Raw genomic sequence first — 144,179 nt, forward strand, 5'->3', positions numbered from 1 at the left:
GAGTATTGGTAATGAAGGTATGCTAGGACTTGCTCAGCCCACTGTGTACGATGATGCTGAAGATATTGAAGTGGGGTCAAATAACGGAGAAATAGAAAACATAACAAATGAAATTTTGAGAATATTATATATAGAAAAATCTAAAAAGTATTAAATAAAAATCTTTACGATTTTGTTATACATTTTCTTTATTCAATTATTCGTCATTCGAAAAAAATATGTATTTCAGTTCCTCTACGTATTTCAGCCCATACCTGCCAAGGGAAAATAAAAATGTATTTCTATAAACATCACAAAAAAAACCATTATTAACCTTAATCCATTTTGCTGCCGCTCTAACTGGTGATCCCAAGCAATTCAGCTCCGTTGTAAATTCCTCCCATTTTTTGCTGCTTGAACTTTGGTGCAAATCCCTTTTGAGAATTGTGGATTCTCTTCCATTAATGCAACTAGCCTTTCTAATTGCTGTTTGGTACTCACAACTTTCGACCTGCATAAAATTAACAAAATTAGTATATATTTATTATTTGGTTACTATAAAACCATAAATAATCGCAAACAATTTACATTTTAACAAGTTTTCTCACAATACGCCACACAATCGAAAGCAAAATTGCATTCGACTCTAAATTCGGTATACAACGAAAATTTGGACAGTGTTGCACTGCTCATAATACCAAATTGGCATTCGATTTTCGATCTTCGACAACCAACGAATATCGAAGATCGAATCTAACTCATAATAGAGGCCATTCAAACAAATGCTTCGACGATTCAACGTTAAGTTCTTACTGGATTGTCTTGATTTCAATGAAAAATGTACATGAAAACACATTCCACATGGGCTGAAAAGTCTCGGGCCTAACAAAATTAGCTTTACTTAACAACGCACTCATTTCAGCGTCGCTCTAACATTTCAATACCACTTTTGTAGAACGATTTATCTTTTGCGGAAAATACTCGCATGCCTCAATTTCAGCTATAACCTCTTCATTCGAGCGAAATTTCTTACCGGCGAGCATTTTTTTAGTCTGGCGAATACGGTGGATGTAGGAGCAACTCGAAGTTCAATTCATGTAGTTTTGCCATTGCTCAGAATCATCAAAACATTCTTGTTTTTGGTCAATACTAAGCAAACGCGGCCCCCACTTTGCACAGAGCTTTCCCATAGTCAAATGCTCAAGCAATATAAAGCCAACTCGTTCTTTTGATATCTTTACGATGTCAGCTAACTCACGCAACTTTACTTTTCGATCATTCAAAACGATTTTGTGGATTTTGACGCGATAACGTCTTGTAATTCGATTTAGCCGGCTGCACGCACGAAAAAATGTGTCGTTACCTTGTTCATTGCCGTTACCTTCAATGAACTGCAAGCGAAAGCGCGGATCGAACGACAAAGCAAACGAACGGCAACGTGCGACATCTTGCTCTCTCCTACTTAAGTGAGCGTATATATGTATGTATATGCGCATATGTACATATATATATAAATTCACGTATTTGTATTTGCATATGCCTTCTTATTGATTATTATTAATTTGATTCACTTGAAGAATTTAAAATAAAACCAAGTTTGTTAATAATACCTGTTGTTTTAATGTTATTATTATTAATTTTTTTATTATATATGAAGGAAAAAATGTATGGTAATATTTACCATATACCTTATAAGATATGTTGTATACTAATATACCTATGTATATAAGCATGCATATAAATATACAATTTCGCGCAATTTTCAAAAAGAACAAATCTATATGTAAAGATGCATACAAATCATATGGACATATCAAATATACGAATCTATTCCGTACGCAAGCAAATGTAAGCTAATGTGCTTGAACTGCAAGCGAGAGCGCGGAACGAACGACAAAGAGCACAATCGGCCCCCGCGTTCGGCAACGTTCGAAATCTGGCTCTGTCCTACTTGAGTGAGCATATATATGTATGTATACGTATGTATATGCGCATTTGTATATAAATTCACATACATACTTGTATTTGCATATGCCTTCTTCCTGTGTGCATGGTAATGAACCATTTCTCTGTTGAGAATAGGACGATGATAGAAAAAGTAGGAAATGAAAGGGAGTGTTTCGAGTGTAAAGTGTCTTGAAAAAGGCAAATCGATGATGATGCCTCTTAGTGTTGTTGACTTATTAGTGTCTGATGCACAATCGAAATTGAAGATATCTTTCATGAATTTGATAAATGTTTCGTCATTTTTCACGTTTGTGTAAATGTAAGTTGTTCAATTCCATTACGACTCCATTTACCTCCTTCTCTATATCCATACAAAATATCTATCAAACAAATAAAATTTAAATTTTGTTTTGAAAATTGCAACCATTCCATCAGTATTTTCTTATGACGTTGTCACGTTAAACTATCGTCAGTAAACCGACTTTACAGACAACCTCTTTTTTTATTAATTTTAAAACCACCTTTAAAAAACGCACGAACTTACGGACTGTCCTGATAAATAATGTAATTGTTTTCTAAATTTCTTTTCATTTAACATTGCAAAAGCACAGAGATAAGGGAAGGATGCGCACTGTGTACTAGAAAATGTGCTCGTGCATGTAATTTGTAATACGATTGCGGAAAATAAAATCATTAAACAACATTAAAATACAAATTTTACCGATCCGTAATTTTTTTTTTAATCCAGAAGGTCAGCACATAGTGACGAAGCGTCACGTTAAAATGTGTGTTGTTTAAAAACTTTCAATTTCTTCTTTCTCGATTTTTGTTAAAAACTAAAACAATTTAAATTTAAAAAATAGCTGAAATTTAATAAACCAATATTATAAGTCGTATATAAAATGAAATAATTTCCTTACCTATTAGCACTCAGGCACAATTTAATCAGTTGTGTCGTCAAAGATACAATACGAATTTAAGTGTTAAGAGAGCTGCACTGATCTCACATCTCATTGAATGCATCGGGGTATCATCTATACTAATATTATAAAGAGGAAAACTTTGTTTGTTTGTTTGGTTGTAATGAATAGGCTCAAAAACTACTGGACCGATTTTAAAAATTCTTTCACCATTCGAAAGCTACATCATCCACGAGTAACGTGGATTATATTTTATTTTGGAAATAGGGCTCGAGATATAGGTCAAAACGTGGACCCGGGTAACCTTCGGATGTGTATGTACAGTATGGGTATCAAATGAAAGCTGTTGGTGAATGCTTTAGTCCAGAGTATTTTTCATGCCGCTCCGTGACTAGGGTCTCGAGATAGATACCAAAACGAGGACCCTAGAATGTGTTTGTACAATATGGATATCAAATTGAAGCTGTTGGTGAATGCTTTAGTACAGAGTATTTTTCATGCCGCTCCGTGACTGGGCTCTCGAGATATAGGTCAAAACGTGGACCCGGGTAACCTTCGGATGTGTATGTACAATATGGGTATCAAATGGAAGCTGTTGGTGAATGCTTTAGTCCAGAGTATCTTCCATGCCGCTCCGTGACTAGGGTCTCGAGATAGAGACCAAAACGTGGACCCTAGAATGTGTTTGTACAATATGGATATCAAATGAAAGCTGTTGATAAGTGCTTTAATACGGGGTAATTTTCATACCTATTGATGACTAGGGTCTTGAAATATATGCCAAAACGTGGACCCGCCGTGTCTTTGCACCGAATTAAACCAAACTTACGCACATTGTTAAGGAGGTATTGAAGATGGTTTCCGATAGTTTGGATACCTATTGGTAGATAGGGTCTCGATATGTAGGTCAAAACGTGGACCCGGGTAACCTTCGGATGTGTATGTACAATATGGGTATCAAATGGAAGCTGTTGGTGAATGCTTTAGTTAAGAGTATTTCCATCCGCTCCGTGACTAGGGTCTCGAGATAGAGACCAAAACGTGGATCCTAGAATGTGTTTGTACAATATGGATATCAAATGAAAGCTGTTGATAAGTGCTTTAATACGGGGTAATTTTCATACCTATTGATGACTAGGGTCTCGAAATATATGCCAAAACGTGGACCCGCCATGTCTTTGCACCGAATTAAACAAACTTACACACATTGTTAAGGAGGTATTGAAGATGGTTTCCGTATAGTTTGGATACCTATTGGTAGATAGGGTCTCGAGATGTAGGTCAAAACGTGGACCCGGGTAACCTTCGGATGTGTATGTACAGTATGGGTATCAAATGAAAGCTGTTGGCGAATGCTTTAGTCCAGAGTATTTTTCACGCCGCTCCGTGACTAGGGTCTCGAGATAGAGACCAAAACGAGGACCCTAGAATGTGTTTGTACAATATGGATATCAAATTGAAGCTGTTGGTGAATGCTTTAGTACAGAGTATTTTTCATGCCGCTCCGTGACTGGGGTCTCGAGATATAGGTCAAAACGTGGACCCGGGTAACCTTTGGTTGTGTATGTACAATATGGGTATCAAATGAAAGTGCTTTAATATGGGGTAATTTTCATACCTATTGACATATAAATTGAAACGAAAAATTCATGGATGATCAGGAAAAAAGACGATTGTTTATTCATATGCGTTGATTTGAAATTTAAAAACAATCTTCTTTTTTCCTGATTTTCAATTTATATTTTATATTTACTCAAAAACAAATAGAAAAACAAAAAATATTGTTTATGCCAAAGCGCTTGAATAAAGAATAAAGAAATAAATAATATGAAATTCATATATTTTCTGTTCTAAACCATATCTATTCTATTTTAGTGTGCCCAGCGAAGGGGGCCGGGTTTGCTAGTTGTGAAATAAATAAGGTGGAGTTAGGGGTAGGCATTTCTTCATAATAAGTTTTACTTCAAAATGCCGAAATCATAAAAGGTTCGGAATGTATTTCTACGTTTTGCTCCGCGCCCTTAGATTTTACTGCACCAATGCTAATAGGCCTTGAAATTAATTTGTGATATATGTAGCTTCTACATTTTAAATTTATAGAAGCAAATTGGTTTATAAAATCCAACGAGAATCTATTATATTATATGTGGTATCGGTAAATCAACTGATTTGTTTTTTTTCTTTCGCCGTGTCCATGTGACTGTCACTCCAGAATGAAACAAGGCTAATTCATTCTTTGTTTTCTACTTTCCAATAATTTACATTGACAACACGGGTCAACACAAAATTTGACTTTGACTTCAAAGCATTAAATTTTAATTCTTTAGGTCGTAATTAGATGAAAAAAAAATATATGGCATGAAAAAGTTTGCTTTCCTATTTAAGAAACAGCTTGAACGATATTTTTCAAAATCTATGATTCTAATTTTTATTTAAAAATGAAAGTAAACCGTAATATTAACATTATCAATCAAATTTGACTGTTTTAAGCGAGAGCCTATAAGCTCTGCTTTAATTTTTTGTAAATTTAAATCTCTAAATAATCATTAAAACCTTCTGTAGTGATGAAATGATGTTTTGGTTGTTCTGGTGTCGGTAAAAACTCTTTATCGGAATTACTTTTATATGAACTAAGAGATTAGCCACACAGGTACTGGTGAGATGGCACAGGTACTGCTAGTGTCAGATCATGTGCGACTGAAGCAGAAGAAGATTCTAGATCAGGATATTCAATAGGTTTTGCATGTTTACCTCTACGTCTTTTACTCGGATTCACAATGCAAAAGTAGCAGTGTTTAATGTGGTCTTTTGGTTCTCGCCAGATTCTTGGTATGGCAAATTTCAAAGAACTTCTCTCACCTCGATACCAATCTAAAATATAGAAACAAGAATCAATATGTCTATTAAATTTAATTTACTATGTAAATCAAATTCACTTACCTTCCAAACATCTTTTACAATAGCTACAAGCAACATGTGGAGGCCATGTCTTGTCTTGATTCCGAACAGGAGGACGTGAGATATATTTAATTCATATTTTATATCTCGAAGTTTAATAAATTGTCCACATATATAACAAAATACATCAGCTTCATATTTACACTTTCGCGACGACATTTTAGGTTATTCTAGATTTGTACATAACACCGAAAAAAGGTATTTTCTCTTCGTTTTTGTTCATAATAAAGCAGAAAATCATAAAATAAACTTTAGGACAAAGAACGAAAATTATTTTGTAGAGTCGTGCAATCAAATGTACAAAACGTTGTTGTTGGTCTAGTGCCACCACCTTTAATGAATGCGCCTTGTTAGAATCGTAATGAAATATTTTTTTTTTGTTGTTTTTGAATTATTGTGATTTTTTACTTTTGTTAAATACAAACTGTTATAACTATAATAGGACTGTTACAATGGGTCCATTGTGTCCGCTGCGGCAACGAATTTGACTGAGAGCAAAATAGATTATTGGCCTCTTCTTTAATTGGTAATTGGTATAAATGAACATTGGCAACGCGAGAATTGAACTTCCTTAAATTACATGTGTTTAGGCCTCTTTTATTCACCATTTTCACGCTCGCTATCTCTTTGCTCGATTAACTTGACAATAAATTTATATACGAAAGCAACAACAAAGTTAACGAGCAAAATTCGCCGCAAGCAAGTATGGCTATATCTAATTAAACTGGTATAACTCACTGCCTTACAAACACACGTAATTTAAAGGCGACTCTATTCCCACGTTGCCAATATATGTTCATTTATACCAGTTGTTTCATATATTCGCCCCTTGCTAACGCTTCGCAAAAAGAAGAAGCCTTTTGTAAGATAGTGAGTTATTCCAGTTTAATGAGATGTAAACACGGTGAATTGCATACTATAGGTGGCACCTTCCCACAACAGTTACTTTATTTTTCGCGATTTTCACAAGTATGTTCGTCTGTTTCCTTGCCAATACAAAACAAACGAAAGAAGGAGAAATTACATTTTTGTGAAATTTCAGTGAATGGCTTGGTAATATTGTGCTTTGTGAGATTTAAAGTAATCAAACTAATGAAAACAAAATGCCATGTCTTAAATTGTGCAAGCACAAATTAATATAAAGCCTCCAAATGCAGTTTATTTGCGTTTTTATGTGGAAGACGGCGGGGCAAGGAAGAAATATGTTTATTTATACCAGTTGCATCAACTATTCGCCACTTGCTAACACTTGGTGAAAAGAAGAGACCTTATGTGTTCTACTTGTTTTTTCGTCTAATTTTCCTGTAAATATCGTGACGAAAAGAACAATTAGGGATTTTCCTTAGGTTATCCATCTCAGTATCAAATTCAATTTTCACTGAAACGAACCTGATCATTTTTATGTGTGTTTGCAACACTGATGTGAAACTTCTGTTTTGGCAGTACCAAGAAGAAGAAACATAAACAGTTTAGGCCTCTTCCTTTCGCCAAGTGCTAACAAGTACCGAATAGATGAAGCAACTGTTGTTGTTGGCCTAGTGTCATCAGCTTTAATGAATGCGCCTATATGTATAATTGGCGCTTACACAATTTTCTTGGGTTTGGCCGAGCTAGCCACCCAATTTGAGGGGTGCGTCCTGAGGTCGTAAGAGCGTATTATTTATATATTATATATATATATTAGATTTAGGCAAGGAAGATAGATTAATATTTCCACCGTGGATATCATGCATTTGATTTCTAGTGGGTGTTTGGGGATACCCCAAACTAATTAATTATAACTTTACCTTATAGTAGCATTGCAACTCTGCACAAAACTAGGTTGGCAGCAACACTAACGAACGACGATAAACGACGAATAGAGAACGAAGCGCAGAACGAGGAAATTTCACACTTCCGAGGAAAAAGGGAATATTAAACAACAGGACATTTTGCAAGTGCATAAAATAATTAAAATAATAGGATCCAATAAGATTTGCATCAATTTAAAAATACAAAACTGGTACAACATACAGTGCTGAAGTTCAGACAGCGTTCGAAAAATTTGGTAGGAAGTGAACTCGCTCTGTTCAACTGAGCTTTGAGGCTGCGGCAACCGAGTGAAAGTGTCGCGGAAATTCTGGGCTTCGCCTGTCGCACCGCGTTCCGCTGTTTTTATGCGCTTTAACGGGCTCTGCTACTGGGCACAAATTTGCAGCGAATGAAGTGCATAGAAAATAACAGAAAAGGTATACAAAATAGATCCAAGTGCTGTTGTCGAAAATACGGATGGTGGGGAATACTGAAAAAAGTAGCGAATATCAAACGAACAATTTAACGAGCAACTGGCGCGTGCGACCATACTTACACAGTTTTGCTTTAAAATCAAATATACGGAATTTTTGTCGTACAACTCAAATATTCTGTGTGGAAACATTAATATTGAATTTGAATAGTGATTTGGTAGGAAGCATATAGCTTATAAGAACGGCAATTAAATGCACCGTCGTCCATTGCATTCATTCCACGGTGGTAACTGCAAGTGCGAGCGCGAAAGATCGACGACTTCATTGTAGATGTCGCGGGTACTGCAGCGTCAGCAATTTACTTGAAAATAAACTGTGCTGGTGCAGTTGTATTACAACTGCAATAAAAAGCACAAATCCTAGAGGATAACCAATGGAAGGACGAAAGGCAAAAGAGCTACGAGTGCGAGTACGACGCATGAAAGTGAACTCTTCCACCTGCGGTCCAACCACTGCCTCGGTTGGTGATGCTACCTCTGCGTCAAGGAAATCGGAAGCTATTGACGGAATGGAAACGGAAATTCCATGCTCCAGCAAAAGCACAGTGGTCCAATCTAACAGCTCCTCGCCCTCGACTTCTGATGGCGACGACTTTGCTACCGTACATTTTAAATTAGCAGCTGCGTTAGAGGCTGCCGCTGCGCATGCCACCAGCAGTGGTGGAAGTGCTCACCTACTCGATTGGCAAAGTATGAAGTCGGCGTTTATGGCTGAAGCTAAACCGACATTCAAACTAAAAAGTTGCAGTGAAGAGGCGTCAGAAGATGGTGTAGCCGAACCGCTCGACTCCAACGCGGATCTTCAAGATTGTGTTGCAGCCGAAACACAATTGGGAGGCGAACTATTAAGACCGCGGGAGATTAGTGATAACAGCATAACAAGTTCCAGTGAAGAGGACGTAGATGTGCCTGAGACCCTGCTGCTTTCAACAGAACCAAATGCAGATACCATGGATGCTGATCGTTCAATGTTATTATCGAAATTACCATTTTCGGATCCGGGAGTTTCCGTGGTGGACGATAGGAACCCAACGACAGCTTTATCAAAGATACTCTCCTTACCGCCATTTGATCCGCACGCACCACATTTACAAGTGCAGCTGATTATCAAAAACGTTGTTTCGCTCACGCAACTGAGTCATCGAGAAGACAATGTTATTGAGTTGGACATTAAGAAGAGCCTTATTGCGGAGTTTGCAATCAGCAAAAATCATCGCACACTCAGTCCGTTTATGGTATGAGTAAATATAATCTTTTCAAATGTTGTATATAAAGCAGCCATTAATTCTCACTATAGGACGTATCCAACATACATGTAAAACATGGTAACGATGAGTTCTTCACATTTTGTTCATGCAAAAATTGCATAAAATATCGTGAAATTGTTATACATATTATGGTGGAACAATTCAAAACAGCGCACATGGTTGTCATGCTGCTGGACGTGCTTATAAAAGTGTATGGGCCAATGCTAAAGTAAGTGAAAACATTGCGGAAATTTCTGATGCATTTGATAATAATTTGTACAAGTTACCTGTTGACTTAATCATGAATATATATAATTTGCTCAGAAATCGGACTGCTTATAATAAGTTTGAAAAACTGTTGGATGCCAACAAGGAGATCTATTGGATTGCTTGTGGCTTTGTCTATAATAAAAAGGCTGAACATATGGATTTCATATACGACGACTCCCTATCAGACAATATGATTTTCGTGCTTTTTAGTTCCATGTGAGTTAGTTAAATCATTCTGCTTTAAACTCGCAAGTAAGGAAATCTTACTATGGATTATTATTGTTTTTGTTTCAGTCTTATGGTAAACAATCCTTTGTTACTGTTACAAATATTAGCCTTTCATGTAGAGTGCATCGTTAAAGCATACGCGGAAGGCTTTATAGAAATTGTTGAGCCGGACAACAATAAAATACCCGCAGAAGAAATGTTGACATGTAAGTGCAATTATATCTATGCTAAATTTATGTACTACATCAATAATTGTTTTAATTTTTATTTTTATAAATGAATTTGCAGACATTTTGGACGGCTATGATGATTTATGCCGTATATCGGAGCAGATTTCTTGTTATTTGTTTGCATTTGAGAACGATTTTTTACGCAAATTCAACCTAACCTGGACCTTACTCTGCCAACGTCTATATCAACTGCATGTTTACTCTAATCTCACCGATACTATGCTAGCTTGTATCATAACTGTAAGTAAAATATATTATTTTATTTAAATTTACTGTGTAAAATATTATTTATTCCCCCTTTCAATCGCTTAAGCTGAAAGAGGATGAATTAACATCGCGTCATGCTGCTCTTATAAAAAAGTATATTCAATTCGATGACAAAATGACATACGTTGAGAAGCGTTGGTCAGATGTTTGGAACGAACTCAATAAATTCAATTTGTCTGAAACGGAGCGCAAACGTCGGAAATGCCTACTAAATGTGCATCGCATTTTTGACACTGTGGTGCAGGACGCAATAGCTTTCTCGTTACAGGAATTCGATGATGACAATGATTTCTATGATTTTCAATGTCTGGAAAATCGACGTCTTGCTTGGCAAAATATTATGGCGTACACGAAGATGAAATGGCCTGAGGGATTTTTTAAGCCGCCCAATACACTGGTGTGCGATGATAAGTGCAAGAAATGCAATTCGCTGTTGGAGTATCATCCAGAGTGAGTGACCGTGCGGTGTTTGTTAAAAGAAAAAAAAACATATTGTTCGATGAGTTTTACTATTTACAACCTGATTTGTTAAATTCTAATTCAAATTTATTCTCTAACTCAGTCTTGAGACGTAAAATAATGATTTAATTTTTAAATTTGTTTTTAGGAATTGCAAGTGTATAACGTGTTCTATCGCTGGAGGGCCCTTACCGCCACGACGCAACCCGGATCACACCTGCTACAAGTGCATGGCTCAATTTCTAATCGAAAAAGAAGTTAATTTATATGAGTCAAAAATTTTGAATGTTTGCACAAGTGATGACTTTTTGTCATTTGTAAGGAGTAATGGCAAACGAAAGAGTTCCGCACTTGAAGAGCTGAGTGAAGAAGTTTGCGGTCCATTGCCAGCTATTGAAGCGAAAACTGAGGACGAACTAGATTTGGGCCAATATCATGTAGCATGGGGTGTTTTCCAGCATTTCAATAGTATGTCAATACGCTGTGAAAATTTTACTTTATGATTGGAAAGTTAGTATTATTGCTTCATATTTTTTTTTTTTTTACAGATCGAAAACGTTATAGACATGCCATTATTGATGAAAAATACTTTTGCAAAGATTGTACAAGCCCAGCCTGTTTGTTGGCTCGCAAAATACTCAACAACGAAGTGGCGCATGATCTGTCCCTGCACCTAGTGCAATACTATCAGCAGCTGTCGATGAGTATCGAAGAACTTCGTGCAATACTGCCAAATATCATGTTCTATAATCGAAAAATGATTGCTTTCAACATTGGTTTCGATTTAACCGATGTGCACGATCTTGTTGTGAAGATCTACTGGACGTTTATAATTTCACTTTATGCGCGCTACTTTATGGAGTTCGATCTGAAGTGTCCCTTGAATCTAAGCTATTTCGAATTAGCAAATAATGATATCAAGCTCTGCACAGATAAATTAGAAGGCAGCAAAGATGATACAAAATTTATAAAATTTCTAGATAAAGTTAAAAGGTGAGGAAAACTTGCGAAGCTGTAGAAAAGCAGTAACGCTTCTAAACGATCGTAGTTGTGCCATTTTCATTACGTTGTTATTATAGGCCTCTTCTTTTCGCCAACTGTTAGCAAGTGGCGAATAGATGAAGCAGCTGGTATAAATGAACATATATTAGCAACTCTGGAATAGAGCTGCCTTAAAGTACATGTGTTTGTAAGACAGTGATTTATACCAGTTTAATGAGGTATAGCCATACTCGCTAGCAGCGAATCTTGCTCGTTAACTTTGTTGTTGCTTTCGCATGCAAATTTTTCGTCAAGTTATTCGAGCAAAAAAGTGGCGAATTGAAGAGGCCTTATATTATATAAAACTCTGCTATACATATCTATGGTCATATGGCATAGTAGCTTAAGCCGAGCTAAAGGAGAAGTGAGTTATTGCATTGGCTGCATTCCACACACAGAGTTGCTTAAATGTATAAAGCCCCTTTCGAAAAATTATTACAATAAATTTGCAATAAAATTATTCAAGCTTGCTTTTTAGCTTAAGTCTTTAAAAAGTGCATTCGACATAATGTCTTATGTGATCTTATCTTTACTGGCATGTTTCTTAGAATAATCGCTTAGCTAAATAACTTAAATTGACATTCGATTTATAATAATAAAACTTATGCTTATTAAATAATGCCTATGTCACAGCATTTATGCCGATATAATAGCTTAAGTTACTTTTTTTTTTAATAAAATCAAACATACAACCATTGGTTACTTTTACAATATTTGACCTTTACAATAGCTTACATAATTAATCGTAGATAAAAGCATTAACAATAAAATCAAAATTAAAATTATAGCTAGCGGTAAAAAAGTTGAAGTTGGAGCCGGCATACTCTGCAACAACAACAACAACAACGGTATTGAAAAAGGATAGAAACATGAAAGCAGTAGTAGGAGCAGGGATTAATTGGAATTGATTGAAATAATGAGAAATCATTTGAGTACATTCAGCATTATTTGGCAAGGATTAGTAAAATATCAATTTTAATTTTTAACCCTCCGTTGGATACCTTTTTTAAAACCTCCGGTTGAGTATCTTTTTTAAAAGGTTATATCCCTAAATTGATGGAAAATTAAATTTTAGGAAACTACCTAGAAGCTCAATTCGTATATGTAAATTCACGTCCAAAGTTGAAAAAGTCTGGCCACACCCGCTTGCCCAACGGAGGGTTAAAAAGTGCTTGAGTAGAAAAGGCTTCATATGCAGCAGATTTTATAATTTTTTTTTTCTTTTTTGTTGTCACTAATAGCAATGATTAAAGTTTTTTTTTTTTGACTAAAGCTGGAATAAAAATTAGGCAAAACGCTTTATTTCTAAACGGTCATTTTTGACTTAAGCTGCTATGCCATTTGAACCCAGATATATATTTGTTAGATTGGGGAAATAGAAATCTATTATTTTTGCGTACATTTTTTACACAAACCTTTTTTTAACTTTTATGGTCGATCTTTAGTTCCTGGACGATGTTACGACTACTAACCTGCCGGTCAAATTTGTTTATTTTTTTTATCGACATTTTCTTTAACATCGAAAATGCCTGAGCGGAATTTGCGAAACCAAATTTGCACATGATTAGCTGTTACAGTATCGGCTCCATAAACACCATTCACAATTTCAGCGGCCTGGCTTGCATTTTCGCCTTTATCAATGGAAAACTGTAAAATGTACCGAATTTTCTCTTCGTTGACTTCTATTGTTAACACCCTGTAACTCACAACTGAATTGAAAAAACCAAAAACAGCAAAAGGATTTGTTTTAGTGTGAAATGTCACCTTGTAAACGAGCATAAACTTTAAATTGTTCGATCGATACTTTACGAGATATCGATCACTTAGATTCTTTATGAGGTTTGCACTTCGACCTCATGATCTTTTGTGCCCCGATATCGATCACTACAGCCATCTAGCGCGAAAACAATAGATTTCTTTTCCCCCAAACTAATGCATTAATGTTGCCTCACCACAACCTTCGTTAATCATAGACTAATCGTGAATAATTGGTTTTCGTTTTTTTTTATTCACATGCAGTTTGTCGCCTTTTAAAAGCCAAGTCGAATCTGAGTGAGTAGAATACATTAGATTACACATTTTTAAGACAAGTTTTATAACTTATATCCTTGCAGTTTTGCTTTTACTGTTGATGTGCATACTGAAGAGATTCAAAAGAAATTGGATGAGCTTCTCAATTTCGAGGATAACCAACGGTACGTATATGAGTTGCCGCCAACAAAATACGAGCGTTAATGCAATGCAATTTTTGTAGTAGTCTCCCGTTGAACGAGCAAATCCCACCGCCTGTTACCAATATCGAACCAGCCACGGTTGTCGAAGATCATCCCAAGAAGAATTGCAAAGAGAAGTTAAAGAAGTGTACGTATACCAATTCAAGCTAATATATCAATTATGATTTTTAATATTATATTATATTAATTATATTATGGTTTTTTAGGCTGTTTCGATCATTCGGATTTGGGTGACCACTGCAAAGAGAATCATTCCAGCAAAAAGCGCATTAAAAAGGTAATGTGTAGATTTTCCGGAGCATGCATATGTGTGTACATGTATATATTTCTAATATATTTTGGATATAAATTTCTGCTACTAGGAGTGCAATCATGCGCGCATGAACGAAACGCGTGACAGGCTGCGTAAGAAGTTGTCACAACTGGTAAATGCGCGTAAAAATATGAAAGCTGCCGCTGCAGCTGCCGCAGCTGTTACAAATGATCAACAACCACAGCAGACAGCACAAGCAGAAAATACACCAAACATGAGTACCAAACAGCCACCTTCGTTGAAGGCGGTAGCTAAAGCAGCGGCAGCAGCTACCGCCGTCAATTCGAAATCGCCCAGTTCCACTGGCAACAAATTGGAGGATGACGATGACAGCTTAGTGTGCCTCAGCACATTATGCAAGCGTATTAGCCATTTGCATATGAATGCAACTGCCACAGGTACAGGTGGACAAACGCCACAGTCAACAACTACTTCAACAACCGCACTAAATGGTGTTGGCAAAAAGACTTTGTCAACAGCGGCAATTGGTTCATCGGGTACTCCACCAGCTAAGAAGCCTGCAAATTTGGGTCCAAATGCTGCTTCTTGGGAGGCGGCTAATCGTGAGGCCCCAGGCCTCAAAGGCGGTAATATCAAAAATGTTTCTGGCGGCAGTGAGAAGGGCGGTGGCAGTACTTCACGTGACTTAAGTGTACTCAGTGTGTATCTGAACAGCTATTCGAGAGAGTTCCTAGATAATTATTCACGCGATCAATCGAAGGTGCGCAAGTGGATAAACGAAACACTTAGCTACATCGAAGGCGGCTCAGGCGGAAGCAACAGCAATGGAAAAAAACCCCAACCCCAAACCACAAATCCGAAGAAAGCGGCCAAAAAGGCAAAGCAAAAGCAACGTAAAGAAGAAGAAAAACGTATTATGGAGTTGCAGGATTTGCGCGGCCAATTTCATGATATATATTTCAAGGAATTCACTGACAAACACAAATTGAAACTCCTAAAGACCTCTAAAAAGCGCGACAAAAAGCAAATTGCTGAGCTCGAAACGAATATAAAAAAGCTGCAACGCGCCAAAGCAAAAGTGGAAACTGTGATATTGGAGTTGATTGCCACTGTAAAACAAACAAACGCTGAATTCAAATTTTCCTATTTGCCCACAAAGGAGCAACAAATTGAGAAATTAAAAGCGATTGAAGAGAACACAATTAAAACAGCTATTGTAGGTGGCGCTAGCGCGTGTAGAAATCGCGGTAGTGCAAATGCAAATGTGCCATCCACATCCGCCAATGCCAGCAATGGCATTAACAACCTAAGTCCCAGTTCTGGAAACGTTCAGGGTAACAATAGCTACGCTTTGCCATCTGTATATGCTCATGCCAACGTGACCGGCGCTCCATTTTCTCCCTATCAAATCGACTTCCAGTCGTCACAAAATGGCGCAATAAACGCCAGTGCTCCCGGAACAGGCTACGGAATGATTCGCACGCCGATACCGACACCAATGTGCTATGCACCGCCGCCGCATCAAACCCTTTCACCCGATGTGGTTGCTGCAATGGCGGCAAATGCAGCTTGCAACTCGAATACAGACCCCTCCAAGCGTATTGTCACAATACGCCGCGTTAACTTGCCAAACGTGCCGGAGCCACGAGTCACGGTCACCGCCAAGGGTAGCTCGCCAGATAAGGATAAGTTGCTCTACACATTTGTCAATGGGCAACTGGTGCCAACTACGGCACCTCCTATGACGCAACTTCCCTTGCAGCAGTTATCAAATGTTACAGAGCCTCGTGTTGCCGTAAGCACAAAAGCGAATGCTTCGGACAAAGATAAGTTGTTGTATTCATTTGTCAACGGGCAACTGGTGCCTACTTCCGCTCCACCAATGACGCAATTGCCTCTACAACAAATACCGTTGCCACTGCCAATGCAGGCTCCGCCACCACAACCACCTGTTGTCGCTGGCGAGACGCCAGCGGAGCATTTATCACTAACAATACCGCCACCACCTCTGTCTAAAACGCAACTCAAAAAGGAGCGGCGTCGGGCAGCTAAGTTAGCAGCTGCTGCTGGAGAAGAACAACTACGGCAGACACAAGAGCGGATGCGCGTCGACGAGACCCACAGCCAGCAAAAAGCGGGCAAAAAGTCTAAATCGAAAGCGGACGAAGCTTTAGAGCAACGGGTTGTTGCTGCAGCTGTCAATTCGAAATCGAAGAAGAATGGTAAGAATGGAGTCACACCCTCGGCATCAACCACATCTGTGTCCACTGCGGAGGCTATCGAAGGAGCGACTAAGAAAGGTGGGAAAGTAGCAAGGACTGCGATGCAAGGGCGTTCAGCTTCCACAACGACTTCATGCTCTGCAGGCACATCGTTGTCTGCCACTCCAGTCAACAGTCAAATGAATACTCGAGAAAGTTCGGTAAGCAGTCAAAAACCTGCCGCAGTAGGAACGGATATAGGTAAAAAAATTAAATCGACGACGCAGCAGCAACTCCAGCATAAAACTCAAAGTCAAGTTCAAAAAACGGCAGCTTCACAAAAGAAACAAACGGAAGTAATTAAACAGCAACATAATAAGGGCAATAAAAAGCTGGATGAAACGGAAAATTTTGAGAAGGCACCAACACCTTCACCCGAGCCAATAGCAGCTGTTGAAGATAAAGTTGAACAAAAAGGACGAAAAAAACGCAAAAAAGAGCGGACCCCACGTACACGACTCATTGATAACGGGCAGTTTGACAACAATCCCTTTGCGACGTTGCATACGCAAGATTCCGACTCTGATTGGGACTCAGCGTCGTCCAGCTATGATGAAGAAGATGGCGAAACAGACTCAGAAGATGGCCAGCAACAGCAAAATACATATACACACCCGCCTTCCCCTAAATTTAAGGTGGCGCCAAAAATAACAACTCAAGAGTCAAAACCTGCGCCGATAACAGCTACTACGCCGACGGCAATCCACGCATCCGTAGCTTCGAAGACAAAAACAAAGATGAGCGAGCAAAAGGCTAAAGAGAGTGCAAATCAGCAAAATGCAAAGTCACAAAACAAAAGGGATCAACAGGAGCCACGCAGAGATGATGTTGCTAACAGAAAACAACAGCAGAAACAACAACAACCGCCACAAACATCACAACCGCAAATGTCACAACCAAAACAGCGCGCCTCTACGCAATCACAACGTAGAGGCGATAAAGATAGAGAGCGGGAGAATGATAAGGAGCCACTAAGCGCTAAGGCAAAGAGCAAGGACAAGGAACACCTGCAAGCAAGTCAAAACTGTAAACCTACCAGCGTAGCTGGAGGTGCATGCAGAAGTTCTGGTACCCCATCAGCCGTTGGTGGTGCTTCACCGAGAGAAGCGCCGTCAAAATCGAGTCGCCAAAACTCACGTCAACAAAAGCTAACTGATAATGGAGCCCAAAAGCAGGTTCAAGATCTGCCACGCACCAGAGGAGGCCGAGGCAGTAGAGGAGGTGGCGGGAACAGTGGTTGTGCTAGCGATGCCGGTGGGGCGGGTGTAGGCAACGATTCACGGCCGAAACGAGGAGGTGGCCGCTATGAGCGAGGCAATCGGGGCTCAGGTGAGTTTGGAAAATAATGTAAATGTACCATATATTTAAATTTCTGACAAAATTCACAATAATTATAAACTTGTTCGAGACCCAAAGCGATAGTATTGCAGCACTCACAAATGTTTGCAACTCTTTCGCAAACTATAAGCTAATACTTTTTTGATGTTCGTCACTTGTTTTGCGTTGATAGGTGAAAGTAAATACGTAAATAAAAATAAATAGAATTTTCTATAAATATTTTCCTTGATAATATCGATATTGGTGGTAATTCACAATTGGAAATGACAAAGAAAGCAAATTCTGGCTCCATAATTAGTAGGCATTACAACAAATTAGTTGCTTCATGAACAGACCTACTTTTACCAAAATTGTCAGAATTTCATATGGATATATGAAGAAATCTCGTGCAAGTCTGCGGCTGTGATTGCCACTCGGACAAACCTTCTGTGTCTAATATTTTGCTTTGTATTTATTATTACTAGGCGCTGGTGGATGCGGTACTCAAAACTCCAATCGTCATTCTACCGATACCACCCATCAAGTTACTAGCTCCGGCACAGAGGGCAAACCACTATCCAAGCGCGCACAACGACAAGCTCAACGCAATAAAAAATTTCAAAAGCCACAGCATCACAACTATGAGGATTGTGGTGCCGGTATACCGAACAATATGGGCTACTTTAACCCGGACGAAGTTGTGATTCCACCTACTCCACAGCCCGCTTTGCAACAACTGCAAGAAAAACAGCAACAACAATACAATAGTTTACCCGAACAGCTGCAAGCGCTGAACATTGGAGGCAATGTAAGTGTCAAACCAAACGGGCAATCACCGATGCAACCCAGCTATGCCAGTGTAAGCAACGGTGGTAATAATAGCGGTTACCAAGGCATGGTGCCCACTCTCAGCATTATGGACCAGCTGAATCGTGGTGTACAAGTGGAAAATCTTTCGTTACCACCTGGCATCACACTCACCAAAGTGGATCCCGTAAAGAGCGAACAGCTACGTCAAAAATCCGAGTCCATACGGAAACTTTCGAAACCATTACAACAACAGGCGCAACCGCCGCAATCATTCCATCACAAGGCCGGCGCGACGATTATTGCACCACCTGTAGCTCCAATTGGCAATTACTTTGGTGCCGCGCCATATGCAGGTGTTGCTGCTGCAGCAGCGGCATTAGAACAGAGTGGCATCATAATGGTAGAAGCAAATCCACCTACAGGCAGCTACAAAAAGGAGCAATCAAAGATGGGTGCAGCAGCTGGATCAGCGACGTCTGGTGGCAAACCTTCTAAGAGCAAGAAGCGGCGGAATAAATCGAAGCAAGAGAGCAATGCTCGTGCAGCTGCAGCCGCTGCTGCTGCGAAAAATGCCAACACTCCAACCGGCGGTAATGCTAGTGCTAGCGGCGCAGATCAGAATGCAAAAGGCCAGCAGAAGATGATCACCTTGCGCAATCCGTTGTTTCACGGTGGAGTATCTAGCGCAGCGGCAACCATACTACAGCAACAACCAGGACTTATGCCAGGTGAGTGAATGCTTATATGTTTAAAGCATATATATGTAAAATTCAGCTAAAAATACAGAAAGATTAATGACTCCAGTTCAGTGGTAAAGTATAATAGGCATATTTTGTTCCATTAAAAATTAAAAAAAAATAAATGTGTTTATGTAAAATTTTGAAAAATTGCAGGACGACCACCAGGCGGTTTGCCAATAGCTGCATCATTGTCCATGGATCAGCCAGCTGCCATAATTAAAAACGAGAACGGCATGTTTACTATACGCAACCCGGCGCTCCATCAAGCCGTTACGAATGGCCTAGCCTTGGGTGGTTATCGGCAATTCGGTAACGTAAGCTATTATACACCACAAGAGGCTGCCGCCGAGGCTGTTAGAGCCACTCAAATGCAACAGCAACCTAGCCAGGTGATTTCGACCAACGGCGGTGACGGCAGTAGCGCCTCTTCGTCATCAGCCTTTTCATATTTCTCGAATAGCAGCTCAAATGCGAGCAGCGCAAATGTACCAGTCAATTCGACTTCGTCGGCCGGCAGTGTGGGTGCTGTCACGATCGGTAACACACACAACACCATCAGTATTAGTTGTACCAGCATAGATGAGCACGGCGGAAGCACATCTTTAACTGGTAATGGTGGCGGCTTGACGGGCGATGCGGCCGTAATTGCACGACCATCACCACAACCGAAATGCATCTCAGCCATCGGCAGTGAAATAAAGAATGCACAACAGCAAAAACAGAAATCCAAGGAAAGTGCTACACAGTGGCCTTCATATGTAGGGCCAGAGCTGCAAAACCCTGGAGTGCCGGGAACAGATAATTGTGAGTTGAGTATAGTTGTTCTAGTTTTTTGAAAATTATGTGTATTCCTTAACAGACCAGCCTAACATAAAAGCGCTGCGTACTTTAATGCACGGCGTGAAATTTCTTTATCTACTATAAATTATGCAGTTCAGTTTCGGTTGGTCTCATGCAGAGTATTTGTGCATGAGGAATATTTAGCAGATAGTTGCCGGCGTACGTAAATATAAATTAGGTTGGACTGTCCGTAGAAAAGTAAGATTACCGAATTGTAATTTAATGTAATACAGGGATAATAGCGTATACAGACGGCGGCGTTAGTCGGGATTACCGCACAGTTAATTTTTATTATTTAAAAAAATTTTAATTGCAATTTCTCAAACTGTTCCGTATTAGCAAAACAATTAATGCAATTTTGAATATATTAGTGCAAACTAGCACTGGATCCGGTCTTTTTTGTTCTTCTCTTTAAAAGTTTCAATGTTTTCCAAGGTGGCGAATCTATTAACACGTTGAGTGCCACCATACAACAAAAAAAAATGGGGTTCGTCCGGCCACGATTGTTTTTTTACATAATACAATAGAATATTTGAATTTTTGAATAGGCCATATGATGCCACATTGGTCTCATACCCATCGGCCAAGCAGCATAAACAATGCAATGACTCTAGTATGGCGTGAATACACTACTACTAATAGCCTCTATGAAGCAGCTGCATCAGCACAAACCGAAATCTCACATATTATACCGCGAGACCAAGTGTCACCACGAGGCCTGAAAGTCTTCGCACTGTGAGACCAACCTGGACTCACATGGCACTCAACGCGTTAAAGGTGGTATCGGCAAATCAGGTGATTTGTTGTTTTTTCTTTTGCCGTGTCCATGTGGTTGTCAGCTCAGAATGAAGCACGGCGAATTTTTTTTTTTTTTTTTTTTTTTGTTCTCTAAATTGCCAGTACTTTTCTTACAATCAAACGTACAAAATATTTTGGTTGGTGTAGTGCCACCACCTTTAATGAATGCGCCTTAATATTTTCACAATAGATATTAACTGTCATTTTTCGGCAATATTGTCAAGATATTTCCGAATTAAGTCGTTAATCCCCATTAACTCCACCGTCCGTCTGGGCTTTAAGGATAAGATAAGTTCACTCTATTCTTTTAGAAATTCTAAATCCTATTTATAAATATTCAAGTGTTTTTGCCGAATTGGCTTTCGGCTTTTTTCAAGTGGTTCAAAACTACTTGGTGATAGATTTTTAGTTTTCTTTCTGTGTTTTTTGATACTTATTATTCTTGTCTGTTCCTAACTTCAAAATGCTTTTAACCGTCGAGTTTAAAGCCGACAACATTTACACGAAAAAAGTGAATAAAGTTAAGTTAAATAAGTTTTGATGTCCTATGTCCTACGAGGGATTAAGGACCTGAAGAAGAAGATATAGTATTGGTTGAAAAATGAATAAAGTAAGAGAATTAATATGAGTCACTTTCCTGCGGGAAAATATGCCAATAGTAAATATAAAAAAAATCGATACTGATTTTAATTTGAAAACTGTTAAAATGACAAGAATTATTGAGTGTTGAGTTAAAAAAATACTTGTAATCTTTCAAAAGACGCGCCTAGATTGTTTTAAAATAAAAACGAATAAAAATTTAGATTATTTCAGGTTTCACTATTTTTATTCAAAATACGATTCAAAATAATTATATATTTTTCCCCCCTTGTTCACTCCTTTCGGGAGCATACGGCCTCTACAAGACTCTTACATCGTACACCGTTCTGTGCTGTTGTTTTCGCACCGTCCCATGAGATGTCGCCATCAGCTAATTCGCGCAGCATCGACCTTCTACAAGTGTTTTTTGGTTGACCGTGACCTCTTGCGGGTTCCAGTCCAGTGTCATTTTTGTGATGCTGTCTGGTGGTTTTCTCAATGTGTGAAATAATTATATATTATTATCTGTGAAAAATTCATCATCATTTAAATTTCCACCATGAGCATGTCCACAGGACCCTCATACGAAAATTAAAAATTTCAAGGACTGGCTCACATATCACATTGAGTTCAGCAAAGAACCAATTCACAAAAATTGTGCGTTGACAATGATCTGTTGCTTTCAATTCTTGTATTAATTGAATTTTTAAGGATGCGAATGGAATCATAAATGTCTAATTGTTGCAAACGTCGGGATATCACGAAATTTACGATATGTTGTTCGCGAGAGATCGACCATTTTCATAATAAGTTTAAATAATTTTAACGCCTTGTTCTATCGTGTAAGTAACCATGGTTAAAATTGTACATCTGTCTACTTGACATAAAAAAGTGACCGTCTAGGAATTATTCACCGCTGACAACTAGACATCTGGATTTGATTAGACAAATGGATTTGTGCGTGACTACCACCATTCGGGAGGGCTCAGGTTCGAAATCTGCAGTAGGTAAGAAGCACCAAATAATACATTTTTTTAATGACTATGGTGGCACGGAAGGCCATGGCAAACCTCCGACTGTATTTCTGCCGTGAAAAAGATCCTCAAAAAAAATCTGGAGGTCCCTACCTTTGTCCAACAACATCAAAATGCACCCCATCAATTAGAGGAGCACCTCAACTATACACATAACAAAGGGTGTACGCGCCAATTGTTGTCAACTATTTTCGACATTTCTGGGTCACACTATTCCATATTTTTAACTCACCGCTGAACTACTGTAGACAAATATTGTGTTGCTCAGTAGAAAATTGTATATGTATGATACTTATTTTTGATGATTCCAATCCGCAAATCTTTTGATCGACAATGAATAATCACATTCTTTTGAAAGAATTATTTTTTTTTTATATTAATAGTAAGCATGAAGCATTGGCAACTGTAGAAAGACTCTCTTTTCTTACGGATTTTGGAGGCAAAAGGCATTTAAAATTTAAAACAAACAATACCACCTACGAAAAGTACGGATTTAGAAACTTTGTTACGTGATCTCTGACGGTGTAGCCCAGTAATATTTGCAAAATGGAGATTATTCATTCGTTTTTAAAGCTGATTCCGCGTATACAATGAAATTAGAATTTACTCAAACTCTTTAACTTTAGATATAAAAATTAATAAATAATTGGCGCGTACACTTCTGCATGTGTTTGGCCAAGCTCCTCCCCATATTTGTGGAGTGCGTCTTGATGTTTTTACAATAATGAAGAGACATACAGTTTTACAACGTCTCCAAACGGCGGGTGGCTTTTTATGCAGAGTTCGGTGGTTTTCGATTATCTGTCGAGAAGCGATCGCCATTAGAAAAAATCTTTCTACCAATTGTCGTTTCGAGCCAGAGGTTTTGAAACTGTGCATTTCCGAATGGTAGTCACGCACCATCCAATTCGGCTAAGGTGGCCTTTAGGTATCGATAAATACAAAAAATTGGCGTAGATAACTGCCCCTGAAATGCGTGGCTAGACGACTAAGTTTGGCTTAAATATGTACATTTAAAATTTAGTTCTCTCTTATCCTAATTATTGAATTGTTTATAATATATGTGTGTATGTGTATATATCACATTACGTTATCGCTTAACCCTCCTTTGGACACCTTTTTTAAAACATTCAGTTGGGCACCGGGTCTGGCCTTTTTTCGTCGTGTTCGAGGATCCTTTTCAAAAGGTTATATCCATAAATCGATAGAAAATTACATTTTAGGAAGCTACCTAGCAGCTCAAGTCGTTAGCTATAATAGAAATATATTAAGTTCACGTTCAAAGTCCAAAAAGCCAGTCTGGCTAGACCCGGGTGTTCAATGAAGGGTTAATCCATCCATGGCTGTCCATCTAGCGTTCGGAAGTTGATTTAATTTTTTATTAACCATTAAATATAGAACACAATTTCATTCATAAAAACTTCCACGGCTAGCTTTACAGTTCTATTCACGCCATTTTTCAGTGCATTTCCGCGAGTTGCACGAGTGACGAGTTTCGCCACTTATCTCACCAAGGTCAACTTCAATTTTATATTTCAACTCTTTAATCCTTTCAGGATGTTGGGCTTAATATTTACCATTAACTTTGTGCTTAAAAAGTTTTCGAATGGAGTCAAATTGCCAACAATTGGCGGAACCATTTCGGCTAATTATTCGATTTTAATATTTCTCAACTTGTTTTAAGTGAAAGGCGGCCCATTTTGTAAATGCCAGCAACGAGTTCAATTTCTGATACATCACGGATGTTATTTTAAATTCCAAGCGCTAGATGATTACATAACAATTTCGTGATTTTATCGCTGTGCCGTCCATATTTGCTTTATTTGTATGTTTTTAAACATTTCGATGTCAAATAAATATCTTTGTTTCCATTCCTATTTAGTGGTTGCAGCGGCGGCAGCAGCAGCTTACCTAGGCAATGCTGGAAATGGTTGTGTCACTAATGCCGGTAATAGCGGTGCTGGTGTGGTTGTTGGTGCTTCCATGGGTGGAGGTGGCGGCGGAGGTGCCGGTGGCTGTCTAACTACTGCCTCGCTGCAAGAAAAATACCAACAGTCCAGTTACTATAATGGTTTTGTTGATGTTTTTCCACCTACAGCCCAAAGTAATAGCAGTCAAATGTCAACGTCAGGTGTTCATTCCAGCAATACTGGTTCGCTTTTCGATGGTGGCTCTGATTGCCATTTACGCCATCATAATTGTGGTGAGGACTCACCACCACCTACCATAACCGGATATAATTCGTATTTGGAAGGCATTACTAATACGGGTGTCATACGTTATGATGATGCTTCCTTCTTGAAGAATTTAATACCAGGGCAAAACCTCAGCAATGAGGTGAGTTTTCAACTAAATTAAATATTTCCGAGAGTGCATTAAGAAATCACCGCTTTTTCCTAGTATTAATGTCATTTTATTCATTTATTTATTATTATTATAATATTATTTTCTTTCTTTTTTTTTTTAATTTTCCAATTCTTCCTTTTGCTACAACAGGTGTCCATTCACAATATAAACGAATCGAAGTTTACACGAAGTACAACATCACCGGTGGCACATCGGGTGGAAATTACGCCGGTCTACCGCAGTAGGCCGACATCAACGACTACGAATATTTACGAACATTGTGCAACATCAGCATCACTTACACAGAGTGCACTGAGCGAGCAGCAAGCGAAATATCATCACAGTGTCGTTCCCAATTATAATGACACTTTGCCCGACTTCGGAAATGGTGAGTAGTTATTGGATATCGAGCTATTTACAATAGAAATCGTAAGCAAATGGAATATTATTTTTTTCTGACACTCGATAGATTTGTAAAATAAATTGAGTATTTACGATATTAATTTAATTATAGTTTGAAGTGTATAGCATTGTATTGTGGCTTCCAAATTTTAAAATTTCGCACCTCGATTATGCGCCGTCTCACACTGCGTGACCATTTGACACATAATTCGACCCATAAACTTTCGTAACCACTGCATTTGCCTGATTTTGCTTTGTGTGTCTTGTGGCTTTCAATAAAATCGTTGGGTGAACTGAAGACTATTTAGCAAATAGAGTTTAACGGCTATTTTTAGAATTGAAGAGGGCGAACTTAGATTTGCTAGGAAAATAAAAAAAAATTAAATATATGGAAAATCTCATTAATTTTATTTATTTATTTATTTATTTAAGTCTATGAATTACAATCCTTACAGACTATGATACAAAAGTTGCTTAGATTAAGCTACAAATATATTATATGTATTTAAAAACTATACTAGCTACTAACTAACTATAATATAGAATTCAAAAGATTTAAAAGTGCTGTTCTTGAAAGCGAGAAATCAAGAAGAACATCATTATGAACGGCATTTAATTCCCGTAAAGCACGAGTAATGGGAGCATTGCTGGCATACGTAGTTTTAAAGTTACCCCCATAATAAGGGTAGAAGTTCTTAAGAGATCGCTGGGGAACATTAAATCGAATTCTTTCCAATAAGTAGGGACAATCAATTACTCCAGTAATAATATTATGAGTAAAAGACAGACACAGTATAGTCCTACGAATCTCTAAGGACTTGAGACTTATAAGCATGAGACGAGCAGAATATGATGGCATGGGATCAATAAAATTCAGGGACCGAAGGGCATATTTGAGAAATATTTTTTGCACACGTTCGATTCTATTAATAGCTTGCTGACTACAAGGTCTCCAAATAAAAGCAGCATATTCTAAGTGAGATCTAACAAAAGATGTATACAGTAACTTAATGGTATAGGGATCAGAGAACTTAGTGGCGTTCCGTCTGACGAAGCCCAGCATCGAAAAAGATTTAGAAGTAATATAATTTATATGGTTATTAAAAGAGAATTTGTTATCGAAGATGACGCTAAGGTCCTTAAACTCACTAACACACTGCAGGACACATGCCGAGATCCTGTACTTAGTGCACAAAATATTAGATGTTTTAGAGTAAGATATTTGGAAGCACTTAGATAAGTTCAGCGAAAGTCGTGAATTCTGGCACCAGAAATAAAGCCTATTCATATCGGCTTGAAGTTTAATGGCATCCTCTTGCGTCTTGATCGCTGAGAAGACCTTAAGGTCATCAGCATAAAGTAAAAATTTAGCAAATGTGAAACAACTTTTGATGTCATTAATAAATAACACAAATAAAAGCGGTCCTAAGATACTTCCTTGCGGAACACCTGAGATGGCAGCAAAGGAAGTAGATGAAATACCATCGATTGTTACAACACAGCGTCTATTGCTCAAATAAGAGTTTATCCATTGCAGAAATGTAGAATGAAAGCCAAGACTAGCTAATTTTTTAACTAAGATTCTATGAGAAACTTTGTCGAAGGCTTTCGAAAAGTCGGTGTAAATACAGTCGACCTGGAAGCCAGCGGAGAAAGAATCAATGCAGTATTCACTAAAAACGGCCAGATTAGATACTGTAGATCTGTTAGCAATAAACCCATGCTGATTAGGGCAAATTAAAGATTTAACGGCAAAACTCAGCTTTGCATAGACCGCATGCTCAAAAATTTTGGAGATAGTCGACAGCTTAGAGATAGGTCTATAATTTCTAACGTCATTTTTATTGCCACTCTTAAAGAAGGGCGTAATGAAAGAGAGTTTCCATGCGTCAATGAAACACCCCGACGATAAAGATTTGTTGAAAATAATTTTCAGGGGATAGACGAAGGCCGGACAGTTTTTTATCAAAACTGCTGAAAGTCCATCAGCATCAGTTTGAGAGGATGATTTCAATTTAGTTAAAGCATTACTAATATCCTCAGAAGAGAGGCAAAGACCTCCAAAGTTCAGGGCATAATCTAAGTCAGAAGAAAAGTCGGATGGGCAATCAAGTTCGTCGTCAGCAAAATTAGATTTAAAAAATTCAGCAAACAAGTTTGCCGTTTCAGTTGGGGTTCGCGCTTGGCTATTATCGAAAAACATACCAGTGGGAACACTGGCACTACTCCTTCTAGATTTTATGTATTTCCAGAAGATTTTGGGATTCGCTTTAATGTTTAACTCTATATTGGTAATATAGCTGTTATAGAGAGATTTATTTAAATCGTTGAAATCCTTTAACGCTTGCTTATATTTAACGAAGTACAAATGATTCTTCGTAGATTTAAACTTCTTGAAGTAATTATTTTTAAGATTTTTAAACTTTTTCAGAGACCTAGAATACCAGGGCAATTTATAGGGCTTTTTCTTTCTGAGCGGAATGTTATCTAAACAGAGTTTAGACAAAATGGACTTAAACGCAGAAAAACTACTAGATGTGTCGAGTTCAGCAAATAAATTATCCCAATTAATGTCAAGTAATAAGTCATTGAAATTGACAAAATCGCATAAAGAATAATTGAATGATTGCCTGACATCAGATGCAGTTGTAGCAAAAGTATAAAAGTCGATTTTGAGCACTAAGGGTAAATGATGCTTACCTTTTGGAGTTATGGAATTCAAACATTCATTGATCTCGTAGTTTATGTTATCACTTACAAATATGAGGTCTAAGATTCTATTCAGAGAATTAACAAAATTATTAATTTGAAATAAATTAAGACTAAGAATATTATCAATAAGATATAATTCATGGTTTGCAGTTACATTGTTTGGTATGAGAATAGAGTTAGAGGCACTAGCACACCAATTTATTTTACTCAAGTTGAAATCACCTAACACACATAAATTATTGTCAATTCACTTCATAATACCTGTATAATAGGAATGGCTATTAATTGTCGAGTCTATTATCGTTTTGATTTCGCCTTCAAAATATATGCTTTCAAAATATGTATGTCCAGAATATGTGATGTGCATTTTCATGTTGTCCCATGCAATGGGCACCCTGTAGTTTTATGGCAGGTCCAAATAGCAAATGGTTTTCAGCTTAACTATGGCAGAAATATTTTCATACGTTTTTCGTTGCCTGCCGGAGGGCGATCAATATTAGAAAAGGCTTTTTCTCTCAAACTTGACCAACCGACTGGTAGTTATGTCAAATGGTACTATAAATAAGAGAATCTTATAGGAGAATTGTCCGCCGTAGCCGAATGATTTGGTGCGTGACTACCATTTGGAAATGTCTGTTTTCGAAACTCCTGGCACGAAACACCAATTAATAGAAAGTTTTTTTTTAATGGCGGTCGCATCGCGGTAGGTAATAGCCAACCATCGACTGTATTTCTGCCATGAAAAAGCTCCTCATATGAACCATCTTCCGTTCAGAGGTGTCGTAAAATTGTAGATCCCCCCATATCAAGACGCACACCACAAGTTGCAGGAAGAGCTCGGTCAAACACCAAATAAAAGGTGCAAACACCAGTTATATGTGATGTATATACAGTCAGCGTGAAAAGAAAGTATACACTACATATTGGTAAGTTTTGGTTATTTATTTATTCGTTTTGTAATCTCAACAATTTTTTACAAAAATATAGTTCATACTACAACAGAAACCATGGAAAACAAAGTTTCCAACTTTAAATAAAATTTGTAAAAATTCGGCAAGTGTAAGTTTCTCCAAATACATAGCACTGGCAACACAATGTACTCTAAGGGTCTAAGTGAGATCTTTTTTTACAGTTCAGCCAACACTACCTAACTTAACCTAAAGTGCAAATTTCAAATGGTTCAAAAAATGCGTTGATTTTTGAAAATTTTTTTTTTGCTGACGGTGTTGGGTATTTTCTTCCATATAAAAAAATGTGGCGTAGACGTTAAATAAAGAAAATGCAAAGACGGCGATCGAAAAAAATTCCCAAAAATCAGTGTGATTTTTAACTTGAAACTTCAATTTTGTTATGCCAAATTTCAATGATCTATAAAACTGATCTTAAGTGATCAATGATCTAGAAATTCTGATTAAAGATTGAAAATTGTCGTATTTTTACAAATTTTATACAAAGTTCGAAACTTTGCTTTATATGGTTTTTGTTGTAGTATGAAGTCTTTTTTTTATAAAAGAATAATTTAGCATAAAAAGTTAATAAATAAATTGTCAATATACAGTGCACACTTTCCTTTGACGTTGACTGTATATAGGAAAATCGTCCACATTATTTTTCGAACCGGTTGCGGTCGAATTCCCATAGTTAGATTAGGTTGGGTTATACGGGCTGGCCGAAGCCATAGCGATACCAGATTGTATTCTTTTTGTTTCTTTTTTTTAGCGAAAATATGCATCACACAAGATGCGCGTACTGTTCGCGAATTTTCGGAGTCACTCAGGCTCCTGTTCAGGGATAGATTCTAGTCTTTTGAAACTGAGGGCACCCAGATAGCATAGTCTAGTTTTCGAGAGAGCCTGACCGTAGCATTGAAAGTGCTCCAGGGTTTCTCTTGTACCCGGCTCATTACATTTCCTGCAAGCATCGTTAATAGTTAGATTTAGCTTCTAAGCATGTGCTGCAAGTAGCCAGTGCCCCGTTAGTACACCAACTAGAGATCTATAGTTCCTTCTATCGAACGATATAACTAATGCATTTATAACTCTATGCATTTATGCCCCGGAACCCAATATACACAAAGGCTGCGGTTACGAGCGAGCTTGTTAATTGCTTCCTTGCATTCATGAACATTTTTAGATGACACTATGATTTAATCGCTTTTATAACCGCTTGCCTATGCACATATTGAAAAAACTGCAAAATTCGGATATTGATATTCAAAAAATTCAGCAGGAATAAATCATTCAATCGCACTTGTTACGTTAAAGCGTAACAACTCAAAATCTGAACATTTTCAGTAGAGAGGAAAAACTGTTTCCGTAAATATTAATAATATATTACAAGGAAAAAAATATGTAATTGCACGAAAATATCATTAAAAACAATATAACGGTTGTTTCATTCTTATTTGTTGAGTAGTTGCGCTAAAATAACAAATTTTTGAGTTGTTACTCTTTTCCTGAAATTTTTTTATACACTTAGTGGTATATTTTAAACAAACCGTTTGGTTGTAAACAGGCACAATTCAAAATGTTACACTTTATGTGACACAAATTTGTTCAAACACTTGGAGACAACTAAAAATGTAACTCTTTAGTTGAGACAAAAGAAGTCATTCTGAAAACAAAGAAAGAGTCATAACGGTTTTTTTAACGAAAGACTAGACAAACCACTGAACGATTTTTACAGTGGGTATAGATGACCACTGTACATTGTTTTCTTGCAAAAAACTAAAATTTGGAAATTTTGAGTTGTTACGCTTTAAGGGGTTAGGTGGGTTTGAAAATTAAAAAAAAACGATTTTTTTTGTCTTATTAAATAGTATAATATGTTTAAAATATTCTCCTAAAATTTCAAATTGATCCGAGTAAAATTCTACGAGATAGACCCTTCAGAATTTCCGCCCATCAGTCCATGTCAGTGCAGCGTTTCGCAGGTATACGCGTTTATCTCAAAACTCGATTTTTTAAGTCGGTGGACACGATTTCTCGAAAAGTTATGAACCGATTTTGTTCAAATTTTGCACACATCTTTGGAATAACATTATCAAGTTATTTTATTTTTTTTTTTTATTTTTATTACAACTAATTTTTTCGAGCCAACACATGACGAAAATTTGTCCAAAAAATGTGTTTCTTTGTTCAAAGTCTGTCAAAAATTCAAATTAAATTTTTTTTTTTTCTTCGTCCAGTAACGAGATTTATCCATGTACTAACGAAATATTTTTGGTTTTTTAATTTTAAATGAACCAATAATGAGTTATGCTGTCCATGGCAAGAGCATTTTTTTGTGAGACGTTAAGGGAGATGAGGTACCAACGGCTGAGTTTTCGGAATTTTTAAATAAAAATTTCACAAAATACTGTTTAAATATGTATCTTTGATATGCTGAATTGTTTAAATAAAATATATGATTGTATATATTAAAAAAAAAAATAGTAAAAATACCCTTTTTTTGAACCTCTGTAACCCACATAACCCCTTAACGTAACAAGTGCGAAATGTTTAGACTTTTAGTACCTGTTTAGCCATTGGTCTACGGATTTTAACGCTGTTTGAATGTTTGATTTCACATTAGTGGTTTTTAGAATTCTCCCTACAAATTGTTGGAGAATGCTGCTGAAGTTACAGTCCAGCCCTTGGTTGGATTTAAATCCGGGTCGTTCGTTGTTGTTGTTGTAGCAGCGAGGAATGCTGCTGAAGTGACAGTCCTTGGCCGGATATAAATCCGGGTCGTTCCGGTTACGTAGAAACGACTGTCGTTCGTCGTTCCAGTTAGTAAAGCTATTCAATCCTTTTTTTCGATGTAGATACAAATTTGTAAAGGCTCTTGAAGAGTTACGCATTATATTAAAGCAACTATCAAAATATAATATGATTTTTCGTTGTTGGATTGAAAAAATTGGCCTGAGAGAGAAACCCTTTCATTTACTCATTTACAGTCGAAAATATTAAAAAAAAAAAATTTCTTTGCAGATGCCAGCAGTATTTTTGCGCCGAACAATCTCGTTAACTTAAATGAACTGGACGCAGGCAGTGCTGGTGGCAATGAGTCTGAAGCTGAATCCTATCAGCGCTACAATTATGAATATGAGAGCCAGCACCAGAAGCAGCAGCAGCAGCAACAGCAACAAAAGGCAATACTCGACTTGAACGAGCTGCTAATCAAAAAGAGCTCACACAGCCCACATGAGCAACGCGCTTCTCCATACCTAGACGAAGCGGCCATGGACAGTTTTGTGCAGAATATCAACACCTTGCAAATATCCTCATCCGCAGATGATCAATGTGGCGGTAGACATTTGAATGGAAGTAGCGGCGGTAGTGGTGGCAATGGCAGAAGTAGTGCTGGTGCGGGCGGTGTTCCCAGCAACACTGCCACAACAACGACGGCGAATGGCTGGTGGTAAAGCGAAAAGGCAAAGACTGCTTCGCCGATGTCGCCGGCTGTGCCGATGCAATACCGATTCTAACAAAACTGCACACACATACACACACATATTGCAATACATGCCCTAACATATACATACAAATAAAATATATACACATATTACAACATGTTGTTCATGTTAATTCTACCATTAGAGTCTTAAATTGTCAATTTAAGTAAAACGTCAAGATGTCGGAAAAAATTTACCTGCGTCAGTTTGCACCTGTTGTGTAGTGACAGCTTGTTGGTCATTTATAGAATGGCATGCCACTGTGTTTTCTCAGCTCGGAATCAAACAAATCAAATAAAATTAATAAAGTATTCCAAGTTAGAACGAAATAAGAGAAATTTTGTCACATTTGAAAACGCATTTTTGTAGAAAATGCGAAAACAATGAAAAGCTGAAATAACAAATATAACATTAATGATAAAACTAGAATGCGAGTAAAATACATACATACATTGAAATACATCATAAAAGAAAAGAAACTAAATATGCATAGATTAAACACTTTTCTTTCCTTTGTGTCTGTGGCTTAACCACATACGCATTTAAGGAGATATCAAAATTTTAACGGTTCGATCACCACATGCACCTAGGAATCAAGAACAAACAAACGCTAACGACATGACAGATAAATTAAAAACCTAAACAGCAACTGTGTGCAACTACACAGGTGCGTCAATGCAAATGAGCCCGTGGAAGCAAATCTGCTTTGGGTTCAATGGCGGACATTTCCGTCTGATAATTCGTATTAATCAATATACATACATACATATAACAAAAATTAACTTTTTGCGCTTTTGTGCAACTATTTTATTTTTCTATTTTCTTTCAGCTTTAGAATACAATTGAAATTGCAATAACAAAAACAAAACAAAAAAAAAAAAGAATTGAAATACAAAATAATGATAATTATAGTAATGAAATGGAAAAGTAATTTTTAAACGTTCAAACGCAAAATGAAAACACGATGAACGATGTAAATAATAAATGTGATGTATTAAGTATGCACTTACCGGTGTTTCATTGCAATTGGAAATTTTAATTAAAATTCTTTCAACTCAACTTTTACGCCTAGTCCTACTCTTTGCTCCAGGTAGATTAGATTCAAATTTATTAGAGTTTGCACTTGTGTGCCCTCTACTCGTCACAATACCTCATCCAGACCCAGTTCCCTTATTAAATTTAAGATAGAGCTGAGTTGAACTGAGCATTGTGTCTGGTCTACTGGTTGTAGCGCTGCATTCAAGTAGAAGGTGCATTGGAGCCTCCTGCGATTGGTTACAGAAACGACAAGAGTCAGTGGACCGCAACAGATTCAGAAGATTCTAACGGCATAAATATTTCAAATGGGATAGATGAGACAACTACCTTGTGGAATGAAGATACTGCAGAAATACAAGACTTTCATTTTGATTGGTCTTCAATGGGTATAGCTGATGAACTAAAAAATTGTAATTGTAAATTGAATAGAGAAATTTTCAAATTTTTCAAATCAAATTTTGTCTATGGAAATAATGCATTTAATTGTTGGGACAAATGAATATGGGACAAATTTGCTGTCACTATCACGTCCACGTACGATAAATTGCCGGATAAAGAGTTTCACAGAAACAAATTTTCAAGAAATAGAGATATTCCTTGGCCTTTGCTTGTTGCAGGCTTAAAAAAAGACACCTAAAATTCATTCAAATTGGTCTAACAATCCCTTATATTATCATCCAATTTTCGGGGCATGTATGACCGGGCGCAGGTTTGAATAGCTATTGCGTTGCTTATATTGTGAATCCGTAACAAATTATGACAGGCTATCTAGGAGTTCCGAACTTTTTAAGCTTGTAAATAGTTCATTTCAAACGGCATAAAAACCTGGAAAAAATTTAACGTTAGATGAATCTATGAGGCAATTTTGTACACATGATGGCTATGCTCTCAATATAGAAATATATAAAGGCAAAGTAACAAGTGAGATGTCTTCCTTATTTGTAGAGGATGCTGTGGTTATGGGACTATGGAGCCATATTTATCGAAGGGCCATTCATTACACAGGCCTGCGAAATTTAACTTTTTTCAGTTTCTAGAATGGCTGTACTTGTTTCTTGTAGTTTTTTATGCGCTGAAAACGAATCTGACCTTCAAAATGCTCCATCACGTCAGGATTTTTGGTAAATGAAGCCTAAAAGGTCAAAAAATGGCCATTTTAGCCATTTTTGATAATTTTTTTTGGGATAGAAAATTTTTTTTTTCAATTTTCGACGAAAAGGTCGCATAGTACAACTCTTTAGTTTTAAAACCCATTTTTTTAAATTATTGTACGATTTTAAAAAAAAAAGTTATGACATTTTGAAATTAACAGTTTCAGTTACGCCAATAGACGTTATACCCAACGATTCTTTAGACAGTTCTTGGGAAAAATATTTTCCAAAAAATCTTGTTTCTACCTTATTGGCTTGAAATCTTTTAATCGGGGGTTTTTGGGGTCGCTGATTACGAATCTGAAGTCGGATTTTAAAAATTCAAAATGGCGAATCCAATATGGCGGACAAATTTTACAAAAAATGATCGGATTTCCTTGAAACTCGTTACTCGGGGGTTTTCGGGGTCGCTGATTACGAATCTGAAGTCGGATTTTCAAAATTCAAAATGGCGAATCCAATATGGCAGAAAAAAATTAAAAACTCCTTGTATTCGCTTGAAATTTGTTACTCGGGGGTTTTGGGGGTCGCTGATTGCGAATCTAAACTCAAATTTTGAAAATTCAAAATGGCAAAATGACGTATTTTATTAGAAATTGTCGGAATACCTTGAAAATCGTAACTCGGGGGTTTTGTGGTCACTTATACAAAACCTATTGTCAGTTTTTAAAAATTCAAAATTTCCGTTCCAAAATGGCCTACATTTTTGAAAGAATTTTAATAGAATTTCGTTTCTCTGAGGTTTTTGAACCAGTTAAGGCTGCAAAAAAAATTAAACTATTTAACGTGAAAACGGAGGACAAACTGGGAAGAAGATAAAAATACGACCTCCAAAAGTAACATTGAAAGATAAGTTAAAGTAAGAATAGAAGATACATATAAGTAGAGAAAGGTCGCACCAGTGAAGTTAAGAACAATTAAAGATCAGACCAGTGAAGGGTGAGAACAGGGGAAAATGCGAGTAGCTTGGGTTAGTGCAAAAGATCCGACTAGTGAACGTAAGAACAGAAGAAGCTCCAACCAGCAACGGTAAGAAGAGAGAAAGATCCGACCAGCAAAGGTAAGATCGAATGATGAACCGACCAGTTAAGGTAAGAAGATAGGACGTTTCGACTAATCGAGAGGAGATTCTGTTTCGATTAAGCTGCGCTTTTCAGCCCTGCGTTTGTGAAACGCATTGTAATTGTCTCTTTTTAGACACCAACAGTAATCTGCGAGCATGTGAACATCCCACCTTCCCTGGTACCGTTTTTCCATCTCTTTTATGTCCTGATGGAATCTCTCGCCTTGTTCATCACTCATGCTGCCTAAGTTTTCGGGAAAGTAATCTAAATGGCTGTTCAAGAAATGAGTCTTGATGCTCATATTACAGCCTAACTTTCCATAAGCGTCCAGCATAGTTTGGACAATTTGTTCGTAATTGGAACTTTTCCTATTTCCTAAAAAGTGATCGACATTTTTAAAACCAATCCAAGCATTTTTTTCATCCGAAGTCATGATTTTTTCAAAATTTGAGTCTTTCATCAATTTTCTTATATCAGGAGCTACGAAAATGCCTTCTTTGATTTTAGCCTCACTCAATCCAGGAAATTTCTGGGACAAATATTTGAAGCAAGCGCCTTCTTTATTTAATCCCTTAACAAATTGTTTGATTAAGCCTAATTTAATATGTAGAGGAGGTAATAAAATTTTGGAACGTTCTACGAGAGGATGACGGATAACATTCAATGACCCAGGTGTTAGTTCTTTCCTAACTGGCCACTCTTTTCTTGTCCAATGCTCTGATCTATACCTGCTATCCCACTGGCACAGAAAACAGGGATATTTTGTGTATCCCGGCTGTTGACCTAAGATCATTGATATTATTTTTAAATCACCGCAAATGACCCACTTATGCTCATCATATTTTACATAAGTAAGTAGTGTTGCGATATTGTCGTAGGTTTCTTTCATTTGAACAGAGTGAGCAATGGGTATAGAAGCATACTTACTCCCATTATGCAATAAGACTGCCTTTAAACTTATTTTCGATGAATCTATGAATAAGCGCCAATCATTAGCATCATAGTTTTCGACTCCCAAACATTTCAATAATTCTGGTACATTGTTACAGAATACTAAAGACTCATGTTGTGAAAAGAAGTCTAGAAATTCTTTTTCTCTATTTCTATACCAATAGAATGTAATATCTTCCGCAAGTAAATTTTTTTCTTTTAGTCTTGATCCAAGGAGTTCAGCATTGTCTTTTGTAAGATTAAGGTCTCTAACGAGGTCATTTAAGTCACTCTGGGTGAAAAGTTGTGATTCAGATCTGAATTCTTTATCAGAATAATCGACGTCAACACCAGTTTCATCAATACAATCATCTTCACTTAGCTCCATGGCATTTTTAGAAAAAGAAGGTGGCAATGGTGCAGGGATATTTTCATCTTCATAAAACACAGGTTTTGAAACAGAAGTGACAACAGAATAGGAAATATTATTTTTATTTTTTTTTTCATTAAATCCGCCAACTTTGCACAAGCAAAAATAGCAATCGTCATGCGACTGAGGTTCTCGCCAAATCATAGGAATATGAAATGGCATTTTCTTTCCATTTTTAGACCATGAGTTTAAAGTACAAGTGCAACTAATACAAACTGAATTAGGAACCCATGTTTTATCAAGATTCCTCATCTCCATTTTAAAGTAGCCCTGGTAATTTATTTTAGTAGATTCATTAATTTTTCGTCTCTGTTTTTCTGGAAGGTACCTCCCGCATATGTAACAAAATTTATCAGGAGAATTAATACAAATTCGTTTCGACATCTTTTTCACGTAAAACAAAAAAGGATAAAGATGTATATTTTAAAACAATTGTGCAGAAAAGTATTCGAAAATGCAGATTTATGATAACAGTATTGATAACAATCGTCACACTGTCTCATTCGAGAAGAAGTGGATTCGCGTTGAACACAGTCGAATGAAATTAGAAACAAATGACAAACGCTTGTTCCAAATCTTCATTCGACAAACTAAATTTACAAATTTATATCAAAGTATCCATATACTGAGACGTATACTGTTAAATTAAAATATTAATTAATATTAAACAAGAACGTGTTGTACTAAAACAAAAGGTAAACGCTGTTTAATCCCTTTACAGTGTTTAACCTCTATAAAGACAAAACAAAATCGTGCCTTTAATGTATTTGACCGCTATAGCAGCACGACGGTTTTTGATGACTGCGGCTTCCCGAGAGTTGCGATGTGTGTTGAGCGTTGGCTGGCATCGGAATGACCAATTGACCAATGGAAACAGCGTCGAACTGAAGCTCGCTAGATGCATGATGGTGGGGAGTGCTGAGTCGCGGGACTCAGCTGCGCGCTGATTGGCTCACGTTTGGCACGTGCACTACTATATATAATATATCGATCGATTCATCGACGTGAAATCCCCACTTGATGCTATTAATAGACTTTTCGGAATTCCGAACGGTAAACAGTAACGAATTTTTGTCGTATTTGAAATAAAATGTATACCGATAAAATATAAAAAATATCCGGTATATCAAAAAATTGCGGTCAAAAATTCAAAATTTAACTAATCTGTCTGAAAATGTGCGCACTGGTGTTTTTGGGGTCCCTGAATCAGACTTCAGCGAATAAAACCGCCCCAGTAAACATTTTCATCCAGATCAGTTAAATTTTAAATCTTTTTTTAGCCATTTTAATTTTTGAAAATTTGAGTTTAGATTCGCAATCAGCGACCCCGAAAACCCCCGAGTAACGAGTTTCAAGGAAATCCGATCATTTTTTGTAAAATTTGTCCGCCATATTGGATTCCCCATTTTGAATTTTTAAAATCCGACTTCAGATTCGTAATCAGCGAAAAAACCCCCGATTAAAAAATTTCAAGCCAATAAGGTAGAAACAAGATTTTTTGGAAAATATTTTCCCCAAGAACTGTCTAAAGAATCGTTGGGTATAACGTCTATTGGCGTAACTGAAACTGTTAATTTCAAAATGTCATAACTTTTTTTTTTTAAATCGTACAATAATTTTAAAAAATGGGTTTTAAAGCTAAAGAGTTGTACTATGCGACTTTTCGTCGAAATTTTCTATCCCAAAAAAAATTATCAAAAATGGCTTAAATGGCCATTTTTTGACCTTTTAGGCTTCATTTACCAAAAATCCTGACGTGATGGAGCATTTTGAAGGTCAGATTCGTTTTCAGCGCATAAAAACTACAAGAAACAAGTACAGCCATTCTAGAAACTCACCCTCGCAGGACTGGACAACTACTATAATAGTGTTGGACTGAGCAATTGATTACTTAGTTTTAAAACTCATACCACTGGAACCTTACGTATATATATATATATAATGGCGCGTACACCCTATTTGGGTGTTTGGCCGAGCTCCTCCTCCTATTTATGGTGTGCGTCTTGATGTTGTTCCACAAATGGAGGGACCTACAGTTTCAACCCGACTCCGAACGGCGGATATTTTTATGTTGGCAGATTTTTTATATTTACACTCGGAGGTTTGCCATTGCCTGCCGAGGGGCGACCGCTATTAGAAAAATGTTTTTCTTAATTTTGGTGTTTCACCGAGATTCGAACCGGCGTTCTCTCTGTGAATTCCGAATGCTAATCACGCACCAACCCATTCGGCTACGGTGGAACCTTACATACCAATCGCAAAATGAATCCGAAAGTCGTAATGCAAGAAAAAATTGAAAAAAGGAGAACATATATGAAGAAGACAGGGCAACGCCTATATTAGTAAGGGGAAAGACAGGCGAGATGTGTTTTGTATCACAACGGAAAACCATCCCAAATTAATTGACGTGCATAATAAATATGTTACCTCGAAGAAAAAGCCAATAGAGATTGCTAATTATAACTCAAATATGTCTGGCATAGACAGATGTGATCAAATGATATCATATCATTCCGCACCTAAAAAATCTATCCGTTGGTATAAAAAGGTTATATTCCATCTATTAGATATTTCTGTATGGAACTCTTATTACATTTATAAGAAGATAAATAATTCAAATATTGCTGTCCTTGATTTTAGAGACAATCTTATAAATATGCTATTAAAAATACCACAGAATTCCAATGGTAGTGACTTTTTTGACGTGATAACGTCTTATAATTCGATTTAACAGGCTGCACGCACGAAAAAATGTGTCGTTACCTTGCTCATTTGTCGTTACGTTGCTCATTTGTCGTTACCTTGCTCATTGCCGTTACCTTCAATGAACTGCAAGCGAAAGCGCGGAACGAACGACATAGCAAACAAAGCAAACGAACGGCAACGTTCGACATCTTGCTCTCTCCTACTTAAGTGAGCGTATATACATATATAAATTCACGTATTTGTATTTGCATATGCCTTCTTATTGATTATTATTAATTTGATTTACTTGAAGAATTTAAAATAAAACCAAGTTTGTTAATAATACCTGTTGTTTTAATGTTATTATTATTAATTTTTTTATTATATATGAAGGAAAAAATGTATGGTAATATTTACCATATACCTTATAAGATATGTTGTATACTAGTATATGTACATACATATATAAACATGCATATACATATACAATTTCGCGCAATTTTCAAAAAGAACGAATCTATATGTAAAGATGCATACAAGTCATATGGACATATCAAATATACGAATCTATTCCGTACGCAAGCAAATGTAAGCTAATGTGCTTGAACTGCAAGCGAGAGCGCGGAACGAATGACAAAGAGCACAATCGGCCCCCGCGTTCGGCAACGTTCGACATCTGGCTCTGCCCTACTTGAGTGAGCATATATATGTATTTTTTTTTTTTTTTTTTTTTTTGGAGGTGGCAAAAAGCATTGAAAGCCGAAAAGTGTGAGACTTGTCTTTCGACTCACCCACTAAAAACCCCACCCCAGCTCCGTTTCCCTCCCGCGGGACGACCGTTAGGTAATACTTCACGGGAGGGGGAGCGGCCTATTGCCTCTTCATGAAAATCTGTGCTGATGTTCAGCACGTCGCAGTTTGGTATTTACTTATCGTTAAGTATTAATTCTGGGAGGGGAGCGGCCTATTGCCTCTACTTGAAAATCTGCGCTGCTGTTCAGCGTGACGCAATTTGGTTATTCCTAATACCGTTAAGTATTACTAGGTACTACTTCACGGGAGGGGGTGTGGCCTATTGCCTCTACGTAAGAATCTGCGCTGTTGTTCATTGCGACGCAGCTGGGTAGTTACTATCCTTGCCATGTTACTGACAGCGGACCAATGTTCTTCTGAGTCAAGCATGATATCTACTAGGTTGCTAACCATTATTGGCTTCCCCACCCTATCACTCAATTCTACTCTTTCCAGCTCGAAACGAGGGCAGACAAAGAAAACATGTTCTGCATCTTCAACTAGACTGTCGCAAAAGGTGCAGTACGGGACATCTTCGTGCTTAAATCTATGCAGATAAGCCTTAAAGCATCCATGCCCACTAAGTACTTGGGTCAGGTAGAAATCTATCTGACCATGCTTTCGATTTATCCATCTTGTGATATTCGGGATCAATCGATATGTCCATCGTCCGTTCATGGAGTTCCTCCATTCCTCCTGCCAAGTACGGATGCTTCGCTCCCGTTCAGTCCTTCGGTTAGTCAGCTGTGCTGGATCCGCTCGATGTTTTCGTATTTCGGCGAATTCTAGTGCAGTCAGCTTAACTGGTAGCATACCCGCGAGGACTATATGTATGTATATGCGCATATGTAGGTAATTATATAAATTGACATACTTGTATTTGCATATGCCTTCTTCCTGTGTGCATTGTAATGAACCATTTCTCTGTTGAGAATAGGACGATGATAGAAAAAGTAGGAAATGAAAGGGAGTGTTTCGAGTGTAAAGTGTCTTGAAAAAGGCAAATCGATGATGGTGCCTCTTAGTGTTGTTGACTTATTAACGTCTGATGCACAATCGAAATTGAACATATCTTTCATGAATTTGATAAATGTTTCGTCATTTTTCACGTTTGGGTAAATGTAACTTGACCTATTCCATTGCAATTCCATTTACCTCCTCCTCTATATCCATACAAAATATCTATCAAACAAATAAAATTAAAATTTTGTTTTGAAAACTGCAACCATTCCATCAGTATTTTCTTATGACGTTATCACGTTAAACTATCGTCAGTAAACCGACTTTACAGACAACCTCTTTTTCTTGATAATGGCAACTCACAAACGCACGTTAGATACACTCCGCCAAGACATTTTCAAGATGCACACTATCAGGAAAAAATTCCGGCACCTTTAAATTACAAACGTAAAACATATTTCCTGAAGTGAAAATATTGTTACAGGCAAAAAAATAATAAAATTTACATCATATCGATGTCAGAACTGTGTAAATAAATCTCCACTTTGTCCTGGAGAGTGCTTCGGACAATGGCACTTACCTCCTGAAGATCACAATAGGTCCAATTCGGATATGGAATCCTAAAAACATTCAATCATAATGATGGACAGAAATAATTAGTTTTGTTATCACATATACATATGTACATACCATGAAATTATGGATTTAATTTATTTTATTATTTATCCACCGTTAAATAAAAAAGGTAATGAGTCTATAATAAACCTTTTTTCTCATGTATTCTATGAATGAATGCTATAGCATTCACGTCATCCTAGTTGAAAAATATGATCTATATTATCAGGGATGCTATAACATTTATTTTATATAACAGTTAAAATACGATGTTCTGACTACTCTTATAATATATGTATGTATAATCAGATTTTCGATATTAAAACTAGTTTCAAAAATAATTGCCTGTCTATTTTTGCAGCTCCCTGAAATTTTTAGTGTCCGCGAACGTGTTAAGCGAACTAAGTAAAGCTGCAATTAATTCTGCCGTAGCCGTAATCATAACCATAGCCGCAACATTACAGCATTTGTCGATTAGTCACGCCGTAACCATAAACAGCTGATATTGAGAAGAATTGATGACAACATTTGGATTTTGTCATAAAAGCACAGTTAATTTTGCACTAAGTCAATTAATTTTTCGTTGTTCATTACTAATATTCAAATTTTGATCGAAAATTTTAAAACAAATGTAAAGTATTTCACAGCGTTGTGGTGCGGCACTATAATCACTTGCAGTGATGCCCATATGTTTGATCAGAACAGCTGATTGCTATGGTTACGGTTATGGCTAAGGTACAGCACCACTAATCGCAGCTTAAGCCTGGAATTAACATGACAATCTAACGATCATCCTAATAGTCTTTCGCGCTTCCTTTTTTTCTAGGAACTTTTTCTTCTGCTGTTTTATACTCAGAAAAACGTTTAATTGCGTGGAAATAGCACTGCGTTATATTATTATTATTATAATTTATTAACAAAATTAAATAAATTAACTTGCTAAAAATTTACTAATGAGCATTAGCTGCCAGGGCTATCAGCTATACTTATATGAATATAATACATATATATATATATATTTTTTTTTTAATACTAATTTTAGATTATTGCTTTCACAGCTTGGATAAAGTTGTTGATTGAAATTATGTTCACTTCATTGGGAATCTCGAGGAGTTCAATCCAATTTTGTTTGAGAAGACGGTTTCTGGTTTCTTCAGAGTCAAAACATGTGGACAGAGCGGGCAAGTTGGTGGTGGATTGCCTGTAAGAAGCTGTTGATGGGTTCGAAGAGTGTGACCTAGGCTGAATCTTATGAAAGTTTGAATGTACGTTTTTGAAACATTTGTTGGATAAGTAGGCGTCGTACTTTTTCGGCTCTGTTCTTTGTTGTTCCAGGTGTTGAGTTAGGTCGATTTTGCTACACGATCTGCTGCTTCGTTGCTCATGATACCAATGTGTCCAGGTATCAATAGCAATTTAATCTTTCGATGAGCATATCTCTCATTGAATTGACTGTAATCGAGGCATGGGTTGGATTTTGGACTGCTTTCAGGACCGACAAGCTTTCGGTACATATGAGGATGGCGATCGCTTCTGCGGTGAAGGCAGATGCAATGTCTGGTAGTATTTACATACATTTTTAAGACGTGACCAATTGTGTCAACAACTGCGTAACTGGCGGATGAGTCTTTAGATTTGGTGCCATTTATGTACCCTAACGCCCATTTTTCCGCTTCATAGTTAGCTTTACGTTCCACGAATAAGGATGTTAGCAGAACTTTTCTTGGGATCCTGTTTTGACAATCTAACGGTCATCTTAATGGGTTTTCGCGCTTCCTTTTTTCTGGGAACGTTTTCTCTGCTGTTTTATACTTAGAAAAATATTTCAGAGCATTAAAACAATCGTTTTTGAAACGTTTAATTGTGTGAAAATAGCACTGTAGTATAATCCGGTCTTTTGCAACCTATGATTGCTTTTCGAAGAGCTGGAATGCAATTTTTCCCTTTCGACATTATTGAAACGTTTCAACTAAAGTACAGTAGTGTGGGAATACTCCAAGATACTTTATTTTTTACTTACTTACCAGTTACAATTCAAAACAGAAATCCCCAAAATTTTGGACGAAGACCAAAATATCAGTGCTCCCATCCTATCAAAAGACAAAAAATCAATGCGAACCCTTCAAGAGAAATATATAAATCAACGCATTTCAATGAATGAGAACACAGTAAATATATTCAAGCGCATATTGGGCATATATGGTTGCCATGGCGACCGCCGTAGCCGAATAGGTTGGTGCGTGACTACCATTCGGAATTCACAGAGAGAACGTATGTTCGAATCTTGGTGAAACACCAAAATTAAGAAAAACATTTTTCTAATAGCGGTCGCCCCTCGGCAGGCAACGGCAAACCTCCGAGTGTATTTCTGCCATGAAAAAGCTTCTCATAAAAAATATCTACCGTTCGGAGGCGCCTTGAACAACACCAATCGCACACCACAAATAGGAAGAGGAGCTCGGCTAAACACCTAACAGAAATGTACGCGCCAATTATTTATTTATTTTTTTTTTTAACAGCCTGAGGCCTATCATCAATATAAAAGATTTCACCGCGGAATTGAAATGGAAGAAAAAGTAAGTCTTTACTTATTAAATACTACTTAGAAGTTTAATATTGTTTATTTATTGTTTTGAGCGCAAAATTAAGTTCCAATGGAACAAAGTTATTGGTCTCTATTTCCATATTTTTAAACCAAAACCGTTCGGCGCGAAACATTTAACCGATGAGGCGTCACTTGTAGTGTTTGAGAGAAAGATTATGCGGAAGATTTTTGGACGTTTGCACTTTAGCGAGGGCGTGTATCGTAGGCGATGAAACAATGAGCTGTATGAGCTTTGCGGCGACGTAAACATAGTGCAGCAAATAAAAATCCAGCGGCTACGCTGGCTGGGTCAAATCGGCCGAATGGATACAAAGCTCCGGCTCTGAAAGTATTCGATGCGGTGCCAGTTAATGGTAGCAGAGAAAAACGAACGCCTCCTCTGTGTTGGAAAGACCAGGTGGAGAAGGACTTGGCTTCGCTTGGTTTGTCCAATTGGCGCCGGTTAGCATGAGAAAGAAACGACTAGCGCGCTTTCGTTCCCACGGCAGTCGGTTTTACGTTACTGGAACGACCCGGATTTATATCCGGCCAAGGACTGTCACTTCACCAGCATACATATATGGGGAATGTTTATGCTCAACAACTGGTGCGCTTTGTTAACCGCGGCCAAAATCGCGTAAGCGGTTATCGCGCTATTCAAGAAGAAGAAGAAGAAGAAGTAGGAGACTTAGGTAGCAAAGGTACGAAACCAAGCAATGCCCAGACAATGGCGGAAAGATGAGAATTAGCAGAGGATCTTTTAAAAATAGGAGCCAGAAAGACAAGAATGGCAAAAAATCACCCTGCTGACCCAGGCTCACAAGGAGATGTAGCGCCAAACGATGGTGGTAATGATGAGTACGTATTATCTATGGCACGTGCACCTCCTTCAGTGTAAGAATAATTTGCAAGTTTCAAAATTTAGATGTTTTTTTTTTTGTATTTTATTCATAGTTATTTTTATCAATACCTTAACGCTACCAGAATTTTTAAAATGGTTTTTGAGTTAAAAATTTAAATTGTATTTTAAACATAGAAATTTACCAAAAAAAAAGCAATTATGTTTATATTTTTATAGTTTAATATTAAGGTGACTTACGCTCGTACAATAATTCATACATATTTTCGTAAATCAAATTAAACAATGATGTCTGTATTTATACGGGTATGTTCCTGTGTATGATGGTGTTTCTTTGTATGTATGCGTACTTAAAATTACATATATTTATAGATACAATACCAGAGTAGAACAATCCTCACTGCCTTGCGGATCTCATATTGCAAAAAAATAATTCCAAATTTAAAGATGTCGAATAGGAAAAATAATTGAAAAAACAAAAATGGAATAATGGAAACTTGCCATTTTTAGTCATATACATACGTGAATATGTACGTGCAACCTAAGGAAAAGAGGCCAATAGCTTTAGATAACTCATAAAAACAATTAGCGAAAAACTATTTTGGTTTATTGAATTTGTTTTCCATTTCTTATATTTTCAAATTGCGTGAATAAATTTATTATTTAGAGGGTCTTAAATTATTGTGAAAAATAAAATAATTGAGTTCATTGAGTTTTAACTAGCCACGGTGGCGGTGGTGCTGCAGTTTGCTGTGCTGCGTTTTAGCATAAGAGATGCCAGAGAAACGAAAATTATGTGTGCATTTATTAAAAGGAAAAACAGTTAAGGACAAACTGCCGCTGTAATTGGCGCATCTTTCGTAAAGCAAGCGAACAAAAGCTCTAATTCCAGCCAGCCATAGCCCAGTGATAGATAGAACCCACAATTCTCGAGTAATATTTGTGTTATAAAAACTTTGTTCACTGGCAGAAAATGCAGAGCGCAAAAATATACCAATTCGACCACACTAAAACTGCAACGCCCAACTCTTGAGGAGATTTAAGAAATGTGAGCACAAAAAATTCGTTGTGTTACTGTGAGCGTTCTGAAAAGAATTCTAAATGTCTCTAATTAAATATTAATTCATTTACATGTGTGTGTGTATTTATGGCGAAGGCGATTTAACGATAACGCATTTCAGAAACCCGCTGTTGCGTATTGAATAAGTTAATGCTGCTAAGAAAATAAAAAAAATAAAATAAAAACATTTTCGAATATCCCCAATCGAAAAACTGCATTTCAATAGTGCTCTGCTCTTGTCAGTTATAAAATAATCTTACACTTTTTTTCATTTTTTTTTTTTTTTTTTTCAAAAACTATTATAAACGAAAAAAATTAACAGAATTTTATGAGAAACTTAAATTAATAGTATACACAAGGGAGTGTAATTGAAGAAAATATTTTCATGAACTAAACATTTATATGAGCTTAACTTTTGCCATTTGTTGTTCTTGACTCTGAAACCAATTATTAGTGTTTGTTTGAATATTTGTAAATATTAAAGAGCGAATAAGCGTGTGATATTTCTATTGAGAAATATTTTTTCCTTACTTTAGCAAATACTTGTTAAGCTTTAAAATTTTAACCAAACACTTTGACGGATCCCGTTGAATTTGTCATATTTTCTCGCTGTTTTTCTGTTTTTCATTTTTTTTTTATTTTCTTCTTTTCATTTAAACTAAGTAACTACTTTAATATGCTGCCTGTATCTGTACTAAGTGCTAAATTTGGGTCAATATGCTCATGGTGCTGACGATGAGTGACAACGGCGACGCGTCGGCCGGTAGGTCCTTTTTTACTTTGAACGTTTCGTGTCTATACGTATCTTTGCATTCTTTACTTTTAAAATCGCTTTATTCTTCAACTCTTGAGTGACGCATCTTCCACTTTTCTTACTTTGCTGTGGCCGGCGTCATTGAAATATAAGAGTTGAAAAATCGATTACGGAATTTAGTTCGGGATAGAGTTTTGGATGAACTCGCGATTGATTAATTTATCTTCAGGTCAATTTACGTTTTCAATTTAAACTTTACTTTTTTTCTCTTTTAATGGTTGCTTATTGAGTCCTCTCACAATTGTTGACGCTTTTGAACTATTGGACCTCTGATGGCTCTGGTTTGTTAGAAGCAGACGAAAGGTGGTTATTAGGGTCTGGTGCATTCAGGGGCTGCAAATGAGACAGAGAAAGAAAAAGTAATTATTCATCGTATTCATATGGATTATTTAAATATAATATAATTATTATGGTGCTACGAATAGGACAGTGCAATGCAAATATGGTATACTAGTTCAATGTATTATAAAAAATTTTATGACATCAACAGAAGAGAAGAAATAATAAATGTGATGAATAAAATAGTTCATATTGCACTGATATGCAAGATCAGTTGACTATGACAAGCTTTAATGAATTGTACATATGTATGTGTTTTGTGAATAAAAGCAAATAAAAGCTGTGAACTTCTTTCTGCAAAACAATTTGTAGACGTGTGTCACTACAATTTGAGCCAAACACTAATTTTTAAGGTCGCAGTACTTCAAAAATGGACGCTCTTAACGTTGACCGGTTGCGAGTGAACTCGTGAATAGCTTTTTCCGCATCTTTAATGTTTTTACGGCACACTGTTGGAGATCTTGTAGTGTAATTATTTGGTCTGCATACCTCAGAAAAAATGGTTACTGCCAGAAAAACAAATCCGACTAGAGCGTGTAGAGTATGTTCTTCAAAAGAAAAACTGTGCGAAATCCGATATATTTGCAAAACTTGTGGTGTACACACAGGTAGGTGATTGTTATACTTTTTATCATATATATATGTATATATAATTGGCGCGTACACCCTTTTTGGGCGTTTGGACGAGCTCCTTATTCTATTTGTGGCGTGCGTCTTGATGTTGTTCCCCAAATGGAGGTACCTACAGCTTCAATCCGACTCCGAACGACAGATATTTTTTATGAAGAGCTTTCTCATGGCAGAATAAAAACTTTTTCTTCATTTTCTCCGAACGGCAGATATTTTTATGAGGAGCTTTTTCATGGCAGAAATACACTCGGAGGTTTGCCATTGCCTGCCGAGGGGCGACCGCTATTAGAAAAATGTTTTTTATTAATTTTGCTTTCACCGAGATTCGAACCAACGACCTCTCAGTGAATTCCGAATGGTGATCACGCACCAACCCATTCGGCTACGGCGGCCGAATACAAAAAATAAATATTAAGAGTTGAAGTAAAAAGTTTATTTATATTGTTTTACTTCCAAACAAAAAAAAAGCAAAACAATAGCCGGGCACACGAGGTAGAGCAGACATAATATTTTTTGCGTTCCTACGACAGCCAGGGTTACATTTCCGGCCAAGAATCCACACTTTAGCCATATTTTCTAAAAATATGTGGAGAATATTTTATGCTGTTACAACAGCAGCAACATAATATTTCCGCCTCATTTTCTGAAACGTTTTCAAAAATTCAAACTGACACGGGTCATATCTGTATGTGCACATGTGCTACGGATGGGAGAAATAAGGCATATCATAAAATACATATTTGATTATTATCAGATTATATGAAAAGATTTTAAATAAAACAAATTAAATATAAAAAAATTCCTCCGAAGTTTATATATAACTGTTAATTATATGGCGTCTTTATATTTTTATTTGTAAATAATGTTCTCCTCCTTCTTGAATGCAGCGCTCTAGCGCGGAGAAGGTTAGGACATATTGGCCATTTGCAGCCAGAAAAAAGACACATACGCTCAGTCCCACCCAGCTCTATCTTAAGTTTATTAATTTTTAATTATTTATTTAAAGGAACTGAGTTTGGATGTGGTACTGTGATGAGTAGAGGGCACAAAAGGGCATGAGATCGAAGTGCAAAACTCCAATACATCTAAATCTATTCGCCATTGCCGAATGGGTTGGTGCGTGACTACCATTCGGAGGTGCGCAGGTTCGAACCTCCGTGCATGAAACACCAAATGATAGAAAATATTTTCTCTAATTGCGGTCGCATCTCGGCAGACAATCGCAAACCTCCGAGTGTATTTCAGCCATGAAAAAACTCCTCATAAAACATATATACTGTAGGTCCCTCCAATTGTGGGACATAAAAATCATTACTAATCCAAATGATTTGTGCGTGACTACGTTTCAGGAGGGGACCGGATTTGAAACCCACTGTGGGCATTAAACATCAAATGATACAAATGGGTTTTTCTAATAGCAGTCGCCACTCAGCAGGCAATGGCTAGTCTCTGAGTTTATTTCTTCCATGAAAAAAGTTTCTCATAAAAAACTGAAATGCGGAAGCAGTCCCTCCATTTGAGAAACAACTTCAAGACGCACACTACATATTGGAAGAGGAACAAAAACACCTAAGAAAGGATATATATATACAGGGTGGGCCATATAGCGTTTGCTTTTTGAACCACCTATCTTTTTGGGAATGGTAACACAAATGACATGTCAAATGTGTTCATAATTTACTTAAAGGTTTGACATTTACGAAATGGTACGCTATACGCTTGAACAAAATTGGGAAATATTGAAAACCTATTTCCAAAGTGGTAAGTCTTCTTCTTCTTTTCTAATTTTCACATCGGTGGCCATTTTTTTTTCGAAAATGAGCGAGGAGCCGCGGTTACAGTAAATGGCGAGCGTTACCGTGACATGCTCAACGAGTTGTTTCAAAAAATTGAAGAGGATGACATGGAATACATTTGGTTTCAACAGGGCGGTGCAACTTGTCACACTGCCAAAGTTGCACTCGAACTATTAACTACCGTTTTTGAAAACCGAATAATCAGCCGATATTCCGATATCAATTGGCCACCTCGGAGCTGCGATTTAAGCCCGTTGGACTATTTTTTGTGGGGAGCCGTTAAGGACAAATGCTATGCGAACTATCCAGAGACGATTGATGCTTTAAAACACGAAATCGAAGTTGCCATTCATGAAATTGCAGCCCAAACAATCGAAAATGTGCTTAAAAATTAGGTTGATCGAATGGCCTACTGTAAAGCCAGTCGTGGCAGTCATTTGAACGATATTATTTTTCATTCATAAATGACAATGTTCAATCTTCAAAATAAAACAAAAAGTTTGAAAAAATATTGATTAGTTTTTTTTTTATAGCCGATTCAAAAAGCAAAATTTTACATGGCCCACCCTATATATATGTAGGCATACTGTCAGGGTCAGAAGAAAATGTTCGCACCACATACTCACAAGCTTTGGCTATTCATTTATTTCTTATTAATCTTTTTTTTTTTTTGTTATAAAAAAATAATTCATATTACATAAACACCTTAACGCAATTTGTCAAACTTTACCTACACCAAATTTTTAAAAATTCTGCAAATTTTCAAACCGTTTAGTCAGAATTTTTCGTAAAACTCTTGGTATGCAGTTTGATTTCGCGATATTTTATCGTATGGATGAAAACTTGCACTACTAAAATTGAATTGAAAAACTTGTTAATATGTGACGCCGACCCGGAGGTAGCATAAAACTGTAGGGTCCTCCACTTGTAGGATAACGTTAAGACGCAATCGCAGAAATGGTAGAGAAGCTAGGCTCAAATTTTAAAATTTTTATATGGGATTTCAAAATATTTTTTTTTTAATATTACTATATATGGTAATCGAAGTTTTTAAAACATCCAAATCGATATTTTCATTATTTCTCTTCACGTAATATAAATCATTGTACTATTGGAACTTAAGCTGTAATTAGTGGTGCCGTTGCCATAACGCCATAGCCGTAATCATAACCATAGCCGCAATATTATGCCGTAAACACAAACAGCTGATATTGAAGTAGAATTAATGGCAACATTTGGATTTTGTCATAAAAACACGGAGAATTTTGCACTAAGAGTCAATTAGTTTTTCGTGGTTCATTTCTAAAATTCCAATTTTTATCGAAAATTTCAAAATTACAAATGTAAAGTATTTCTCAGCTGCTACGGTTACAGAGAAAACTCAAAATTCAATAGATATATACGGTTACGGCGTTATGGTGCGTTTACAGCGATGCAAATATGTTGACCAGCTGATTGCTATGGTTACGGTTATGACTACGGTACGGCACCACTAATTACAGTTTTACGTATTTATTACAAAGTACAGTGGATAACTAGCAAAATGTGTATAAGCAGGCAAAGACACTGCGTTCGATATAAAGTTTTACTTTGAGAAATACAATTCGATGGCAGATACTTTTTTATAAACTAGTGATACTAGCAGCAACCTTTGGAAGTGCATACATACAATACATTTCTACATACATAGTTACACAATACAACTCAATTTTTTGTATGTATGTATGTAATGCAAATAGCACTGCAATACATAAATACAAACAAAACAACAACTTCAGAAAAAGAAAACATTGAATTAACAAATCAATCAACCATAGGGCAACCACACAAAAACCAACAACAACTTTACAAGCTAGCTAGCAAATGTTCGTTAAATTACTTGTACAGTCATGAATCTAGCATATTCTTAATTTTACAGAGATACAGAGATACTATACAACAAACTGCATGTTTTGAAATCCCTAGCAATGATCAACATAACAGGAAGTTGCAACATGGAAAAATACACAAATGATACAAATACAAGAGTAATTAATGATTTATTTGCGATCGATTAGACGAAGATGAAACCAACAACATACATTTATATATGTATGCATGTATGTATATAAATCAAAACAACGCTAGCAGCAACTAAAATTGTAACAAACAACATTAACAATTAACACCAATAACAACAACAGCAACAAATAGCTATACCTACCGATTTACTACTCACAAGTCCATGCTGTAGTCCAACTTGCGGCGGTATATGCACCGACGGCACCGTAGGAACTGGCGACGGATTCACTACCGACGGCGGTGGTGGGGCGACAAGTGCGCTACCAGCTGCACTGTGCGGTACATCGTGTGTAGTACTGTGGGCCTGTTGTAGTCCGCCCGCTGAATAATATCCGCCATTTAATCCTGTTTGTTTGTATATATTTAGCACATATATAGCATCAAAGTAACATCATTAATATACTTGGTATGAATGCTTGCTTCAGTTTTAACAACTACAATTGTATGTTTTTTAACTAACGCTGTTCCAATTCAATTGTTCTAACATTTTTAATTTCAAATTTAAAATTTAAACTATTTTGCATTGTATGTCTTTTAAATACCTTCTAATTGAAAACAAAATAACTGCCACTTGCTCAAAAATGTCCTCATGAAAAAGTTTTTTTTATTCATACACACGAGCACACTTGCATACAGACGAAATTATCATCAGCTAATAAATACAATAACAAGCCTTTAAAACTGAAAAATATATAAATATGTATTATATGTAAATACATTGATGTACATGTTTAAGTATATACGAGGGGACATCAACAAGTTTGCGTAGTGAATAAGGAAAGTGGAATTTAATATGAAATTATATTTTCTCTTCGATATATTGTCCAATGCTAAGACACTCCGAAGATCCCTTTTCAAGTTTATTTATACAATAAAAAAAAGTTGTATACTAAAATACGAAAAAATTCCGACATCACTTTATCATTAATAAATTGTTCGCTCGATGCCCAGTTTTTAATTTTTCGAAATACATAATAATCTTAAGGAGCTAAATCTGTAAACGTGAAACACATGAGCTGAAAAGTACCCGGCTTAACACATAGATGGCACTTTTTTGCATTTAGCTCTTTTTCAGTTAGTACTAACCTTAAAAAGACAGCTGTTAAAATTCGATTCATTATTTCGTGAGTTATTGTGCTAAGAGTGACGCTACTTGTGTTATTTCCAAAACAATGGGTCTTCTTGATAGGGAAAAATACAGTTCAAGCGAAGCAATGGCTTGAAAAGTGTTATGGGGACTCCGCTCCATCGCTCCATCAGAAACAACAATAAAACGTTGGTTTGTTGACTTTAAACGTGGTCGTAGAGACACCGATGATGTACAAGGCAATCCAAATGAGGCGGTAACCCCAGAAAACATAAAAAAATCCACAAAATCGTTTTGAATGATCGAAAAGTGAAGGTGCCTGAGCAAAGGAACGAGTTGGCTTTATATTGCATGAGCATTGGACTATGAGAAAGCTCTGTTCCAAGTAGGTGCTGATATTCAAAACGACGCACCATGTCACAAGTCAATCAAAAAAATGGTAAAACTACATGAATTGAACTTCGAATTGCGCTCACATCCACCGCATTCGCCAGATTTGGCTCCTAGCAACTACTGGCTGTTCGCAGACCTAACTTTTGTTACTTTTTGCTCGCCGGTAATAAATTTCGTTCGAATGAAGAGGTTATCGCTAAAACTGAGGCCTTTTTTTATGCAGAAGATAAATCGTTCTACAAAAGTGGCATTGAAATGTTTGAGTGGTGTTGTTCTTGATGGAAATTGCGTGTGTTTTCGTGTTGTTGTATTTTTTGGTTGTTAGGCCCGGGACTTGTAAACGGGCACATTATCAAGTATAACTTTAGTGAATTTTACTCCTTCTTTACTGAAAGGCCTTTTTCATTTTTTCTTAAAATGAAGCGCAGTATTCTCCAATAATACAGAAACTTTCTTAATAATCGATCCTTAGACTGATGCCTTTTCGTTCCTACGACAATCGTTTCTACATTACCGGAACAACCCGGATTTATATCCGGCCAAGGACTGTCACTCCAGCAGCATTCCCTGTACATGTATGGAGAATGAAAGAGAGCTACAACAACAGTAGCATCCTTTTGAGTACCAAAAAAAAGTAGCCGATTGTGATACCTTGAAAATCTCGAGCGAAACTGGGCCGTCTTTTTATTCCCCTCCATCGATTGTGGTTAATAGAGATGAGCGCACAAATTCATCCATGCTCCCCATGAACAGATCTAATTATTGATTATTTCTATCAACGCGAGTTCACGTCTTAGATATAAACAGCTTGCTTTGACAATCTGAAAGCCAAAAGCAAAAAAAATATGTACATGTAAATTGGGTTTATGTACTACTGCTATCACCTGTAATCACCTCCAGCCTGGTTATATACCACCCTGATCAAAAAGTTCAAAGAACAGCCGCCGATGACGTTTTATTTTTTTTTCGTGAGGATGACGAACTAGTGCCAGGACGTCGGCATCGAAAACTGAACTGAAAAAGTGGATCAATAACTGCAAATGAATCATCAGAGCGTTGGCAGGGGACATGAGCATTGCTTATGTATCCACTCAGGAATTTGTAGTTAATAATTTGGAATCGCGTCGTGTTATTGCAAAACTGGATCAAAGGACCTGAATTTCATGCGTTGATCGCACAAAAGACATGATTTCCAGACTGAATCCGACCAAATTAGTGGAGACGAGTCGTGGATTTATGAATACGACACGCAATACAGACATCAGGCGAGTGAATGGAGGGCGCCGAATGAACCAATGCCAAAAACCATGTCGATTTCAGTCAAAAAAGAAACCGCCGCTCACGGTTTCTGTGGATTACAACGACATTCTACACCACGAGAATTTGCCAGGAGGTGAGAGAGTTAATAATGAATATTATTTGGGCGTTATGAGATGTTTATGTGAAGCAATTCGCCAAAAGAAAGGATTTGTGGAAAAACAACTCGTGGATTTTGTATCAAGAAAACGCACCGTCGGACAGTGCCATCTCCGTGAATTTTTGATCAGGAACTAAACGAATACCATCCAACAGACATCGAAATCACCTGATATGGCTCCCTTAAATTTTTTTGGTTTGATCGAGTCAACTATTACATGGAACTCGTTTTAACAGCAGAAACGAAATTATGGCAATACCGAAAATAAAGTTCCAGAAATATTTCGAGAGCTGGATCAAATGCTGGCATAAGCGCGTTGCAGTTGAATAAGAGCACTTTGAAGGCGAAAATAACACATTGGAGGAATAAACTTTATTTTGAATTTTCTGAAAATAATCCGGCAACTTTTTGATCAAGGTGGTATACTCATAACCTTCAAACACACATTTTGTCTAGAAAGTATTTCTTAAGACCGTTGAGAATAACTGATGATATACAAACGAAATAATAAAATAAATAACGCGACTCGCTTAATAAAAAGTTTTTAGTCCAAGTCAGTTTAGCCAGAAGATTTGCCGCTCGACTCTCACTCCTGCTCTCAGAGAGTACTGCCCAACAATCCGGCATGCACGAGCAATGGAGCAACATTTCTCGCTCTTTACGTACCGCCGCCGAACGACGAGGAATTTCATGCTGCCTCAGAAAGAAAAGATGCCTCCTACAGAGCCACGCTACAATCCGCCGCAACGTGGACCATGTGGGATCGCTACCGGGTGCTAAAAAAGGAAAGGAGAGGCCGAAATACGTGAGTGCGAGGAGCTTGAGATACTGGCCAATAGGAACAACGTGCGCTTTGTTAAAAATGTGTATTTATCAAAGGAACAGTTTCAAAACCAAATTTATTTTTATCGATTCGAAAAAGTTTTCTCGGTTGACTATTATTATAACTGTTGATAAATTTGTTAGTTGTAATCCTTGAAAAAATTATAATTTTCAAGTTGATATATGTTTGGTTTGAATTATAATTGGCGCCTATATTCTGTTATGTTTGGTTAAGATTCTCTTCCAGCATGTGACGTGCCCCTTTATGCTGTGGAATAAATGAAGAAGTGGATCTTATTAAAAAACAAAACAAAAACGGTTAAGCCATTATCTGTGTTTTATGTGGCATTGGATAGGGCAACCAACCAATTGTTAATCACCCATTAACTCAAAAATGGAAAATTAACACATTCATGCCTCTGATATAATGAGGACGATATGTTGAAAATGACTAAATTCAATAGCACTTCCATTTTACTAACTGCACCAAAAAATATGGTCTAAAAGGCAACCAAACTATAAGCAAAATGTCAATATTTATAATCAGCAGCGTTGCCAGTTGTGCGCATGCTGCAAATCTTGATCATTTCCAGAGACTCAGACCTATCGACACACAAATATCCATTCCCACGATGGTCGATCTGACGCTACGGAACGACCCCGATTTATATCCGGCCAAGAACTGCCACTTTAACAGTATTTTCCAAAAATTTAGAACCACAACAACAACACACGTGTCCAACCATACATACATACTAAGCATGATCTGAACTCATACAAACAGGCAAAAGCAGTTTTTATGAAAAATAGTTACAGGCACAAACTTTTTCGTTAAACAAACATAGATCCGCTCAAAAAAGTACCGGAAATTGGTCAATAAAACACAATATTTTCTATTACTTATGCTAATAACCAATTACCAATATCCAATTATCAACAAGTTTTCCTGGACATTTTGTTTCGATCGCCTAGGAACGGGTGCTTTGAAATGATTATTTGAGTTTGGAAAGAGAAAAGTCGACCGGAGTTTTTCGACAAACGGTTCCGAACCATACAATTTTAGTATGGCGCATGACAGTGACGCAAAACAAAAACAAATCAAACCTTTTCAACAAATCTGACCTTTTCGAGGAAAATTCCCTGTCTGACATCATATGGGCATTATTTTAAATATTTTATATTTATAGTCATATATTTTTTTGTTAATTTTGCAAATCACTTTGAACAGACTTTTTAAATGATAAATTCCCCGTATTTTTTTGACAGAATTCACACAGAAATATGAATGCTAAACTTGTATCTAACTTTTTTTTTTGAAATTCTTGGGAATGATGGAACGAATGCTGCACAAAACAAACTATAGGTGAGTGAGAAATAAATTTGTCGTATTGTGATGCAGTCTGGAATTCCACTATCACGGGAATTACACTTCCAGCCGCTAATGTGTCGTACACCAATGCAAATATTTTTTAACTTTTTTTTTTAAATATACTATATACATATATTTAACCTACACTTATAAAATTGTTTACTATTTACTTTTAATAAATTTACTGACTTTCATTAGCAGCATATTTTAATTTTTCTTTTACAAATAATTTTGGAACCGTTTTTAGTAAAACAGTATATGTAAGATTTTGTAATAACTTGATAAACAATATTTAGTATAACAGTATATTTGTACATAACTTTGCTCTCACTTAATGATTCCATCATCCCAGTAAATTTCAAAGACCATAAGAAAACCTAAGCAAACTCTACAACAAAGATTCATTTTTTTTTGTTTGTTTGTGTTATGTTAGGCTATGAAAACAAAATGTAAAAACAGTTCAGATAAAGCACGGTTCAATAATTAGATAATTAGTGCTAATTAAAAAATAGCCCGACTACTTAGGTTCAACGATAACTGACTAAAGAAAAAAGATTATCGCGTTTGTTTTTTTAGAATTTAGTTTATTTTTGTTTTGTTTTTTTCTCTGGAAAAGTTTAATTTTATTTAGCTTTCACAGTTATTAAAAATATTTATACAATACAAAATAACAGTTTTCATTTCATTTCACTTTCATTTGCATCATTATCATCGTCATCATTGTGATCGATTATCTGTTGTTTTTTGTTTCTTTCTTCAATATTTACTCATCCTTATTTTAACTTATACTTTTATGTGTCTCATATACTTATAATATATAATTTCTTTTCTTTTTATACTTTTTTTGTTTTATTTTAATTTTCTCAATGTGGGAGAGGGTGCTCAGTAAACATATTCCGTTGCTATTAATTGTAGATGTGGTGATTGCAGTAGTGGTTGTAGTGGTGTTGGTGTGCAAGTAGCTGGTGGTATACGACTCTTACACAAACCGCGACAGTCGCTAACGACACTGAGCATTCCATTTTTTATTCGTTCTTCTTAAAGTTTTAAAAATGCATCATTTATGCTTAGTGTCATTGAAGAGTGGAAATTTATAGTTACAATATAAAAAAAGACGAGTTGTTAAAAGATCGAACACCACCTGCCTGCTTATGCATTTGCTACTTCTGATTGCAGCATTATTATGTACCCTGTTGTGTAAAATACTACTAATTTGTAAGCTAAAACGTACGTATTTTTCTCTGTGACATATAATAAATTTATCGTTAATGATGCTTAAATAGCATTTGAATTTAAGGCGGTAAAAATGCTCACCATTAAATAGCTCTATTTATTTAAGAATTTAGTGGTGGTTATTTATTGTATATCTCAAAAGAAGAACATTTAAGTATTGCAAAACATGTTGTCCGAATTATATATATAGTCTACCAACGCATACGTTACAAACCCAAGAACGTTACATGAAAAGAAAAGCACGAACTACAAACTAGTAAGATTTGAGTACCTGTACTACCCTGTTTGGCTTACCGCTGCTCTTTGTGACTGTCAATGTGCATGGAAAATGAACAAAACTATTGACTTACAGATATTTGCGCATTTTACGTATGTATGTATTATGTTTTATATTTCATTTAAAATTGAGTGCACTTCCCAACAGCATTTTACAGTGATCGAAAACAGCTGCGTTAGAGAAAATTAGCCGAAACATACGCTTAATATATCATTCGAGCAAACATACATGCTTGTATGCTGTTCTTGCTCTCCATATTGTTATTTTTATGCGTTAAACTACTACATTTTAACTTTTTTTCTGAACTTATAAATTGATTTTTTGTTGCTGTTTTTATTTTGTTTTTAATTTTCTTGTTTATATACTTTAGTTTTAAATTTTATATAGTCGTATCTCTAAATTAATATTATTAAATTTAAAGTATTTTAAATGTACATAACCTATTCTGTTTTAATATATTTCATTTCTTTTTATGTTAGATGTTAAAATTTACTTTATATATCTTTGCTCATCTTTCTTCTCGTTGCAAACTTCAGCTGTTTCTTTTTTTTTTGTTTTCGCTTCTATTTTTCATTCGTTATTGCTCCTGAATTCAGAATGTCAGTTGTGTGACACATTATACATAACGGTTTGGTCGTAGTTCTTTCCTAAAAATTCCAACTTGCTTGCTATTTGTTTATGCATTTGTTGCTTAATAATTCGCTTAAAACTTTACAACTCCGGTGCCAGGTTCAAATTCAGGCAATTTCATTTTGAACCGCGTTTGCTGAATTACATACACACACACATTTAAATGTGTTATATGCACCAAACACGAAAATATATTTTTTGTTAAAGTTCAATTGGAAGTCGAAAATAAACAAGGATGATGAGATCATTCAATAGAGCAGATTTTAATTGTTGCAACGCTTAAAATCTTCTAAACAGAACTTACGAGCATCTACGCTAAGTATGTATATTTAAACAAATATAAATAAATTTTTTTGTATGTGTATTTTCCCGCGCTTACAGGTCGATATAAAGTAAATGTTTAAGTTGAATTGAAATTGAATATAAATTGTTCTAACAACTACAAAATTTTTATTTGCCTTCTGAAAGTCAGTAAATTTTTGTTTTCATTGATTATAACATATACATTAAAGGAATATAGAATTTAAGTGATCATTGAGTGCACAGTTATACAGCTGCTTACAAAATTATAGATATGCATACGTTTATCATATTTTACGGTTTATATACGATCTTTGCAATTTACAATAATGAATAAGACACACGCTTACAATAAACATTCATTAACACACAAGATCATATTGTTTAATATCCTGCTTGCGTTCAACGAACTTCCTTCTTTCTCTTATATCGATATGCACTCCAAAAGCCGGTCGCATACCATGCGATTTTTTTGTTTAAATATTTCATGAATGCCCTCAAAACTTTGTTCTTTACAAATTGGCTGGTAATAAAGAATTATTCAATAGCGTAACGCCAAAAAATAAGGAAAAATTATCTGCTGCAAGAGTGACTTATATGAGAGTATTTGTTTCATAAGGGAAAAATAAGACAAGAAAATCAAACTCACTTAGCTATGCTTTCTCTGCACTCACAAAATTGTTCAACTATGGCATTAAAAAACAATCGCTTTAAAAATAAAAGCACTTCCTATATGTATTGCAGTAGGTTGAAACGAAAAATTAATTTTCTAAACAACGGATTTAAATGTTTTCCATAAAACACATAATAAGCAAAAAAAATTGGAGGATGAACTGATGATTTTATATATAAAAAAATGAATAGAATGAACGTTTGCACTTCAAGCTTAGGATTTTTTGTGCCCATGTATGCATAAGTATGTATGCGTTAAATTCGGCTTGTTTAATCGCCGAAACCAAAAATTTGGACAGAGAAATTAGATATTCAGAAATCTGCCGAATTTCCGGCTGGAAGGACTAAATAAGCCTTACAAAGAATTTGATACTAGCGCAAAATCCAGCTAATCAGTACCGCTTATATTTTGAAAGTAAAAACTCAAAACTGTACTTCTACGACAGTAACCACTACGGTTTATGATGCAGCAATTTTTTTGGTTTGAATATAGGTGAAAACGCGAAGTTGTTTTTCGAATTCAATAAAAATGTGTTACATTGCATTCGCATTTTAAAAACTATTTAAATTAAATAAGTTAGTTATATGAATGATTGATGTATTTGATTGCATAAAAACAAAGAATAATAAGTAATGAGTTAAAAATTTAAAATATTTTCCGTTCCAAATAAACGAGCACAAAACCTTTAAATGGCCCAAGAATGAGCTAACCCAGCCACTTTTGCCGCCGCGGAACAAACGCGAGCTTAGTTACAAATTTTCTTTTCCCTATAGAATTTATTAAAATGAAGTAAGTAGACAGTTAAACGGAATAGAGGAGAACCATTACCAATCCCTAATGAACCAGTTCTGCGTTAGTTTCAATCTGTTCTTCATAAACTTTAATTATAAGTGTAATTTGCCGGAGATTTGTTTTAATTGAAAATTTATGTTCCTTCATGCATTTTAACAACATTAAAGACTCTTTACCATGACAACGCATTTTTTAATCGGAAAAATTATTATTATAACTGCGGGAGTTAACTCGAATGACTCATTTAAGATGAAAATAAATACCGAAGATAGGAATAGTTTTTGCTAAATTTACGAGTGATTGAAAAAGCTTTATATAACTAATGCAAGTTTATGTAAATGTATTTTATGGAAAACCACTTAAGGAAAGGTAACACTTTTATATAAGAATTTTATGCGAAAAGTTGGAGCGAAAACGGAATAAATGTGAACTCTGCGCACATGAATAAGATACTAACTAATGAAATTTCGACAGAAAAACAAAAAAAAAACACAAGAAACATTAAACACATTCTCAAAATTTCAAAAAATTATTTTTCGTATGTAAGATGTTAAAAAATGCAAAGCAAATTAGAACAACAAATAAAAGAGTGCACGGGTTCGGGCTTATACTCGGATTTTTTTTAGTTAATTCACATACACTGACACGTATAAAAGCAAGGGCGTTATATTGCTCATCAAGCACGGTTATAAACTTCAAAATATACCCAAATTTTGATGGGCAGTATGTAACAAACACTGGAAAAGTAACGACTTCTACAAATAAAAGCAATTAGTATTGCGTTTAACCAAACCGCCGCCTATGTTTTTGTGCCTTTGACTGACCTCCTGACTCTACTTTCGACAAACTCCTCCACTATCGCACCGATTTTTCCGATATACATACATATATAACTTTATTATGTATATATGCATTAAATCATATGTAAGGATGTATATAGAGGTCATAAGCGAATGAAGGGATTAAATAAGTATGGACATAAATACACCTATGTATTGTACATATGTACACACACATTACTAAGCTCATGTATTGTACAACTGCATGACTTTAATTATTAAGGAATTGGAAACATATATGCCTTGCGTATGTTTCCGCTACTGCTGCGCTGCTATAAACCTAATTAATTTGATTTGAAAGAAATTCATTTCTTTTCTTCCTGCTTCGTCATATGCAGTGTGTCGTTTTATCTCTTTTATTGTTTTGCTTGTTTTTCTTTGTTGTTGGTATTGGGGTTCTATGCACTAAGCTAATTGTATATTTCTCATTTTCTTTTTGCAAATTCGCATTTAAGTTAGATTCTTAAATAGTCCTTATTATGTTTCCTACTACTGTTGGATTTTTGTTTATCTTTTCTTCTTTGTTGCTTTTTAAGTGTTTTAATATACTGTATGTATTAATCTGTTTTAGGTTGCAGCTATCATTACACTCAATATTATTTATTTTAACTCTATTTTTGTGGTGTTTTTTTTTAATTTTTAATTGTATTTTAACCTGTTTACTTTATTTAAATTTTCGCGCTTATTATAATTTGCAATGTTTCTCTTCTATTTCCTTTTTTGTTTTGTTGATTTTTCATTAATATTACGTTTACGTTAAAATATTACTTTCACTTTTCTGGATTTGATAATATTTGTAGTTTACCTTCTGAGTACACTGCCGCAGCTGCAGCAGCAGCAGCTACAGCCGGTGTTCGCAAGAAGTATTCCTTATTAACACAATTCCTTAAGACGTCTGGAATATTGCCGACTATTGCCCGTCGTATCTCCGTTGCTGCCATTTCACGCAACTCTGTTGCGGATGCATCGCTGAAGAAGGCTGCATGTGGTGTACATATAAGATTTGGAGCGTCTTTAAGGGCTCCCTGAAATTGGATAAAAAAAAATGAGTTGATATACTTCATGAAATAATATATGTGCTAAGATTGGGTTGCCTAAAAAAATGTGTTAAAAAAAATTAACTATCAACGGCCAATCATAAAAAGTTGCTGCCATTTTAGTCCTGAAACAGTTTAGAACCACTTAAAAGTTACTGTCGGTAAGACTCTGATGAAACAGAATTAAACCCAGGCATATTTAGAGGAAATGATTATGTTGATTACGAAAAAGGTTGCGAGGTGAGTTGAAATTTCTCAAATAATCACTGTCGGGATTGACGCCAAGCATGACATGACAAATTGAAAAAAATCTTTTTCAATAGCGGTCACCCCCCGGCAGCCAATGGCAAGGTAGGTAGGTAGTTAGGTTTGGTGGCTGCCAAAATGGCACACTTAGATCTGTCGTAGCTCCACTGTGATGCCATTGGAACTTTTTCCTTACACTATGGTGGATCCCTTTCAAACCACCCTGTGGCTTTTATAAAAGAGCTTAGCGTTATTAGTTTAAGATGTGCTAAATCCGCTGCATCTGTTAAAAATGCATTACCAAGCGTGTGAAGTATTCTTCTAGCTAATCCTTCACACTCACAAAGGAGAAGTTTAATTGTTTCCTCTTCTTCTGTATTGTAGCAGCTTCTACAATAATCATAGTATGGAACTCCCTGCCTTCTTGCATGGTTACCTATTAGACAATGACCGGTTAATACACCAATCAATGTTCTTGCATTCTCCCTATTGTGTTTTAGCTGGCATTTTGAACAACCACGACAGTCGGTTCCAAGGACTGTCACCTCAGCATCATTCCCCATATATATACGGGGAATGTTTATGATGCTACAACAACAACAACTACAACCCCTGTTGAGTTTCGGCCATGTCAATTTGCTTAAGCCAATGGCAAACCTCTGAGTGTATTTCTGCTATGAAAAAACTCCTCATAACAAACTGTTTGCCGTTCGATGTCGACTTAAAACTGTACGTCCCTCCATTTGTGGAACTACATCAAGAGGCGCACATCAAATAAGAGGTGGGGCAAAACAGAAGCGTACGCGCCAAATATTTATTTTTTATTTTATGATAATGTTGGCTTTGCACTCGCAGACTAAAACCTTCCTCGGTGTCTATACAACTGCTTTCATGGCCTTCGAGGTCTTAATATTGCATTTTAACAATTTAGTAAACAGCCAATAAGTGGTTATATCCCCAAAATAGCAGAATATGACGTACCAGTGAGCTTCGTTAAAAAAAAATGTTTCAATTTTTCAGTCAACCCAATATTAAGCTAATAGAAATGAATAAAATAAGCGTATAAACGCTTACTTGGAATACATTGTAGGGCTCGTTTTCGTGAACATCTAAAGCTGCAGCTCTTATTCTGCCTTGTTTCAGAGCCAAAGCCAAGGTCTCGTCATCGACCAGCCCGCCTCGTGCTGTATTTACCAAAAATGCACCAGGTCGCATCTGCGCGAATAGAAATAAAAAGTTTTATTGAATGTGATTTTGGAAGATTTAAAAATTAGTAAATTTTCTTCAAACGCACCTGTTTAATTGTGAATTCATTGATTAAGTGGTGGTTATGCTCGTTGAGTGTGCAGTGCAACGACACACAATCCGATTGAAATAGCAAATCTTGTAGGGTGTAGACACGAGTTAAACCAAGCGATTTGTCAATACCATCCGGAAGATAAGGATCGTAAAATATAACATTAAAGCCAAATGCTTTTGCTCGCAATGCAACAGCACTGCCAATGCGACCAAGTCCTACTAGACCTAAGGTGTCTCCCCGAATTCTAGCGCAACCCTGAAACGATGTAATAACGGGTTATTTAAATAATTTTCGTTTAGTTATTTTTTTAGCTTTGTGTGTAACTTACATGCGCTGCTTCTCGCACTTGTTCAGGCCCGGTAAACTTTTTGCCTTCGCGAACCATGTTCGCCAGCCAGTAGGTTCTTCGATACAAATTCAGTATCAAGCACATTGTTGTATCTGCCACTTCTTCAACCCCATAACCGGGTACATTACAAACGGCAATACCGAGTTCGCCCGCTGCTTTCACATCGATATTGTCCGTACCGCTGCCAATCCGCACTATGATACGTAAAGCTTTGAATTTTTCTAAATCCTCTTTTGTAAGAATTATGGTATGCCACATCAGTGCGCCAACAGCTTCATTTAGAACCTAAAATGGGAACCAATTTAGTATCACAAAAATTTCCAAATACTGTATAGGTACCTATTTAATTTACATTACCTTTTCATGAATCTCTGATGTACTTTGTGCGTCGCAGAAGGCCACTGTGGCCACGTCTTTCAGTATAGGCATTTCAATCGAACAATCACGGCCGTCTAGCAAAGCCACCAATGGACGTGCCTGCAATGGTCCATTTGCGAATGTCCCCTTCACGTCTAAGCGTGAACGCTTCGGCAACATCATATTTTTGTCCATTGTGTTTTATACCGAATTTTTCTATGTCTAAGTTTTCGCTTCTCAATTCTGCGTATATATGTTTGTATATATATATGTTCCTGTATACATATATAAACTATTATTATATCATAATCAATTGATTAACAATTTACGACAGCAAAAATCAGCAATAAATACCTTTATAAATAATATAAAATTTTGGCCTTAAAAAAAATGTGATGAATTGCTGTTTCTCGGTTCTCCCAACCAGGCAAGGACTTATGTGTATGCTTGCACTTTCTTTTGTAACTTCTGCTCTGTTACGATTAAAGGATGGTTTTTTTCTGTTTTTTGACGTTTCAATTGACACAGCGATTACAAATAATGTGCGATCTTCATAGATAACCCCTTCAATTTCATCATGTCAAATTATCCATTTTAACTGCAAAGAAAAATATATTGAAAATAATTGGAATTTCTTTTTTCTAGACTAAAATAGATCAAATAATAAGTTCATTTTTAGTAAACCTCTTGAATGGTCAACAACAGGAAATACAGATGTTTCTTGGAACTAACATATCATTTACTTATTTAAAAAAAATATACTTAACACAAAAACCCCGTTAAAATGTATTTTAAATTATTTTATGCACGTTCGATTTTTAAAATGCCTACAGTCCGAAAATATTTTTGTATTGCAAATAAAAAAATCGAGTATGCGTTAATTTACAGCTAATATTGAAAATGTTAACCGCGTGTTAGCAGTCTACATAAATTTATTTTGTTATATTTGTGGCGAGTTTACGACAAAATCGAAAAACAGCTACTTTCGGACATAATAAAACCGTATTATTTAGCTTATTTTGACCGTGATTTAAGAATTCGCGTGGCGATATCAGAACATTTTGGTTGAATCAGATAAAATTAATGTTGCCATTGCACATGAAAAAATTGGGATTAATAAAAAATGTTGTAAAACGCTTAAGTTAAGATGGTATTCAGCTTAGTGGGGAAACTGTTAGTTCCGCCTTTTCCAAACTGGATGAAGAAGCAGAGCGAACAGGTCTGGTGGTGAACGAGAACAAAATGAAGTACCTACTGTTATCAAACAAACAGCCGGCGCACTCGCGCTTCGTCACCCACGTCACTTCGTTTATCATGAATCAACACCCATAACAATGTCAGCGTTGAAATCCAACGTAGAATCTATCTCGCCAACAAAGTGCTACTTCGGACTAAGGAGGCAATTGAGTAGTAAAGTCCTCTCTCGACTAACTCTTTATAAGGCTCTCATCAAGCCCGCTCTATAGTATGGAGATGGCACTTGGAAGAAAGAGAAAGATTCTGCGGAAGATTTTTGAACCTTTGCATTAGCGATAGCGAGTATGGCAGGCGATTGAACAATGAGTTGTATGAGCTTTACGGTGACATAGCTATAGCGCAACGAATAAAGATCCAACAGCCGGTCATGTCGTCGGTATAGATACAAACGCTCCAGCTCTTTAGGTATTCGATGCGATACAAGTTGGTGGTAGCAGAGGAAGACGAAGGCCTGCTCTGCGTTGGAAAGATTAGGTGGCGAAGTTTCACTTGGTGTTTCCAACTGGCGCCGGTTACCTCGAAAAACGACTGGCGCACTTTACCGAGAAGCTTCAAGCTTCTACAATTTAACTGTAGCGGACTCACGAGTAAGGTCGACGGGATAGTTGACTTTATGAGCCGGCACAGTATTAAAATAGCTGCAGTCCAGGAAACCAAGCTGCACGCTAGGTCATCTCTGATCACCAGGGATGGCTATAACGTGCACAGACACGATCGCGAGCGAGACAATGATGGTGGCCTAGCGTTTATAGTCCCCACACAGTGCAGTATCGTCTCATCGATGAAGGCATCGACCACAGGGACAGCCCTTAGAATGTCAAGGCATAGCTGTCCGGACAGGCGATTCCGAGCTCGAAATATTTAACGTTTATATACCCCCTGTCACCTGCTGCCCGGCAGGATATCCCCCTGATATAGGTGCGCTCATCAGAGGTGAAAACCGATTGGTTGTAGGTGACTTCAAAGCGCATCACGAGCTTTGGCATTCAAGCCTGCCAAATGATCGTAGGGGACAGCAACTGGCAGAGCAGATAGACGATTCGACATTCAGCACTGTGAACGACGACGCCCCCACCAGGGTAGTGGGCAATTGCAGCAGCTCGCCGGACCTAACAATAGCTAGCACGGGTCTGATAAATAGCATAACGTGGCGACCTATGCTATCGCTTGCATCAGACCACTTGCCCATTATCGTCTCGATTGAGAGACCTGCCGACTTTGTTTCCGCGAATCACCGGTACTACTTTAACTTTAAAAAAGCTAATTGGGCCGGCTTCACGGAATTCTCCGAGGACACCTTCGCCGCTCTTCCCATCCCCACTGATATGCGCGTAGGCGAACGCGCATTCCGCAAGGTGCTCACAGCTGCTGCAGCTCGCTTCATTCCAGCTGGAAGTTTTAAGGACATTCGTCCCCATTTCCCAGCCGAAGCAGCCAGCTTAGCAAACGAGCGTGACCACCTACGCCAGGCCGATCCCGGGGATCACTGCATAAGGGATCTCAATTTGGAGATCCGGCAACTGGTAAATCCACACAAGCGGACTAAATGGGTTGAGCACCTGAAGACCTGTAACGTCACCTCTGGGGTGAGTAAGCTCTGGTCCACCGTTAGGTCCCTGTCGAACCCTACGAAGCACAACGACAAGGTGGCTATCACCTTCAACGGTTGCACTTCATCGGGTCCGAAGAGATGCGCGAGCTATTTTAGCCGGCTTTTTATACTGCATCCTCCGGTCGACAGAACCAAACGTCGTGCTACCAGAAGGCTGCACAAACTGACGAACGACAGTGCGTCACTTACTTTCTCCGGTGATGAGGTTCAGGGGGCCGTCAACAAATCAAAATCATCAAAAGCCATTGGCCCTGACGGATTAAACGCGCTGATGCTGAGGCATCTGAGACCTTTGGGAGTAAGATTCCTCACAAGGGTCTTCAATCTGTCCCTGGACACTCTCATCATCCCTGACAAGTGGAAAGCAGGGAGAGTGGTCCCACTACTGAAACCTGGGAAACCCGCCAACCAAGGGGAATCTTATCGGCCGATAACTCTCCTTTCCCCAGTAGTAAAGACACTTGAAGCCCTCCTACTCCTACTCTTCGCGAAACACCTGGCCCCAGCACCACATCAGCACGGCTCCGACGAGTGCATAGCACCACCACTGCACTCACCGCCATAAACACGCAGATGAACCGCGGGCTTAACCAAAACCGCCCCTGCGAGAGGACTGTCCTAGTAGCGTTGGACCTGAAGAAGGCTTTCGACACAGTCAGCCATTCCACGCTACTAGATGATATTTATCAGTCGACACTCCCGCCAGGGCTGAAGAGGTGGTCCGCAAACTACCTGAGCGGTCGGCACTCGTCAGTGATTTTTCGAGATCAAACATCAAAGCAGAGGAAGATTAAGCAAGGTGTACCGCAGGGTGGTGTCCTTTCTCCCTTGCTGTTCAACTTCTACATCTCGAAGCTCCCCCCACCACCAGCGGGAGTTTCCCTGATCTCATACGCTGACGACTGCACGATAATGGCGTCTAGTCTAAGATCCGGCTGCAGATTTGGTGTAGTCATCGAGTACATGCTGAAATCCACATTTTTACCCACATTTATAATTATGACATTGATGGCCTGTGTTCCAAAGTGAACAACTACCTCACCGACCTTTCTCGCTTTTTCACTGCGAGGAATCTCCAACTTTCCCCCACCAAGTCCACGGCGACCATCTTTACCACCTGGACAAAGGAGGTCAAGCTGTCCCTTAAGGTAAAAGTCGACGACACACCAATTCCGACGGTAAGCAACCCTAAAATTTTGGGTGTAACCTTTGACAGCTTGCTCTCCTTCTCTGCGCACACAACCGCAATTGCCACTAAAGTCCAAGGTCCTCAAGTCGCTTGCCTGGCAGCACTTGGGGCAAAGACAAAGAACTGTTGCTTTCGACATTTAGTTAACTATTTTACGGTCGGTTTTTTCTTCAATTTGAACCGCGAGTTTCAGGATGTTTCTTAAATTGTAAAGCATTGGACACCAGTTGCGCCGAGTTGTTTACCTCCATTTCTATGTACCAACTTATTTATTTATTAACGGGCTTCTAAGACCAATAAACCAATTTAATAAATTATAATTTCCAAACTCTATACACTTTTTTGATAGTACTGATACAAAAGATTTTTAAAATTATTTAAAATGTTACATTTTCTTATATCTACTGGCTATTTATTATACATATTTAGCTTGAAATCCTGAGGGCCCGACGATAAAATCAAATAGCTGAGGTTTTTGTTAAACACCTTAATATATTAACTGTTACAACATTGATAACACATTTCAATTTTATGAAATAACTACTGAAGACGTAGTGCAAATTGTAAAGCAAAAGTTAAATACGTTATAAAATTGGTGATAAAAAATCAATGTCTGAACGCGCTCTGAAATACTTGAAATGCTCTTTATCATACTTGGGTTATATTCAGTAATGATCAATAAACATATAACTATTGCCGTACCTGATGAATGGAAAGTTTCCACTGTAGTTCGAGTCAAAAAAAATTACAAACACAACTAAAGCTAAAGAACTTTGACCAAGAAATACTCTATCGAACCTGGAAAAAGTGTTGGAAACAGCGGTAAAAAATCAGCTTTAGTATATTGAAAATAAAAATATATTAATTAAAGGACAGGCAGGGCTTCGAGCTAAAAATCAAAATTAAAATTAAAATTACAGATAGTAGTAAAGAAGTATAAGTTGGAGAAAGTATAGAAAGATAAGTATAAGTATGAGAAGTAAAAAAGTAATACCGGTAATTATTAAATTAAAAGGAGCATTTGAAACCATTGATTGCAAGCTAACGGTATGCAAGTTAGAGCAAAGAGGCCTCAAAAAAGTTGAGCTGAAGTGATTTGAGAGTTTTCTAACGAACAGAGAGTAACGCAAGGTAAATAATGAAGTTGTGTCAGAGGAAAGACTGGTGAATATTGGGCTATCACGGGGTTCAGCACTAGCGCCGATTCTTTTCAACATATACATCGAAGATATTAGATCAGCAATCAGAAATTACAAAATAATACTGTTTGCCTATGACGCCTTTTTAAGAATTCGTGAAGATTTAGACACAGCAATTGCCAGAATGCAAGTGGATTTAACCGAACATTGTATGTGTGGTTATGTGAAAGTAAGTTAATGTTAAGAAGACAAAATTTATGCTGCTATGGAGTTTAGAACGATATGATTTTTAAGTTAAGAATTAAAATATTGTTGATGCAAGGATATCGGTATTTTAATTGACAAAAAAGTAAAATTCCATGATAAATGTTTTCCACTCCACTCACAAGATTTCCAAAACCAGGGATTTATGATTAGAACATGTAAATTAGTATGTACTTAAGCAGGAGATATAAAATGTTAGTTTACAGAGTTTTAGTTGAACCGATTCAATAATGTCGAAAAGAGAAATTGCACCCCAGCTCTTCGAAAAACAATCATACAGATTAAACTATAGTGATATTTCCACACAATTAAACGTTTCAAAAAATGTTGTTTTAATGCTTTGAAATATGTTTCTGAGTATAAAACAGCAGAAGAAAACGTTCCCAGAAAAAAGGATGAACGGTTAATTGTCAAAGCATGATCCCTTGAAGAGTGCTGCTAACAACCATCGCAAAATTTTTGTTCACCTGGAGAAGACAATAACGAAAAGAATAGATTCATTTCGATTGACAGAAGAATGGCTTCACGGTCTACTGGCACGGAAGAAGCTATTGGTAACAGCAACGTCGCAACGATAACGCCCAATTGAGTTTGTTCGAGAAGACATATCCTAGATTCAAAATCAGTGGCGTTATATTTTATTCAGCAATGAAACGAAAATAAATAGAGTTGGTCCAGATGGTAGAAAGAACGTGCTCGTCTCACCAATTATAAAGCACGAGGGAGACTCATTAATGGTGGGGAGCCGCTTTTCATGGAACGGTGTCTGGACAATTTATCGTATTGAAGGTTTATTCGATGCGGTCAAGTACGTTCAGATACTTCAAAATGTAATGGTACCTTATGCGCAAGAGAACTTACCGTTAACTTGGAAATTTCAAAAAGGCAATGAACCGAAGTACTCTTCTTGTGTTACAAAGAGTTATTCGAAGACAAGACAAGGCGAAAAATATTTTCAACAAAATATCAGGTCAGTCGTGCGTATTTTACCCATAATTTCACTTTTGTACGATTTTTGAATATAAAAAATTATTCGCGGAATATAACGGAACTATTTATATTTTCTTTGATATATTGTGCATTCAACAAATGATTTTAATCGCGGATAGAAGAACGTGTTGTTAAAAAATAAAATGGATTCTTCGAACGCGTATAAGAGGCATATTTTGTATTTTTTTATAAAAGTGGTAAAAATGCAAAAAACACTGTTCATGGAGAGGATACCGTGAGGGGTGATATACGATACACTAGACAGGGCTAGTGTACTGGGGCGGCAGCCCTTGGTCGGGAAAAACCCGAGTCATTCCGGTAACTTAGAACCGGCTGCCATGGGACACTAACCACCTCTTCACATGCCCCCTTAATCAGACTCATCTAACCCCCCTCTCCCTCTGGACCCAACCTGTCGAAACAGCATGTTTCCTGGGCCTACCCCTAGATGAGCTAGACGAAGACGACAGATGATATACCTACACTGACAGGGCTAACTATGCTGTTAAAAACAAACAAACAGGATACCGTGAGTGTAACGACTGCGCAAAAGTGGTTTTCAAAATTCCGAAGTGGTAACTGCGACGTGGAGGAGGCCACGCGCGCTGAAATCTTGACTCCTGAAGTCTTTAATTGCGACGCCTTGCTCGAACTCGTGGAAGCTGAGCCAAATTTAACAGTCGATATGATAGCTCAGAGGTTGAATTCATCGCATGGAACCGTTCACAGGCAACTGGTTCAGTTGGGGAAAGGTTTCAAAGCTAGGAAAATGGGTTCCGCATAGACTTTCCGTCGCCAACCTCCAGCAGAGAGTGAATGTATGTTCTTAGCTGCTGCAACGGCTTGAAAATGAAAGTTTTTTTAACCGTATCGTTACTGATGATGAAAAATAGGTCCTTTAAAATAATCCGGTTCGCAAACGCCAATGGTTAGATAAAGATGAAACACCAGAACCGACCCTAGATATGGCCTTCACCCCAAGAAGATTCTCCTGTCTATTTGGTGGCATATGGCCGGTATTGTTTATTATGAACTTCTGGAACAAACCAGGCTATAACTGCTGATTATTATTCCCATCAGCTATCAAACCTGAATGAGGCACTTAAAAAAAATCGACCGTCTTTAATGAATATACGCAAAGTTTTGTTTCACCACGGCAACGCAAGACCTTATACCGCAAGGCAAACATTAGGCAAGCTGAACGAGCTCGGATGAGAGCTAATGCCACATACACCATACTTTCCGGATATTGCACCTTGCGATTATCACCTTTTCCGTGGACTTCAATCCCATATAAGTAACAAGAACTACTCCTCAAAAGAAGCTATAAAAAGGGATATCAAAGCGTATTTTGGCTCCAAGGACAAACAATTTTTTGAGCAGGGGTTTAAAAATTTGCCTAAACGTTGGGAAGATATTGTAAATAATGAAGGAAAATATATTATTGATTAATAAATACTTCAAACATTTTTTTTATTAATATAATTTTAAAACCACCTTTATAAACCGCACGAACTTATGGACTGACCGGATATTAATGTATTTTTCCCCTGCTTTTTTTATTATTTGACTATTATTTTTCTTCGTTCTTAAGTATTTTTCTCAAAGGATTTTCGAATTGTATTAACTTTGGTACATGAACTAAAAAACATAATGTTTTTCTTAGACTAAAAGATTGATAAGAGTAAAAATTAGTACTGATATTATTATGAAAAAGCAAATTCAATGATTCGAGCGCATTCATTTACTACACCCTTACCTTAAGCGGGAAAACATAATTTAAAAAGCGTTACTTTCGCGCATACCGCATCTGGTGCTGTTATTATTATGAACACTCCTGTACATGCATAATGTTTAATCTATCTGCTATTATTTATTATATTATATCTTGGACTGTGTCTAGCTGCCGCCATGAGTTCGTCTATTGTTTTAAGATCGGTCCATTCTTTAATGTTGTCCAAACATATCTTTTTTTGATCGCACCCCTGCACCCTTCGATTATCCCTTATATGACTGATTGCAGTAGCCAATATTTATCACTTCGTCTCGCCAATAAATTCTGGATTTCATATGCATACGTACTAAGTTTTTATTTATACAAGGTGGCTGATGAAAGCCGCTACCAAAAAAAAATTGAATAACTTTTTTTCTTTTTAAGTTATCTGTTCCATTTTTGTTTTCATTTGCAGATTGATCTTTAAAATTTATTAAAATGGATAACTGGGACACGCAAACAAGAATTTGGATAGTCCGCCGCTATCACGCACTGGAGTAAGAAATTTTGGTACAGAGAGAGTACAGGCGGATGTTTGGCGGCGATCCCCCGAGCAGATGGACCATAATGAGACTGGTGAATAATTTTGCTGAGCAAGGAACAGTCGCAAGAAGGCCTTATCATCGAAACCCACCAGTTCGGACGGAGGAAACGATCGCTGCTGTAGCTGCAGCTATACAAAGCAATCCAAGGGTTTCAACAAGAAGCTTATCTGCTCAACTTGGTGTCAGCCGACAGTCTTTGCAAACAATAATTCACAAAGATTTAGACTTATTTCCCTACAAAATTCAAATGATTAACAAACTGAATGCAGCAGACTTGCCGATTCGCTTGGAATTTTGCCAGAAGATCCTGCAAATGGTGGAAGAATACCAAAACATGTTAAACTGCCTTTTCATGTCTGATGAGGCCCATTTCGATTTAAACGGCAATGTGAACAAACAAAATTGTCGAATATGGAGTACTTCTAACCCACAGATACTCCACGAGACGGAATTGCATCCTCTTCGCGTGACAGTGTGGTGTGCGGTTTCTTCACGCTGTATTATCGGGCCTTATTTTTTTGAAGAAAATGGTCACACCGTTACGGTTACTGGAGACCGTTATTTGAAAATGCTGAAAGAATTTTTCTATCCAGAACTACGCCGAAAGAGAATTCCTTTCAACTCTGTGTGGTTTCAACAAGATGGGGCAACGTCTCACATAGCCCAGACTGTTATGACAGAGTTGCGACGAAAATTTCCCAATAAACTGATTTCAAGAAACTCCGAATTTTGTTGGCCCCCCAGGTCGCCTGACCTTACTGCACCTGACTTTTTCTTGTGGGGTTTATGTAAACAAGAAGTTTATAAAACAAAGCCAACAAATTTGGATGAACTAAAACAATCCATTGGGGCAACAATTGCGGTTATTCCTGTCGCAACTCTCAAAGCAGCAATGAACAACTTTTTACTAAGATGCCGCACTTGTGTCAACGAGCATGGGGGGCATTTAAATTCAATTATTTTTAAAACTAGTTAAGCTACATTTAATAAAAATAAATGAATTCCATACACTAAAAAAAAAGTTATTTGAGTTTCTTAATGTAGCAAAATTCATCAGCCACCCTGTATAACTGTATATATATTTTCCTTTTCCTTTCGATCTGCATTCCGTCATCTGCTTCTTAGTATTCCAGGCTCATCAATATTTTCAATCAATCAGACAAATAGCATACATATTATATGTATGTATTCATCAGCTCAAATGTTGTGCTGCTGTTGCTGTAATACCCTTACTTCTTACCACAATCCGTTCTAAGTACCGCAATAACTAGAGGTATACGCGCGATTTAACTATTTGCTTTTGGACTTTAACGGAAGACATGTTAGCCAATAAATGCTTATTAGTGGCTTTAGAAAACCAATTATTTAAACAATCCTGCAAGAGTTACGGAATTTCACTCTTCTAGTATACGATAATTAGCCTATGACAGCAAAATTAGCAAGGTCATTGTCTAAAATGCGGACTAAGCAACAATACCAGGATAAATCTCATGCACAACAAACAAAGACGCGCAAAAAATAAAAATAAACAGTGAGCCGATTAAAAGAATCCGACGAATTCCATTTCCGACACACAAATATACTCGCGATTACCTAAGTATGCGCGTACAAGTTTATATTAAATGTACGCAACGTTAAAAATGTACCTATAGGTAAGTATATTTACACATGTACGTATGTATGTTCGTGAGATTAGAATTAAACACGTTTCCCTTATCAGGGAATCGGGCGAATGCGATATGCAATTTTGTAAGCGCATATACATAAGAATATGCACATATCAATAAAATGTTTGTATACACAACTGATCTTTTGAGCGGTCAATGTTGTTGTTGTAGCAGCATAAACATTCCCCCTACCTACACACGGGGAATGCTGCTGGAGTGACAGTCCTTGGCCGGATATAAATCCGGGTCGTTTCGGTAACGTAGAACCGACTGTCGTGGAAGTGAGCGGTCAATCTTATTTTTCTGTTATTGTCTCTTATTAAATACACTAAGCTCACTCCTTCAAGTTTATGGTTATGTATGTATGTAGTAGGTACATAAACGTGTATGCAAATCCACATGGAATATTCGTTAGCCTTTAATCGTTTATCTATCTCTTTCAAAAGGCTATAGCGGCTCTACTGTACCAAGACGATACTAATAGCACGAAAAATAAATAGCAAAAAACAAAAATAATATAAAACGCCGCTATTTCAAAGATAAGACCGAAAATATAATTCTATTTCACCAGCTGAAATAGCTCGCAATTGTGAAATCAGTAACACTTGCTGCTCCTCCGTCCACCCGTTGGGGCAGCAGCAAACTTTTCAGTAATAATTCATGCATTTATTCACATGTACATATTTATATCGACGTGCACACATACACATACATATATTAATGTATATGTATAAAGCAAGCTATAGGTGAGACTCTAGTCGACTACGTTTCGAGTGAGTGATAAGATGATATGTTGTTGTTATTGTTTGCAACTGTTTGGAAATATGCGAAAACGAAAATTTTCCTACTGACCTAACTGAACGAATAAATAACAATGAATAAAAAAAAAACAAGTATTCATACATATGTATGCATGTGTGACTGTTGTATGCACTTATGAATGCGTGTAGTATTGTAGATTGTAATCAAAAAAAGCTATTGTAAAACACTATTGTGATATGACAGAGCGATTAAATCGCGTAATTCAAACATTCACGTACATAAATTTTCCTGGCCTTAATTTAGAATTTTATAGTTATTTCTAACTTTAGCACAAGTACTTAAACGAAATAAGATATAAACAGGTAAAATTCGGATTAACGAATGTTTATCAAATCAATAAGAATAAGGAAAAGAAAACTACATTAATTTCGGACCGAACGTTATATACCCACGCATATTTTAGTGAAATTGAAAATACGGTCCGGCCGTATGAGTTTACAAGCTATCACTCTCATGATATATGATTCATAACATATAACAAGTGGATATGAAATGAGGTGGATGAGTCCTATGTTTGGACGAGTTTTAAGTGTAAAGGTAGCCACAAACAGGGCACAAGTCCCACTTGTAATTTTTCCACTTGCTCTTATCTCTACAAACTGCGCCTCAAACTAGCAACAAGTCTCAGGTAAAATCCAATTTTCACTTTTACTTTGAAATTGGGTCTGCACTTTGCCATACACAATGGATTTTCTTCCAACTGCAACAAATCGCTGGGAAATGTACCCTGTTTGTGGCCAGCTTAAGTCGTTATCGTGTTACACGCACTTGCCTAAAAAGTTATGGCATCGCCCATTTTATAAATTTGTTTTCCATCGTATTTGTTTCTTGGGTTTACCGTTTATACCAAATTTGAATGATTTTCCTTTATTTAAAATTTCCGTTATATGGGAGGTCTGCATGATTATTGACCTATTTCGTCCATTTTAACTCTAAACTTAGTACCTTTCTGAGTTTCGCAGACTTTTCGCCTAAACGTTTTCTCGAGTTATTCTAGCTATGAGTTATAGCTACGTGCATTGGACTGATGGGAATTTAGTCTACACATATAAAAGTGTACTTTTTAACTGGTCACCATATTATTTATGCTGGATCTAAATATGTGTCCAACTGGCGCTAGTTAGCACGAGAAAGAAAAGACTGGTGCGCTTTGTTAAACTGAGTCGAAATTGCGTAAGAAGAAAAATTGGGTGTAGAGTCCATTTTTCGAAATCATAATTGCGTCGTATTTTTTGTTGTAGCAGCATAAACATTCCCCATACATATGTGGTGAATGCTGCTGAAGTGACAGTCCTTTTGGCCGGGAATAAATCCGAGTCGTTCCGGTAACGTAGAAACCAACTGTCGTGGGAACGATCGTGCGTAGTATTTCGCTTCTTTGGGTTCATTCTTCTTCTTCTTAATTTTCGCTATAACCGCTTACGCGATTTTGGCCGAGTTTAACAAAGCGCGCCAGTCATTTCTTTCTCGTGCTAATCGGCGCCAGTTGGACACACCAAGTGAAGCCAAGTCCTTCTCCACCTGATCTTTCCAACGCAGAGGAGGCCGCCCTCTTCCTCTGCTACCACCAGCTGGTACCGCATCGAATACTTTCAAAGCCGGAGCGTTTGTATCCATTCGGACGACATGACCCAGCCAACGTAGCCGCCGGATGTTTATTCGCTGCGCTATGTCTATGTCGTCGTAAAGCTCATACTGCTCATCGTTCCATCGTCTGCGATATTCGCTGTTGCCAACGTGCAAAGGTCCAAAAATCTTACGCAGAATCTTTCTCTCGAACACTCCAAGCGTCGCTTCATCGGATGTTGTCATCGTCCAAGCTTCTGCGCCATACGTTAGGACGGGCATGATGAGAGAAACTATTATTATTATTTGAACGAAATTGGCGTAATTTTGGCTCATTTATAACAAATATATACTATAATATTATATAGAAGTTGAGCCTCGTTACTGGCCAATTTTGTCCATTTTCAATTCCAAACTACCTTGGACAAAGAGTAATAAATGTAACTAAGTTTCATTGTAATATATTAAGTTTTGCTTGAGTTATTGTATACACATAGGAACCGGCAGCATGGATAAATCGACACACATACCACAGTTATCTCAATAAAATTATAATACCCTTGTGCAAAAGTGAACGCTGATTTAATAAATATGAATATTTATAGTATAGAAGAAAATGCAATTGAGGTACTCCTACCTACAACTAATTATATAGAGACTACATTAGTTTAGTCTGGTATTTTATAAATCTGAATTTAACAATTATTTTTAAATACTTTAGTTCTTCTATGATAACAGTTATCGATGATTTGGATGATGGAGCGACTAGTTGACTTCTTAAAGAGATCTAAGTGGTTTAATCCTTTTGCATTATTCCATGGAATAGTTCACGAAAAAAAATCTCTCTTCTCATTAAGAACGGAATAATGCAATGAATTATTTTTTTGTTAAATATTGAGGAACACAAATAAGTTTTGTAATCCTGTAACATCCATTCTAGTACTCCATTAGAACTAACAGTAAACAGTCTAATAGTCTTGCCTACACAAGGTATTTCGAGTACATCGCTCAGCGGTGCTGCAAAAGCGTTAAGCAACTTAGTTACACACAATGGGCCTTAGGGCCACCGAATGTATTGTCTTAGACAACCAACCTGGCTAACCTAACCTATCGATGATTTTTGTTCGCAAAACTATTCAATAAAAATCAGTTAGGAACTTTTACTTAGTTTTTCATAAATATTCAAAACCGAAAATATCTGTTATTTGTAGCGCAATTAAATAAAATTATTATTTTGCATCTACCCAAATCTCATTTTCTACAATGATTCTAGCGCCAAAATCATTGAGCGGAAATTAGAAACTCCCAGAGCTACCAACATATTTATATACATAAATATTACACTCACCATATCCACCATTTGTTGTAGCAAAACGCTTACATATTATAATTGAAACTGAATGGAGTTCAAATTGTAAAAAGAACAGTGAAATTAATACCAACAAGTTATAGCACTGAGCAGCAAACTCGGTCGCATGAACACCATAACCATCACAACTATTTCCGAATTTATATTTGTACAGTAAACTACAAACAGGCAGACTTAACGCGGTATCTGTATATACATATGTATGTATGTATGTATAGAAAACATGGCAATAAACCAGACCGGCAAGCAGCAGCAGTCCACAACCACCAAATGGAATGATTATCGACAAGTTAAGCTACGTAGAAATACAATTGACATTCTGTAAATGCAAAAAACCGGTTTCTCTTCAATTCCAGAAAACGAAAAGTCAAAAATAAAGCAGCTAAAACATATGTATGTATATAGTGGTGTTTATTAAGTCACGCCTTTCCCTCTTATACAGTTTATGCGCGCGTAAATGACAAGATAACATGCGTTTTTCTTTTCCCTAAGCATTACCATGAAGTTAACAGAAGAAAGCCAATGTTTCTTTTTTTTTGTTTTGTTGGTGTAGTTGGTGCTGTTGTAAGAGCAAAAATATTACCCTTGAATGTTTTTGAAAATGGTGCTGAAGTGGCACTCCTGAGCCGGATATAAATCCCGGTTGTCCCGATAACGCAGAACCGACTACCGTGGAAACGGTTGTCATTGTTTTTTGTTTTTTGCAATTCTGTTACATTGATAACCCAAGCACATAGTAAAAAATACTAAGCCACATAAAAATTGTACGGAAATTTATGTATTAACCTTTATAACAAACGTTTTGACATACAAACCTTACACAAATCAAATAAATTCCAGCAGTTAATTGGATTGCATCAACTTTTGAAATAAATTGCACAGCAATTTATTAGATAGCGGTCTATACTATTCATAAAATTTATATTTCATATACATACATATATGGAGCGTGATTTTCGCCGTTTCCTGTTAACCCATACAATGTGATCGGATAGTCAAGTGTTTGTCTGAGGGTGTTTTTTAAACTGCGTCCACTACAGATGCCTTAAGAAATTACCTTACTCTCACGGTCTGGTAAACTCGTTGGAAAAATTTTGCCCTGCGCCCCCCTATATAGCGAAATTTTATAAATGCAGATCAATTTTTGACACTTAAAGAATTTTCCACAGTACGCCGTTTAGCGGTTGAAAAAAAAAACGACTTGTGCGACAGGTAGGCAAAATACAACATGGACGCTATAAACAAACGAGTTGAGCCCACAAGGCATGCGCAAGCTCTGCAGACAATTTTGGTACGTTTATTTCAAACAAGACGCCGCACGCGATACCATTACTGAAATCCAAAAAAAAAGCAACAACACATACCACATATGCAAAACTGAAACTCAGAACTCACACCAAAATGCAACAATTGGCATGCACAGCCATTTAAATGAACACACAGACGAAAAACTGGCTTATTTTCACAGCTGCTGTTGCTACGTTTGCTAAATACGAAGAACCTAACGTCGCTATCGGCGTCTTAAGTCACAAAAACATGTGGCTTTATTGACTTCACAAAACGTGCTGTAACGTCATGCACTCCTCTACGCATCTCAATGGCAAGGGAGCGTTAAACGTGCTTGTAATTGACTGACCGACCGCCAGATAGACCAGCCGGAAAATTTAAGCAGCTTAATTGCAATTTCGCTCTACACTCGCTTAAACCGATGATTCGCTTGTGTGTTAAAATAAACACATATTTACATTTGAATATATATCGGAAGTTGCATATAAAAATTCGTCAATATATTTATATTGTATGTTTATATAAACATACATATACTAAATATGTATGGTTGATATTGGAGAATTTCTTCTTCGTTGTTTAGCTGTCGATTTTTGACTTTTGTTCTTTACGCGCATGCACGTTGTTGCCGTTTTTATTGCATTTGTACGAGTAATAGCAAGCAACAATGGCATTGCGTTGGTGGCACTCGTAATCCAGCAATGTTATGAATTGTGTATATACATATGTATACTGAGTATATCCACATGGTTCATGCGTACGTATTTCAGAATTTGTGTACCTACTACATTTGACCAGTCGGCAGAGAACGCATTCATAGATTTGCGTAAACGAATGTAGTACCTGTTTCTAACTTTGTTCAAACCCGCTTTTTCCCATTCAGGGATATGTAGTAATTATTAAAACCAAATGAAATTGTAGCGACGACGATATCTTAGTGACAAAATTTGTAAATTCGTATTATATACACACTTTTTTGGTTATTTTATTTGTGAAATCATGGAAAACCAAATTGAAAAACTCTTCTAGTATGAAATCACAAGCGAAAATATCGTGATATGAATATTTTTAAGCAATGTAAGCATTCAAATTATTAGTTGATTTTCCTTTTTAGAGCTTATTATATGGAATCGCTATAAGATAAGAAATATAATATCACAACGAGAAAGTACGGGTTTTTCCCTTAACGAGTACAAAAATGAATGATTTGTTTGTTTATTTAATACTAAATACTTATTTAATACTAAAACCAAATACATACAAACTACAGGATGTTCTAAGTTACCGCAATGTTGATTATAAAACCAAAGAAGGTTGTGGCGAAGAGGTGTTCCCTGAATAATAATGTTAGATCCCCAACTGACCTAATGATTGTGAAAGGGAATGATTGGTAAGAATAACTTGTTGAATAATACGTAAAGTAGAATGCGATACTACTCTTACCACCTGCTTTATGTTCCAAAACAGTGAATTGCAAGTAAGAAAAGTTGTTGATTGTTCAGCGTCAAATATTTTTATTGCCACAACAAAAATTGTATTGCTAAGCATCGATAACACTATAGAATCCTCTAACATATATTCGTCCGTTCATAATCTCAAAAGGCAAATGAAATGTGAATGAGAGAGAATTGTGAATGAGAGAGAATTACTTTTGAATAATAAGACCATTTCGAATATTGACAGAAAAGGAGTTCTTAATTTTTGGATCGCACCGAGGACGAACAGTTCCAGGTAAAGGAGAGTATTACCTGGAACTGTTCGTCCTGGGTGCGATCCAAAAGTTATTCTTACCCAATGGAAAATACTTTAAATTTTGAGTTTAAATATCTATTTTGAATTTTTGTAACGCAAGGTACACTTAGAAAAGGGTTGGTGTCGAAATACTGTATGTACAAAATCCTAAAAACAAAATTCTGTATTAAAATATAATGTTAACAATGTTAAAGAGGTAATGTAATTATTTAATTTATTATTATTTTTTATTATTTATTATTCGAGATATTAAATAAAAAATAATAATAATAATAATTTTTTCTTCAGTTTCGATAGAATCCACAGTATTTTTGCGTAGAACTCCTTTTCGCGTGGGCGGCCTTCGGCCGCGCTTCAAAAAAATAACCCTCATCAGTCCGACTCCGGCTACGCAATCCACCGTATTTTTGTGAACCCTTTTTCGCGTGGGCGGCCTTCGGCCGCGCTTCAAAAAAATAACCCTCATCAGTCCAACTCCGGCTACGCAATCCACCGTATTTTTGCGTAGAACTCTTCTAAAAAAAAAACGAACAGCTGCGAAGAATTATTAAGAAAAGAAATGAATTAAGTCACACTACATATTTAAAAAGAATTCCAAAAAATATTGTAATTGGCAAAACTAAAATATTGTTATCGCTTAAACATATACATACATATGTATATTGATGGAATAAATTTTTATTTTGTTACTTCTTGTATGACGAAAAACACAAAACTTGAATAAAGCAGAATTTTTCGCATTAAACATGCAGAATTTTGAAAAATCAGAATTTTGGAAAGCAGAATTTTAAAAAGCAGAATTTTTTTGCAATTTACAGAATTTTGTCACCCAGAATTTTGTAATACAGAATAATGACACGCTCCCCTTAGAAAATATTGGTAGACAAATTGTTTCTCCATAATATGGTATGAGTAAGCTGTATTATACGGCTCTATTGAATTATTTAAAATATTGGTGTTTTGGTGGCATCAGCAGAATGTAGGTAATCAATATTCAAAGCTGTTCGTATCCATGTGCATAAGAAGTTACTATTTCTTTTGAGACGATTTCGCGAGTCAAGCTATCTGTGATAATGCATAAAGTAGGTCACTACTCCTATTGTACTATATATATTCGTTCTATCCTATCTATTAAATTAGAGGTTTTTGCTTGCACCTTAAACACGTTAACCAATATGGTTTTAATTCATTTCTTAGTTTTTAAATAGATATCAATTGAAAATATGCATACACTTTTATTTGGGTTTGCTCAACTTATCTCATATTTAGAATTATTTATTACATTTGACACCACCAAAGTATTTAATATGAAAAACAAATTTCAGCTCAATAAACTCAATATTTGTGGGAATAACGTTACTGAATAATAAACATGTGAGTATTTGATATTCTGAATTCATGTTCAATTCTAATTAAATTGCAGACAAAGCAGATTTTTCGTTTATGCTTACTTCACAAAATATGCAAGTACATGCAAAACGCATGTTCATTTAAAGATATGTATTATGTATGTATGCGCAGTAACTTTTTATAGTCAGAAAGTGTTTTTAAACTCTTTTCCCCTACTGAATTTAACCCATCCCCTGTTAAACAGACATTCTATGAAGCACCTTTATTTTTAAGTTAAATTTACGTAAATCCCATGCTCATGATACCCTTTTCATAAGTTCACCTACATACAGCTAAGGTTATGGGCATATGTTTAAGAAAATTATGCTAAAAGAAGAAAATAATTGTGTATGTTGGTACAATTATTAAAAGCATACGCGTACATTAAAAAAAAAAAAAACGGAGCGAATCGCAAAATGCGAGATGACAAGCCAACAATTCGAACAAACACACAATAGCAACAACGAAATGGAAAATCAATCAGATAAAATCACTGGACTATCAAATACATTTTGTTTTCGTTCAGTCGTGTATTTTATATACCAGAGAAGTTCAGGTCAGTTTTGTTGGTCACGTTTAGTCATTTGAATGCTATTTTGTAGCAGCAATGGCAAAAATTGCAATTCCGCGTCAAAATGTGTCAACAATGTTCGCCGCCATACTTCCACTAGTTATTCACTCGCGCCATCAGAACTCGCCAAAATATTCAACTATATTTTTTTTTGCTTTTTTTACTTCACTTTATTACTCGTTACTTTCTTTCCCTGCGCGGCGTGCAAGTGTGAAGAGTTTTACTGCAAAGCCTTCTGCCAACGGCTTGTCAGCTAGATATGAGTTGCGATAAACTATTAATGCTCTTAACGTAGTAAAGGGCTAACTTAATTTACTATAACTTAATAAATCGTATGGTTTTACAATTTTACTTGAAAAACCATCCACCAACTCGAAACAAAAAATCACTTAATATCAATAAATTTTCTATATTTTTCCCGACAACTGGTTTAGAGAGCCGTTTCGGTTTAAGAACAACGCTTACCACATTTAGGTTTCACTATTTTAATGGGACAACATTCACGAAACGATTTGTTGAATGGCCACTATGTATGTACTTATTGACCGACTTAAATATGTTCTGCAACTGTGGCCAAGTCTAAAAACGAAACCAAGAAAGAATGCGCGACAACTTGCAGTTTCAATTTTTATCAACAGACACGTCAACAAACTTTTAGATTATAATATATTAGCAAACTTTTTTTCAGTTGCAGTTTTAAGGTTCAGCCTTTTTTAGTTTTTACGGCCGCGGCGACAGACCGTGGATTTGGTGTTGCTACTCGCTCACTTGCGGAAGGCTTGCGTTTTTCTGCGTTTGGTTAGCCCTTTTCGCTGGTACAGAACTGAAATTTTTTCTCGAATAAATCGAGCAAACACAACTTTTCAACGACTATTTTTCATACACAAACACTTGCGTGGGTGACCCACCAACAAATTCCACTTATTTTCGTTATTATTGATGCTTTTATTTAAAAATTTTCGCAAATCTTTAAGAGCAACGCGTTCCCTGACGAATCACTATATTTTACACTCGTAGCTTTCAAAATGGCGGAAAATGGTGGAGAACACGGCGATTCTTTTTGCTGCTCTGCTTCTTCTTCCCTAATATTTTAGTACATAAATGACGCGATAGTGCATTTTGCACAAGCCTTTCCAACGAACGAGTGAAAACTGTATCGCCGCACTGACAGTTAACTCGTTATATTTGCCGATTTTCAGTTTTCACCAGCTCGTTGGGTATTGTCGAATTCAGTTTTTATGAAAAATATACTTATTCCAAAGTAGTCGCAAGAACGCCTGAAAAATTACACGAACCTTTGGTTTTTTCCAGCAAATCACAAGATATTCAATTTATTTCCTGCAAAAAAATATTCAAAAGCGCAGCGGATATCACGATCTGCAAGCATTAATAATCAACGAATCGTAACAAACTGAGAATTATTTTAGTACACGTTGCCATGCGGCATTTTCAACGTTCAGAGTCGCATCAGGGGTACGTTCAAACAATATTCGCAATAAAAACTTTGATACTAAAAGACTTATCCAAAAATGATCGGAGAGAAGATAACCTAGACGGAAGTGACATAAATCTAGATATGGTGTGAGATAGAACCATGATGTATTAAATAAGTTGTGGTTGAAAACTCAGTGCGACTTTCTTTTAAGGTACTATATTCCTAAAAGCCTACCGCATTTGATACTACATATAGTATCATCCACTCTATTAAATTATGTTACCTTTGACAAGACGATTAAAGTATGCCATGAATGTCCTAGTAGCCGGTGTGCTAATTAAGTTAGGGTTATCTGTCCTACAAATAATAATAAGGTACTATAATGTCAACAACTATAAACAAACGAATTAAAACGGGTGAACATTTTTTTCAATTAGATTTTATACTTCGTTTCTAACGAGAGCAAAAATTCAATCACACTTTGTTAAATTCATTTTGGACAGAAATAGGAGATTCTGAAAAACCCACGATGGGAAATAGCAAAAGTTTTAAACAAAATTGAAAAGATAGGTTTGATTAATGTAAGCAAAGAAGATAATAAAAAAGAAATTTAAACATAAACTTAAAATTAGGCCATCTCAATAAATTCACTGAGAATGAAGAAGAGGTCAACATAATACGCAATTATTTGTATTTATACAATTTTGCAAGACTTCTAATTTTAAACTTGGTGCGTTAGGAACTTGCGTATTCCTTTGCCAAAACAAAAAAATTTATAGAGTTTTTTAAGAGCTGAGTACCATTGTACTCAACATTAAAAATTAATGTTATATAGAAGGTCACAAGCAAATTTTACGCATTTCAAGTACCTTAAAAAATTACCAACTTGACTGCTTGTTAATCCAAGTACATCATTAAAATGATACTTAAAATACAGTCAAATCGCGATAACTCATAATCAAAGGCGCCGCCAAAATATTACGAGTTTTCACGATTTTCGAGTTATTTGGGTTTGGGAACTACGAGTATATCCAAAGAAGTCAACTTTGTTACGAATTATCAGGATTTTCAACTTCTCAAGGTGGCAAATTATTCGATTCTGCTGTACCTTTTTTTTATGTGAACGCTTTTTACGTTCAACGAGTCGTAACAAACTAAGTGAACCAACTATGGCTATACTATTCGAAGTATTAGCTTAGACCACCTTTTATTTCTATTTGTAGTAAAATATTTATATTTGTAAAAGTTCAAGTAGTTTCGGAGATACTCACGATTCTAAAATGCTTGCAATTAACTTTTAACACTCCATAACTCTTCTAATATTTTTTTCTCAAGTCTCTAAAGTTTTAATACTGTTGCAATCAGTGAAACGATGTATATTACTTAGAATACTTATCCCATTATTTAAAATAATTGGATTTCTTTCTTGTCTTATATTGCTTCCTAACAAAACTATCTAAGCACAATTGCTCATCAGGCAATATTTTGTGTGGCAGCACCAACTTTGTAAATCAGCCGTTTTTCTATTGTGATCTATCGATTGCATTCATTGCAATTGCCTGTCCATTTTATCACAAACGCGAAGCAGGTGTTGTTTAATTTTCTTTGTGTATTCATCCTAGCTTCGATTTCTTTGTAATTAATATACCAAGTGACTATAAATCCTCGGCAAATAAAAAGTTAGAAAAGAACCACAGTGAAAAAATTGTAAATATTCAAAGGAAAAAAGAAAAATTAACTGGTGAAAATGTCTGCTGTCAGAAAAGCAACTCATTCCGGAAGTTGGTACACCAACTTAGGTAAACATTGTGTTAAGCAATTTTAATGGAGTAAACATTATATTCTCACCAGAAGCAGGAGTTTTAAATATAAATGTATCCTTAATACTTGGTAGATGCCTCAGCATTGTCATATTTGTTTTTAGAGAAAATTAGCAACTTTTCGTTTTTAGAGCAGTGGCAGTTTCGCTATTAAGCTCCTCCCTCGGATGATGATTTGGAATCGAAAATAATCTCTTATTTACCAAGTATTTATAATATGCATATTTCCGTTCAATTGCAATGTCATAACGGTATTGAAGGCTTGAAGATGTATTAAGACGTAAGAAGTATACATATATTCCTATTATTTACAAAACAATAATATTATGCAAGGGTAAAATTATTTATGCATAAAAACCGAACATTTATGATCAAAAACATTTGAAATATAATATATTACATGTAAAAACAAGGATTATAAATTAGGAATTTTGAGTATGCTCTTCAAGCTTTGGTTTATGGATGGCTTGTTTTGAATGCAGTATGTTATGAATTTCATCGATGCGTCCAAATGAGGCTTCAGCAGAGCTGGAGAGACGTTTTGTCATCTCTTCAACGGAATTACGTTGTCTTTTTAACTGCTCAAGACCATGCTGTAGTTGGGTGCAAGTTTGAAAGAATTCACTCAGCTCTGGTATGTTACCGAACTCGCCAGGATGCTGTTGAAATTTGACACCCATTTCGGCAGTCAACCTGTCCATAGTGTTGTCCTTCACGTGTTTTTGCAAGATATTCTTAATTTCCGATTCTAATTTGGAAGTTTGATCCTTTTTACCAAGGTTCAGATCTTTGATGCGACTTTTGAGTGAACTAAAATTTATGCTTTGGAATCTTTCGCCCATTTTCTGAAACAGTTCGTAACTTTGTTGAAGATCGCGGCGCATTTTCTGAAGATCAGTGTCAATAGCTGCACTCTGAGTTTCATCTCCACGTAGATGCAGCATTTTGGTTGAGAGTAGTGTCGAAACGTTTTCTTTAGAATTAGGTATCTCGTTGAGTTCACCACTCTCTGAAGAAGCATTTAATTCACTGGGATTCTCTGTTGACTGCGGCGGCTGTTTATTCGCGTGTTTATCGTTGACCAAATTTGTACAGCTTGCTGTCTCTGATATTTTTGACTCAGCGCTGTAATTGAATTATATTTGTATAAGCAAATGTCATTATTTAATTCCCTGTCTTATTTATTGAATCCTCACCCATTTTCTTTGATAATCGAGTTCAGCTCTTTTCTTATGAGATCGTAAAGTGCATTTGCAGAATAATCGCCGTCAGCCATATTTCTGTAGAAATCAGCAGTTATTTTTTTTTTTTTTTACTTTTATTTGTTAATAAATTATTTTTTAACTTTTATTTTAATAAATTTGACAATAAAGTTTGTCAAAAGCCAAATTACAAGCAATGTAATATAAGTTAAAAAATGATTGTTAGGCACAGTACACAATTTCGCTGGTTGCTAAGGCTTCGCTGGCCGACGCAATTAAAACATTTACGAAATCAAACAAGTATAAATGCCCTGTCTGTAAATGTTTATAGGTCCAGAGTTGTCACGTCAATTGGATAGATGGCTGGGCGCTGCGGAGCTTTCGCATGGACCTGCGCGTGCAATTATTGCGCCGTAAGTTCTTGAAATACTAATCATTTGAAGTAATTATTAATTATAATTTCCAGACATGCCGGCTATACCTACAGTGGAGCTTGTGGTGCTTTCGCCTATCGACAAGTTAGTCCCGCCGTTGTGTAAGTATGAAAATATATTACACTAATTTAATGCGTACTGAAATGTACCACGCATTTCCTTTTCGTCTGATTTAGCAAACGAATTTTCATATTGGGCCCATCTCATCATGTACGGCTGCGTGGCTGTGCTTTGTCGACTGCGAAGAAATACAAAACCCCTCTATATGATCTCAAGATTGATACTCAAAGTAAGTAAAACATCTTTAGTAAAGATATCGCTAATATCAATCATCATAAGCATTAACGAATTGTTTTTATAGTCAATACTGAATTACAAAATACCGGAAACTTCTCTTGGATGGATATGAAAATAGACGAAGATGAACATAGCATCGAAATGCATTTGCCATATATAGCAAAAGTAATGGAAGAGTAAGTATGGTATTGGTACATAAGATTTACAATCAGGCGTAGGATTCAGCGGTTCTCGACGTAACTTGCGTATTTAAAGGGGCAGAACGCCAATCTTTTCCCTCAAATGATTTTCAAGCAATTGGTGTTAGTTTAGGAAGAGTGCTGGAATCGGGGGCAGAGTCATCTTGTGCGCATTATTTAACGTGAGGGATTAGCCCTTGATAGAAGAAAATCATGAAAATATGTATTACTTGAGCTTGTTAACTCGTAAGGTTTATTAGCCCACACTAGAGCGGTGCCTCTAATCAACTTTTGGAGGAATCTTGCACGTAGATGTAGGGCGTGATGCGGCGGTGCAGTTACGCTATAGGTTTCATCAGCTTTTTGAGAGATGCAGCCATCTGATCGGCAAATGAAATGCATCCTCACAGGCGGGAATGAATTTAAGCAAAAGTTGCTTAAACAGACAGTTTTCTCAATAATAAAAACGGTTTAAATTCATATGTACAATTTATATTCCTGTATACATTTTGAATGTAGTGGAAGATGGAGCACTTTGAGAGTGTTCGATGAGATATGGCGTTATCACTTATATACGTATATATACACAGTGACTCGCAGCTTATTTGACGCGGCTAAAAAAAAAAAATGTTTATTATTAAATAACATGTTTTATTTAATAACAAAAAATGTTTCTTCATAAGAAAGATATGGCAAATTAAAATAATCCAGCACAGACCACAAATTCTAAATAACGTTGAGATCTGGACTATGTGCTGGTATTAGTACTACATGTGGCATAGAGCCAAGTTTTTACAATAGCAGACTTATGCTTGGGATCGTTGTCTTGGTAGAACCTAAACGAATCCCTAATGCCCAATTTATCCGCACTTTGTACTAAACTATTTTTTAGCAGATCCAGATACATCTCTTTATTCATGTTTCCTTCGTAAAATTTATTAAATTAAATTGAATAGGACATGAAACCCAATATCATCACACTGCCCTCGCCGTGTTTAACTGTAAAGAGCAAATTACATGGTTGAAGCGCGGTGTTTGATTTTCTCCCAACTCAGGACTTCCCATCAGACCTGAAAAGGTTAAATTTGCTTTCATCCGCAAAACAACGAGCTTCCAGAACGAAATGTCTTTGTTCAAATGTTGTCTGCAAAACTCTTTTCTTTGTTTTCTATTACGAGCATTAATCAACGGTTTATTTCGGGCAGTCCTTCCATAAACATTTTCTTCGCGCAATTCACCTCTTATCTACATCATTAAATATTTTATTTCGCGCAGATCTGCCCTTATCATCTATCCTGTTTTCGTGGCGAAACCTTTCTATAATGTGCTGGACAGTTGAGAAGCTAATAGCAACAATTTCTGCAATTTTTCGTTGGCTTTTGCCCTCTTTATAATGACGAATAGCGTCTTCCCTTTTTTTGAGGTCCGTTTTCCCATTTAAAAAAATTTTAATTTTTTCAAATTTTCTTTACAAACATTTTTTGAGAATGACTTAAGACGCTAAATTTAACAGAAAAAAATACATTCACCGTTATTGCATTCTCAGAGAAAATATAAAATACAATGCATCATTTAAGCTGTGAGCATATTTTAATGAGAAAACTATTTGTTTCTATATTTTTTCAGCAAGCTGTGTTTTTGTTATTGTTCTTTCTTCAGTGGTAAACAGTACATATGTACATATCTCATTACAAGTCGTATACATTTTTTTTATTAAGTTTAATAAACATCGAGTCATTTTCTTTTTTCTAAAAAGGTATTACCTACATTAAATAAGCTGTGAATCACTGTATTTTTTGAGTGTTTGACCCAGCTCTTCCTAAAGTTTTTGTTGTGCGTCTTGATATTGTTCCACAAATGTAGGGACCTACAGATTTACGCTGCCTCCGAACGACAGTTGGTTTTTTATTAGGAGCTTTTTCACTGCAGAAATACACTCGGAGGTGTTTGCCTTTGTCTGGCCAGGGGTATTATAAAAAACCTTTATAATTATATTAGAAAAAAATCTTTATAAACCTGGTATTCGGATCTGAGCCTTACCGAATGGTAATTATACATAATCCGATTTTATTCCACATTAAAAAAGCGCCGAAATAGCATTGCGGATGAAAGACTTGGCTCAATGGCCTTGGAATCATAAAAGCAAGCCAACATTGCCTCCGCTAAACGAGAATTTGAAAACACCAGTCACATGTTACAAAATATTTTTTTTATTTTACTCTTTCGTCTCCTTGATGATGCCCTTCGAAAGCTGAACTCTAAGCCAAATTTAGTTGTCGGTGAATTTATTTAGTGTATACACATCGCGCCGGTCCAAAAGCAACTTTTTGATTATTTTAGAAGAAAATCTTCAGCTCAGACACTATCAATAAAAACTCCAGTAGGCACATTTTAATCAGGCGTTTTATCACTCTGGTACGTATGTATGTTCCTACAAAGATTAGAATATCTAATGTGCTTATGGTCACTGCGAAATCTGTGATTTCCGTGAAATTTCAATATCAATTATAAAAAGTGTTGTATACATATTCATATATACATATACATATGCACTATATATCAATAATCTCTTTCACAAATGCTGACTAATTTATCTTCACATTTGTCTCAAAATTTTTAGTTTCAAAGATCAGTTCACGATCGTGCCAATTTTAGTCGGTTCTCTTAATCCCGAACAGGAAGCCTTGTATGGCGACCTTTTAGCAAACTATTTTACGGACCCGCAAAACCTATTTGTGATATCATCGGACTTTTGCCATTGGGGACATCGTTTCAATTATACGTATTACGATCGTTCTTGCGGTCAAATTCACTCTTCTATTGAAAAGCTTGACAAGGATGTAAGTATTTATGGATATTGTTTGTCATGAAATATTTGTTTTTAACCAATTTAATTCTCTCAGGCCATGGCGATCATTGAGACACTAAATCCCAATGATTTTACAGAATATCTACGAAAGTACAATAATACCATTTGTGGGCGTCATCCGATCGGTGTGATGCTCAACGCTGTAAAGGTGTTGCAAAATCAAGGTTATAGTAACATGAGCTTTAAATTTCTCAAGTATGCGCAAAGCAGCCAGTGCAAGGACATGGATGATTCGAGTGTTAGCTATGCATCTGGTTCACTGGTGTTTGAATCTTAGGTTGTTTGCGAAGGAAATCAAAATCATAAATCACTATTGTGCAAATACGTACCCAAGACTATTTCTACTTGGAATAATTTCATTTAGTTATTTTTATTTTAATAAAGAAAATAATGTACATTTGATTGACGAAAAAAAATTAAATAAAGTAAAAAAAAAATATTATGTAGGTAGTTCCGATATGTGGACAAAAAAGTAGAAAATTTTCCTAAACCTATACAACAACAACATTAAGTGTTTTCAAATTGTGGCGTGCACACCAAACGCGATCCACCGCGGCGATTGATGCAACGTAATTAGTTCTACGGTTAAAGGGAACTTTAAAAAGTTGGTTGTAACGAAATTTATGGTTTGAATTGTGGGAAAATTGATTTGTTGCATAAAAAATCATTAAATTTTAAATTTATGTAAATAGGAAGGTTTAATCCTTTAGTTATATACACGTCTATAAGGGTTTTCCATAATATCGTATTTACCTTCTTTTTCTTCATCTTCCGTCAAAGCAACATTTCTTCTTCCTCACAAACGTTAGCCAGATTTTAAAAACAATATTTTCGCACAATTCAAATGAAAAGCTTTAATCGTAACTCTATCGCTAACGCGTTGGTGCGCATGCCCAATTATCGCTATCACTATTGTGCACTCTACTCATCACAGTACCACTTCCAGACCCAGTTCTCGTATGCGAGCGTATGTGCCTTTCTTCTTGCTGCAGTTCGCCGAGATGTCTCAATCTTCTCCGCGCTATAGCGCTGAATTCCAGGAGAAAAATTGGAGTCTGCTGGGATTGGTCGCAGAAACGACAAGAGTGAGTAGACCAAATCCCGATCATGTGCAGATGACTACGCACTCTGCAGTGGCTTTTCAGAATGCCCGTGAGCATTCTCAGTTTATCTTTGGGGAGTGCTATGAGTTTTTTAAACCTCCTTTCGTTGTACCATCCCAGTAAAGATGTATTATACCTATATATGTATGTATGTGAGCTGTGGAAACTGCCAGATTCGCAATTTTTATTTAAAAAATAGCTAATTAATATTTCTGCCGGCGTAGCATCACTCGATAAAGTTAAAAAATGCAGGGAGTACAGATGGTAGAGGTGGCGTTTCAATTGCTTTGGCTTACTCTTCCCATTCAAAAGCAAGTATCATTCTTGATATTCAACTAACTACACTCTTCGCATTTTGTTTTCATTTCATTCGCCTCTCTCTGCCAAATCTCCTGTGACGTAAGAACCAAAGTTATTCTCACAATTTCGTGTCGGATGGTCAAACCTTGTAATGTTGTTTTAAAATGTTAAGGGCCAAAAGCAAGACCAAAATACATGCCCTCATGGTTATTGCTCTACTGCTACATCTGTTGAATGTGTCTTCAGCCGGATGTTTTTTTCTTTTGCTCGGCAACGAAAAAAGTACTTTGTTCCCATTTTTTTATTATAGAATTATGCGATAACGGGCCCACGTAAAAAATATATCCGCGACTATTGGTTCGCATGCCCTGAGTTTAACAATTCGCATGCTATAGCCCATCACAAATGGAGAGCAAATGTAGAGTAGAGTATAGGAACCACGAATTGGAATTTGAACAAAACTTATTTATTTATTTTTAAATTTTGTACTATTATTTAAATCATCATCATCATATCATCATCGTTCGTGGTGAACCATTGCTTCCGTTTCAATTCGCCTCGCGTCAGTCGATCATCAGCTTTCCGTTTGATAAAAATCCACAAATTGCCAGGGTATTCCACTTTATTTTAATTGTATTTTAACATCAAATTGCACTTGTCTAACATTACTTGCGTGCCCGTTATTACAGCAGCTCATACTAACTGTACTCGCCAGTCCGTTATTACGGTCGGTCTTTCTTAAACTTACGAATCTTCAAAACGGGGGGAACGCATGTATGCCATGCTTGATTGTTGCTTAATGGGTTAGGGGTAGTTAGAATTTTCAAAAAATTGGATTTTTTTACATTTTCTTAAAGTATAATATCTCAAAAATATTTTGTGAAAATTTGAAGTGAATCCGTCAAATACTTTTCGAGTTATTCAACAATTAACCAGTGACGTATAACTCTACATAAATCGATAGCAAAACTTTAAATGCGTTTTGAAGTGAAACTTCTTAGGCGTTGATGGACGAGCGAGAATGTAGAGTAAAATTTCAAGGCCATGCAACGTTTTGGGCATTTTCGTTCCGCGAGAGAGAAAAAAAATATAACGTAGAGGAAAAGGAGAGAGAGAGAGCTATACTTCATATATATCTTAGATACACTTTAGGCTATTTTTCCTGAGTTTTTCCTTGTGGTTGCTAATTTCTAGTGAGAAATAACACTGCCTACTTTTTGGCGTTTGTTTCTTGGTGCAAACTTGTAGGAAATATATTTTTGGTGCCTACTTTTGGGCATTATATTTCCTTGGCGCCTACTGTTTGGGGCCTTTTTTGGTCCCAATTTTTCGGGTGCCTACTTTTTCCGCTTTTTCCGTTTCCTGACTAGTGCTTGTGCGTACTATAAAGTGGTATCCATTCCGGCGTCGAATTTATTGATATTGCCTTGTGGTAATTTGTACCGTTGCTGCGGTCCTGGTGTTCCTGCTTTTGTGCGGGTGATAAACGCTCGGAGTAGTGCGCGTTGTTGCCACGGTTTGTATTCTCTACAAATGTTGTGTATTTATTTAGATATATATTCTTTCTCTCTCTCATTCTCTCTCGGGTTTCTGCCTCTTTCTTTGTCTGCCTTGAAAGTTTCACTTCTGTTATGTGTACTACGCTACACGCACTGTTTTGTTTTTCAAAAATTTCGATTATTTTTTATAATTAATTGTCGATTTTTTTCGCTAAAATCTGAAAAATATTTCCTGAGACCGCCATATTGTTAATTTTGAAAAAAAAAACAAAGCTTCGATCAGGCACAAGATTATCTATTAATAAAACTAATTTTCTTGTCCGATTGTTTTTAGATGAATCTCCAAGGACTTGTGATGATCACCGCAAGTGACTTCTGGAGAAACGGGCTCCACACAAACAGCGATAACTTATATATATATATGTAATTGGCGCGTACACCCTTTTTTTTTGGTGTTTGGCCGAGCTCCTCCTCCTATTTGTGGTGTGCGTCTTGATGTTGTTCCACAAATGGAGGGACCTACAGTTTAAAGCCGACTCCGAAAGGCAGATATTTTTATGAGGAGCTTTTTCATGGCTGAAATACACTCGAAGGTTTGCGATTGCCCTCCGAGATGCGACCGCAATTAGAAAAATATTTCTCTTAATTTGGTGTTTTCACCGAGATTCGAACCGACGTTCTCTCTGTGAACTCCGAATGGTAGTCATGCACCAAACCATTCGGCTATGGCGGCCGCTCTTTTACAATTATTATTATTTTTTTTTTAATTTTGCTAAAGTCAAGTCTTTGTTTTTATTTTTGTAAAATAAAGCAATTGACTAGCAAAAAAAAAAAATTATTGAAAATCATCATTTTTTCGGGCCTCTGACAAAATTTAAATGAAAATCGAACTCACCTCTTGTCTCGATGATTGCATACCAAATGTGTGTAAATAAATCACTTGGAAAATGTTTTATTCTACATCATTTTGTATTTATACATTTTTTACAATAGATAGATAGGCATAGGTACATTTCAGTTAGAAACTACATAAAATATTAAATTATTATTTTTTCCATCGTTTATTCTACTTTTTTTTAAATTTACATCTAAGTTTACATCGATTTGGAAAGTTTAATAGTTATTTATTTCCGAATTTTTGAGTGTCTTACTGTTGGGAATGTTGGAATGACAAATGCTGAAAACTAATTCACGTATTTTATTGATGATTCGCTGTTTTCGATTGGCCTTTCAAGCGTAAATATTTATTTTAGGATATATTTGAGTTGCAAGATTTTAAGGACTTGTTTAAACTCCACTTCAAACAAATTACATAAATTATATTGATTATGTTAAAATCCGTTTTTTTTTTTCGTTTTTTTGGGTTGAAAAATTTCTTGTATAGATACCACAGGACAGAGATATACATATGTATGCACAGACTCAGGGAAATGGATGGCGATATTATATATCCATTAACACTAAAAGTAGCAATCAATATTGTTTTTCATTTAAAATGTCTCTTATAACTACATGCTCGCATGTTCATTTTGATTCAACTTTATATACAAATTATCTACTTCAAAACGAACTTTTCAATATTCAATAACCCAGTCCAACAAGGGTTTTGGCTGCCTATGAAAACCATCAATTACGAATTGAATTAATTTCAAGCAAAACGGAATCATTATTTGTGCGGAAATTTGTGTGTATATGCACATATACATACACATAAATTCTATGATTCATATAAAAGTATTTCTAATGCAATCTTATTTCATCGACACTCACACTCACAAAAATGTTTGACGAAACGTAAGGGTTTACTTTAAATTTGATTTGATGCTTTTCAAACATCTACAATACATACTACAATAAACATATATATATATATATATAGTAAGTAAATCGATTACGATTTGTATAAAGTAGTTCTCAGCCCTCTTAATATATTATACCTTTTTTATATATACAATGAAAGCAATCAAAGGAAATGCGTCAGACGTGGTCGTAGAAGCTTAAACGCTCCATACAGTGTCAAACTAATTAGGCCATATTTCAAGGTAAACTTGCAAATACGCGTACTTATGCTGGCCGGTGGAATTTCCATGATGGCTGGTATCTTCTGTGGATCGACAAGACCCCACATTTTTGCAATGCCATTAGCGTGGCCAATACCTTTGAAAAAAAAAATAATAATAATAATAACAATAATACTGTCGTTAATTAAATTTTGGAGTGCTAAATGTAATCAAATACTAGCAAACAATACTTACCTACAACACCAACAACGCGTACAGGTCGCGGTACGCCGGAACCATCGACTGGGGTTTGAGGCAATGCAGCCAACTGCAGGGAATGGCATAGAAACAGATCACGTTCCTTCACAAAAACATCCGAAAAAGCTGGAAATTCACCGGCCATTTCCTGCATTAATTTTTCGAGCAAATCACGCTGCTTGCATTCTTCTACCTCCTCGATGCTTATGGTATCAGTAGAGGTTAGACGCCACACCAGCTTTATAGTCTGCCATAGCGAGAGTGCGCGTAATGCGCGATGTAGTGTGATGCGGATGGGTCGATCGCCCAGATGTAGCATGCAGCCAGGAAGTTTGTGAATTTCTTCGAACGCACGTCGGAACTCTCCACCTGGCGCCATGCCCAAGTCTTTGGCGATTTGTGCGCTCATCTGCAACAGCAAAATGAAGAAGATGCCATTGATGTAGCCGTGCGTCTGTATTATACTGCGTATCTGTTAAATAACACGTAATATAAATTAAGTTTTGCATTATTAAATACATTTTTTTTTTCACATATGCACGCACCCTTAGCAAGTTTTAATAAATTTATTATAATTTTGCTTTAGTACTTTGTTTAAAAGTCATCTTACCTTAGCAAAATTAAAATTTTTTGCCTCCTCCAACAGTGTCTTTTCGTCGAGTTTCAATATATGTACGCGAGATGGGCATAGTTCAACCATCACCACTTCTGGACGGACGTTGCGTATAACCTAAAAAATAATAGCATTTAAATGAATTTTTCTAGTGTATAGAATTTCTTCGCTTTATGGGGCGGTACTCACATAAGAAACATCATCTTGCGATTCCTCACTGAAGTGAGCTGTACCCACTAAATATACTCTGCTACCGAATGGCGTATCTAGCACGGTTACCGTAGACGGCAAGTGTTTTTCGAACTCTTCTATTGTGTCGTAAATTTGGATTTCACGCCTGGTACCACTTGGTTGCCCTTCTTGTATTTCCAGTTCGACACTTCCGTGCGGTTCGCTTTTGTCCCCACTATCAGCTTTTGATTCGGCAGCGACCGCTTCAGCTATCTCTACGTTCAGCTTTTGTTTACTGGAGTGTATCAAACATTCGGCCTTTTTGCGTCGCTTCTCTGCCGATGCAGCAAGAGCAGCATCTCCAGCTTTTAGCGGCGACGTCTTTTGCTTAACCCCTCCGAAACCATCAGATTTGTCCGCTTTTTGTTGTTGAACGCTTTCATCATCCGATGATGATTCTATTAACAGTACGGAATTTTCAAGATCTTGCTCTTTAATTGAATTATCACTAATTTCTATAATTGACAAATTTGGATTATCCGTCTTAAATATTGTCTTATTTGCTAGTTGAGATTTTGGATCGACTTCGTCTTGTGAAGTATTAGTCTCAGTGCTCTCGGACTGTATTAGAAGCATACTGGCGCTGATGTTCGTATTCAAATCACGTGTGGCGGTGGAGCTGCACGAACCGGTGGTTGTGTTACTTCGATGTGAATCACTGCCGTTCAATGTTGTGTCGGTGGATATGTTAAGGTGTGAATTATTATTGGCACTTTCTGCAAATTATAAGTAATTTTACAGTATAATGTATTGGACTGCGGTCACACACATGACACAGAGGTCGTTTAAAGATACGGTAAGTAGAAAAATAATATCGACATGGTTCCATCATTTTAATTTCAATATAGAATAATAATTCCATATACAGAACTATGAAAAAGACGCAATAACGTTGATTTACTTTTAAAGCAAACGAGTACTGGTGTACAGTCGTCCAAAAAGCGAGCTGAAGCTTCTCAAACATTAACAAAGCCGGAATTCGCACCTAAGAAGGCATTGCAGCAAAGAAGCGCAGTTATACTGGCCGCTGGAAATTTCGTGATGGCTGGTATTTTTAATTTATTATTGAACACTTTGCACAGCCCAATGTTAGAACAAATTCATTTTTAAACGACTGGGAATGGCGCTAAATACCTGAAAATATTACATTTAAAGTCATTTAGTTACCGTCAAATGAAGTATATGCGGTGAGATTTTCTAAAGCACTGTCGTATATACTAGTGCTGTTCAAGCTTGTGTCGTTGAGTTGTCCAAATGACGAGATGTTGCCTTTGCTTCTAGCTGTTGTGGGTGGTGATTGGGAGTCTGTCCGAGACATGTCACGATTAGAAGCCGATGATAGGTTCATGTTTTGGAAGAGTTGGTTACGTAAACAAATTCGATTTTCGGCGGATACCTGTATATATTCCTTAAGTTTTTATTTTATTATTTAGCTGCCGCAGCAATCGCTCAGCTATTTTATAGATTTTATAACTGAAAATAAACAATAAGTAAAATGTGAATAATTTTGCGAAGACCAATGAATTTTCCATAAAGTTTGTTGTATTTTTGGTTTTGCACAGTTTTGCAATGTGCGAAAAAATGCATTGATTATATTTTTCCCGTTTTTATCAAAATACATAAGTGCGTGTGCTATTGGCATTATCATTTACTAATCTGATTTCTAAACGACGAAAACTAATTCCCAACGTTTAAAATATATATAGTATTACAAAACAGATTACGATGCATTGCAATGTTGAAAATGCATTAACTGCAAACGCAGCTGCATCCAAACACCTTCAGCACCCTCTCCTAAACCATAAAAGTTAACATGCAATATTATACTTACAAAAAATTGGTTATTCGGAATGTGCACTCGCACACAAACGTCTGCTCCTTTTGTTTTGTATACGCGTTTAACAAAATAAAAATTATAATGCAAAAACTTTCAAAAAACCAAAAACTAATTGAAAATTTATTTTTTCGCTTTGTACTCAGTTCTGCTTCTCCTGACTTTTTCTCAATTTCTTTTTCCGACGTTTGTACTTTATAAACACGTACACAATTTTTTTGACATTTGTTGATTTGAACCATGACTGCCATGAGACCAAATTTGTAATATAAATATTAACTGTATTATTTGTTAAGTTTTCACTTCTGTGTTGGTAGGCAATAAATTCAGGAACAAGTAAAGAATACGCACCGTTTTGCAAGAAAAAACAAAAAAAACCTAAAACAAAGTTTAATGCAAGGATGATAGAAAATAGCACTTAATTCACCTTAGGTTCATAGAAATATAATTTCATTGAAAATGTATTCCAATACCTCTCTTTCCTCTTTGATTTTGATTCTACTTTACACCTTTTACCAAATGCGTTTTAATATCTATAAAATTTCTGTTTTGACTTTGTCCCGTCATTTCGTTTTGAAAATTACGTCAATCAAATCGGTTCGTTGTAGCGCGGTAAAATGGAAATTGAGTTATCATACCACAAAATGGCAGCTGATTTTACTTAACATCTCGACACTCATTCATTTCGTGTTCATTTAATAACAACTGTTAAATTTAATTGAAAGCGATGGCAATATTTTCTTAGGCATCTCGGCATTAAATTTGTGGCTAATTTCAATCAAATTGACTATCAAGATAGTAAATTGAATGAGTTTGGTAATTCGTATCATGAAATAGTAGGCGCCTTCTGTTCGCCACTTCTCTGCTCGCTACATCTATGGTCGATTATCTTGACGAAAAATTTGCCTGTGAAAGCAACAACAGAGTTATCGAGCAATATTCGCCACTAGCGAGTATGGTTATACCACATTAGACTGGTATAACTCACTGTCGTCCAAACACATGTAAGGAAGCTTTATTCCCGCGGTGCCAATATATGTATCTTCATTTATAGCCGTTGCTTCATCTATTCGCCACTTGTTAGCGTTGTTATTAGTGCCATAGCCATAAACAGCTGATATTTATATATTCATTGTTCATCATTTGTCCGATAACTTTGTCCAGAGGTTGGTTCGATCAGTTGATTTATGCGGTTATGGAGCTTAAGGCCGTAGTTATGCTGGCGAACATTTGCTTGTTGTTTTGCCGTGTCGTAAGAGCCCATGAATAAACAAGCAAAAGGAAGGGTAATTACTTGTGTGTGAAGAAGAAGAGTAGGCGTAAACAATGGAATCAACCAAACACAAGAGGTTATACACACATACTTTCTTGCGACGGCGTCTTCTGCTTTATATTAATTTGTGTACATCTCACAAATCACAATAGTACCAAGCCATTCACTGAATTTTCACAAACATCTAATTTTTCTTTCTTCTGTATGCTTTGCTCGTTTTTTTTTTGTATTGCGAAGGGAGCTGACGTCAGACTTGTCAAAATCGCGAAAAATAAAGTAACTGTGTTTTAATGGCGCTACCTTAGATACTCAATTCGCCTTGATGTTACACGATGTTCATTATGTTATGCTATTTCGCTCTGAGAGAATTTGACACAATCGCTGAGAGTGTGACGTCGCGTTTGTGTAATTCCTTCGAGTATTATTTGTGTAAATTTTTTTTCTACCTCAGGGCATATAAGATAGTTAGCAGCAGTATGCTTGCAATTCTAATTGTTTACTACTTACTTGGCTGTTCACTGAATTTTTACAAATGTGTACTTTCCCCTCCTTTTGCTAGTTTTGCATAATTATGATGACGTCACATGTCAAAATCGTGAAAACTAAAGTAACGGTTTTGTGAAGGCGCCACCTTTGGTATTGAATTCGCCTTGAGTGTCACCATTTTAATGAACTCGCTTTAGCTGTAATATTTATAAAGTTTACAAATTCTACGGTAACAAGGTGGATTTTTCGCCGTAGGTATGGCTTACGTCAAAATGATATGCTTTCTTTGTATGTATTGGTATGTTTACATTTGATTACTGATTTTGACGTGATGCTTGGACCAAACGCAACAACAAATACATGTAGGGTTTTACTTATATGTGTTTGCTGTCACCTGTAATAAATTCGCCTTGACCGGTAAGGAAACAGACTTAACAACATTGTGCACGTGAATTGTTTTCATTTGCAGACTATATTTTAAATGAATGTGTCATAAAACAATTATTTGAAATGGAAACAAGCATTAAAGACAGTTTCCTTGAAGAAAACGGGGATTACAAAGAAATCAAACCCAGTAAAGAAGTCACCACAATCGGTGGATTTCAAGAGATTGATGAAATCGAGGATGAAGTTTGGTTGCTGCAGTGCCCTAAAGGATTTGATATTAAATCGGAATTGGAGGATCAGAGATTAAAGATCCCCGGGCGGACCAATTTCAATTCGTCTGAAGCTGTAGCAGTTGAATATGACTTGCCAGAATTACGTGCATTCGGCTATTGCAATCGTAAAGGTCGTTATTCGTTGCGTTTATTACCAGTAAAGGGAAACATTTTACTGCGTGGACGTCTGAAGGCCACTGAAGCAGTGATATTAGAAAATGCAGAAGCTTTATATCCACCGCAAGGGCGTGTACCTTTGCCCGATATGATCAAAGTTCGTCATCCTTTACATGGCCATCAATTTGATAAAAGCTTACGCGTGGACAGGGCAATTGCGGAACGACTTAAAAAAGCGGACGAAATATCGGCGAAAATACTCCATGAAGCAATTATGAATCGGAAAAATGCGAAAAGTCGGAATCTTGGGTTATCCAAGCAGAAGCAAAAATCAAATACAGTAACGGCTGTCCAAGAAAGAAATGTTGTGTGTATTGATAGTACTGATGATGATGAGGCAGAATTCGATGGAGAGTCCAAGGGAAAGAAAAGTGAAAGAAAACGAAAGCCTTCCGATGGCTCCCTTATTCATCAAGAAAGCGAAATACAATCTACAAACGAAGAGAGTGTCAAGAAAAGGAAAAAACACAGAAAATCTGATTTGGATGAAGAAATTTCAAAAGACTTACAGTGGCTTCAAAATTTGTAAATAAAATGAAGTATTTCTTCCAAAAATAAATATATTTTATTTTTTTTATATGTATATTAATTTAACAATTATTTTGAATCGTTTTTCTATTTTTTAAATCAAGCGTCCATTGTATGAATTGGGTATATGTGCGACATATGATATTGACAGATGAACAAATAAGCTTTCTCCAAGAAAACATGAACAATAATTTTGATCTCTCTGCGGCATTAGTTACTAGAAAATGAATAGCTGTTAGAAATGGTGCGAATCATAAATGGAAATGCTCCAGAAGTGACATCTTATGCTATGCAACTCGTAAAGTTAGTCAAAAATTAAATAAATATTCTTAAAATGAGGTACCACGAGTACAGATTCAGGTTAGCTGCTGAGTCCAAGTAAACCTGAAAACATGTGCGTGAAATAGATATCAGTGGGAAGAAGATTCTAACTTCTGATTCTGTTGAGAAAAACAATTACATAGTTAACGCCGTAGGTAAAGTATGTGGAATGCTTCTGTTTTTTTGAAGTATTCAATATTTTATCTCAGTGAGAATTAGATTATTCCTTATTAAAAGCTTATTTGATTTAAATTTGATCATGTAGTTGTGAATTATTCGTTAGCTGTGATTATACCTACAATAAAAACTGATTGTATTATATAACAATCTAGCAAATATACAGTGATCCACCCTATAACACGGTGGTTTGGTTCCGCATTGTTGGAGTATTCTCTCGTATTTTTTTTGTTGTAGAGAAATAAATTTCCTTTTAATTTAGATTTTGTTCTCTTTTACTTGTCATGGTTGAGAAATAAATATTTTACTTAAAATAAATAATTATTAAAATGAAATTATTTACACTTCAAAAAATTGAACACAATGTAAATTTAATTACGAGTTCTACAAATAATTCAGAGTGCAGAAATATGGGAAATACCACTTTATACGAGCAATATAAAATCATTCCCACGACAGTCGTAATCCGAACGAACCGAATTTATATCCCGCCAAGGACTGTCACTTCAGCAGCATTCCTCGTATATGCATGGGCAAGGTGTGCATGGGGCAGCATATTTATGCTGCTATAACAACTACAACATAAAATCGCGTTATACCGTACCGTATATGTGGTGGATACCTCTAATGGCCTCTGGTCACGGTCAAGCATGCTTGACTGAGCTTTGTGTGTGTTAGTGCAGTCGGGTGGCGTCGTGTCACACATACTTATTGTCGGTAAAAATCAAAAATTTTAGATATTAGCGTCAATCACCCGACACGCACACATATAAAGTTCTTGTTAAACAATGCTTGACCGTCACCAGAGGCCATAAGATATTTCAATGAGGGGTAAGGTACGGTGCACTGGACAGGGCTAGTTTACTGGGGCGGCAGCCGTTGGTCGGGAAAAAGCCCGAGTCATCCCGGTAATGTAGAATAGGATGCCATGGGATTGAATTGACCCGGTAGTATAAATTTATTAAATTTATATAAAATTTACCCGTTTCGTATAAGCATATGTCCAGCATGTGAAGGCACCCCGTACGATATTAACCACCTTTCCACATGCCCCATCATGCCACCGAATGAATATCTGCAGAACAAAATATTAATTTGCGATAGGCTTGTAAAGACAATTTAATAAAGGCCGCTCACAACACGTAGCGTATATAGAAGTACATAATTCATAATTTAGTCACGGGATTGCTCCCAGATTTTTATCATAAACCAGGTATATCTGCAAACAGCAATCAGAAAACGTTAATGTACATTTCATACATTAGCAATAGAGCACAAATAACAATGGAGTATATTTTTTTGTTGTCGGCAAAGGTAAAGGTAATTTTAACAATTTCGGGAACAGATAAAGTTATAATAAAATAAATGTAAATAAAAAACTCGAATCAGCTGATAGTATCTTGTTGATGTGTTTTGGTTTGGATGTCAAAATTAGCTGACTACTTTCCATGATTTCCCCTATTACAATTAGAATGTAGACAAAACATCTAACTTTGACATTCAAATCACACTAATGACATGAAAAAAACACAAATCAGCTGCTGGAGCGAGCTTTTTTTATTAGGCCATAGTGCACTGCGATCTTTGAGTTGATCTATTGTGTTTAACCACAAAGGCTTCTAATGAATTTTGAATACTTCTTCGGGCTGTTTGTTCCATACTTCTAATGGATCCAGAGTCACAATGCGTAGGTGAGCGAGTCATCGCCTTGCGAGAGCTACACATTCGCAGAGAATGTATTCTGGAGTTTCATCGCCCATTTCGCAAAAACAACAGACACTTGTTCGTATATTCGGATTCGTAAGTCCCTTCCATCCAGATTTAAGAGCCTACTTTACGCACCTCTAGAAGGCAATGCGAACTGAGTATTCTATCATTCTTGTTTAGAAGGAAGAATAAATTGTTTTGCCTGATCCTGTTTTGGACAAGGCGAATTGAGTACCATGCTTTACTCTAGTAAACACACCTTGTATGAATTCGCCTTGATGTAGGCGCTGCTTATTTGATGCCATCAAATTAGATGTCAAAAGTCGAATGCAATGGAGGAATAGTGAAAAGCAGCGCGTAGTATTCTCTAATAAAAAATAAACATACAATTTCTCATAATTTGGCCTTCTTTACACTTTTTCTAAAAACACAATTAAAGAGTTTAAGATGACCGAAGATGAAGAACTTCCGGTGGAGGCGACCACCTCTACGCCAAAGGATGATGTATATTTCCTGCAGTATATTGAAATGGAAAATTTTAAGTCGTATCGCGGACATGTAATTGTCGGGCCTCTTAAGAAGTTCACTGCGGTCATTGGACCCAATGGTTCAGGTGTGTTATTAATGTGTGAAGTTGCTTAATTATTGCCTGCTGAGTAATGGTAATTTATTTAATACATAGGAAAATCCAATTTTATGGATGCAATTAGTTTTGTTATGGGTGAGAAGACTTCGAGTTTACGTGTGAAGCGCCTTAATGACCTAATACATGGGTCATCAATTGGTAAGCCAGTGTCTCGTAGTTGCTACGTAACTGCAAAGTTTCTTATAAACGACGTGCAGCAGATGGATTTTCAGCGAGCAGTTATTGGCGGTTCTTCCGAATATCGTATCAATGGGGATGTGAGTAATGATTTCCCGCGTAAATCAGAAAATTTTTATTTCATACTTACTCTCATTTTTAATAGAACGTAACGAGTAGTGCCTACTTATGTAAGCTTGAAAAGATGGGTATAAACGTAAAAGCAAAAAACTTTTTGGTTTTTCAAGGCGCTGTAGAGAATATCGCAATGAAAACACCAAAAGAACGCACGGCGTTGTTTGAGGAGATCAGCGGGTAAAGGCTTTTTAGCAATTACTCGTCTCAAAAATAGAACTAATTTTTTTGTTTGTGTGATTGCAGTTCTGGGCTGCTTAAAGAGGATTACAATCGTTTGAAACAAGAAATGAATTTGGCCGAGGAGGAAACACAATTTACGTATCAGAAAAAGAAAGGCATGGCTGCTGAACGTAAAGAAGCGAAGCACGAAAAGATGGAAGCGGAGCGTTATGCACGCTTAAAGAATGAATATGTGAGTTTGAATAAAGCTAGACTACAAAATAATTATTATTGATCGAATTTAACTCGTAATTCGTATTTTAATTTCAGAATGAGAAACAGGTGGAGTATCAGCTATTTCGGCTCTATCACGTGGAGAACGATATTAAAAAGTTAAATCAAGACTTGGAGACTAAACAACAAGATGTTAAGGCAGTTGAAGCACGCAAGGAGCAAGCGGATGAAGTGTTACGCGAGAAAAAGAAAGATGCGGGAAAGTTTTCACGTGATTTGGCAAAAATTGAGCAAGAAATACGTGAATTTGAAACGCAAATGAACAAAAAGCGTCCACTGTATATTAAAGCAAAGGAAAAGGTGGCACATTGCCAGAAGAAGTTGGCATCGCTACAGAAAACACTGGAGACGGCACGCGAGGCAGATAATGCACATCAACAGGATATACGCAAGCTGGAAAAGCAGCTAGCAGATGTGGAAACATTAAAAAAACGTTTCGAGGACGACATCGAAAATGAGTCGCAGCGTCGTGGCAAAAGCGTAACAATGGAAGAGGGTCTGGTGCAAGAGTATGATCGTCTCAAGCAACAAGCGGAGGCTACCGCCACGCAATATCGTTCACAATTAGATTCTGTTAATCGTGAACAGAAATCAGATCAGGATATGTTAGATGGTGAAGGCAATCGTAAAGCTTCTGTCGAAGAGTCGCTAAAGAAATTGACACTACAGCGCGAAGAAGCGGTAAAACGACGTGATAAGCTAATGGATCACATAAAATCGTCGCAAGCCGCATTGGAGGAGCAAAATCGCATTAAAGATGAACTGCGACGCGATGTGGGCTGTTCCAAGGAGAAGATTGCTGAAAAACAACGCGAACTGGAAAATGTGCGCGATCAATTGGGTGATGCGAAGAGTGACAAGCACGAAGATGCGCATCGCAAAAAGAAGCAAGAAGTAGTCGAGTTATTTAAACAGCAGGTGCCGGGTGTGGTGAGTGAACATAACTATTTGTCGAACCGTAACTGTAGTGGAGTTGATAACATTGTGTGTGCAATATTTTATATTTTTCAGTATGATCGCATGATAAACATGTGCCAGCCGACGCACAAACGTTACAATGTAGCAGTGACGAAGGTGTTGGGCAAATATATGGAGGCCATAATTGTTGATACGGAAAAGACCGCAAGACACTGCATTCAGGTGGGTGGAGTCATTTTAGCAAAATAAAGTAAATTAAAGCAGTTTTTTCTTTTGCTCAGATATTAAAAGAGGGCAGGTTGGAAGTGGAAACATTTCTGCCGCTAGACTACTTGCAAGTAAAGCCACTAAAAGAGCGTTTGCGGTATGCATTAAATGATATAAAATATATGTATATATATATATATATTTTTTTTTGATAAATATGCCATTTGCGCCTATCCTTGCAGTAACATCACTGAGCCGCGCAACGTCAAACTCGTATTCGACGTACTTAAATTCGAACCCCCAGAAATAGAGCGCGCAGTACTATTCGCTACTAACAATGCTTTGGTGTGTGAGACACCCGAGGATGCTATGAAAGTGGCTTACGAAATCGACCGCACACGCTATGATGCACTTGCGTTGGATGGCACCTTCTACCAGAAGTCTGGCATTCTCTCTGGTGGTAGCCACGATCTGGCGCGCAAAGCCAAGCGTTGGGATGAAAAGCATATGGCACAGTTGAAAATGCAAAAAGACAAATTAAACGAGGAGCTGAAAGAGTTGGTAAAGAAATCGCGCAAACAAAGTGAACTGGCAACGGTTGAATCACAAATTAAGGTTTTAGCAAATGAATAATTTATTTCCTAACGTAAATTTAATAAGCGGTCGTTTATAGGGATTAGAAAATCGTCTCAAGTACAGTATGGTAGATCTGGAATCATCGAAAAAATCAATCAATCAGTTCGATAATCAATTGAAGATGGTGCAGAGTCAATTAGATGAATTTGGCGTAAGAGCTTAATACAACTTTTTGTAGTTATATTTTTATTGCTTTCAACCTAATTTCAGCCTAAAATCAGTGAAATTGAACGACGTATGACGAAACGTGAGGAGCATATTCAAGAAATTAAGGAGAATATGAACAATGTTGAAGATAAGGTGTTCGCCGCGTTCTGCAAACGATTGGGCGTAAAGAATATACGACAGTACGAGGAGCGTGAGCTTGTTATGCAGCAGGAGCGTGCGCGAAAACGTGCAGAATTTGAGCAGCAAATTGATGCAGTTAATACGCAATTAGACTTTGAGAAGCAAAAGGATACTAAAAGTGATAACAAAATTATGCCTTAATTCATTAGGATTCACTTACTTATTTTTCAATTATAACAGAAAATTTGGAGCGGTGGGAGCGTAGTGTACAAGATGAAGAGGACGCACTTGAGGGTATGAAAGCAGCTGAAAAACGATATCTTAAAGAAATCGATGAAGACAAGGAGAAGATGGAGAAACTCAAACAGGGCAAGCAGGCGAAAAAACAAGCTGCTGACGACATGGAAGAGGATATTTCCAAAGCTAGACGTGATGTGTCGAATTTGGCCAAGGAAATTCACAATTTGGGCAGTCAGATATCAACCATAGAGGCGAAAATTGAAACTAAAAAGAATGAACGTCATAATATATTGATGCAGGCAAAGGTATAGTAAGATCCAGCGATAAAAAGTGCTTCTACGTATCGCTGTTTCGTTGGCGCAAACTCGATTATACTTTTCCCGCAGCTATTAGAATTTGTATAATACTTAGTTTAGGTTAGGTTCTTGTGGTCGTCGGCTTCGAGTAGCCGACTCATTTAGAAAATTTGTACTTAGTTTGACCATAAATTCTGTGACAAATTTTACAATGCATACGGCGAGAACAAATTCGCAGAAAAAAGTTCCATTCGTTTTTGCCTTTGTTCGGATTCATTGCCTACTCATAAATTATACTCAGTTTGGTGGCGAATTTCGCTTGCTAATAATGGAGTAAAAGTGGAAGTGAGATTTACGAATTATTGAAAAACTTAATAATACGAGAATATTTGTTTACCGCACGATCAATCGTGTTTCTCAAATGTCTGAAGTGACAGACAGAAAAAAGAGTGGTCGTGCTTGCGTGGTTCGAACCAGTGCAGCCATAAAAGCCGTCCGAGAAAGAATTCTCAGAAATTCCGTCAGAAAGCAGAAAATCATGTCCATGAAAATAAATGTATCGACCAGATCCATATCAGGACTAATTAAAGATTGTCTGCACATGAGAGCCTTCCGTATGGCGCAGAAGCGTGGACGATGACAACATCCAGTGAAGCGACGCTTGGAGTGTTCGAGAGAAAGATTCTGCGTAAGATTTTTAGAACTTTTACACGTTGGCAACGGCGAATATCGCAAGCGATGGAATGGTGAGCTGTATGAGCTTTACGACGACATAGACATAGCGCAGCGAATAAAGATCCGGCGGCTACGTTGGCTGGTTCAAGTCGTCCGAATGGATACAGACGCTCCGGATCTGAAAGTATTCGATGCGGTACCAGCTGGTGGTAGCAGAAGAAGAGGAAGGCCTCCTTTGCGTTGGAGAGATCAGGTGGAGAAGAACTTGACTTCATTTGGTGTGTCCAACTGGCGCCGATTAGCACGAGAAAGAAACGACTGGCGCGCTTTGTTAAACTCGGCCAAAATCGCGTAAGCGCTTAACGGGGTTAAGACCGAAAACGGGGCTAACGACAAAATTGTACCAGCCAATTCGGAGGGGCTCAAACAATCTTTGGTTCGAGCAGTGACGTTAATATCCATGGAAACCGTGCGTGTTGCATGGCCTAATCGTTTAAACGCTTGTGTCAAAGCAATTGGTTACCATTTTGAATGAAGTTTTTGTTTAATATTTACATGATTCATTAAAACTAACTTCATTAAAAGAAGTATTATAATATCTATAACGGACTTAACTTGTAACAGAACTTATGGCAGGACTAAGTATGTTTCGTTAGCGCAAATTCGATTATACTTTTCCCGTAGAACCTGCAAATTTTTTAAATTAAATTCAACTCTAAATTTTATACACTTTATTGTACTATCCACAGATGGATTGCATACCTATACCGCTGCTCAAAGGATCCCTCGACGATGCTGTGCGTCAAGGCGATTCTGAAACGAATACCACCTCTACTTCACTCATTTTAGAGCGTGAAAATCAGTAAATATGCTTGCTACTTTTAGTTTTGAAAAGCTTTTATTTTTATTTTTTTTTTGTCGTTTAACAGAATTGAAGTCAATTACAGCAGTTTGCCGCGCGAAATATGCAAACTGAAAGATGACTCGTCTTTCAAGAAAATGAACGATCAATTGCAAAAGGATTTGCAGGCGAAATTAGACGTACTCGAACGCATACAAACACCCAATATGAAGGCAATGCAGAAATTAACGCTTGTCACTGAAAAAATACAATCCACCAATGAGGAGTTCGAGAATGCACGTCGCAAAGCGAAAAAGGCGAAGTCTGCTTTTGAGAAAGTGAAAAATGAGCGATCCGAGAAATTCATACAGTGCTGCAATCACATATCCGATGCAATTGATGGCATCTACAAGAGCTTGGCGCGCAATGAAGCTGCACAAGCATATCTGGGCCCCGATAATCCGGAAGAACCATATTTGGATGGCATCAATTATAATTGCGTGGCGCCGGGCAAACGTTTCCAGCCCATGAGCAATTTGAGTGGCGGTGAGAAAACAATTGCCGCTTTAGCATTGCTCTTCTCCATACACAGGTGCAAATTAGTGTGGATATGAATTCTTTTAAATGGATTGGATTTTAATGCAAGCAATTCAATTTTTTCGCAGCTATCAACCAGCGCCGTTTTTTGTGCTCGACGAAATTGATGCAGCGCTCGACAATACCAATATTGGCAAGGTGGCCTCCTACATACGCGATCACACAAACAATTTGCAGACCATTGTTATTTCGTTGAAGGAGGAATTCTATGGACATGCTGATGCTTTGGTGGGCATAACACCTGCGGTAAATCTGAATAATACAACTTTGATTTCGAGTGATTGACTTTAGTATATTTTTTTATTTTTGTAGGAGGGCGACTGTTTGATATCGAATGTTTACTTATTCGATCTGAGCGTTTTCGATGACAAGTAGTTGCTGTTGCTGGTGTCTTAATTTACTTGTCTTAATTTTTCATATGCAGACATTCTATATTCTCACATAAAAACCAAAAGCTAATCTATTTACATAGGAAAGATTACTACCATACAGTGCTTAATTTAAATTTTGTATTAACAATCTTTTTTTCACCATATACGTACATATGTACTTTAATTAATCGAACGAACACATTCATAGGGAATAAAAGATGTATGTATGTATGTAAGTAAAAATAAAGACTTTTAAAATTGGAATATGAAAAGTATTAGTTGTGTAAAAAAAAAAAATCCGTTATGTTCTCATGGCCGTAGTGATCGATATCTCGTAAAGCATCGATCGAACAATTTAAAGTTTATGCTCGTTTATATGGTGACTTTTCACACTAAAAAAGATGCATGTTGTTTTTCGTTTTGGCCTCTGGTGACGGGCAAGCATTGTTTGACAAGAACTTTATATGTGTGCGTGTCGGCTGATTGACGCTAATATCTAAAATTTTTTATTTTCATCATTCAAAAGCCGACAACAAGTATGTGTGACACGACGACACCCGACTGCACTAACACACACAAAGCTCAGTCAAGCATGCTGGACCGTCTCCCGAGGCCATTTGTTCCATTCAGTTGTGAGTTACAGGGTGTTAGCAATGGAAGTTACAAAAAGAGAAAATTCGGTACATTTTACAGTTTTTCTTTGACAAAGGCGAAAATGCAAGCCAGGCTCCTGAAATTGTGAATGGTGTTTATGAAGCCGAAATGTCGATTAAATCACAGAAATAATCGAAGTTGACCGGCAAGTTAGTAGTCGTAGCATCACCCAGGAGTTAAGGATCGACCATAAACAGTTTTAAACCATTTCCGCAAACATTTTCTGCAAAAATAGTGGATTTCTTTTACCTCAAATTAATATTAATCAAAAGGTTGATAGTCGGCTCTACGTTACCGGAACGACGCGAATTTATATGCGGCCAAGGACTGTCGCTACCGCAGCATTCCCTTTACATGTATGGAGAATGTTTATGCTGCTACAACAGCAACAAAAATTAGTTTCAAGCTTGCTTTTCTAGCATTCGCTGAGGTAAATGCATCAATACGGATAAAATTTACTGACTTGTTACATATTTCTCTTTTAAAGACTTTTTTTACATCATTCCTGGCGAACTTTTTCTTCTCACAACTGTTGGGGGAAAAATCAGGAACCTAGCCAGAATTCCGGTCCCGTATTCAGTATGCAAACAAACATTAAGCGACATTCATCGGGAGATCCTTACCACAGTCCTAAACTCTCGACCCCCGAATGCGGTTATCGGAGTCCAACCAGGTGGTGGTTGATGAAGCAGATGAAGAGCTCCAGCTACCCCGAGAGACCCGCGTAACCTTGACATAATTACGTTCTGGATATTGTAGCAGGTTAAACTCCTACCAATCCAGAATCGAGCCGACATACTAAACATATGTACGGCATGGCAAGGCAGCCCGCACGACACTAACCACCTTTTCACATTCCCCCTAAAACCGACTCATCTAAAACCCCTCTCCCTCTGGACCCAACCTGTCGAAACAGCAAGTTTTCTAGGCCTACCGTTAGATGAGCCTAACGAAGACGACCGTTGTTTACACTACACTGACAGGGCAAAGTTACTGCTACAACAACAACAACACCCTACTAAAGTAACATTGTTTGTTCTTCTTCTTGATTGGCGCGATAACCGCACACACGATTTTGGCCGAGTTTAAAAAAGCGCTCCAGTCGTTTCTTTCTCGTGCTAACCGGCACCAGTTGGTCAAGCCAAGAGCTTCTCCACCTGCCTTTTCCCACGAAGGCACAATCGGAACGCAACTTCGGTTAAATGCAATCAATGTAACGTTTGGAGCCAACTTAAGACTTCTTGAGGTTGAAGAACTTCGCAGGGAGTAGACTATGTATATGATATGTGGCGCTAAGCTGCTCTCCACTGCTTTAACATCGCGCAATGCGCCGCTGCCATTCCAAAGCCACATAAAATCGAACGTCCACGGTTGAGCGGAGCTCATTCGAGAAGTATAATTCCCCCCTCTCTCATTCCCATCCTTGGCATTTAAGCCTGTCAAACAACTTATGGCTGAGCAGATAGACGATTCGACATTCAGCACCAGGAAAGTGGATAGCTGCAGCAGCTCGTCTGATCAAAAGTATAAAGTGACGACCCATACTATGCCTAGCATCGAACTACACTCTCATCGTCTCGGTCGATAAACTTTTGAATACGCCTATTTAACTTAAAAAGCTGATTTAGTCGGCTTTGTGGAATTTGATGAGAACAACAACGGCAACTGGTAAGCCACCATAAGTGGACTAAATGCGTTGACCACTTGAAGATCTGCAAATTCACCTTTGGTGTGAAACAGAATAAAGGAAGTTGTTGTTGTTGTTTTTGTTGTTTTAACAGCATATGTAGCCCTGTCTGTGTAGGCATATCATCGGTCGTCTTCGTCTAGCTCATCTAGGGGTAGGCCCAGGAAACATGCTGTTTCGACAGGTTTGGTCCAGAGGGAGAGGGGGGTTAGATAGGTCGGTTTGAGGGGGCATGTGAAGAGGTGGTTAGTGTCGTGCGGGGTACCTTCACATGTCGGACATGTGTTTGGTATGTCGGGGTCGATTCTGGATATGAGTTTAACCTGCTACAGTATCCAGAACGTAATTGTGCCAGTGTTACATGAGTCTCACGGGGAAGCTGGAGCTCTTCGTCTGCAATAGGTGGTGGTTGGACTCCGATTACGGCATTCACAGGACGGGAGTTCATGAAGGTGGTAACGGTCTCCCGGTGGATGTCGTTTGTTGACTGTCTAAATACTGTCCGGTCCCGTAGGTTGCGGTCAGTTTTGTCCTGGATTTCGTTAGCGTAGTCTAAGAGGTGTCTCCTGACGTGCCTGGGAGGCGGCTCAGGCTCAAGCAGGTGTCTGCAGGGATGAAACCTGCGGTAACATCCCAGCAGGAACTGGGATTTCGTCAGCGTAGTCTAAGAGGTGTCTCCTGACGTACCTGGGTGGCGGCTCAGGCTCAAGCAGGTATCTGCAGGGGTGAAACCTGCGGTAACATCCCAGCAGGAACTGCTTGCTGAGCAGTTTGTTGAGCATTTGTGCCTCGTTATGTAGATGTTGAATGGGAGACATCAGGAGGCACCCGGTCGCCGTCCGAATGGCGGTATTTTGACATGTCTGTAGCTTTGTCCACTGCGAATCACTAGTTCCAGGCGACCAGACAGGCGCAGCATAGTTTAGAACCGGCCGGCCAATTGCCTTAAATGTCGAAAGCAACAGTTCTTTGTCTTTGCCCCAAGTGCTGCCGGCCAGCGATTTGAGGACCTAGTTGTGATTTTGGACTTTAGTGACAATTGTGGTTGTGTGCGCAGAGAAGGAGAGCAAGCTGTCAAAGGTTACACCCAAAATTTTGGGGTTATTTACTGTCGGAATTGGTGTGTCGTCGACTTTTACCTTAAGGGACAGCTTGACCTCCTTTGTCCAGATGGTAAAGAGGGTCGCCGTGGACTTGGTGGGGGAAAGTTGGAGATTCCTCGCAGTGAAAAAGCGAGAAAGGTCGGTGAGATAGTTGTTCACTTTGGAACACAGGCCATCGATGTCATTGAAGGATGTCATAATGGAAGTCATCTGCTTCGTCTATCCCGAAGAGATGCGCGAGCCTTTTTAGCAGATAATTCATACTACTTTTCGTGAACGGCCTAGTCATAACTGGATGTTGGCGGTTATACTCAATAATTTAAATACCTACACTCGTTTTACATTTGAGCGAGCCTACGTAGATATTTTGTATGGATATAGAGAATGAGTTAACATTAACATAACATAACATAACATAACATAACATAACATAACATAACACAACATAACATAACATAACATAACATAACATAACATAACATAACATAACATAATATAACATAACATAACATAACATAACATAACATAACATAACATAACATAACATAACATAACATAACATAACATAACATAACATAACATAACATAACATAACATAACATAACATAACATAACATAACATAACATAACATAACATAACATAACATAACATAACATAACATAACATAACATAACATAACATAACATAACATAACATAACATAACATAACATAACATAACATAACATAACATAACATAACATAACATAACATAACATAACATAACATAACATAACATAACATAACATAACATAACATAACATAACATAACATAACATAACATAACATAACATAACATAACATAACATAACATAACATAACATAACATAAGATAACATAACATAACATAACATAACATAACATAACATATAACATAACATAACATGCTGTTCAAGCAAGGTAACGACGCATTTTTTGGTGCGTGCAGCCGGCTACATAGAATTATAAGACGTTATCACGTCAAAAAATAATAATAACATTAAAACAACAGGTATTATTAACAAACTTGGTTTTATTTTAAATTCTTCAAGTAAATCAAATTAATAAAAATCAATAAGAAGGCATATGCAAATACAAATACGTGAATTTATATATGTACATACATACACATATGCATATACATACACATATACGCTCACTTAAGTAGGAGAGAGCAAGATGTCGAACATTGCCGTTCGTTTGCTTTGTCGTTCGTTCCGCGCTTTCGCTTGCAGTTCATTCAAGGTAACGGCAATGAGCAAGGTAACGACATATGAGCAAGGTAACGGCAATGAGCAAGGTAACACTAATGAGCAAGGTAACGACACATTTTTTCGTGCGTGCAGCCTGTTAAATCGAATTATAAGACGTTATCACTTCAAAAAATAAATTACAAAATTATACCAACAAAGTAAACTACGCTAGGACAAGTTTGCAATAAAATTTGAAAACGTTTCTTCATCTTGGGCAGTAGGGATGAGTTCTCCAATCGCCCTCAGACCGACCAATTCGAGAATATTTCTGAGCCATGAAATCTGCCTCCGTCCTATGCCACGAATATGATGTGGAGTAACGCATAATAAGTATCTAGAAAGATGTGCCTCAAATATGCCGTTCTGTAACTCCCGTCCTTTTTGACATCTTCTTAGAAATTGTTCATTTGTGGTATATGGCCCAGTGCAGGTAACCTTAGATAAACGACGATAGTTTCTCACAATAATGCACCGCTTACTTTCACCAGCGATTAAGTTCAGCTGGTTATCCGGAAAGCAAAAGCATCAAATGCCATCAAACGATCGATGCTGATGAAATTACAAAAAATAAATAAATAATTGACGCGTACACTTCTGCTAGGTGTTTAGTCGAGCATCTCGTTAACCCCAGTTAAAATTAGTACAAAACGAAAGAGCTACTCCGTCGAGTACAAAAAGGGATGTAAATTTTGTAGCATTCTGCAAAGAGAAGATGCTGGATCTCCGTATGGTTCGTAAATGGCGTGCAGACTACGATTACCTGTGTTAACTAATGGCAACGTCACACTGGTTGGACAACTTCCTCTAAGGAGATCAATAACATTGTTTAAGCTGGAAGACAATGAAGTCGTCACTTCTGTTTAAGCTTTTTGTTGATGGCATCGATTTTTCGAAATACCAACTCTTCAACACGATTGCTATGGATGAGGCCGCGGTATTCCTAGGCCAAGGAGCTCAAACTACAGTTCACCGCAACGCTTCTTCGTCAATTTACGTCCCTTCTACCAGTTACGATAGTGCACGTCTTACCTGTATTTTCGCGATTCGTCTAGATGACAAGAGAGTATCACCATTTTTAATTACTAAAGGTAAAAAAGACCAGATTCAACGTGTTGCAGGAATTTATGTCTTTGTAAGTGAAAAAGCCTGGTGCACCCAAGCAGTTATAAGAAAGTGTGTGGATTTTATGCTGAAACCACTGTTGAGGGGTCAGAATAGAGGTTTACTAGTTTGGGATTCAGCCAGTACTCACCGCGCTAAAGACATGAAAAACTTTCTTGCTGAGAGGAAGATTGATCAAATAATGATTCCGGCAGGAATGACTGGTTACCTTCACAGGCACTTCACAATGCAATAAACAAGCCATTCAAAGATCATTTGCGGATGGAAATCAATGAATATATTGAAAAGAAAATGGTGAGAAATCATCGAGATAATTTCACCTCTCTCCGCCGGCAAGTGAACAGAGGCACTCCGCAAGGCGGTGTTCTCTCGCCACTACTCTGGGTTGCCGTACTTAACGGTCTGCTGGAGGAGCTGGAGGGGAGGGGCTGTAAGGTGATTGCATACGCGGATGACGTGGCACTTATTGTCAGAGGCAAGTTTCTAGATACTCTGATGGAACTGATGCAGGGTTATCTGAATCTAGTTATAAATTGGACCGCAAATTGCGGCCTATCGATAAATCCTCTGAAGACGGAGCTCGTCTTATTTACGAGGAAATACAAAATACCAAAAGTGTTTCTCCGTTGGAGCTCTCTGACAAGGTGAAGTACCTGGGACACATCCTCGACAGAGGTCTTACATGGAAGCCAAACATTGAGGAAAGAATCAGAAAGGCAACAGTCGCCTTGTATGGTTGCAGGGGCGCTATCGGCAAAAGATGGGACCTCTCGCCTAAAGTCACTTTTTGGCTTTATAATACGATTATAAAACCAATCTTGCTATACGGAGTCCTTGTCTGGTGGAACTCGCTAGAAAGGATGGTATCAGTTAAGAAGCTGGAGAGGGTACAAAGGTCTGCCCTCATTGGAATCAGTGGGGCTCTCCGTACCACTCCTACTCTAGCACTTAACGCCATGCTGAATGTGGCGCCCGTGGACATTGTGGGAAAAACTACCGCTGCACGCGCCGCAATCAGATTAAGGTGTTCGGGCCATAGGCTAGACTTAAGTTACGGACACTCTAGCATTCTTAAAAACTTTGAGTTCATCCCTACGGTGCTGGACCACTGTACACCCACGCTAGATCCGAGCGGACCTTTTTCTACTCACATTCCCTCAAGGGATGAGTGGGCGGGGTGCAACATTCGGCGGCAAGGCATGGCAAACATGTTCACGGATGGCTCGAAGTTGGACGGAAGGGTTGGTGGGGGAGTATTCTGTAAGGAGCCTCCCATCAAACTTAAATTTAGGCTCCCGGACCACTGTAGTGTTTTCCAAGCGGAGGTATCCGTAATTAAGGAAGCGGTGGACTGGTTGCTTAATTCGGTAATTACCGTTAAGGAAGTAAATATTTACTCCGATAGCCAATCGGCAATTAGGACCTTGGGCTCGCTGTTTGTGCGTTCGAGATTAGTCGGGGAATGTCTGGCTTCTCTCTCGACTGCATCCGAATACTTCATCATCAGGCTCATTTGGGTTCCCGGTCACAGCGGCATAGAGGGAAACTGCTGGGCTGATGAGCTGGCTAGACAGGGAACTTTGGAGACGGTTTCGTCGCGTAATGAGAGAATTGGGGTTCCCCTGAGAACCTGTGGTCTGCTCCTGGAAAGATGGGCCTCGAGACAACTCAGCGAGCGTTGGGCTAGTGCGCAAACGTGCAAGGTCGCGAGATCCTTCTGGCCACGGGTAGATCGGGGACGCTCAAGGGAACTCCTAAGGTGTTCACGCTGTAAGACTTGGGATTACCTCAAGTCCGTTCTGCAGAAACTGTCTGGAGGACGAGGTGGAATCATCTCAGCACCTTCTTCTCAGCTGCCCTGCTCTCGTCTGGCAAAGACTTAGAAATCTGGGCTCCCACTTTTTCGCTACGCCTGCGGATATAGCCGGCGTAAGTATCATAAATTTGGTGAAGTTCATTAGTAGCTTGATACGGCTAACTACGAACGTAAATCAGCCCCCGTCGGCGCCGTCGTAAAATGTATGGTCATCATCGTATCTAATCCCAAGGCTCCTTCTTTCTCCCTCCCATCTCCTCTCTCCTCTCCCATGTATGGCACCACAACGGACGAATTTCTTAACATTTGTCCAAGTGAGCCCTTTAGCTAGGGCAGCCATTTAACCTAACCTAACCTAATCTAACCATCGAGATAATTTTGTAAAACCAGGCTTACAAGAAAATTTGAATTGGGTAAATAATTCGTGGGACAAAATATGATAACTGAGAATGATGTTTCCAATGCACTACGAACAGGCTACTTCGACAAGAAGTATTTATTTAACCATAGCTATATCGCAAGACATGAGAGATTCGGACCAATGATTCAACAAAAAATGGATTTGGAAGAAAATCAGAATTCAGAATTTTATGTATGTCATTGTTCCAGAAGAAGATGACATGACTGTACGTAATTGAATAAATTTAAATTTCTGTATACCTTGTAAAATAAATATTGTAGCCTGTGTGCTAATTAAGTTAGGGTTCTATTGTATATATCCCCTATAAATAATAATAATAAATATGAAATAAAAATATATAAAAATACTTTCATTTTTGGCGTCCCTCGAAAAATAAGTCCTAGCGAAAGAAAGTAAGAAAGTAAGTATTTTCGAAAAATAACGGTAGAAAATTTTTTTTAGCATTTTGCTGTGCATGAAGCACGGACATTCGAACTTACGCATTCCCGAATGGTAGTCACGTACCGACTCATTCGGCTACGGCGGCTGCCTGCTGAAATGATAAACCATACTGAATATTTTAACAATCGGATATTATTATTAACTTTGGCAGCTGCTGAAATAAAGGGTTAGCCAATAACAGGTGTTATTTTGAATAGCCCGCTATTTCGGTAGATGTCACTTTTCAAGCTGTAATTTTTTGATATTTGACAAGTAGAAACTACGCCATTAATAAAACTGGAACGATAGACACTTAAACAACGCATGGAAGTTATTAAAAATCACTATAAAAATGGTGAAAATTTGGGAGAGACGGTTCGTAAAACTCGAACATTTTTGGGTCATCGTGAAGCACCTTGTCGGACCGCATTACAGAAATTGGTAAAAAAATTCGAGCTGTTGAGACCAGTTAATGATGTGAAGAATAAAACCCGCGCACGTCGCTCAAAAACAGCCGAAAATATTGCTGTTGTAGCCGAAAGTGTTGAAGAAAACAGCCCAGGTTTGTCCATTCCTCGTCGTTCTTTGGAATTAGGCATTCCACAAACGTCATTACACCGTATGTTGCATAAAGCTTTGGGTCTTAAGGCTTATAAAGTCCAGTTAAGACAAGAATTCAAGCCGGCCGATCATCAACAACGTCGTGTCTTTGCTGATTGGGTCCTTGAAATGCATGAAAATGATCCGGAATTCCATCGAAAAATCATCTTGAGTATGAGGCCCAGCAACCGAGGTGAAGGTTGCTTCGTCAACAAGCAAAATTGTCGGATCTGGGGCTCAGAAAATCCAAGAGTTATTGTTGAAAATCCTCTCTATCCTCAACGTGTGACTGTTTGGTGCGGTTCATGGTCCGGCGGAGTCATGGGACCTTACTTTTTCGAAAATGAAGCTGTTGCTTCCAGTTACGGTGAATGGATTGCGTTATCGAGAGATGATTAATGATTTTTTATGACCGGAATTGGATGGTATTGATCTGAACAACGTTTATTTTCAACAAAACGGCGCTACGTGCCATATATGCAACGAAACCATTGATCTTTTATCAAAATAACATCTCTTATTGGAAAACCCTTTATAAAAAATAGATCAACAATCACTGTTATCTGGTCGCCCTACATTTTGTGTAGCAAAAATAAAATTTTTTGTTAGAAGTTTATAATTCGTTTTGCTCCGCTCTAATATTGGTTAGGCGCTTTGTGCATTTTGGCTAACGATATGCACATTCTTCCTTATATATATATATATATATATACACCCTTTTTGGGTGTTTGGCCGAGCTTCTCCTCCTATCTGTGGTGTGCGTCTTGATGTTGTTCCACAAATGGAGGGACCTACAGTTTCAAGCCGACTCCGAACGGCAGATATTTTTTGCGAGCAGCTTTTTCATAGCAGAAATACCCTCGGAAGTTAGACATCGCTTGCCGAGGTGCGACCGCTATTACAGGGTGGCTGATGAAAGCCGCTACCAAAAAAAAAAAAATTGAATAACTTTTTTTCTTTTTAAGTTATCTGTTCCATTTTTGTTTTAATTTGCAGATTGATCTTTAAAATTTATTAAAATGGATAACTGGGACACGCAAACAAGAATTTGGATAGTCCGCCGCTATCACGCACTGGAGTCCGTAGTTTTGGTACAGAGAGAGTACAGGCGGATGTTTGGCGGCGATCCCCCGAGCAGATGGACCATAATGAGACTGGTGAATAATTTTGCTGAGCAAGGAACAGTCGCAAGAAGGCCTTATCATCGAAACCCACCAGTTCGGACGGAGGAAACGATCGCTGCTGTAGCTGCAGCTATACAAAGCAATCCAAGGGTTTCAACAAGAAGCTTATCTGCTCAACTTGGTGTCAGCCGACAGTCTTTGCAAACAATAATGCACAAAGATTTAGACTTATTTCCCTACAAAATTCAAATGGTTAACAAACTGAAAGCAGCAGACTTGCCGGTTCGCTTGGAATTTTGCCAGAAGATCCTGCAAATGGTGGAAGAAGACCAAAACATGTTAAACTGCCTTTTCATGTCTGATGAGGCCCATTTCGATTTAAACGGCAATGTGAACAAACAAAATTGTCGAATATGGAGTACTTCTAACCCACAGATACTGCACGAGACGGAATTGCATCCTCTTCGCGTGACAGTGTGGTGTGCGGTTTCTTCACGCTGTATTGTCGGGCCTTATTTTTTTGAAGAAAATGGTCACACCGTTACGGTTACTGGAGACCGTTATTTGAAAATGCTGAAAGAATTTTTCTATCCAGAACTACGCCGAAAGAGAATTCCTTTCAACTCTGTGTGGTTTCAACAAGATGGGGCAACGTCTCACATAGCCCAGACTGTTATGACAGAGTTGCGACGAAAATTTCCCAATAAACTGATTTCAAGAAACTCCGAATTTGGTTGGCCCCCCAGGTCGCCTGACCTTACTGCACCTGACTTTTTCTTGTGGGGTTTATGTAAACAAGAAGTTTATAAAACAAAGCCAACAAATTTGGATGAACTAAAACAATCCATTCGGGCAACAATTGCGGCTATTCCTGTCGCAACTCTCAAAGCAGCAATGAACAACTTTTTACTAAGATGCCGCACTTGTGTCAACGAGCATGGGGGGCATTTAAATTCAATTATTTTTAAAACTAGTTAAGCTACATTTAATAAAATTTAATGACCTTCAACTTGAAAAAAAATAAATGAATTCCATACACTAAAAAAAAAGTTATTTGAGTTTCTTAATGTAGCAAAATTCATCAGCCACCCTGTCGAAAAAACTTTTTAATTTCATTCATTTTGGTGTTTTACCGAGATTTGCACCTACGTTCTCTCTGAATTCCGAATGGTAGTCACGCATCAACCCATTCGGCTACGGCGGCCGCCATTCGTCCTTCTACTCAGTAGAAAATAACACACAGTATTTTAATTTGTTTTATGTTTTTGCAACTTTAATAACTTTTTATTAAACCTTTTTATAACTTTTCATCTTTCGTTCTTTATATACTTGTTTTGCGTGGGGGGAAATTCTCAATAAATTTTATTACAGTATTTAAGTTTTCTTTATTTGTTTTATGTTGGTTTAGTATGTTTTATTTGTATGTATGTATGTATGTATGTATGTATCTTTGTAGGTTTGCTGTCTGATAGTTTTTCTTTTAGATTTATTCAGTTGGTTTATAATTTTTGTAAAAATTTTTACTTTTCTTCACTCAATATTCTTTAAAGGGGTGGGTACCAACTTTTTGGATTTTTATGTTGAACAGAAATTCATCGAGAATTATTTGCAAATCGGTATGAAACAAAAACAATTTAGGCGATTTGTGGTGTCGCGCAGATGACAGTATTCACGTGATAATCGTGATATATTAATGCAATATTATGTGGCAACAACATTTTTAGAGAATTTTCGTGTTTGCAGCAAACGCTAATGGCAAATGTTGAATATTCGGTTTTTAATTTAATTTTAGTCGGTTTGAGGTTGATATTTAAGTTGAGGTTGCAGCCGTGTTTTCGTTTGAGTTGGGGTCCAAGTTTCGCTATTTATTAAATCGCAAACCTTTATGCAAATAATCGCAAAATGTTGCTTCTCTTAATGCATCATACTACATATGTGTATATGTATGTGTGTACGCATGTATTTGCATTCAGCATGAAAATTAAAGTTTTGCAATTATTTATATCCAGTTTAGCTTTTTCCGTACTGTGGTAGGCGATGTGGTCCCAGAGTGTACATAAGTTGCGTTGCTATGCCTCTTTGCTGTTTTTATTGGTACGGTGGTTAGAGGATAGGTTTTGTTGTATTTTTGTTTTTATTTTGTGTTCTAGGTTTTAGCAATGTCAGTTGTATTGTTGTGTGAACAATTGTTGCAGTTGTAGTTGTCTCCATGGTTGTTGTGATTATTGCTGTTTGTATTGATTTGGTTGGTGCTGCTACCGCTGCCGTTGCCATTGATGTTGTTGTTGTTGTTGCTAGTATTGTTTTCCACAAAGGGTGTTGTATCATCTGCAATTGTTTTTATTTTTGTTGCGTTGAACGTATTTACTGAATTTCAGCTTTTCAGAGGGCCTTTATTACTGTGAAATAGAAGAAAGAATAAAAAACAAAAATTCGTTAGCTTGGAATTGAAAAAAGTGTTTGCACCAAAAAATTTCCGAAATAAATCATTAATAAAATGCAAGAACTTAGAAATTAATTAAAAAAAAAAACAAAGAAAAAATGCGAAACGAAATTTCCCCGCGCAATGAGATGGCATTTTGCTCTCTCACTTTCCCCAACTTTGCAAGTTTTTTGGATACATGACGTCTGTGCATGTAAAAATTATCCAGTAACCTAATTTCCGAGAATTCTCTCTCAAAGAGAAAAATATCAAACAAGTACATGAACGCAAAACCAGTAACTATTTACAAGTTTTACGAACAGCTGATTAAATTGTTGGCAGGAAAAATTACTAAGATTTAAATTTGTTTCACTTGAGTTACCTCATATTATATTAAAAAATAAAGCAAATAAATTGCAAAATAACGAGCCTCGAAATGACATGATTTCATTTGTCCACAATAATTTGTTCCATTTCATCATCGCTGTTAGATGAAGAACATTGCATTTACAATTGCAATTGCAATTCGCAATTTTTAATTCGTGTTTATTTTTGCTTTGCGATCAGCTGTTTTTCTCGCTTGCGAATTCTTACAAGTAATAATTTATCCAGTAAAAACTTGCAACTTCCCTCAAAATGAAATGGCATTTTGTTCTCTCACTTTACCCCACTTTGCAAGTTTGATAATTTGAATATAGTTTGACAGCTGGGAATGGCAAACTGTTTTGATATTTCTGTTTAGTAAGGCTGACAAGTCATCGTCAATTGTTTATCGCCAGAACAATGTTTCCAAATTGTGAAAATTTACTTTAAAAAATAAAAAAAAAGATGGTAAATCTGGTCGCGTAGTTTATAGAGCACTGGCGGCTTTCATCAGTCCTTAATTCTTTCGAAATGAAGGAGCTGCCGCTTAGGTGAATGGCGAGCGTCATCGAGCCATGCTGACTGAATTTTTGAATTTTTCCAAAACCTAATCAGCTAAACATCGACGACATTTGGTTTCAATGTTGACGGTGCAACGCTCAACAATCGATTTATTGGATTGATCGAATGGTCGACTACGTAGCCGCGACGGGCATAAGCCGGATGTCATTAAAAATACAATAAAATTATAAGTACGAGGGGTGCCTTTTATATGTCGGGATTTGGCAACCCTGGTGTTGCAATCTGGCAACTGACAGCTGTAACGCAAAATTTGACATTTTTTGGCTTTTACGTACTTAGAACGTTTTGAAATACACGCGCTATTTGTGTTGTTTAGAGTAACTTAAAAGATTCATCTCCGTCCAAAAATGGAATTAAATCGTGAACATTTTCGTGCGATTATTTTTTACAACTTTCGACGTAAATTAACTCAGCAGCATTGCATTGATGAACTTAATTCATTTTTTGGCGATGAAGCTCCATCAAGGACCAGTGTTTATCGATGGTATGGTGAATTCAATCGTGCTCATAGTTCACTCCAAGACGAATTTCGTGAAGGTCGTCCAAAATCAGTTGTCGTTCCGAAAACCATTGATGCTGTGCGCGAACTGATATTGCAAGATCGTCATGTGACCTATCGTGAGATTGAGACAATCTTAGGCATTAGTGGGACCAGCATACATCCAATATTGCATAAACATTTGACTGTCAAAACAATTTGTTCGCGTTGGATCCCACACAATTTGTCAATCGCTCAAAAAAAGGCTCGTGTCGATTGGTCGAAGGAAATGCTCAAAAAATACGATCGCGGGGCTTCAAAACACGTCTATGACATCGTGACAGGTGATGAATCATGGATTTACGCGTGTGAGCCCGAAAGTAAACAGCAGTCGACTGTATGGGTGTTTCAAGATGAGCCAAATCCAACAAAAGTTGTTCGCGCACGAAGCACTTCCAAGCAAATGGTCGCCTGTTTTTTCGGAAAAACTGGACATGTCGCAACCGTACCACTAGAACAATGCAGAACAGTAAATTCTGAGTGGTACACAACCATTTGTTTGCCAGTTGTCTTCCAAGAAATTAGGAAAACCAATCGCCAAAGACGGATCACTCTTCACCAGGACAATGCGAGCTCTCACACATCGGCTCAAACAACTGCATTTTTGAGCACCCAAAACATCGAATTAATGGGTCATCCGCCGTATAGTCCTGACTTGGCACCGAATGACTTCTTTTTATTCCCGTACGTAAAAAACAAACTGAGAGGTCAACGTTTTTCGACACCTGAAGAAGCGGTTGCGGCATTCAGAATGCATGTTTTGGAGGTACCTCATTCAGAGTGGCAAAAGTGCTTCGACAATTGGTTCAAACGCATGCAAAAGTGTATAGATCTTCATGGAGAATATTTTGAAAAACAATAAAGTGATTTTCGATGATTAAAATTTGTTTTTGTTCTCTAATCCCGACATATAAAAGGCACCCCTCGTATATACCAGATTATAACAAACAAAAAAATTATGCCAACAATACTTCTGTTTTGTATTATCATTTTAAGTTCCCAAGCTCTTAAAAAACCCTGGATATATAGCTGTTATACAGTTGCGGTCAGAATCTTAGTACTACTTATGGCTCATTATATTTAAGTGGCCACGTTTTTTTATCACAACAATTTTTCGCCATCCACTGTAAAATCCGTTAGATTAAGAAGTCGGCTTCAAGTTATGCAATCATTTTTTAAACTTAACCTGTTGGTTTCGTTAATTTTGCATGAAATTTTAGTTGCAATGGCTTTTTAGTCAGTCAAAATTTGAGTAGTGCGTGAAAAAGTGTGTGAAAAATTAATATTATCACGACTATCTTTGTGAAAATTAAAAAAAAGACGCTGAGATAAGTTTATTTCATTGATATTCTGTAGCTAATGGCCAAATTTTTATTATTCCTCATTCAGTCATTTCCAGAAGAAAAAATGGCACACCCGAGAAATGCGTTCTCATAAAAAAATCGATTGCTGATGGAAAAACTTATGGGGAAATGCAAAATATCATTGGATGCTCACCAACAATGGTACGTAATGCCATCAAGTACAAACCGAAAGCGAGGCAAAAAGCGTGGAAGAAAGCTAGCAATGTCCGCAAGAGAAGTTAAGTCTGTCGTCAGATACTCAAAGCACTTTCCATTTGCGGCTGCTACTGAGATAAAAGATGCCTTAAAAGGCTCTTCGAGCGTTGAGACTGTTCGTCGGCCTCGACCTGGGTGCCCACAGTTCAAGAAAAGTACCATTATTGACATAAATGCATGTAGAAAAGAGACTTCGATTCGCCAAAGAACATATAAATTGGCCTTCGACCAAATGGCGCAACATTTTATGGTCGGACGAGTCGAAGATTGTCTTGTATGGTGGAACGGGATCGTGCCAAAATGTAAGACGACCACCTAACACCGAATACCAGCCGAAGTGTACAACAAAAACAATAAAGCATGGTGGTTCTAGCATTATGGTCTGGGCATGCTTTTCTTGGCTAGGCGTGGGACCCATTCATTGGGTTAAGAAAATGATGACTAGCGTTTCATATGTTGATATACTCTCGGACATCATGCTGCCATATGCCAGAGACGAAATGCCGCTTGTTTGGAAGTTCCAGCAAGACTTTGGGGTCGTTGTCACGTGCAAAGTTGCTAAAAGATGGTTTGACCAGAGTCAGATTGACGTAATGGAATGGACGCCACAGTCACCAGACATAAACCCCATTGAAAATTTGTGGGTTGATGCAAAGGAGGCAGTAGCCCAACGCAAGCCAACATCTAATACGCAGCTATGGGAAGCTGTAAAGAGCGCATGGGTGTCGATTTCGATTGAAAGATGCCAAAAACTTGTACATAGACTCAATGCAACGCCATTGTGCTGCAATTCTAAAGAATAAGGGTCGTGCAGCAAAATACTAATTTAAATACTCAAAAAAACCCCATGTAAAAATAAAAATAAAATTTGTCAAAATTTTTCTTACAATTTGTAATACTGCTAAGTTTTCGATCGCTCAAAATTCGCTGCAGTTTTCTTAAATATAATTTTACCTTGGGATTTGTTTTGTTTGACATATGGGCTATAGGTAGGTAGGTGAGGTAGGTAGGTATAGTGGTCGTCGTTTGACACACCTAGGCCTGCTGTAGACCCATTGTGATGCCACCGGGGCTGTCCCCTCTCATCACTTTACATTGTCCTCATTGCACCAACCTGTGGCTTTGATATATCTAACAAGACTTGTTATTTTTATATTGGGTACTTCTGCCAAGTTATTCAGGGAGCTTTTTCCTAAATTATTGAACCTTCTTCTATCCAGAGCCATGCACCCGCATAGAAAGTGTTCTATAGTCTCTTCTTCTTCAATGTCGTTACAGCTTCTGCAATAGTCGTTATAGGGCGCTCCCAGTATACTGGCATGCCTGCCAATCAGACAATGCCCTGTTAGGACCCCGAGAAGATTTCTCATCTTTTTCCTGTTTAGTTTCAACAGTCGGTTTGTGCGGCCCATGTTCCATTCCGGCCACGTCATTCTACTAGTTACACAGGTCAGGGACTGAGACCATAGCCTGTTGGCAGCACTAATAGTGTGTTTATCTATAAGTATCTTGCAAGTTGCTAAAGGTATTGGTATGTTCGCTTTGTCTGGTTGGATCGGTAATGTGGTACCCAATCTCGCCAGCTCATCTGCTTTGCAGTTGCCTTCTATGTCTCTATGACCCGGCACCCAAAGCAGGCTTATTACATAGTACTGTGATAGTTCTGTCAAAACGTCGATACATTCAGGGCCAATTAACTATCTGAATATATGTTTACATCTCTTGTTGTGAGGACACTTTTAGTTAGGGCTAGCAGGCCTTCTCTGATAACCAATATTTCAGCTTGAAATACGCTGCAGTGATCCGGTAACCTTCAGAATGAAAGCCTCCGCCTACTTGATCATTTAGCTTGGCACCATCAGTATAGATGGTATAGTATAGATGGATTCCGCTTTTATTGTCCATTACCCCATTGTCCCAATCTTCTCTCGTTGGGAAAGATGTGGTAAAGGGTGTGTTTAAATGCAACTCCACTGAGCTACAAAAGTCTGTCGTTTGATGTAGGAAGGGGTATTCGTCTAGTATTCTTGCGTGTCCTCTTCTGTTAGTGGCTAAGTTGGAAGATTCTCTTAACCTAAGAGCCGATTTCGCCGCCAGCTGTTTGCTGTAGGCCTCAATCGGTAATAGGTGCAGCATGACATTCATCGCTGCCGTGTGCATAGTCTTTAGTGCCCCGCTTATGTAGAGACTAGCACCCCTTTGAATACTTTCTAGACATTTTACTGTTGTCCTTTTCTCGATGGTTGGCCACCAGACTAAGACACCGTATGTCATGATAGGCCGTACCACTGCTGTATACTTCTACTCAAATATGAACGAGACGTTATCAATAAAACGGTCCGCGGATGACATATGGCAAAAATACATTTTTTGTTGGATGGTAGGACTGTTATAAGCTTACATGGCAAATTTCAGCGTGATATGTCACATAGTTTGTTTTCTGTGCTACTGTAAACAAGTCAAGCTCGAGTGTGTTCTTCGAATTTAACGATGGAAAAAATTTCGGCTTCAGACGCCTTAAAAATGTTGCAGACAACCTATGGGGACTCTGCTCTATCCCGTGCACGTGTTTTCCAGTGGTACAAATCGTTCAAAGAGGGCCGTACATCAACCCAAAAAACCACGCCAAAGTCACTCAAAAATTAAGGTTATGCTGACTGTTTTTTTCGATTACGAAGGTGTGGTGCACTCGGAGTTCCTTCCGCAAGGCCGATCGGTTAACGCTGAATATTATTTAGACGTTTTAAAGCGTTTGCGCGAGAAAATTCGTCTTAAAAGGAAGGAATTGTGGGACAACAAGTCATGGTTCTTGCATCACGATAATGCACCAGCTCATACATCTCGTCTTGTTCGCGATTATTTGAACAAAAATAATGTTATTATCGTTCCGCAAGCACCGTATTCGCCTGATATGGCTCCATGTGACTTTTTCCTGTTTCCCAAGCTCAACATTTGAGACAATTGAAGTCATAAAAGAGAATTCGAAGAACACACTCGAGCTTGACTTGTTTACAGTAGCACAGAAAACAAACTATGTAACATATCACGCTGAAATCTGCCATGTAAGCTTATAACAGTCCTACCAAAAAACAAAAAATTTATTTTTGCCATATGTCATCCGCGGACCGTTTTATTGATAACGTCTCGTTCATATTTGAGCAGAAGTTATATTCAGTGAACCTTTGAACGTTTGGGCTATAACAGGAAAAAAATTAAATTTTTTATAAAAGCGATTACACGCACTTATTTAACCCATTTCATGTTACATATAAGCACTACTAAGATTTTGACCGCAGCTGTATTTAAACATTACGCCCCCAATCCTTCCATAGCAGGTCAGCAAAAAATTTAAATTAATTAAATATAGTCAGCTTAAGGCAAACTTAGTACAATCCATACAATTATACAAACTTAGTTGTGCGTGTATATGTGGCAAATAGACTCCGAAATCATTGTACCAGTTTTAATGGAATTTCGATGAGATATTGTAAGTTTGAGCCGCCATAGCCGAATGGGTTGGTGCGTGACTGCCATTCGGATGTGCGTAGGTTCATGAAACACAAAATTGATAGAAAAAGTTTTTTCTGATAGCGGACACCCCTTGGCAGGCAATGGCAAACCGCCGAGTGTATTTCTTCTCATAACAAACTGTTTGTCGTTCGGAGTTGGCTTAAAACTGTAGGTCTCTCCATTTGTGGACAATATCAAGACGCACACCACAAATGGGAGGAGGAGCTTGGCCCAACATCCAGAAAGGGTGTAAGCGCCAATTATTTATTTTTTATTTTTTTGTGAGCTTGACCGAGAATATTTGTAATCTTGTTTAGATCCGCTAGGTGGCGCCGAGGTGGTTTGAGATATTTTTGTAAAAATCGTATTTACACAAAATGACTTTGCTTTGGCGGTATAGCAATATTTTTAATATCACGAAAGAGAGCCATAATGGAGTCACACCCATTGCCACTTTCCATACTACAGTCTGATTTCCACCCGAAAAACATACCTTGTTTTCAAATTGTCCCATTGTAGCACCTGCCAGAATGACAAGCCTACAGAATAATAATCAGTTTAACTTTTTCGTTTCAGATTTCCTGAAGAGCCAAAATCCTGTTGACAAGCCACCTATTTTTAATATTTTAATACGCTTACTTTGGTGACACACTACTACAAAAAAATATGTTTTGACCTAAAGAAAAATTGTTTTTGTATACTATTTGATGTCAATAATAACATACTATAAAATCAAAACGATCGCATTTTATTTTCTTTAAAATAAAATTCCTAAAAAATATCTATAAAAAATGAGTATTTGACCAGACTAGTACCATAATAAACAGTTCAAGTAAATATTATTTGTTGTTGTACTTACATTGCTACATATTTAAGGCTATCACAGTGTATCTTATACTCCATTGCTGTTGTGAGAGGTATGTTTAATATCCTACGTAGCGTATCGCGGATACGTGTCGTACTCGGGTGGTCAGTGGCGGTGCGATTCCAAACTGATAAGCTATCCTCCTGTTAAGAGCAGTGGAGAAAATTATTAGCAAATTGCAAGTGAAAAATTATGTAGACAAAAATTTCAAAAGTAAATTGTCGGCGGACAGATATGCAGAAATGTTTTTGGTGGGACCCTAATAAAAAAAAAAAATATAATATATAATAAAAATATATATATATATAATAAAAATATATAAATATCCAATAAATATAATAAAAAATATATAAATATACAGTAAATATAATAAATGTTGGTGAAGTTATACTCACACTCACTCATTGGGGAAGCCTGTAGACTACTAATCAGAGATTTCTCTTAAGGGCAATATCGCTATTCTTTCGAATAGCCAAGCTGCAATCCAGGCACTGGGTTTGGCTAACACAACCTCTAAAGTGGTGGAACAAAGCAGGAATAACCTCACCATCTTGACTGAAAACCATAAAGTTACCTTAATCTGGGTCCCGGGACATCGGGACATCGGAACATTGAAGGTAACGAAAAAGCAGATGAACTGGCAAGAGGGGATCTGCCATGAGTAACGTTCTTGCAGAATTGGTATTCACACCACTAGGTGCAGTCAATAATGCAATTTCCCAAAAATACCTTCGAATCGCGGATTGTAGGTGGAAAGACCAGACGAAATGCAAAATTAGCAGAACGTTATGGCCCACCTACAACCTCAAACAATCGTCGGCATTAATAAGAATGAAACGACGGGACACCTGGAGACTAATGGCAGTCATAACTGGCTTTTGGTCTATCGGAGAACAAGCAGCCAAAATGGGTATCCCTCACAACACACACTGGCACAGTTGTAAACAACCAGAGAAAAAGGAAACGAGTCTCCATTTCTTCTATGAATGCCCTGCCTTATGGATGGAGAGAATGTCAATCCTGGGCCAACCGCTGTTCGAGAATCTCGAACAACTGTCTGGCTTAGACGTCAACAACCCAATAAGGTTCTTAAACCGCATAGTCTTGCTGTAAATAACCGTTAAACAAGTTGGTAACGAGGATGTGGCAACAAAATGGTGCGGAAGCGCTAGTTGGATTCTGGAAGAATCACCACTTTAACCAACCAACCAACCTATACTCACTGGCTGATCTGCATTTACCAAAAAGAAACACTATAAAACCTTTGTTTTTTTTTGCATTTATTTAATAGTTTTTTTTTATTTCCTCAATCAATATTTAAATCATTTATCCAATTAATTATTCCAAAGAATAATAATAACAAATAATGAAAACTAGTATTTTTATTTAATTAATTATATTTTTACCTTAATATAACCACTGCTGTAATGCGTTTTTATGGATTTTGTGGATTTTATGAGTTTTTTTGTGTACTTTTATTTATTTATTTATTTTTTTCGTTTTAATTATTAATTTTCATGTATGTATCTCTAACACTTAATTTTAACTCAGTAATCAATTAACTAAACTTACTAAAGAGAGAAAAGTGATAATATGTAGTTGTGTTTTTTCTTTTTGTTTTTTTTTCATGTTGACTTTTTTACTATTGAAATATATATATTTATATTTTGTTTTTAATTTGTTTAATTTTTTAATAATTGTTATTGTATTCATTGTTTTTAGGTTTTAATTTTGTAATTATTCTTCCTTAGTTTTTTTATTATGCAAGTTTCTTTTAAATATTTTGCATTTAAACCGTTTAACAATAATGAGTATTTTTCCACCAAAAAATTTGTTGTTTGTTATACATTTTTGTTATTTAACACTTTTGCTTGCTGCGCATGCGCGTCTTGCGTTTGCCGGCGGGTTGTTGCCAGCGCTATTCTTTGCGCGTTATTTTTAATATTCAATGTCTTTTTGTTTCAACTCTCTTTGTTTTTGTGATTTTGTACACAATCCACAAGGTGATTGTAAATTTCATTGCATTTGTTGTAGTTACACTTACAAATTTTTGATTGATCTACAGACTGTTTGTATGCCAGGGAATGGAGTAATGGTTTTCTCAAAATTTTTAAGTTTCATATTTTCGTTTTTCCTTTTTTCTTTTTACGATTTCTTGTTTTGTGTTTACATATTTTCGGTGTTGTGTATGGAAAAGTTTTATTTGTTTTTCCTATTGCAATCCTGTGCTTGTTGGTGTTTCAAAATGTTGCAACTGCAGTTGGTATACGCCAAGAAGTAGACTTCTTCGTGAGTGTGCAAGTGCATGTGCTGTAGTAAGCATTTTGAATCGCCATTTAAAATATTTGGGATTAAAAAATACTCAAAGTGTGCTTAACTAAAAATCGTCTTCACTGGTATTACCAAAAAAAAAATGTTTTTTGAAGTCGCTCATAATTTTAGGTGCTGCATTTCTCCGTAAGTCAGTTCAAAGTATGTATGTATGTATGTAATAGTTGTGTGTGCGAATTTTCAAAAATCTATTGCTTTTTTGCGTGCGTCTACGCTGTTTTGCAGTTATACCATAGCTAACTTATTTTTGCTCCATTTAGTTTTTTCCTATGTAATAAATTTAAATTTGTTAATTTATTATTTTTAATTACTATTTCTCGCTAACAATATGTAATTTTTAGGCTTTTCGGCCCCGTGTCGTGTGCGTGTGTGGGTTGGCTAACGGCTTATTTTCTGCTACACCGAATAAACTCGCTCCTACCCAGGTTACAATTTCTGCATTTGTTGGCGCCTGCTATCATAAATTTTTTGCAAACTGCAAAATGATAGCTTTTCATTGATATTTTTTTATGGCTGTATGCAAAATTATTTTTTCGATATTCCATTTTTGAATTGGAATTCATTTGGTAAATATTTTTTTTTAATTTTTTTTAATTTTCAATTTTTTTATTACTTCATATACGTATGTATGTGTGTATGTATGCATGTAGTTTCGTTTGACTAACTGTAATTCACTTTGGTATATGCTAAATAGTATATGCTAATTATATTTAAAATATATAATTTAATATAAATATGTAATATATACATATATATATGTAATATATGTATATACATATATATGTATTTTGCTTTTAATATTTTATTTTAATTATTTTTTATTGCTTTTTAGATATTAACTTTAAACATTTCCCCAATCGGTTCGCGTTGAGTACTCATTTGATCGTTGGAAATAACATTAACCGTTATTGACAATCATTAATTTGGAAAATTTCCCTAACAACTGTTGCTTTATACAATATGTAGGCAAGTAATGTGGTGTATTTGGTGAGAGTGGTGTGATTGAAAATTTTGGTCTTGTTTTTGTTTTCTTCTCATTCTCGATTCTGATACATTTAAACCGCAGCATTTCTGCAGCCTACGGTGAGTAGCTTCCTTTTGGTTTTTTTATCAAATATTTTAATAAAAATTTGAGCATTTCTGGTCTGCATTTGCCGCCATCCACCTTGTATTTGATATGTAGTGGCCAGTGTTGGTTTTATTTAAATATTTTTTTCCCGACGCTAACGCTTGGATTTCGCCAAAAAAAAGCAAACTGCAATTGCTTAATTTGTTGACTAAAAAATATTTCATTCAAGCGCCACAAACGATGCGAAGCGAGAAACGAGGTTTATGCTCACTAGCCAGCAATTCGCTAACTGTGCATGGGACCCTGTGATCCTGATTCCCAAAAAACTAAACACATATTTTTGGAACTGGCTAATAAAATTGTAGCGACTCAAGAGAAGTTGCTATTGTGAAGAAAATAGAATTTAATAGAAGAGGAGCTAAAAAGTACTCTGACTGTTTTCTGGTTTTAAAAGGTTTCTTGCAAGAAAAATATATTTCAGATCTGAAGACAAGCTTGTAATTCATGTTATTGAACGATCACGAATTAACTCGTATTTGCACTTGCATTAAAATAAAAATAAAATAAATAAATAATTGGCGCCTACACTTCTGTTAGGTCTTTGGCTGAGCTCCTCCTCCTTTTTATGGTGTGTGCTTTAATGTTGTTACACAAATGGAGGGACCTACAGTTATAAGCGGACTCCGAAAGGCAGATATTTTTTATGAGGAGAAATACACTCGAAGGTTTGCCATTGCTTGCCGAGGGACCACAGGACTTTTTTCTATTACAAAGAAAGGCTTTTTATAATTTTGTTGTTTCGTGTCCAGGCAATACCAAATGATAGTCACGCAGAAACCCATTCGGCTACGGCGGCGAGAAGGAGAAATGAAAGAACCGAATTATATGCAGCCTAGGCCGGGTCGATTTGTGGGGAGGCAAAAAAATCGCCCATTGCTCTGTGAAAATCATATTCTAGGCATAAAAATAAGAAACTTTGCCGAAGGAACCATACCTCTAAAACGAATTCTGATGTCCCCCAATTTGGGTCGAACTTTTAGTGCCTTTTGTGGGGAGGCAAAAAAATCGCCCATTGCTCTGTGAAAATCATATTCTAGGGATCAAAATAAGAAACCTTGCCGAAGGAACCATACCTCTAAAACGAATTCGTGTCCCCCAATTTGGGTCAAACTTTTTAGTTTCTTTTCTATAACTCACTTAAATTAATTTTTTCATTTACATATGTTCTGACTAAATAATTTTTCTTAAGAGAACAAATAGATATTATTATAAATAAATAATAAATTTTATTATAAATAAATAAAAATAAAGAAAAAACATAGCCATTTAGCTGATTTTTTCATGTAAAGGCCAAAAATGGTGATATTTGATAAATTGGGGGACATCAAAATTCGTTTTAGAGGTATGGTTCATTCGGCAAAGTTTCTTATTTTGATCCCTAGAATACGATTTTCACAGAGCAATGAGCGATTTTTAAATCGACCTGCCCTAATGCAGCCTTATCACAGAGTTCGTCGATGAAAATTTACAAATACAAAACGTCCGTTACGAACACGAGTATGGAAAATTAGTTGTCGCTGAATTCAAATGAACTTGAAAAACGTGTTGGATGTTTTGTAAAAAATGATTTATTTAGCTGTATTTCATAATTAGTTGTCTTTCCTGGAAAAAAAGATACTGGATATGCGGTAATAATACTTTTGAATGAAGAAAGGCAGCAAAAATTAAATAATACTTCAAATGCAGCGGCAAACTTTGTTTCATGCACGGAGATTCAAACCTGTGCACTTCCGAATGGTGGTAGTCATGCACCAACTCATTACGAGTATAGGTATAATAAAGAAAGTCATGTTTTAGCAAAATGCGGACTTGAGTTTTTTTCTGGGAAGGGCGACGCAAAAGTGAAGTGCAAAAAAGATTAGGAATCTCTGTCATAAGCTTTAACATGAAAAATGGGTGTTCCATTAAGAAATTTTTTTTTTTTTTTGTTTTTTTTTTTTTTATTGTAATAAATGTATGCATCTAATAAACCCACTGTTGATGGTTGTGCTTTTGACAAAATTTTCGATGTCAACAAAAATTCGATATTAGTATCAGCTCAATTCCAACAAAAACATATCTACCAATTTAGGAATTGTTTTCGGGTTATTAGCATACCTTTGCGCGTTCGAAATAGTCCCAAAAAATTTAAAGAAACTATCCGCGGGTATTGAAATATCCATTAGTAGTGAAATATTGCTCACAAATGGCGTAACAAAGACAATGTAAAGAAATGGTAAATCATTTCTGACTTCATTATTAAGTACGCGTTTCACGTGAAATGGCTCCATTAAACAAATTGCATTGCCGTAAAATATGCATGAAATTTCGTATGTATCTCACGGCAAAGTAGTACTCAGTTTACGCCGTGAAAACACCGCGCAACATGCCAGCAACATTTTTTCACACCCATTTAAAATTGAGCGGAAACTGACAGTTCGTTTGCGAGTTCAAATACCCCAAAGACATGGCATTTTTAAGCGAAGCGTCTGCGCAAAGAGTGTAAGTAGATCTTTTGTAGTAGTAGTAGATCTAAACTTTGTTTTGTCAATATAAGTATGTATATCTTTGTATGTTAATTTGTTCAAAAACCCTTTTTTACCAAAATTTGCCTAATGTTTCTTCTCATTTCGCAATCAATGTTTCTAGCAACATTTCACGGCAAATAAAATACATGTTGCTAGCAACATTTCACGGCAAATAAAATGCATGCTGCTAGCAACTTTTCACGACAAATAAAATACATGTTGCTAGCAACATTTCACGGTAAATAAAATTCATGTTGCTAGCAACATTTCACGGTAAATAAAATTAATGTTGCTAGCAACATTTCACGGCTGTGAAGATAGTACTAGCCTTTAGTTTATTGAGGTTCGTAAATATAATTTAATTGAAATCGAATTAGTCACCACAAGCCCTGCAGCAAGTGCAAACTGGTAGCCTGATAAACATATCCAACATAAAGTAAGCAAAAATTGTGCGAGTCAAGAGAATCGCTCATTCTGCTGGGAGCCTTCCGGTAAGCTAAGGGCTGAGGTCAATCTGTTCTCGTCATAATTATGATCAATAACTCGTTACTCGCTAGCTGCATGAATTAACTTAAAAATAGGGTTTTTAATTCAAGTTTTAGTGGGAGACGGCAAGTGATGAATTAACATAAATATCCTCATTTTACTCACTAAAAAAAAACTTTCTCCTATAAGTTAACCACTTGTTTTCCAGTTTTTTTCCAGAAAAATATCAGGTTTTTGTACTTTGTATTTAAAAAGTTTATATATTGTAGTTTAAAATTAAAAGTAACAAATGAGAAGTAGTTATTGGCAAGCACGATTCGTTCACGATACGAACAGGTCGAAACCTGCGAGCAGCCCTCGGGTTGCTGCGTTAGAGTTGGTGATGAGCACGCGAGCTCTGTTCGCTCGAAATCATTGAAGCGGTTAAAAGCGAATTTTAAATTAATTCTAAGTATTCGCGCTAAATAAATACAGCCAGCGTCTTTCTTTTTAGCTAATTTTGAAATATTCAAAAACTATTTAGAACTTTTCAGAACTCCTTTACATATACAACTTTTTTTGGCAAAAGAAAATTGTTTTTGTGGTTCACCTGCATCTGCATATTGGGTAATTCAGTTGCTGTTAATAATATCGGCTATTATAAATTTTTTTTTACCTTTAATATAAACTTTGCGATTTATTTGTTTTTTTTTGTTTATAATTTTTTTTTTGTATTTTTCACTTTTTCCTCCATTTAATTAGTTCTGGTAAATTCCAATAATTTTAATTTATTTTTATGCGCCATGCTATGATGCCCTATATTAAAACGAATTAGTACCTTTTAATTAAATTTTATTTTTTTTTTTGCTTTATGTATTTCGGTTAATGTATAAATTTTATTAATTGAACTTGCGAGCATCTTAAAATATAAATTTTTTTTTCTAGATTTTTTTCTGTTAATATGAACCATAAAAAATCACTTTTTAATTTATGGCTAATATTTTTGCATTACGATTTTTTAAATTTAATTTTCTTGCAGCGTTTGCTGATGTTTTCGCTTTTGGTTAAGTTGACTTCCATATATACCAAGCGTCCACTTATTACGCTGCTAAGTTTGCATTTCTTAAATAATTTTATTGTAATTTTGATTAGAAGAAGAAAATACACAAATATGAAGAAAAGGTAAACAAATATTGAAAAATGTTCATATGTACATGTATTTATTTAAATAAATATGAAAAAAAATTAAATAAATCAATAAATAGATACATAAATAAAAAATGACCTTTGGCTCCAATACAAAGCCACATTGCATGCATTGCATTTATTTATTTGTGCTCCAGCTTCAACAGACGTCGTCTCGTCTATCCATCAAAATCCTAACTCCGTTCAAGCTTATACAACAAAGTGAGTTTATAAATAAAACATGAGCAGAAATGTACACACGACTACTTATATACATCGCACGAAAAAGTTATATGACCAAAATGATTATGATCAGATCTAGTAAAGTAATAATTGAAAAAATTCCCCAATATCGCTTCGTTGCTTGTATGTTTAAAACGGGGTCTCTTAACGGAAATTATGCCGCATTGCTGGTATTTTAGTAACGCGCAAATTCTTGTTCTTTGCAAAGCGAAATAACTAAAGTGATAAGACCAAAAGCCTTTGCTTTTAATTTAGAAGTTTTTTATGTTAAAGTTATTATAAAATTATTATAAGTGCTTTTGATCGCTTTATTTCGTTCCAATATGTATTTATGTGGTTGTTTTGGTTTAGAAACAAAACACATGCCGCGCGGAAAAGCTTTGTCTGAATTTGAGCAGGGGAAAATTTTAGCATTAAGAGAGAGAGGCCTAGCAAAGCGAGGGAATTTGATCAGGGGAAACTTTTAGCACTGACAGAAAGAGGCCTAACAATGCGAGAGATTGCTTCAATATTAAAAAGAAGCAAAAATGTGGTTCTCTGATACTTCCATTTGAAAGGAAAGTACGGATGTACTAAGAGCAGTGGTAGAAAACCAAAACTTAGAGCCTGAGATGTTCGGAAAATCAAACGTTTATCTGGGTATAAATAAATCAAATAGCACAGCTGAAATTAAACAAACACATCCTTAATTTGGAAGGTACTCCCCGTCATATGCAACAAATTTTACAAGCGAGTTCCAGTCTAGAATATGTAAAACGAGTACCTAAACCTAAGTTGCCCACATATTGACATTTGCAGAAAAGTACCAATTTTGAGAGGATGAATGGAAAAGAGTAATTTTTTTCTGATAAAAAAAAATACAATCTAGACGGACCAGATGGGACCCAAATGTATTGGCATGATAAAAGAAAGAAAAAGCAGGAGAGAATGACTCGTAATTACGGAGGGGGTTCTGTTATAGCTTGTTCAGTCATTAGTGTCAAAGGTAAAACGCCCATATGTTTCATATCTCCAAAGATGAATAGAGTCAAGTATCTAGTGCTTCTAGATGAAGTACTTATTACTATTTTTGATGATAATTTCGATGAGGAGTGAATTTTCCAGCATGACAATGCAGCCGTTCATGCTTCCAAAGCAAACAAGAGAGTTTTCGGCAAAAATAATATCAATTTTAGAATGGCCTGCCTTCAACGTTGACCTTAACCGAATCGAAAGTGTATAGACAATACTTTCTCAAGCGGTTTTCAGGAATGGAAGACAGTTTGATAGCACTAAAACTCTTAGAAATGTTTTTCTTCGACAGCCTGGGGTAGTGAGCCATCCTAAATCCCATCAATCTTCTCCATTACATCAACAGCTCTGGTTGGCTGTAGATATTTACCTGTTGGAGGTCTCACAATGTTATCAAAACGGTGCTTTAGTGGCACTTGGGGAGTGTCATTTCACTTCAACCATTTCCATTACCCACTTACATCACTTTACAAAAAGTTAAAAACTTGCTACTGTTTAGTTGTACACACGGGAAAGCGAGTGTTTTTGATGGAAAAATTATCTCTGAAAACACTTCACTCATATCTGATATTGCATTGCATTGGTAAATTCTATTAAAACAGAAAGCTTATTACCTGACAGCTGTAGCACAATACAGAACTAGCACCTACTCTTGCTTTTCCCAGTGAAATTATCATTATTTCACTGCTGAAATTTTATTTGATTTCTGGGTCGGTTAAAGTAAAAAGCTTCAAGTTTTTTTTTTAAATAGCCTGTAAACTGAAAAGAGCTAAACAAATATATGTCTGCAATGCGTTACAAGAACTTGCCCACAAAATGTGATTAATATAATAATAAAAGCCACTACACCCATTCTTCGCTTAACGGCTCAGATACGTGGCAGAAAAGTTGGCCGTAAGGCGAAAAGCCGTTTAATGAATCAATTATTTTCTTTGAAATTTAATCAGATCGGTTCCAATTAATATACATATAAGAAAATATACAATATATGTATATAAATATTAATATATAAATAAAAATATATATAAATTAAATAAATATTTTAGTTCATCATAATTTTGTTTCTTTTTATTCCTATAAAAATACTTACTTAAAAATAAAAGAGCACACAAAAAAAAAAAAAAAAATGCAAAGGGTGAACAATTAAAATTCAAGCTAGAAAGGAAAAACCAAAGAGATCATAATATCCACATACAGAAATTATGAAATGTTTGAAAGCTGTTTTAATCTGATAAAATGCTGCCGTTATCAATTTCTGTTCTTGTAAAGTAACTGCCCGCTCCACCCTTCTCTTCTTCTTGTTTTTGCCATGTTTAGTAGCAGGAGTCACTTCGAAATAAAAAAAAATCGCTATATGCTGCTGCCGTCCATTTCCGTTGTTGTTCATTTACTGAATTCAAAATATTCGTCGAACTTTGTCTGCGCTCTTCCTCTTTTTTTCATCTTGTTTTGCAATGTTCGGCAAATACGAAATATCATTGGCATCATATTGTAATAAAAAAGCGCATTCGTTAAGATGTATGCTATTAGTTGTCTGGTCTCTGACTCCTCATAATTTTTTACCAAAACATAATTTTGTTGTTCCCCGATTTATAAACGTGCACGAAGCTTTACTTATTCGCGTTACTCAGTTTCGCTCGTGGTACAATAAGGGGTAAGAAAAGATCCAACCAAACGATTGGCCGTTAATCGAAAAATTGCCGTAGAGAAATGCCATATAAAGAGCAGCTGTGTAGTAGCGAGGTATGGGCATACTAGATGGAGGAAATTGTTGTTCGAGTTTTTTTTTGTGCATTTAAAATGTACATTTAGTATTTATAATTTAGGTAAATTTAAATTTAATTTTATTTCAATTTAAATTTAATTTTATTTCAATCACTTCTTTAGCAATGCGATTAAGTATTTTGCGGTTTTTAACTATGGCTGCTGTTATAATTGTAGTTGTTGTTATATTTCACATTCTTCCTTGCTGTCAAACAAACCATTTTCACTCGTTATTGGCAGCAACAACTTCACACTTTCATACATTAATATGCGCTTGTATATGTGTTAGAAGTTTGGTTTTTACATTGACAAAAACAAAAAAAATGTAATAATACTTGTTTAGGCGCTTTCCTGACAATTTGAGGAAAATGTACGAGCGAGTAAAAAAGAAGAGCCAATTTCACGTAAATAAACAAAAAATTAATTTGTTTAATATATATTGTAATAGGTGGAAATGTATGTAAGTATTTATATATTTATATCCAATTTATAAGTATAATTGTAATTGCATGTAATTATATATATATATATTATATAATTTATTGTATAATTTATGTATATATAATAGTATATTAAATTTCAAAAAATGTCTACTTATTCAAATTAATGTTTTTTTTTTTAATTTTATATGTATAAATTTAAATATTTAACAAGATTTTTCTAATATTTATATAATGTTTCTGCACATTTTGGTTTTACATTTTTTATGTTTTTACTAATTAAATTTTTTTTGTTAGTTTTTTTTACTACATTTTTTATTTAGTTTAACATCACATTACAATAATTCTTACTATCAATAGTGTTAATGTAAGTTTTTTCTGTTATAATTTGTTTCTATTTCTCCCCATGCAGTTTCAATTTTTATTCACACCACAAGTGTTGTTGGTTGC

At 36.8% G+C, this 144,179-nt stretch overlaps 7 protein-coding genes and 1 long non-coding RNA gene across 15 annotated transcripts; 4 read left to right on the plus strand and 4 right to left on the minus strand.

Annotated features, from left to right (window-relative positions):
- The first annotated feature begins 7,649 nt into the window (after window positions 1-7,649).
- On the plus strand, window positions 7,650-33,111 carry LOC129236358 (uncharacterized). Of its 2 annotated transcripts, none has more exons than XM_054870702.1 (18): window positions 7,650-9,323; window positions 9,386-9,564; window positions 9,660-9,821; window positions 9,900-10,039; window positions 10,122-10,303; window positions 10,377-10,780; window positions 10,938-11,257; window positions 11,338-11,782; window positions 13,850-13,882; window positions 13,945-14,025; window positions 14,085-14,191; window positions 14,271-14,341; window positions 14,427-17,928; window positions 18,402-19,454; window positions 19,620-20,270; window positions 24,600-25,054; window positions 25,214-25,451; window positions 32,149-33,111. In XM_054870702.1, the coding sequence occupies exons 1-18, from the start codon at window positions 8,463-8,465 to the stop codon at window positions 32,580-32,582; spliced, it is 9,318 nt and encodes a 3,105-aa protein (XP_054726677.1). In that variant the 5' UTR covers window positions 7,650-8,462; the 3' UTR covers window positions 32,583-33,111. The 2 variants fall into 2 exon arrangements, with proteins under 2 accessions (XP_054726677.1, XP_054726678.1); XM_054870703.1 differs by having other exon boundaries at window positions 14,088-14,191.
- A 14,289-nt stretch (window positions 33,112-47,400) lies between these two features.
- On the minus strand, window positions 47,401-86,159 carry LOC129236359 (C-terminal-binding protein). 7 transcript variants are annotated; one of them, XM_054870708.1, is made up of 10 exons: window positions 86,030-86,152; window positions 85,200-85,816; window positions 65,896-66,139; window positions 65,542-65,816; window positions 65,164-65,469; window positions 64,830-65,090; window positions 64,619-64,750; window positions 63,058-63,277; window positions 52,578-52,765; window positions 47,401-47,927 (listed from the first exon to the last, which is right to left on the minus strand). In XM_054870708.1, exons 4-10 carry the CDS (start codon window positions 65,734-65,736, stop codon window positions 47,853-47,855), a joined length of 1,377 nt encoding a protein of 458 aa, XP_054726683.1. In that variant the 5' UTR covers window positions 65,737-65,816; window positions 65,896-66,139; window positions 85,200-85,816; window positions 86,030-86,152; the 3' UTR covers window positions 47,401-47,852. The 7 variants fall into 7 exon arrangements, with proteins under 7 accessions (XP_054726683.1, XP_054726681.1, XP_054726682.1 ...); XM_054870706.1 differs by having other exon boundaries at window positions 52,563-52,765; XM_054870707.1 differs by having other exon boundaries at window positions 64,610-64,750; window positions 86,030-86,151.
- A 1,554-nt stretch (window positions 86,160-87,713) lies between these two features.
- On the plus strand, window positions 87,714-93,411 carry LOC129236361 (protein MEMO1). The gene is made up of 7 exons (XM_054870712.1): window positions 87,714-87,968; window positions 89,523-89,604; window positions 89,658-89,726; window positions 89,802-89,914; window positions 89,987-90,098; window positions 92,722-92,941; window positions 93,005-93,411. Exons 1-7 carry the CDS (start codon window positions 87,917-87,919, stop codon window positions 93,245-93,247), a joined length of 891 nt encoding a protein of 296 aa, XP_054726687.1. The 5' UTR covers window positions 87,714-87,916; the 3' UTR covers window positions 93,248-93,411.
- On the minus strand, window positions 88,309-89,363 carry LOC129236362 (uncharacterized). The gene is made up of 2 exons (XM_054870713.1): window positions 89,186-89,363; window positions 88,309-89,114 (listed from the first exon to the last, which is right to left on the minus strand). The coding sequence occupies exons 1-2, from the start codon at window positions 89,263-89,265 to the stop codon at window positions 88,412-88,414; spliced, it is 783 nt and encodes a 260-aa protein (XP_054726688.1). The 5' UTR covers window positions 89,266-89,363; the 3' UTR covers window positions 88,309-88,411.
- A 3,498-nt stretch (window positions 93,412-96,909) lies between the features above and the next one.
- Window positions 96,910-100,992, minus strand: LOC129236363 (uncharacterized). Its single transcript, XM_054870714.1, has 6 exons — window positions 100,806-100,992; window positions 100,142-100,447; window positions 98,933-99,690; window positions 98,741-98,860; window positions 98,128-98,602; window positions 96,910-98,029 (listed from the first exon to the last, which is right to left on the minus strand). The coding sequence occupies exons 2-6, from the start codon at window positions 100,320-100,322 to the stop codon at window positions 97,836-97,838; spliced, it is 1,728 nt and encodes a 575-aa protein (XP_054726689.1). The 5' UTR covers window positions 100,323-100,447; window positions 100,806-100,992; the 3' UTR covers window positions 96,910-97,835.
- A 1,999-nt stretch (window positions 100,993-102,991) lies between these two features.
- Window positions 102,992-104,003, plus strand: LOC129252901 (uncharacterized). Its single transcript, XM_054891054.1, has one exon. The coding sequence runs from the start codon at window positions 103,078-103,080 to the stop codon at window positions 103,930-103,932; it is 855 nt and encodes a 284-aa protein (XP_054747029.1). The 5' UTR covers window positions 102,992-103,077; the 3' UTR covers window positions 103,933-104,003.
- A 2,459-nt stretch (window positions 104,004-106,462) lies between these two features.
- Window positions 106,463-112,834, plus strand: LOC129236365 (structural maintenance of chromosomes protein 1A). Its single transcript, XM_054870715.1, has 15 exons — window positions 106,463-106,749; window positions 106,819-107,039; window positions 107,105-107,253; window positions 107,320-107,488; window positions 107,566-108,459; window positions 108,541-108,669; window positions 108,729-108,811; window positions 108,897-109,269; window positions 109,328-109,441; window positions 109,501-109,756; window positions 109,819-110,123; window positions 111,539-111,651; window positions 111,719-112,222; window positions 112,296-112,473; window positions 112,540-112,834. The coding sequence occupies exons 1-15, from the start codon at window positions 106,584-106,586 to the stop codon at window positions 112,600-112,602; spliced, it is 3,717 nt and encodes a 1,238-aa protein (XP_054726690.1). The 5' UTR covers window positions 106,463-106,583; the 3' UTR covers window positions 112,603-112,834.
- An 11,226-nt stretch (window positions 112,835-124,060) lies between these two features.
- LOC129236367 (uncharacterized) lies at window positions 124,061-132,797 on the minus strand. The gene is made up of 2 exons (XR_008581659.1): window positions 132,649-132,797; window positions 124,061-125,214 (listed from the first exon to the last, which is right to left on the minus strand). It is a non-coding gene; the product is annotated as an uncharacterized LOC129236367 (long non-coding RNA).
- Between the last annotated feature and the right edge of the window lie 11,382 nt (window positions 132,798-144,179).

The sequence above is a fragment of the Anastrepha obliqua genome, chromosome 1 (assembly GCF_027943255.1).
Source record: "Anastrepha obliqua isolate idAnaObli1 chromosome 1, idAnaObli1_1.0, whole genome shotgun sequence".
NCBI lineage: Eukaryota > Metazoa > Arthropoda > Insecta > Diptera > Tephritidae > Anastrepha > Anastrepha obliqua.

Excerpts from the sequence above, each read along its gene's own strand:
- LOC129236358 (XM_054870702.1), top strand. The coding sequence starts at position 8,463 with ATGGAAGGACGAAAGGCAAAAGAGCTACGAGTGCGAGTACGACGCATG. Across the intron at positions 11,783-13,849 it reads TTTCTAGATAAAGTTAAAAG|TTTGTCGCCTTTTAAAAGCC; the intron begins GTGAGGAAAACT and ends ATTCACATGCAG. Across the intron at positions 25,055-25,213 it reads GGCAAAACCTCAGCAATGAG|GTGTCCATTCACAATATAAA; the intron begins GTGAGTTTTCAA and ends TTGCTACAACAG.
- LOC129236359 (XM_054870705.1), bottom strand. The coding sequence starts at position 65,736 with ATGGACAAAAATATGATGTTGCCGAAGCGTTCACGCTTAGACGTGAAG. Across the intron at positions 52,766-63,057 it reads TGCGGCAGTGTACTCAGAAG|GATTAAATGGCGGATATTAT; the intron begins GTAAACTACAAA and ends ACAAACAAACAG. Across the intron at positions 47,928-52,562 it reads GACTTGTGAGTAGTAAATCG|CCCCTGAATGCACCAGACCC; the intron begins GTAGGTATAGCT and ends TCTCATTTGCAG.
- LOC129236361 (XM_054870712.1), top strand. The coding sequence starts at position 87,917 with ATGTCTGCTGTCAGAAAAGCAACTCATTCCGGAAGTTGGTACACCAAC. Across the intron at positions 87,969-89,522 it reads AAGTTGGTACACCAACTTAG|GTCCAGAGTTGTCACGTCAA; the intron begins GTAAACATTGTG and ends AAATGTTTATAG. Across the intron at positions 90,099-92,721 it reads ATAGCAAAAGTAATGGAAGA|TTTCAAAGATCAGTTCACGA; the intron begins GTAAGTATGGTA and ends CAAAATTTTTAG.
- LOC129236362 (XM_054870713.1), bottom strand. The coding sequence starts at position 89,265 with ATGGCTGACGGCGATTATTCTGCAAATGCACTTTACGATCTCATAAGA. Across the intron at positions 89,115-89,185 it reads TCGATTATCAAAGAAAATGG|CGCTGAGTCAAAAATATCAG; the intron begins GTGAGGATTCAA and ends ATTCAATTACAG.
- LOC129236363 (XM_054870714.1), bottom strand. The coding sequence starts at position 100,322 with ATGAACCTATCATCGGCTTCTAATCGTGACATGTCTCGGACAGACTCC. Across the intron at positions 98,861-98,932 it reads CGCAAGATGATGTTTCTTAT|GTTATACGCAACGTCCGTCC; the intron begins GTGAGTACCGCC and ends ATTATTTTTTAG. Across the intron at positions 98,603-98,740 it reads AAAATTTTAATTTTGCTAAG|ATACGCAGTATAATACAGAC; the intron begins GTAAGATGACTT and ends GTTATTTAACAG.
- LOC129252901 (XM_054891054.1), top strand. The coding sequence starts at position 103,078 with ATGGAAACAAGCATTAAAGACAGTTTCCTTGAAGAAAACGGGGATTAC.
- LOC129236365 (XM_054870715.1), top strand. The coding sequence starts at position 106,584 with ATGACCGAAGATGAAGAACTTCCGGTGGAGGCGACCACCTCTACGCCA. Across the intron at positions 107,040-107,104 it reads AATATCGTATCAATGGGGAT|AACGTAACGAGTAGTGCCTA; the intron begins GTGAGTAATGAT and ends CATTTTTAATAG. Across the intron at positions 109,757-109,818 it reads GAAGCAAAAGGATACTAAAA|AAAATTTGGAGCGGTGGGAG; the intron begins GTGATAACAAAA and ends CAATTATAACAG.